Source organism: Dendrobates tinctorius, unplaced genomic scaffold (genome assembly GCF_039654945.1).
Source record: "Dendrobates tinctorius isolate UK_male_01 unplaced genomic scaffold, ASM3965494v1 ptg000023l, whole genome shotgun sequence".
NCBI lineage: Eukaryota > Metazoa > Chordata > Amphibia > Anura > Dendrobatidae > Dendrobates > Dendrobates tinctorius.
Window position 1 is genome coordinate 12,335,356 of NW_027361691.1, and position 144,179 is coordinate 12,479,534.

Genomic DNA, 144,179 nt, shown 5'->3' on the forward strand with positions numbered 1-144,179 from the left:
TGCACAGGCGTACTGATCTGCCCTATTGAGGGCAAAGTACTGCAGTGTGCATGCGCTGGGCCTCTGACCTTTTCCGGCGCTTGCGCACTGCAGTACTTTGCTTCTGCACTCAACAGGGCAGATCAGTAAGCCTGCACAGGAGCGTGGCACGAAGCAAGCAGGATGACCTCATCGCATGAAGATGGGAGGCGCCGCACCTGCAGCACCCATCGGACCGGACAGCCCCCCCGGGTGAGTATAATAAAACTTGTTTTTCCTTCTCTTTCAGGTTGTACCAGGGGCTTATCTACAGCATTCTGTAATTATGTAGATAAACCCCGAAAGGCGGTGGATGCATCTTATAGCGGCAAAACGGGGGGATAGGTTCCCTTTAAATTTGTAGTTGGCATCTTGGGAGATACATTTGAAATAGAACCAGCACCACTCTCGCCTAATGGCCAAGTCTGGTATTACAACACACAACTGAAATAAATACTACATGAGCAGACACGGCGTACAGGAAAGAGGTAAATAATAGAATATAAAGAAGTCGCTGAGTAAATCCACATCTTTATTACGTTCTGTGCGGAACAGTACATGGAATAAGTTCTTAATAAAACGTCATTCCTACTCAAAACATACGATGGAGCAGCCAGGTCAATAATTTACAGCCAATCTATATATAAAAAAAAATACATTTTTTTTCCCCCCCCGAGTCACTGGTGACCCCACATCCAGTCCAAAAAGGCCAGTGAGATTCCTGCCCTTTATGATGTACAGTAAATCAAATGATTGTTAAATTGTCCTCAATTTTTCCAGTCGGCGGATGTAGCAGAGCAGAAAACGTCATGTAGGCTCCGGTTCAACACTAATTTATGTACAAAATTCAGCAAAACACGGTAAAATTGTGAAAAATAGTAACTCCCTTACACCTTTCTCTCCATAGCGAACTCTTAAGATTTAATTTCTACTTTATGGTTAAACTTTATTCTTTGAGGCTATTTTCTGTTTTTTTGAAGTCCCTTTTTCTTTCTTTTTTTTTGTCTTGTGGTATTCACTGAGTTTTTAGGCCAATTTTTTTTTAAAAATGTGGCTCATGAATTTTATGCAAAAGGCAAAAACTCTAGAGCAAAAAGCAGTCATACATTAAAAAAAAAAAAAACATTCCTGGAGGGGACTGCAGCACATTTTCAGGAAAATTTTACAGCTTTTTAAAAACTTACAATTAACAAATCAACTGAAAAACGTCAGAAAAATAAAAGGCAAACATAAAATAAGACTTAAAAAAAGGTGCAAATGAAACACATGACAAACACAAAAAGGCACAAAAGCAACAATCAGGCCTTAAAATCTGCAATGCTAACATCCAACTGTCCATTCAGTCATATTTTCCAGAAGATTAACAGAGATTTCAGAACCCTTTGGCTACTTTCAGACTTCAGGCTTTCGGTATCCGGCATGGTGCGGCGAAAAACCGGACTTCCGGATCCGGCGCCTGTTACGACCAGATCCGGCTTTTTCCCCGTGCTATTTCATTGCCGCCGCATTGCGCCGGATGGCAATGCGGCGCGTCCGGTTTTTGCCGGATCCGGTTAAAATAACCGGTCCGGCGTCTGGAAAAAACGTTGCATGCAACTTTTTTTTACAAACGCCGGACCGGTTTTCCGCACTGCGCATGCCCGGAAGACCTTCTCTGCCTGGAATATATCCGGCAGAAAGAAGGATCCGGTGCCTGCGTTTGCGGCCGGATGCGGTAGTCCGGTTTTTCGCCGCATCATGCCGTTACAAAAAGCCTGAAGTCTGAAAGTAGCCTTAGTTTAAGGGGAGAGTCAGACGGCAGTATAACTCGGACAAGGACCGCAACGCAGTGCTCGGACTGGCTGGTGGCTCTCCCGAACTGAGTGTGATAGCTGCACAGAAATACATACGGTCACACTCGGCTCAGAAGAGCTGCCGGCCAGTCCGAGCATTGCGTTGCGATCCCCATCTGAGGTATACGGCGGTCAGACTGCGCTCTTCAGAGAATGCAAAGACTTTAAAGGGTTGCACGAATCTTAAATAACTAGGAAATAATTACTGGTGTGTGTCTTATGTCCAGGATACTGTCCAATCCTGAGAATAGAGGGACTACCACCCCGGGTATAGCGCTACCACCTCCCATTCTGCACAGCGGTGCTCCTGGAAACTGCAGCATCGCTCTGTATACCGGAATAGGTCCCGGAAATACACACACTGCTTATCTTAGTGATCTCACCACTTTTATGCAGAGGAACATCCATCTTGTATGAGCCTACAATGACACGGCCGGTCATAAGGCTCGGAGGACTAGCATAGAAGGGCGAATAATGCCGGACAGGGCCAATAATCGATAACACAGGGATCACCCTCTGCTTTACTAGATCTCGCATATATAGTGAATACGGAGCCGGCTATTCCACAACCTCTAAACCGACAATCAGGCGATATACGGCACAATATAAAAAAAATATATACACAACAACATACAGTATTAAAGATGACCTGTCACTTGCCGTTAATATTTTTTTACCTGGTGTAAATGCCGCTGTTCTCCTGAATCCGGAGTTGTTTTTTCTTAGGTCCCTGCGCCTCTGCGTTCCTGAGATACGGCCCCTTTTGCTCCTGTATGTAAATCTAAGCTTGATAGCCAAGAGGGCGTGGTCCAAAGCTCTTCTCTAGGGGGATACTTTATAAAGGGGTCATATCTCAGGAATGGAGATGAGCAGGAACAAAACAAAAACATCACCGGGTTCAGAAGAACAGCGACTTTTACACCGGGTAAAAAACAGTAACATACGTATGGCAAGCGACAGTCCTTTAAAGGTAAAAAACACAACTTTCTACATGTTCAGGGTGGTTGAACAGAACTGAAAAACGTTAGGGAATCTGGGAATAATCCCCTCCAACCGTTCTAGAGTTTTTGTGGCACTTTTCCTGGACTGAAATGTACAATAAAGCGGCCGCAGATCTACTGGTGTTCTGTCATCACTCAGAAGATCTCAGCTGTAATGTCAACGTCCTGACAGTCATGGTTATTAGTGATGAGCGAGCGTGCTCAGATAAGGCGCTATCCGAGCGTGCTCAGGTGCTAATAGAGTATCTTCGGCGTGCTCGAAAACGGTTCCAGTCACCGCGGTTGCATGTCTCACGGCTGTTCGACAGCTGCAGAACATGCACGGATTATCTGTTTGGTAGGCAATCCTTGCATGTGTTGCGGCTGTCCATCAGCCGTGAGACATGCAGCCGCAGGGACTTGAACCTAGTTTTTGAGCATGCCCGCTTATCACCAACGGTTATGTAATGGATCAAAAAGGGGGAAGAGAAACAAACATGAACGTCCCCCCAACAGACGGCCTCACACCACAATGAGATTGATCAGTAAAAGCTGTGGGCACCGGAAATTCAGAGAGCGGTGATGGCACGCGTTAAGGGGACTCAACCTAAATCTTGGCTGAAAAGTGAAAGAGCAAGTTGGACTGGAGCAGAAGTTGCAAGATGGGAAGAGGCAATTATTAACTGGGATTTGGGCAAGTCATTAATAAAGATGGTGGCTCTCTAAAATGATCGAGGCAGGGCACTCACACGACTTGTACAGAAATCATTAGGAAATACAAAGACTGTCGTCATCTGTACCATCTGACGAGAACCCGAGTGCTCCGCAGCTGGCGAGTACGGCCCGGCGTGTAATAAACACTCGAATCCATGATTTCCTTCCTGTATCTCTTAGTTCTTATCTTCATAGATGGACATTGCCGGATAGAGCTTGTAAACACAAGCAATTTACTGCTTATTAAAATTTGCAGCCGTTCTTGAGATCTTAGCATTTGTTTACAGCTCATTGTCTAGGAGACCGACCACCGCTGACTGGCTTGTGATCACTGTGCTGAAGCTGGCCGTGATTAGGAGGTAACTGCTTGCTCCAGTGATCCTGGCTAGCTTCAGAACAGGTGTTCACAAGCTCAAATATAAAAAAAAAACGAGTTTGTAAGCACTGTGCACAGCGAGCTGTAAACAAAAGTGTTAATATCTCATGAACGGCTGAAAATTTTAAGTAGCAGTGAATTGCAAACTTGCTTATTTTTCCAAGCTCTATCCAACAATACTCATCAACCACCTCGTCACCATGTGGGGAAATGGTTTGGACACTTCCGTTAGAGTAAACCTTATGTAATGGATGAAGAACATTCCCGATTGCCATGAAACCACTTAAAAAAATCGGATATGGAATTTTCAAAATATCCAATAAAAAAACCCAAAGAATTAAACTAAGATGGGTCGCATGGGCTCCTGGAAAGCTCTGGAATATTGTGCGCCCTTGCTGGTGGGGGGGTTTCAGTATTGGACAAAGTCTCTAAATTAACCGGCAAAGTTTCCAGAGCAACGAAAACTTTTGACATCTTTAATTCCATAAATTGGCGTAAATACATAAGTGATCCGCTCTTTGGAAAGCGGCAGAAGTGGCATCGTCAACGGAAATTGATTAAAGGGGGTGTCCAGATATTGTGTGGGGTCTTGCAGCTCAAACAAATGAATAGTGTGGCTGCAGTACCTGACACAACCCACAGACAAGAGTGGCGCTGTTTCAAGGACCAATTTTCAGTCCTTCAGTCTCATTTACTAATAGTTCGTGTAACTTCTGCAAAGGTAAAAAAAAAGAGGAGCATTGGACAGTGGCGACCTATCAAATTGGGAATCTGATGGGACGTGTCGGTATTTTTGGTCACATAGGATGGAAGGCTTTCATGCTGGACTGAACCAGCTGATATAAATGGGCTATGTGGAAGGTGTCTTTACTTTGGGAACCGATCCCTTGGCATGACTGATACTACAGGGGAGGGCCACCCATCCTGTCGGGGTCACTCCTGGGCCTCCGTGCTGTTCTGCTGTGGAGGCGCGGGCTTCGGTGGTAGATCTAGCCTGGCCCACGTCATCGGCTCGGCCTTTCTCATGAACACCTCAACTTTGGTTGCCGTTAGGTTCACGTAACTTTTTTGCACATCGATAACCTGGAAGTAAAAGTAACAGACTCATCAGAGACAGGAGGCACATGAGAAACTGTATTTATAAATCGGGGCAAGAATTAATCTTTGTGTCCCACTGGAAACAGAGCAGTGGGGGGAGGCTCCTGCTGCAGGTAGTTGTCTTACAGCCACACACACAGAAAATATCTCGACAGGACCTGGGCCTGATTCATCCTCTGCTGTATTTTTTCCCCTCTTTAACCCCTTAATGACCAGAGGTATTTTTGTTTTGGCGGTTTCATTTTTTTGCTCCCCTTCTTCCCAGAGCCATAACTTATTTATTTTTTTGGTCAAAATGGCCATGTGGGGGCTTGTTTTTTGCGGGAGCAGTTGTACTTTTGAACTGCACCATTGATTTTAACATATCGTGTACTAGAAAACGGGAAAAAAAATCCAAATGATGCGGTGAATTTGCAAAAAAAAGCGCAATCCCAGTTGTTTTCTTTTACTATGTTCATTAAATGCTAAAACTGACCTGCCATTATGATTGTCCAGGTCATTACAAGTTCATCGACACCAAACATGACTAGGTTCTTTTTTTATTCAAGTGGTGACAAAAAAAAACAAATTCCAAAGTTTATATAGCGTCTCCATTTTTCATGATCTCGGGTTGGTGAGGGCTCATTTTCTTGCGCACAGAGATGATGTTTTCGTGATACCACTTTGGTGCACATATGATCTTCTGATTGCCAGTTATTGCATTTTATTGCAATGTTGCGACGACCAAAAATAACGTAATTCTGGCATTTTGACTTTCTTTGTTGTTACGCCTTTTAACAATTGGGTTGTTTTTTTTATACTGATAGATGATTTTAAATGGGGTAAAAGGGGTGGATGTAAAATTTTTAAAAACATTTTTTTATATTTTTAATTTTGGCATGCTTCAATAGCCTTCATGGGAGACTAGAAGCTGCCATATCCTGATCAGCTCTGCTACATAAAGGCGATGATCAGGTCGCCTGTATGTAGCAGAATTGCTCACTTGCTATGAGAGCCGACCACCGGGCGGCGCTCATAGTAATCTGACTGTGACAACCATAGAGGTCTGCTGGAGACCTCTGGTTGTCATGCCAAGCCATTGGTGACCCACAATCACGTAACGTGGTCACTGGTGGGCGTGATTTCAGTTAAATGCCGCTGTCAGAGAAAGACATGTCAGCTGTTCAAAACCAGTGCCAGAGCCCACATCAAAGGGAGGGATTCCAACATAGGCAAAGTATTATGCCCAATATCGGAAAGGGGTTAAGTCACTTTTTTGCGTTTTCATATTCGTTGATTTTTTTTTGTACCAAATTTTTCATTATGTTTCCAGTGGCTCATGAAATTGTGCACAGGAAAAAACAGGATTTTTAGTTGCTTACCGTAAAATCTCTTTCTCTGAGCCTTCATTGGGGGACACAGGAAACCATGCGGTGTATGCTGCTGCCACTAGGAGGCTCTCACTATGCAGAAAAAAAGTTAGCTCCTCCTCCGCAGTGTACACCCTACCGACAGGAAGTAGGATGTTCAGTTAGTGAGAAAGCAGTAGGAGAAGTAATCTGTAGACGAGATAAAAAGACAGAAACACAAATCCACACTGTAACAATATTATGCAGTAACCGAGCTATTCAACTTGGGAGGGTGCTGTGTCCCCCAATGAAGGCTCAGAGAAACAGATTTTACGGTAAGCAACTAAAAATCCTGTTTTCTCTATCGCTTCACTGGGGGACACAGGAAACCATGGGACGTCCCAAAGCAGTCACCAAGGAGAAGGAACAGCAAACAACTCCAATCAGGACGATGAAGTCACCCTCGTCACCTGCGAGGTCTTTTACCCGACCGGCACTTGCCGAAGCTAGGCATGGGCTCTGAAGAAAACCTCCTGGACCTGTGGAGGATATATCATTGCACTGCAGAGGTGCCAGACGAAGGCCCAAAGAGTACCGCCAGGAGGACACACACTGCCTGGGCAGAGTGCATCATACTCAAAAGAACGCAGTCCTTTCTGAGCCGGCAACCCTACTAATAACGACCAGATTCCGCAAGCAGACGCTGACCTAGAGGCGAGAGGACCTGTACACTTCAAGCCGGAGCTTTGTAAGTACCGTTGCGGTGGCAAGGTAGCCTGATGTGAGAGCGTCACGAAGTAAAAGTTTGAGGCGGACAAAAGAAAGGGAATTCAGAATGATGGAGAGTGGACCCTTGATCCATAGGAAGTGCATCACGGCTGCTACAGGCTCTGTGAGACCCCAAGGGTGGTTGAGAGTCTGAAAGGACAGGCTACCAACTGGAAGGAAAAGGAACCCATCCATTGCAAACGCAGATATCGCCAAAGTCCTGAAGAAATCAGGACCTGGATAAGAGCTTCATGGAACAAGGGAAAATCATGCGATTCACAGGAGGCAAATGTTGAACGAAGAAAATTTCTTCCTGAGAAAAACAAGTATGGACTCAAACCTAGATCCCCAAAGTCACGCTGAGGAAAAAAACGCTGAAGAATGAAGAGGCTTAGCCTGAAGGAGAGCGCTTGTCCTTCCGGTGACCTCATCAAAGAGCGGAAAGTTGGTGAGGGACTTCTTTAGGGACAATTTCGCTTGTGAAACCGAAAGCCAAATGGAACCTTAGATAGGAACGATAGGCGAAAATCCATGTCTCCATGCAAGAAAAATTTTTGGACAATGAGGACGGTCAAATCTTACAACTGGTGTCCAGAAAGAATGCTCTGATGAGCAAGCTAGGCCACGCGGCTATAGAATTTTGCCAACTACTGTGTGGATTTGCCGTTGGCATCCCTGAGGGATGCACTTCTGGGAGAGGAAGGACCATAGTGGTGGAAAACTTGGAACCTGAGGATTCGCAGCCGCAGAAGTAGTCCAATTTTGCGAAGCACTCGGGAGAAAAGAGATATACCGAGGCGCCCCCTTGTTTGGAAACGGCTGAAGTCCGTTCTGTGAGAAAATGACAGGACCTGAGAGCAGGCCACAGGGAACCTGCTAAAGAGTCGAACACTGGAAACTTACTGAATGGCACCTGGGAATAACCTGGATCTCATCGTCGCGATGTAGGCTCAGGATGGCTATGAAGAGACAACAGATTGCTCGACTAGGCAGGTAGAACGAAGGCTACTGGATTACTTTGAGATCAAAGGGAAGATAAACCCATCATTCAGGGATGAGGGTGGATATGGAAAAAATAGTCCAGCCGGACTTAGAAAAGAGATTAGTCGAGCAAGGAAAGTCCATGCAAAACATGGACTATGTCAACTGTAAGGAAAGTGGGCTCTAGGTAGATAAAATAGACCCCAGAGGACAACTAGGCTGACGAAAGGCAGGTCAATCCGTATAACGATGTAAACAACCAAATCCATCCTGGACCCTCTGGAACAGGGAGGGGATTGCGGTGAGTAGACACGCTTAGCTAAGTCTAAGACAACCCGCCCGAGGATAACAGGGAAAAGATACAATTCTAGCTGAAGGAAGAAACACGTTATCACCAGACTCATCCTTGGATCCCAGACTGGAGCAGCTTTCTACCCTGGTCGATGCTTGCGCAGAGTCAGATTCCACTCTTGTCTGAGGTGGGATACATTTTCCAGTCACGGTCAGAAGTTACCTGTCTGAGCTGCTGGAGGCTTTACCCGGCGTCTGTAAGAAAGAATAAGTAAGTTCCGACAGATAAGGAGCTTAGGCATTATGGTAGTTTATAGGCCCTTAGGACAGACTAGAACTTATAAACTACTATTGGCCAAACATTAAAGATAGAGGTAACACCGGCAGTAAAGATAGCCTGCGGACAGTACTGTAAACTGATCAGAAGGTGTGGCAAAAACTCCTGTGGGGCAACTCGCACATAGGGTCCAGAGCATACCGCAGTAAACCGCGACCATCCGTACCTGACACGAGAGTGTCTGACCCACCTGAGGGTGGAGAATCAAGTTATGTTGCTACCGAGATCCGCTCTGTGGTACAGAGATCCGCTCCGTTTGGACATGGTAGTGCTTACGTTTAACTATTAACAAACCACAGATGTTATTAACAATGAAATATGCATCTGAAAGGTGTGTTTGACTCACCTGGACGCGGCCTGTAACTGCAGCAGCAGTCCGTCAGGAGCAATAAATGCCGGCACCTCACCACGAGTGGTGATTAGACGGGTGCTTAGGAAAAAGCTGCAAAAGACCCAGATGAACACGAAAGAGGACGCTCCTGACTCACCTGAAATGGGACAGTAGAACCGGACCGGTGTAGTAGATGGACCTCGGGTAAGTTTGTGTCACCAGAAAGACTGCATGTATTGACTAAACATGTCGGGTAGAGGCCTATCCAAGTGCTCGATAAGACATATAATACTGCTGCAATAGAGCGCGAGGAACCTGAAGGCGAGAGCGTCTAACTCACCTGAATACGGTACAGAACACCAGTACCACTTGAAGCAGTCAACCCCAGACACGTTTCCACAGTAATACGGCCGTTTGAAATACTGTACCTGGAAGGTGGTGCTTCTGAAGCCTGTATAGCAGATATAGCACAGCTGCCATCGGCTCTAGGTATCCTGTGAACAAATCAGCGTGGAGAGAACCCGGAGAAGGGAATAGGAGACAGCCATTTCTGTGTTGCAGTGTAGTCTAGGTCTGGATACCTGATGACATTAGGTAGAATAGCGGCTTCGGTGTGGCGGTCAAGGACTGGGTACCTGACGGTATTAGGCAGAATAACGGCTTCTGTGTAGCGGTCTAGGTCTGGATACCTGAAGGCATTAGGCAGAATAACGGCTTCTGTGTTGCGGTCTAGGTCTGAATACCTGACGGCATTAGGCAGAATAACGGCTTCTGTGTTGCGGTCTAGGTCTGAATACCTGACGGCATTAGGCAGAATAACAGCTTCTGTGTTGCGGTCTAGGTCTGAATACCTGACGGCATTAGGCAGAATAACGGCTTCTGTGTTGCGGTCTAGGTCTGAATACCTGACGGCATTAGGCAGAATAACGGCTTCTGTGTAGCGGTCTAGGCCTGGATACCTGACGGCATTAGGCAGAATAACGGCTTCTGTGTTGCGGTCTAGGTCTGAATACCTGACGGCATTAGGCAGAATAACGGGTTCTGTGTTGCGGTCTAGGTCTGAATACCTGACGGCATTAGGCAGAAGAACAGCTTCTGTGTTGCGGTCTAGGCCTGGATACCTGATGACATTAGGCAGAATAACGGCTTCTGTGTTGTGGTCTAGGTCTGAATACCTGACGGCAGTAGGCAGAATAACGGCTTCTGTGTAGCGGTCTAGGTCTGAATACCTGACGGCAGTAGGCAGAATAACGGCTTCTGTGTAGCGGTCTAGGTCTGAATACCTGATGGCAGTAGGCAGAATATCGGCTTCTGTGTAGCGGTCTAGGTCTGAATACCTGACGGCAGTAGGCAGAATAACGGCTTCTGTGTAGCGGTCTAGGTCTGAATACCTGACGGCATTAGGCAGAATAACGGCTTCTGTGTTGCGGTCTAGGTCTGAATACCTGACGGCATTAGGCAGAATAACGGCTTCTGTGTTGCGGTCTAGGTCTGAATACCTGACGGCATTAGGCAGAATAACAGCTTCTGTGTTGCGGTCTAGGCCTGGATACCTGATGACATTAGGCAGAATAACGGCTTCTGTGTTGTGGTCTAGGTCTGAATACCTGACGGCAGTAGGCAGAATAACGGCTTCTGTGTAGCGGTCTAGGTCTGAATACCTGACGGCAGTAGGCAGAATAACGGCTTCTGTGTAGCGGTCTAGGTCTGAATACCTGACGGCATTAGGCAGAATAACGGCTTCTGTGTTGCGGTCTAGGACTGAATACCTGACGGCATTAGGCAGAATAACGGCTTCTATGTTGCGGTCTAGGTCTGGATACCTGACGGCATTAGGTAGAATAACGGCTTCACGTGTAGTAAGCCGTACTACGAAGACTGTAGTAGATTCTGACCAGTCAATTCTTCTGACGGTAGAACATTAGGTCTGGGATCAGAAAGAGACTAACTGCACTCTCTGTTGTGTGCTACGGTTCCAACCTCTGGACCAGCGAGTTGTGGTCAGCTTCTTTATCCACTGAACCACAGTAGACAATTGCCAGTTAGCACGAACGTCTATCCAGCTGGAAGTCCGGCCCAAACACTGCAGACGTGAAGAGATAGAAGCCGCACATTATTCTGCTTAGAGCAGTATGAAGCGTCCGGAGGGGGCTGCAGAAAAAAGGAAGGGCGAGTGCCTGTGAGCAGTAGACATGGGAGCAGATGCTATGCCAGGGCTCCAGCACCTTTATGTGTGAAGCAATGGTTGAGTGTTGCTCTGCTGAAATCAAGGCACATATCTGCAATGGCTAAAAACACAACAACCGTGTGACAAAATCAGATCTCCAATGAAAAAAACGTGCAAGTGAAACCCCCTACCAGGCCAACGCCATGCGACAAATACAGAAGACAGCAGCGTGGTTCTCCAAGCCTCTGTGTGCTATGCCAGACATACTGATGCACTAGAGACTGTGCGGCAGAAGATAACAATTACACCAGGAAAATACATGATTCTAGAGTACTATTACGTCAGTGACTGTACAGTTCTAGAGTACAATTACTTCAGAGACTGTACGGCTCCAGAAAACCATTACGTTAGTGACTGTACGACTATAGCGCATTTCACATGAGACGCAATAGCCAAGATGGATCCTCTGCTCCATCACTGGACCTGCGGAAAGTGTGGCGGATGGCGGCGAAGGATATTTTCCCTGCGCCGCAAGGGAGGCCGGACGGAGGGCGGAGCTTGCGCTGGGTGCAGGGAGCGGCTGAGGGAAGACGGGCGGGAAAAAAGCCCACCCGAAACAAGAGAGGACGGGGGCAGGGCTACCGAGGACTAGGCCGCAATTGAAGCCGGGGCCTAGATTAGACCCAAGAGACCGCCGACGAAGGGGGGGCGGCGAGGAGGCCCGAAAAATTCTGGAGTTATCACCTGGATCCTACCAGAAAGGTAGTTGGGTGCGGGGGGAAGCGGTGCGGCGGGAGACCCGCGCTGAGGAGAGCAGGCTGCTGCCCACCTTCGCCTATTCTGCTGAATAGGGTACCAGCTGGGGGAAGCCTGAACCACACAACACTCGGCGAGCGGTGGTGAGGGCTTTGCCGACCTCTGCAGGGAATGAGCTCCCCACATGTGCGGCAGGAGAGCGGCCAGGGAGAGGGGAGGACTCGGCCCGATATAAGCCGGGCCTAGACAACTGGAACCTAGGGGATTTCCTCTTCTTTACCTATCTTCTTATGCGGTGTTTACCTCTTCTCCCTGTGGTGTCAGACGTCCGGAAACATGTTGCAGGACATCACATCTCATCCAACTAACAGGCTCTGGTGGGCGAGTAGTTGGGAGACAAAGGGCCAGGACCAGGTCTGGATCACCTAAGCACGCTTCTGTGCTAGGGATTTGGGTCCTGCCGGCTAGACGTATGAGGATACGGGGTGGCAGTACATGCCGTACTCATAGTCTCTTTGTGGGAGTACAGTTGTGACCTTTCACACTGTATCCCTCCTGGTACCGGAAAAGGAACGACGCACATTGAGGTAGATAAGGGTCTAATGAAAGACCCGTGTCCACCGCCTACTGACACTAAGCTAAACTTAACATCCTACTTCCGACATCCTGTCGGTAGGGTGTACACTGCGGAGGAGGAGCTAACTTTTTTTCTGCATAGTGTCAGCCTCCTAGTGGCAGCATCATACACCCCATGGTTTCCTGTGTCCCCCAATGAAGCGATAGAGAAATGCTCTTTATTTTTATCTTTAACCCTTCTTACACCCGGTCAGAGCAAAAAGTTGCATATTCTTCTAAAATGTCTGAAAATTTTCACAAAAGGTTTCAGGCCAACAAACAAAACAAAAAATCACTTTGGGGTAAATACTGGAGCACATTGGTGAGAAAAACAAAAAATTGCGACTTTATAAAAAGTCTCAGTTGATGAATTGGCCACAAACATCTGGAAAGCAAAAAACACAATAGACACTGGTGAACATTAAATATAGACCGAAAAAAAAACTCACAACAGGTGAACATATAAAAAAAGAAAAAAGAACCTTTAATGAAAATGGAAAATAAAAGAGTATGAAACAAATGAAAAACAGGTTAAAAACACCAAAACTAGTAAAAAAAAAAAAAAAAAAGCATGAATGCTATAATGACCTCTACTGCCGACAGGGCAGAGGGGGGAGGCTCCTGCTGCAGACGGTTGTCTTATAGCCTCACAAATGACAGTGAGGAGTTGCAGGACACAGAGAGATCTTTACATATTACTTTGTTGTATATAAGATCAAAGAAGATAAAAGAAAAATGTGGGGACTAACATATAAAAAAAACAAAAAAAAAGGGTGGCAGGATTTTCAATTTTTTTAATATTTAGTTTATCTTCCATGTTTAGTGTCCTCTTTTGTGCCCATCATACATGTACTGGGTGCTGCCAGGTGAGACATTAAGCACACGCAGCAGTTTTTTATGCATCATAGTGTTGCCGCAATTTCATACACGTTTCTCACCTCTCCCAATGTAAAATGATGCAAAGATGCTGAAGAAAAAAAAAAAATAAGCAGTGCATGTCCTTTTTGAGATCTCACTCACGTTGCCGGTACTGTAACATGCTACGCTTCTGCCACAGGATAAAAAAAAAAATCCATGTGTAAACATACCCTTAGGGCCCACACAGATTGCCAGCTTTATCTGTATCAGTGTGTAGTGGGTAAGCTGACAATCACCGGGAAGGGGAGGTCATCAGGACATTGATTAGTTCTTCTAGTTCGGACAGGATGTTCTCTGCTTTTAAAGGAGTATTCCGGCACTGTTCCCACATCACAGGTGAGCGGTGCCGATATGACCCCATACACGATCAGTCCTGTCCTCTCACAGACACCTACAATGGGGGGTATCTGACACCATAATGAATGATACGGCCCTGTCGTACTCACCCCCCACAACTGCAGGTTCTGCTGAAACTCCTTCTCGCCATCGAAGATGATCTGGATATTAATCTACAGAGAAAAATGTGACAAGCTCAATGACAGATGAGGGGCACAGGTTGCTCACTAGGTGCTCCTTGTCATGTATTAACCCCGAATTCGCCTTTTTCTGTTGGTAATGAGCCTAATACAGAAATCCACTGCTGCCCTTAAGGAGCCGTTATACTGACTCAGGACAGCTCAGCTCTACCACCCATATTAGATTTAAAAGGGGATTGGCGGCACCCCTAACCTCTGCATCGAGAGGTGAATAATGTCCCACTGGACACCTGACTGCGGTTTCAGCCCTGTGTGAATGGATCGGTGGTCGATCGTGCCCACTGTCGCTCCATTTATGCTTATGGGAGTGCCAAGACCACCTGTTAACTGCGCTCCACTATCTCAGGTGGTCTTATCATGAGTGAATGAAGCAGCAGTGAGCATGATCAACCTCCGCTCCATTCAGGCACGTCTCTTCAGGGTCTCAGGAACGTTGTGGATCTCAGTGGTCACATCCCAGCGATGGGGAAAGGATGAAGAGTATGGGGCATTCAAGTGACTCCCCTTATAATACTCTTGGAAAAGAAGCCTTTTTTTTTTATTCTTCCTTACCAACAGGCAATGTTCTTTTTCTACTTCTGGTTAATAGCATTGTAGGAGGGCTTGTATGGTTCATTCAATTTTTTATTTTTTTTTATTTTCAATTTTTGGATTAAATTAAATTCTGCCTTTTCATTTTTGTTTTCCTGTTTCGGAGTTTACTGTATGGGATACATATATTTTGTATAATTTTACTAGCATGGACAAATACATACAAGATACCAAATTGTTTTTTTTTTTGTTTGTTTTTTTTTTAAGATTTTCCCCATTTATGTTTTGGGAAAAAATGAGAAGCGACTTCCTTTTTATTTTTTTTACATATTTACATATTTTAAAGAGGGGACTTTAAAGGGTTTGTCCGCGCCTTTCACATAATCTCAGTACATATCTGGGCTGCAGAATTATGACAATAACAGGATTTTTGGGTTGCTTACCGTAAAATCTGTTTCTCGGAGCCTTCATTGGGGGACACAGAGACCTTGGGTGTATGCTGCTGCCACTAGGAGGCTGACACTATGCACAAAAAAAGATAGCTCCTCCTCCGCAGTGTACACCCCACCGACCGGCAGAGAATTCCTCAGTTAGTGAGAAAGCAGTAGGAGAAGTAACAGAATAGGTTGACAACATAAACAACTCAACTGTAACCATTCAACCAAAGTAAGAACAGGAGCTGTAAAACATGGGAGGGTGCTGTGTCCCCCAATGAAGGCTCCGAGAAACAGATTTTACGGTAAGCAACCCAAAAATCCTGTTTTCTCGTTCGCCTTATTGGGGGACACAGAGACCTTGGGACGTCCCAAAGCAGTCCCTGGGGTGGGAAACAAACTTCCATCAGGCCAGCGGACTCACCACCGCGGCCTGCAGAATCCGTCTACCTAGGCTGGCGTCCGCCGAAGCGTAGGTGTGGACTCTGTAGAATTTCACAAACGTATGAACCGATGACCATGTTGCAGCTTTGCAAAGCTGCAGTGCGGAAGCTCTGTGGCGCACCGCCCAGGAGGCACCCACTGCTCGAGTAGAGTGGGCCCTGATACCCGGAGGGGCTCCGTGACGCTTAACACGGTAGGCTTTCAGGATAGCCGATCTGATCCAGCGAGCAATGGTGGCTTTGACGCCGGGTGACCTTTCCGCGCTCCATCAGGGATAATGAAAAGAGACTCTGTCTTTCGCAAGGAAGTCGTCCTAGACAGATAGACTCTTACCGCCCTAACCAGGTCCAGCTTGTTCAAGGACCGCTCTCGGGGATGAGTTGGATTCGGACAAAAGGACGGGAGCACGATATCCTCGTTGAGGTGAAACGAGGACACCACCTTCGGAAGGAACGAGGGCGGAGGCCGCAGAACTACCTTATCCTGGTGGAGAACCAGAAAGGGAGAGCGGCACGAAAGAGCTGCCAATTCCGACACGCGCCGGACGGAGGTGATGGCCACCAGAAAGGCTACCTTCCAAGAAAGGAGAGAAAGGGAAATATCCCTGAGGGGTTCAAAGGGCGGACCTTGCAGAACCTCAAGAACCAGATTAAGATCCCATGGATCCACGGGCGCCCGGTACGGCGGGACCGTGTGAGCCACGCCCTGAAGAAAGGTCTTAACCTGAGGACGGGAAGCCAACGTTTTCTGAAACAGAATGGACAGCGCCGAAACTTGACCCTTCAGGGAACTGAGGGCAAGCCCCGCATCCAATCCTGCCTGAAGAAACGCTAGGACTGAAGGGAGCGAAAAGGACATGGGCGCGATGTCATTGGTCTCACACCAAGTGAAATAGGCCTTCCAAGTACGGTAGTAAATCTTGGAAGATGATGGCTTTCTGGCTCGGATCATGGTCTGAATTACGTGGTCGGAAAATCCTGCTCGTTTCAGAACCTCGGTCTCAACAGCCACGCCGTTAAATTGAGCGGCCGAGAATTGGGGTGGCAAATCGGACCCTGAGACAGCAGATCTGTTCTGTCTGGAAGCTTCCAGGGGGCGTCCGCGAGAAGGTTGACAATGTCCGCGAACCAAGACCTTCTGGGCCAATTCGGGGCGATGAGAATGACCGGAAGTCCTTCTGCCTTGATCTTCAACAGCTTGGGAAGAAGAGGCAGAGGAGGGAACAGGTAGGGAAGTTCGAACTGGGACCAAGGAACGGCCAGGGCGTCGGCGCCCACTGCCAGAGGGTCCCGAGACCTGGACACGAATTGTGGGACTTTCCTGTTGAGGCGAGACGCCATGAGGTCTACATCCGGGGTTCCCCACCGAAGGCAGAGCAGATGAAACACTTCCGGATGTAGGGACCATTCTCCCGCCGCGAGACCCTCGCGGCTGAGAAAATCGGCGGCCCAGTTGTCTACGCCGGGAATGTGAACCGCGGAAATTGTCGGGAAGGAAATCTCCGCCCAACGAAGAATCTTGGACACCTCCGCCAGGGCTGAAACACTCCGTGTTCCCCCTTGGCGGTTGACATATGCCACCGCTGTGGCGTTGTCTGTCTGAATCCGTACCGGCAGTCCCTTGAGGAGCCTTTCCCAGTGGACCAGAGCAAGATGGATCGCTCGAATCTCCAGAACGTTGATCGGTAGCGCTGATTCCCGATCCGACCATCGACCCTGAACAGTGTGGTTGCGGAACACAGCACCCCAACCGAGGAGACTGGCATCTGTGGTTACTATCTGCCAGTGAATGGGAAGGAAGGATCGACCCGATAGAATGAGAGGTGACGACAACCACCAGTTGAGAGACCGCTTGATCCGGTAAGAAAGATGGACAGGGCGATCCAGGGACCTAGGCGACCTGTTCCATTTCGACAGAATGGCCTGCTGGAGAGGCCTGGCGTGAAATTGGGCAAAGGGAACTGCCTCTATCGCCGCGACCATCTTTCCCAGGACCCTCATGGCTGTACGGAGGGATGGGAATCGCGAGGTCTGCAGCGATCGTACTTCCTGCTGCAGAGAGAGAATCTTTTCTTGTGGGAGAAAGACCCTTGACCGACGAGTGTCGAACAGAAGACCTACAAAGACCAGGCGTTGGGTAGGAATCAGACAGGACTTTTTCCTGTTGACGATCCACCCGAAATTGGAAAGAGTGTCCAGGACGATTGACAAACTTTGGTGAGCCTGTTGGAATGAGGGAGCCTTGATCAGAATATCGTCTAGGTACGGGAAAAGAACGAGGCCTCTGACTCTCAACAAAGCCATCAACGCAGCCATGATCTTCGTGAAGACTCTGGGAGCGGTGGCAAGACCGAAGGGCAGTGCGACAAACTGGTAGTGGTGCTGTCGAATCACAAAGCGCAGGAACTTCTGATGTCCGGAGAAAATTGGAACATGTAAATAGGCATCTTGGATGTCTATTGAGCACATGAATTCCTGCTCCTCCATGGAGGCGATGACCGAGCGAAGCGACTCCATGCGGAAGTGGCGAAGGCGGACCCTCTTGTTGAGCAGCTTGAGATCCAAGATGGGTCGAACTGCGCCGTCTTTTTTCGGCACTACAAACAGGTTCGAGTAGAACCCCGTGAAGCGCTCCGATTCGGGAACGGGCACAATCACCCCGGAACTGAGGAGAGCGGCGATAGCTGTAGAGAACCCCGGGATCAAGGCTGGATCCTTTGGAGGCCGGGATTCGAAGAAACGATCCCGTGGGAGAGAGACGAACTCTATCTTGTATCCTGAGGATACGACCTCCCTGACCCAGGCGTCCTCCACGGTGGCCAGCCAAACGTCCCTGAAGGAAAGAAGTCGACCTCCCAATTGGAAAGGCCCTTCGCGTGCCCGATGATAGTCATGCTGAAGTAGACCGTCCAGATCTAGATCTGGACGGTCTGCCCTGGGAGGAGTGGGGTCGCCAGGAAGGAGTGGGTCTGAAGGAAACTTTCCTTCTCTCCTGGCGAGCCTGCGGTCTCTGTTGGCTGGAGGAGTTGTCCGCCGTATTGAAACGGCGGAAAGTCCGAAAGGGTCGAAACTGACGCCTTAGTGGGGGTCTGCGAGGCTTGGACTGAGGGAGGAGTGAACTCGTGCCTCCGGTGGCGTCCTTAATAATCTGGTCCAATTGGGACCCAAAGAGGCGCACCCCCTGAAAAGGCAGGTTAGTGAGGGACTTTTTAGAAGACAAGTCCGCTTGCCATGCCTTTAGCCAAAGTGTACGTCGAATTGCAATAACGTTGCTTGACGCCTGAACTGCACAGGATGCAGCATCCAAGGAAGCGGAGAGAAGATAGTCCCCAGCATGGGAGATCTGATTGGCGAGATTGGCCAAATGCTCCGGTTGCGCCTTATCTAAGATGCCCTGCCGAAGGTCGTCTGCCCACGTGGCTATGGTCTTTGCTGTCCAGGATGAAGCAAAGATTGGACACACCGCCGCTGAAGCCGCTTCAAAGGCAGACTTCGCCAGGGATTCTATAATCCTGTCATTAGAATCCTTTAGGGACGCCACGCCTGAAAGCGGGAGAACCGTGTTATTGGATAGCCTGGACACGGGCGGATCGACCGAGGGAGAGGCCGACCAGTTGTCCGTGAGCTCCTTAGCAAATGGGTAGAGTATGCCGAGACGTTTTCCTCTTTGAAAGCGTCTGGTCGGATCCTCTCTTTCCTTGGTAAAAATTTTCCCAAACTGGGAATGGAAAGGAAAAACCCTGGAGGGAGTTTCTGCCCGTCTGAACGAAACCTCCTGATCTGAGGATTTCGCAGGGGAGTCAGCAATATCGAAGGTATGATGGATCGCAGCAATGAGGTCCTGCACTGTGACCTTCATGCTTGCATCCTGGTCTGAATCCAGCTCTAAAATCCCCTCAGATGACCTGTCCGAAAGCGCTTCCCCTGACTCGGGAGAGGAGGCCCGAGAGGGAGACTGGTGAGAAGGGCTATGCGGTGAGATGGGACTAGGAGAGGATTCCGGCTGGGAATCTTGCCTGGGTCTTTTGCGACTACCGCTGGCTGATTCAGATGGAACAATTTGGGACCTGCTTGGCCCTGCTGAAGAGTCCAGGGGCAACTTATCAAGAACGGCCACCAGGGACTGAGACACCCTGGTGAGGTCTGCCACTGATTGAGATAGCGAGGAGGCCCAGCCAGGCATGGGGGGGCTCACTCTCACCTGGGGCCGCAGATGGCTCCTGGACGGCGTCAGGCTGAATTGGATTGCTACAATCCAGGCAGAGGGGAGTGGACTGGCCTGAGGGAAGTTTGCGATTGCACGAAGAACATGCAAAGTACTTGACTAAAGTGCAGGGGAGGGCGGTAGAGCGGGTACGATCAGACTTAGACATAGTGAAAAGCTGAGGTAATGCCGGAAGGTTGGGGGACAGAGGGCGGAGAAGGGTCAGTCTGCAGTGCAGAGCTACTCACGGTCCGGTGTCCCCAGAAGCGATGCTCTGCGACCTGTCAGTGGATGCAGGTCAGAGCGAAATCCGGCCGACAGACCTCCTGAAAAAACCAGCTGGAAAAGATGCTGTCCAGTGAGGAGCTGGTGCCCGGCTAACAGGCTGGGAAAATGGCGCCGTCCTGAGAAAAAGCGCGCCTTAGGAGAGGAGGGAGGGCGGGTCAAAATTCACCGCCCTCTAGCCAATAGCAGGCTGGGCAGGTGAAGGACAGGCGGTGGGAGGGCCTGGGAAGAGCGGGAGAGAAGCCCGCTTAGAAGAAAGGGGCGGGGGGCGTGGCCGCGACACAGCGGTAGGCCCGAACTGAAGCCGGGGCCTAAATTAGTTGCGGCGGCCGCCTGTCAGCAGGGGGTCGGCGCGGAGGTCCGAAAAAGTGGGACGCCGCAGTCGTAAGTCGCTCCCAATGGGAACTGTCTGAAGAAGTCTTGCGTCTCATCCAACCGACAGGCTCTGGTAGGCGAGTGGGAGGGAGACTGGCGACAAGGACCCCTGGAGTCGCTGGCACGTCTTGGTGTCGGCGTCCGTCTGGCTGGTCCTGCCGCGGAGAACTGCAAGGATACGGGGTGGCAGTACACGCCGTACTTGCAGACTCCATGTGGGAGTACAGATGTGACTTTTCACTCTGTATCCCTCCGTAGAACCTGAAAAGGAACAACGCACGACGAGGTAGATATGGGTCTAATAAAAGACCCGTGTCCACCTCCTACTGACACTAAGCTAAACTGAGGAATTCTCTGCCGATCGGTGGGGTGTACACTGCGGAGGAGGAGCTATCTTTTTTTGTGCATAGTGTCAGCCTCCTAGTGGCAGCAGCATACACCCAAGGTCTCTGTGTCCCCCAATAAGGCGAACGAGAAAAGCCGGATTACTTACCGGTAATGCTCTTTTAATGAGTCCACGACAGCACCCACTGGAGGTATCGGATCCACCCATTTGGAACAGGAAACCCTACAGGAAAGATAAAAGGGGCGGTCCGCCTTTCCTCCTCAGTTTTCGTTTCAGAGTACCAGAAGGACCGCCAAGGATTAGGCAATGTTCTCTTATTTTAACATCTTTCTTATCCATTATTTGGTTAATATACTTTAACTATTGATATCCTTAGGGGGGGAAGTGAACGGGTGCTGTCGTGGACTCATTAAAAGAGCATTACCGGTAAGTAATCCGGCTTTTTACTCTTCGCCACGACAGCACCCACTGGAGAGATTCCAGAGACCATCACCTGGGTGGGACCACCGTGCCAAGGATAGTCCTGCCAAAGCTTAAGTCAGAGGTTGATGAAATATCAAGTCTGTAGTGGTTATAGAAGGTAGAAGGGGATGACCAAACTGCCGCCTTACATATAGTTTCAATCGGAACATCTCCCTTTTCCGCCCAAGAGGTTGCCATTGCCCTGGTGGAATGCGCCCTGATGTTCCCTGGAGGATCTTCGTTTTTTGCGGAGTAGGCTAAACGAATGGCCTCTCTGATCCACCGGGAAATGGTGCTCTTCGTGACTCCATACCCCTTCTTACAGCCCTGAAATGAAACAAATAGGGCCCTACTCTGCCTCCAACTGTTGGACCTCTCAATACATTTTAGGACAGTTCTTTTGACGTCCAGAGTATGGAACTTCTGCTCTTCCGGAGTAGAGGGATTTTTATAGAAGGTTGGGAGGAGTATCTCCTGAGATCTATGGTATTTTGTTGCCACTTTTGGCAGGTAGGCAGGGTCTGGTTTTAATACCAATCTGTCTTGGTATTCTTGGAAAAAAGGTGGATCTATTGACAAGGCCTGGATATCACCCACTCTTCTAGCTGAGGTCAGTGATACTAAGAGGGCCATTTTAAGTGCTAAGTATTTGAAGGGTATTGTGTCAATCGGCTCAAAGGGGTCTACCGTTAGGGCGTCTAAGACCAGATTTAGATCCCATGTAGGGACGGAGGGTATGTGGATTGGAGCTATTCGTTCACATGCTGTAATGAAACGAGTTATCCACTTGTTGCCTGCTATATTATGGCCATATAGTGCTCCTAATGCCGATATTTGTACTCTCAGTGTATTTACTGCTAAGCCTAAGTCTTTCCCCTTCTGCAGAAATTCCAAGATTGGGATTATCGGAACTTCTGCTGTATGAGGTACTGTATGGAATTGAAGAAATTTTTTCCATATTCTAGTGTAAATTTGGGTTGTGGACTGTTTTCTACTTTGTAGTAGTGTAGTAATTAAGGACTCCGAGAATCCTCTTGTCCTCAATAACTGCCTCTCAAATTCCACGCCGTCAAGTGCAAGCTGAGCACTTGAGGGTGGAAAAAGGGGCCTTGGGAGAGTAGATTGGCAGTCGGAAGGATCCAAGGATCTGTTATTGACATAATCTGCAGCCACGAAAACCACGGTCTTTTTGGCCAGAACGGTGCTATTAAGATTATTCTTGCTTTGTCGTCTCTGATCTTCCGAATTACTTGAGGTAGGAGGATCAATGGAGGGAACGCATACGCCAGGTTGAAATTCCATGGAGCTAGAAAGGCGTCCAGTATGTCTGGGTGATCTGACGGAGATAGGGAGGCAAATGTTTTTATCTGCCTGTTCTCCTTTGTGGCGAAAAGGTCCACCTCGGGTTGTCCCCATGAGGCTACTATGTCCCTGAAGACCTTCCGATTGAGGCACCACTCTCCTTGTCGTAGAGTGTGTCGGCTTAGGAAGTCTGCCTTTTGATTGCTCTCGCCTCTGATATGAAGGGCCGAGAGGGACAAAAAATAGTTTTCTGCTAAGTTTAAAATTCTTGCCGCTGAAGACATCAGAGTCTCTGATCGAGTTCCTCCTTGTCTGTTTATATATGCCACTGTGGTGGTGTTGTCCGACAGGATCCTTACATGCTTCTGTTGGAGCTGCGGAAGGAAGTTGTATAGAGCATAGAACACTGCAGTCAGTTCTTTTAAATTAGATGAGTAATCGCATTCCTCTTTACTCCACCTTCCCTGATGAAACCCATTCTCCATGTGGGCTCCCCAGCCCTGGGGACTGGCATCGGTGGTTACGATACAGGATGGAACTATAACCCATGGAACTCCTGAACATAAATGGTTATCGTCTAACCACCACTCTAGGGAAGTCAAGACTTCTTGTGACAGGGTTATTTTGCTCTGCAAATGACCACTATGTCGCTTATCCTCTTGGAGGATCTGGTGTTGTAGCGTACGGACATGGTACTGGGCCCACCGGACTGCCGGGGTGCAAGAATTTAGTGATCCTAATAATGACATTGCTTCTCTCAAGGATACACGTGGTTTATCTATAGCTGCTTGTATTTTTTGTTTTGTGAGGGTGATTTTTACCTGAGGTAGTAGACATCTCTGGGTCAAGGAATCTAGTTGAAATCCTAGAAATGTCTGGAGAGATTGCGGATCGAGTCTGGACTTTTGGATATTGATGATCCAGCCAAGGCTCTGAAAAGAGGAGATTGCGTCAGTTACGCGTTCAGTACATTGTTTGACTGAATTCCCAATTATTAGGAAGTCGTCTAGATATGGCACAATTAGTGTGTCTTTTTGGCGAAGGTAGGCCATCACTTCTGCCATCACCTTGGTAAATATTCTTGGTGCCGTGGAAAGCCCGAAGGGCATTGCCGCGTATTGGAAATGACGAATCCTTCCCTCGACTTCCACTGCGACTCTTAGGTATTTCTGGAATCTGTTGTGTATAGGGAGATGATAATAAGCATCTTTTAAATCAATCCCTGCCATTACGCAATTTGGGAAAAGAAGCTTTATAGTGGATCTAATTGATTCCATTTTGAAATTATAATTTTTTATAAATGAATTTAGCTTCTTTAAATTAATAATGGTTCTAAACGTACCGTCTGGTTTAGGCACCAAAAACAGGGGAGAGTAAAAGCCTCTACCCTGTTGTTCCTCAGGGACGTCAACTAAAGCTTTTTTAGCTAGTAGGACTCGAATCTCGTCTTCGAGAGCCTTTTGCTGAAGTGAGGAATTAAGGCGAGTTATAACAAAGAACTCATAGGGGATCCGAAGGAATTCAATCTTTATTCCTTCCTTGATTATGTTCAAAATCCATGGGTTTAACGTAATTTGTTCCCACTTGGTAAAAAAAAAATTTAATCTACCCCCAATTGGTGGGTCTAAACTCTTAATTTTTATCTCTCCTATATGTTGGCCCTCTGAAGATGGTACCCTTCTGCTTTTCGTCTTTCGTGGCCCATCTGTTCGTTCTGTCCGATTGCCTTCTTCTCCCGAATGGCCGTCTTTTAAAGGTTTTCCTATAAAACGGAATGGGAGAATCACTGAAGGCCTTTTTCCTTTCTTTTGCCTTGGCGAGAATTTCGTCTAAGGCTTTTCCAAAGAGGAACTCACCCTCGCATGGGGTTGCACTAATTTTGGATTTTGATTGTGCATCCCCTTTCCAGCTCTTTATCCACAGCGCGCGTCTGGCGTTATTCACCAGGGCTGCCGACCTCGCTGCCAGTCTTAGGGTGTCCGCTGAAGCGTCTGCCATAAAGGCAGCTGCACCTCTTATCAACGGGATGGCTGCACGCAGTTTCTCCCTTGACACTCTTTGCTCAATCTGCTGGTCTAATTGATCTAGCCATACCAGCATTGATCTAGCAGTACATGTGCTGGCTATTGCGGGTTTGAATACCCCGGTGGTGGATTCCCAGGACCTTTTGAGCGAAGATTCAGCCTTTCGGTCTAATGGGTCTGCTAACAATCCTGCGTCCTCGACCGGGATCGAGGTCTGTTTGGAAGTGGAGGATATGACGGCATCCACCTTTGGTACTTTAGTCCATTTTAATAGATCTTCATCAGTGAACGGGTATTTCCGTTTTGAAGCTGATGGGAGAAAACCCCTCTGGTCGTGTTTCTCCCACTCTCTTTTGATGAGGTCCTTAATTGCCGGTATCACCGGAAATGATCTCCTCTTTTTCTCTGCCAATCCCGCAAACATAATGTCCTGCGCGGTTTGGGCTCCCCTTTCTTCTTCACATCCCATAGTATTTCTAACCGCTTTTACAAGGTTATCTACGCTGTCCAGTGGAAAACATGCGCGTCCTTCCATCTTCGAGGATGACGATGAGGACGTGGATGCGGAGCCTGAGTTTAACTCCTGTTCTTCCTCTGACTCTGAACTAACAATGACCTGTTTCTTATGACTGGACTCTGCGGGAGTGCTGGCGCGGTTGATGGCTTGTATTTCCTCCCTAATTATGGCTCGGATATCTTTGGAAGATATCGTCGACCCCTGCCTGGTCTCTTTCATGCATTGTTTGCAGAGTTTTTTGGGGTAGGAGTCAGGGAGAGGATCTGAACATAATGCGCATTCTTTATGTTTAGTTTTTTCTTTTTTCTTTGACTGAAGCGAGAGGTCAAAGGTAAAGAGAGAGGGGGGGGAGGGAGGAGGTTAGCTTAATAGGTAGAGTATATACTTTGCACACTCACCCAGTGAAGCTTAATACCGGGTCAGATGGCTGAGACGGTCTGGATCGGGTTTCTGCTGCCTCGCTCCTGCGGGCAGTCTCTGTCCTGGCGCTGCGGTCCCTGGTGGAGTTGCCCCCAGCTGAATCCCCTGCTGGGGTTTGCGACTCTGCGGGGGACGACATGGTTCCAACGATGCAGCGCTGTTTTATCTTTCTTCTTGTCGTGCCCCCGGAAGTTGCCCTGTCACAGGGCGCATGCGCAGCGCCATCGCCATCCTACCCCGGAAGTTCAACCATTACTTCCGGGGTATAGGAGCGTCGGGTGCCGGCCGGCTTCCGCGCCACCGCTACTCACACGCGCGGCTCGCGCGCTCATGGCCTCACCTCCACGCTATATCCCCACCGTTTGGGGGGGGGGGGGGATCCCCCGGATGCCGGACCGGCCCGGCCCGCTCCCTGGTAAGACCGGGCGGCCCTCCCCGGACCCGGTCATTACCACTATGCCACCAGACGAGGGGGGAGCCGTCAAACGGAATCTCCCCCGACGCTGCTTCCGGACCGCAGCCCCTGCCGTTCCCGAGGAGACCGCACAGGCGGATGCATGGCCCGGGTAAGATCCTGCAGGATCCTGCTCCATTTGGAACAGGAAACCAAAACTGAGGAGGAAAGGCGGACCGCCCCTTTTATCTTTCCTGTAGGGTTTCCTGTTCCAAATGGGCGGATCCGATACCTCCAGTGGGTGCTGTCGTGGCGAAGAGTAAAAAGTAATTTACTTTCTGTCACTAGTTTGCACGGTTTTCTAGATATTCTGAACAGAACGTCCAAGGCAGGGTGTGTTATGGCATTGAAATGAGAACTAGTCGTAACCTCCTACTCTACTCCAAACATGCCCTCTATAGCAACAACCCCACCCTCCATAGCTACAGGCCCTCGCCGTCCACATGAAGCAGCCCTCATCACACAGTAACGAATTCTTCCCCTCCAGCAGCCTCAGTGCAGAGAGAGGCTGCTCCTCCCCCAGACACACACTGAACAGTGATCTATGGAAAGTGAAACCAAACCACTGAGGAGGGAAAATCGTCCTGTATTCTGGGCCACTCCATGATTACAATACATGACTCATTATGAGTAATTCCTTCCCTCACTGTCCCAGGCTGCTGGCAGCAGTGAGAACAGACTGTGTGATGGCCAGTGATGGGGGTCTGCAGCTTCTAATCTGCACAGGGGATGGCAGTCACTGATGTATTCTGTTCTGTGACAAAGCCTCTGCTGTGTGAATGAGACAGTTCTGTGTCACTGATATCTTCACACAGCAGCAGATTTGGTGCAGTGTATGTGTGAGCACTGTGTCTCTAATGACACAAATACTGATGAGAGCAGCCTGTCCCAGAATACAGGACTATTCATGTGGTCGGGAAGGGCCTGTAGCTATGGAGGGTGGGGTTGTTGCTATAGAGGGCATGTTTGGAGTAGAGTAGGAGGTTACGACTAGTTCTCATTTCAATGCCATAACACACCCCGCCTTGGACGTTCTGTTCAGAATATCTAGAAAACCGTGCAAACTAGTGACAGAAAGTAAAATTACTTATTGTCATAATTCTGCAGCCCAGATATGCACTGAGATTATGTGAAAAGCCCGGACAACCCCTTTAATGATCTTCCCAAAACTTTAGTACAACTACGGGTCTGCCATGAAGCCCTGCTGCATGAGGGGACCATGGGTCCATACTTACCACCGTGCTATTGGCCTCTACGTAGCTCAGGTCTGGAAGTGAGTTCTTCGCATAGATGGAGATGGTGACTCCGCTGCCGGTCTGGTGCCAGTCATGTCTGCAGGGAACCACCTTCTTACCCTGCAATACACAATCACAAAGATCAGACAATCTGCTTTATGAAAGATCAAAGACAAAACAGTTTTTCTATACACGCTCCTCAACATTGGAAACACTACGGAAAAGTGGATGAAGACGTGAAAGTGATCTGCCGATGATGAAGAAATGGTTGACAGCAGCCAATCCTGTAAATGCAGAGGATGGAAAAAAATGGTTGACAGCAGCCAAGCCATGTTAGTGCTGGGACCTCTGCCTGCAGCTCATATTTTAGATTGAATAAATTTATGTTTTGAAAAATGTGTTACAATATTTTTTATCAATATCCTATCTATCACTCCTGTGATTTCCATAATTCCATCACTTTTCCTTGGGGTTACCATTTCAATGTCGAGGAGAGTAATTTAACACTTACATCATCTTTCTTCATCCATAAATGTGTTCCCTTAAAACATCCTTCCTGGGACAAAAATGTATTGAAGTCGGAGGTTTTCCTCTTACAGCAGCTCCAAAATTTCATCCTTAATAAAATGTAAAAAAAAAAAGTTAAAATGGGTAAAGAAATCTGGACGGAGCACATGGACACCTATAATCCAAACTCGAGGGAACTTGTCATCCGATCCTCGCTGCCTGAACGATGTGTGGCATGAATCGGTCTAACTGCTTTATTGGAGCCGGGTATATGAAGTGCTGGGATATATTCGAGAGAACAAACTAAGCAAGGCCGGCGAAGGACAATGCTCGTCAACCCAAAGTATCGTCTCCTCGACTCACATCCCTAGACTGACCGGTCTCGCCCTGTTGTTGTGTATAAGGAGAATGGGAGAAGCTGCTGGTTCATTCCAGATGCACAGTCCCAGTCTGTCACGTCGCCATCAGACTCGGGGCCTGCTGTTCCGCCATCAGCCACGAGGAGGCGACGGACGGTCACGCTGCCCGTGGGCTCGGGGGCTGCGGTCCGGGCCTCGACCACCGGGAGGCGCCGGACTGACACATGGCCGTCGAGCTCAGGGCCTGCTGTTCCCGCCTCGGCCATTGGGAGGCGCCGTGGTTCGCGCCCGAGGGATGGCAGCAACAGTGAAAGGGTTCCTGCGCAGGCGTCTAGTGGACGCAGACTCCGCTGTCTGTCATGAAGGGGTTTGTGCATCATCACCGGGTCTGGTCCTGGGGGCGGTTCTGATGACATCAGCAGTCCAGGAGCCTGTGAAGGATGACCTGATCCCTCAAATACTTTGGGACTGGTCTTGCAAGCCGCCGGATATATTCTTGGTTCCCCTACGTGTTACTTTGTGATTGCTTATCGTTAACTCTGACCCCAGCCTGAATTTCTGACTACTCTATTGCCTGCCGTTTTTGTACCTTGCATTTCTCCCGATTACTGACACTGACCTTGGCCTGGATTCCTGACCCCCTCTACTGCCTGACGATTTTGTACCTCCGCTACTCTCCCGTTTTGTGACCTCTGCCTGGACTCTCGACTCTGCCTCTGCCTGCCGTTTCTGTACCTCCACTGCTCGCCTGGTTTCCAACTTTATTTTTGGCTCCCTCACTGCTTTTCTATTGCGACCGTTCTGCTCTGGCACTCTGCTCCTGTTCAGACAGCGCTTCCTGGGCTCTGCAGTAAATCCAGATCCCTGTATAGGGGTAAAGGGTGTCGGTGCTACTCGGGGCGCTGTCTTTCTGCAGCCCAGACTTGCAGACGGACGTAACATTATATCCGGCCCAAAAAATAAAACTGTCTCTTGTGTGTATATATATATATATATATATATATATATATATACACACACACTCACTGGCCACTTTATTAGGTACACCTGTCCAACTGTGTGTTAAGACTTAATTTCTAATCAGCCAATCACATGGCGGCAACTCAGTGCATTTAGGCATGTAGACATGGTCAAGACAATCTCCTGCAGTTCAAACCGAGCATCAGTATGGGGAAGAAAGGTGATTTGAGTGCCTTTGAACGTGGCATGATTGTTGGTGCCAGAAGGGCTGGTCTGAGTATTTCAGAAACTGCTGATCTACTGGGATTTTCACGCACAACCATCTCTAGGGTTTACAGAGAATGGTCCGAAAAAGAAAAAAAAATCCATTGAGCGGCAGTTCTGTGGCCGGAAATGCCTTGTTGATGCCAGAGGTCAGAGGAGAATGGGCATACTGGTTCGAGCTGATAGAAAGGCAACAGTGACTCAAATTGCCACCCGTTACAACCAAGGTAGGCAGAAGAGCATCTCTGAACGCACAGTGCGTCGAACTTTGAGGCAGATGGGCTACAGCAGCAGAAGACCACACTGGGTACCACTCCTCTCAGCTAAGAACAGGAAACTGAGGCTACAATTTGCACAAGCTCATCGAAATTGGACAGTAGAAGATTGGAAAAACGTTGCCTGGTCTGATGAGTCTCGATTTCTGCTGCGACATTCGGATGGTAGGGTCAGAATTTGGCGTAAACAACATGAAAGCATGGATCCATCCAGCCTTGTATCAACGGTTCAGGCTGGTGGTGGTGGTGTCATGGTGTGGGGAATTTTTTCTTGGCACTCTTTGGGCCCCTTGGTACCAATTGAGCATCGTTGCAACGCCACAGCCTACCTGAGTATTGTTGCTGACCATGTCCATCCCTTTATGACCACAATGTACCCAACATCTGATGGCTACTTTCAGCAGGATAATGCGCCATGTCATAAAGCTCGAATCATCTCAGATTGGTTTCTTGAACATGACAATGAGTTCACTGTACTCAAATGGCCTCCTCAGTCACCAGATCTCAATCCAATAGAGCATCTTTGGGATGTGGTGGAACGGGAGATTCGCATCAGGGATGTGCAGCCGACAAATCTGCGCCAACTGTGTGATGCCATCATGTCAATATGGTCCAAAATCTCTGAGGAATGCTTCCAGCACCTTGTTGAATCTATGCCACGAAGAATTGAGGCAGTTCTGAAGGCAAAAGGGGGTCCAACCCGTTACTAGCATGGTGTACCTAATAAAGTGGCCAGTGAGTGTATCTCTCTCTCATATATATATATCACACATATATAGACAGTTTCTCTGAATTTTTTTTTCTTTCCTCTCTTGCCTGAGCTGATTGTTGGCCTAAAACACCTGTTACTAAGCCCCAGTATACAGCCTGGAGGATCAGTCTCGCCTTCCCGCTTGAGCATGCTGCAGTTAGGAGACTCCAGGGACAAAGCTGAACGTCAGAGATCCGTACCCCGGGAACATCAGCCTCTGAGCAGCCCTGGCTATGGTTGCGCAGAGGCTCAGGTACTGCCCGCAGATGCGGCCAAAGTTTTACTACCTATTTCTTTGTATTTTGGTCAGGATTCTCTGTGTTTAAAAGCCTATGTCGATAGCGGGTCTGAAGGGAATTTTATGGACTCTTTTGCTGCTAAAAAACTTGGTGTCCCACTACTGAAACTTAACATTCCAATTAAAAACCACGGCTATTAACGGCACGTCCATTATTCAGGAGGGGGTTAAATTTGTTACTGCTAAGATAACTATGTCAGTAGGAGCACTACATACTGAGCTTATTTCCTTTTATGTGTTGGACAATCTATCTTCTGCAGTCATTTTGGGGATGCCGTGGCTACGTCAACACAACCCTGTCATTGACTGGCACCTGGGTGATGTGGTGTGCTGGAGTTCGCAATGCCAGGATAATTGCATGTCTGTAGCAGTAAATCAAACCAAGCTAAAAAAACACCCCTTCATACCGTTTGCTCTCAGGGATTATGGAGATGTCTTTTCCGTTATAGAATCTGAGAAACTACCACCCCACAGAGAGTATGATTGTCCTATAGACCTAATTCCAGATGCCCGTCCTCCAAAAGGGAGAATATTTAATCTCTCTGGTCCAGAGCGTCAGGCCATGAATGAGTACATAGCAGATAGCTTAACCCCTTCACCCCCAAGGGTGGTTTGCACGTTCATGACCGGGCCAATTTTTACAATTCTGACCACTGTACCTTTATGAGGTCATAACTCTGGAACGCTTCCATGGATCCCGGTGATTCTGACATTGTTTTCTCGTGACATATTGTACTTCATGTTAGTGGTAAAATTTCATTCAAATAACTTGCGTTTATTTGTGAGAAAAACGGAAATTTGGCGAAAATTTTGAAAATTTCGCAATTTTCCAACTTTGAATTTTTATGCCCTTAAATCACAGAGATACGGCACACAAAAAACTTGATAACTAACATTTCCCACATGTTTACTTTACATCAGCACAATTTTGGAACCAAAATTTTTTTTTGTTAGGAAGTTATAAGGGTTAAAAGTTGACCAGCGATTTCTCATTTTTACAACACCATTTTATTTTTAGGACCACATCACATTTGAGGTCACTTTGAGGGGTCTATATGATAGAAAATACCCAAAAGTGACACCATTCTAAAAACTGCACCCCTTAAGGTGCTCAAAACCACACTCAAGAAGTTTATTAACCCTTTAGGTGCGTCACAGGAATTTTTTTGAATATTTAAAAAAAATGAACGTAACTTTTTTTTCATAAAAAAAATACTTCAGGTTCAATTTTTTTTATTTTACCAAAGGTAACAGGAGAAATTGGACTGCAAAAGTTATTGCGCAATTTGTCCTGAGTACGCTGATACCTGAGATGTGGGGGGGAACGACTGTTTCGGCGCATGGCAGAGCTCAGAATGGAAGGAGCGCCGTTTGACTTTTTCAATGCAAAATTGGCTGGAATTCAGATTGGACGCCATGTCACGTTTGGAGAGTCCCTGATGTACCTAATCAGTGGAAACCCCCTACAAGTGACCCCATTTTGGAAACTAGACCCCCCAAGGAACTTATCTAGATATGTGGTGAGAACTTTGAACCCACAAGGGCTTTACAGAAGTTTATAACGTACAGCGGTACAATTAAAAAAATCATATTTTTTCCACAAAAATGATCTTTTCACCCCAATTTTTATTTTCCCAAGGGTAACAGGACCCTAAAAGTTATTGTGCAATTTGTCCTGAGTACGCTGATACCCCACATGTGGGGGTAAACCACTATTTGGGCGCATAGCAGAGCTCGGAAGGGAAGCAGTGCCATTTGACGTTTTTTGGCTGGAATTGAGATCGGACACCATGTCGCGATTAGAAAACCCCTGATGTACCTAAACAGTGGAAACACAAATGACACCATTTTGGAAACTAGACCCCGTAAGGAACTTATCTAGATGTGTGGTGAGCACTTTGAACCCCCCAGTGCTTCACAGAAGTTTATAACGCCCGGGCGTGAAAATAAAAAATTCATATTTTTTCCACAAACATGATCTTTTAGTCACCATTTTTTTATTTTCCCAAGGGTACCAGGAGAAATTGGACCCCAAAAGTTATTGTCCAATTTGTCCTGAGTATGCTGATACCCCATATGTGGGAGAAAACTACTGTATGGGCACACGTCGGGGCTCGGAAGGGAAGTAGTGACGTTTTGGAATGCAGACTTTGATGGAATGGTCTGCGGGTGTCATGTTGCCTTTGGAGAGCCCCTAATGTACCTAAACAGTGGAAACCCCCCACAAATGACACCATTTTGAATACTAGACCCCCTAAGGAACTTATCTAGATTTGTGGTGAGCACTTTGAACCCCCAAGGGCTTCACAGAAGTTTATAATGCCCGGGCATGAAAATAAAAAAATCGTATTTTTTCCACAAACATGGTCAATTAGTCCCCAATTTTTTCATTTTCCCAAGGGTAACAGGAGAAATTGGACCCCAAAAGTTGTTATCCAATTTGTCCTGAGTACGCTGACACCCCATATGTGGGAGAAAACTACTGTATGGACACACATCGGGGCTCGGAAGGGAAGCAGTGACGTTTTGGAATGCAGACTTTGATGGAATGGTCTGCGGGTGTCATGTGCGTTTGGAGAGCCCCTGATGTACCTAAACCATTGAAACTCCCCACAAGTGACCCCATTTTGGACACTAGACCCCCCCATGGAACTTATCTAGATGTGTGGTGAGCACTTTGAACCCCCAAGTGCTTCACAGAAGTTTATAACACTCGGACGTGAAAATAAAAAAATCATTTTTTTCCACAAAAATGATATTTTTGCCCCCAATTTTTTATTTTCCTAAGGGTAACAGGAGAAATTGGACCCCAAAAATTGTTTTGCAATTTGTCCTGAGTAGGCTGATACCCTACATGTGGGGGTTTGAGCGCATGGCAGAGCTTGGAATGGAAGGAGCACCATTTGACTTTTTCAACTCAGAATTGGCTGGAATTCAGATCAGATGTCATGTTGCATTTGGAGTGCCCCTGATGTGCCCAAACAGTGGAAACCCCCAATTCTAACTCCAACCCGAACCCCAACACACCCCTAACCCTAATCTCAGCCCTAACCCTAATGGAAAAATGGAAATAAATACATTTTTTTTATTTTATTATTTTTCCCTAAGTAAGGGGGTGTTAATGGGGGGTTTGATTTACTATTTATGGTGGTTTTTTTGTTTGGCAGCTGTCGCACGCTAAAAGACGCTTTTTATTGTAAAAATAGTTTTTGCATCACCACATATTGAGAGCTATAATTTTTCCGTATTTTGACACACCGAGTCATGTGAGGTCTTATTTTTTGCGGGACGAGTTGACGTTTTCATTGGCACCATTTTCGGGCACGTGACATTTCTTGATCGCTTTTTATTCCGATTTTTGTGACGCAGAATGAACAAAAAACAGCGTTTCATGAATTTCTTTTGGGGGGGGGTGCGTTTACACCGTTCCGCGTGCGGTAAAATTGATAAAGCGGTTTTATTCTTCGGGTCAGTACGGTTACAGCGATACCTCATTTAGGTCGTTTTTTTATGTTTTGTCGGTTTTATGCAATGAAAACTATTTTATATAAAAAATAATTATTTTTGCATCGCTTTATTCTGCGAGCTATAACTTTTTTATTTTTTCGCTGATGATGCTGTATGGCGGCTAGTTTTTTGCGGGACAAGATGACGTTTTCAGCGGTACCATGGATATTTATATGCGTCTTTTTGATCGCGCGTTATTACACTTTTTGTTTGGCAGTATGATAATAAATCATTTTTTGCTTCTTTATTTTTATTTTTTAAGGGGTTCGCTAAAGGGGTTAATAATGGGACAGTTTTATAGGGCGGGTCGTTACGGACACGGCGATACCTAATATGTGTACTTTTATTGTTTTGTTTTTTTTTTATTTCCAAAAAATGGATTTATTGGGGGAATATTTTTTTTTTTTTTTCTAATTTATTTGGCGATTTTTTTTTAATTATTTTAACACTTTTATTTTTTTTTTAACTTTATTAAATAGTCCCAGGTGAGACATCACTGTCCTGTGACAGAGCGCTGATCTGTCACATCACAGATCACTGTGACAGATCAGCGATCTGTCACAGGCAGTGCAGAAGGCTTCCTCATGCCTGCGCTTTGCAGGCACTGAGGAAGCCAGCTTCCTGCAGGCCCCCCGAAGGCCCCCCGTCGCCATCTTTGATTCGGGGGCCTGCAGGAAAGGAGCCCCCCGCAGCAGCGCTGCACACTGCGCTGCCGTGGGGGGCTCAGGGAAGCACGGAGGGAGCCCCCTCCCTGCCGATGCTTCCCTTTAACCCCCGGTACACCGCGATCATGTTTGATCGCAGTGTGCAAGGGGTTAACGTGTCGGGGGCGGTCCGTGACCGCCCCTGACACATTGTGCTGGGTGTCAGCTGTGATAATCAGCTGACACCCGGCCACGATCAGCGGCGCTCACCACGTGGGCGCCGCTGATCGCTGAGACGTACTATCCCGTCCATGGGCATAGGGGCCCGGGTCCCATGGACGGGATAGTACGTCGGATGGCAGGAAGGGGTTAAAAAAGGGGTTCATTAGACCATCTATTTCACCAGTTGGAGCTGGGTTCTTCTATGTAGAGAAGATGGTGGTCTCAGACCCTGCATTGACTACCGAGAATTAAACGCAATCACTATAAAGAACCAGTACCCGCTTCCACTCATCCCTGAGCTTTTAAATCAGCTAATGGGAGCCCGTTGGTTTACTAAACTTGACCTCCGGGGGGCATACAATCTAATCCGCATAAGAGACGGAGATGAGTGGAAGACAGCGTTTAATACACCTCTTGGTCACTTTGAGTACCTGGTAATGCCGTTCGGACTCAGTAATGCTCCTGCAGTGTTTCAGCACTTTGTTAACGATATTTTCAGGGACATCTGTGGTGTGTATGTCGTTGTGTACTTGGATGACATTTTAATTTACTCTACTGACCCTGTGACACATGCTCAACACGTTCGTTCGGTACTGCAGAGACTGCGAGAGAACTCCTTGTTTGCTAAATTGGAGAAATGTGTCTTTTTTGCTGAGGAGGTACAATTTTTGGGGTACATAGTCTCAGGCAGAGGGTTCCGCATGGATCCTGCCAAGATCCAACCTATTAAGGCTTGGGTGCAACCCAAATCGCTGAAAGCACTGCAGCTATTTTTGGGATTTGCCAATTACTACCGTAAGTTTATCAGGGGTTTCTCAGAGATCGCCAAGCCACTCACGGATCTAACCAGGAAAGGGGCGGACGTGGCCAATTGGAATCCTGAGGCAATTCAAGCATTTTCTACGTTAAAGGAGTGCTTTGTGGCCAACCCAGTTTTAGTACAACCTGACTTAGACCGCCCATTTATTGTGGAGGTGGATGCCTCCGAAGTCGGAGTGGGAGCAGTGCTATCGCAAGGCACTGCAGCCCTCACTCAGCTGCGCCCACGTGCTTTTTTTTCCCCGAAAGTTCTCTGCCACAGAGAAGAACTATGATATTGGTAATTGGGAATTACTAGCAATAAAATGGGCCTTCGAGGAATGGCGTCACTTTCTCGAAGGCGCCAAACACAAGGTCACCGTCATTACTGACCACATAATCCTGACCTACCTGGAGTCAGCTAAAAGACCGAATTCCAGGCAGGCCAGGTGGGCCTTGTTCTTTTCAAGGTTTGATTTTTTAATCACCTTTCGCCCTGGTACGAAAAATGTGAGGGCCGATGCCCTCTCTCGCAGCTTTTGCCCCACACAAACCGAAGACTGTGAACCCGTTCCGATATTAGCCAATGGGATCGTCGTGTCGGCAGTTTCCTTAGACCTTCTGGAGGAGATCCATAGGTCTCCAGAACAAGCTCCGGACACTACACACCCCCAAAAATTGTTCGTTCCAAATACCTTTCGCCTTCAAGTTCTTAAGGAGTCACATGACTCTGTTCTGGCAGGCCATCCTGGGCTCAATAATACCACCAGGTTGGTAACTAGGAACTTTTGGTGGCCGACGGTGGTCAAGGAATGTAAGAACTATGTTTCAGCATGTGAAGTCTGTGCCCGCGCCAAATCCCCCCATAATCGCCCTGCTGGCTGGCTTCAGTCCTTGCCCACCCGAGAGTCCATGGACCCACATCTCCATGGACTTCATTACAGACCTGCCGCCCTCAGATGGGAAAACATGTATCTGGGTGGTGGTAGACAGGTTCAGCAAACAGTGCCATTTTATTCCCGTCTGGGTTACCTAACTCCGAAACCTTGAGCAAATTGTTCCTTGTGTACATTATACGTCTTCATGGTGTTCCGTCAAATATTGTGTCTGACAGAGGTACCCAGTTCGTCTCGAAATTCTGGAGGGCGTTCTGTAAACGCATCGGTGTTGAGTTATCCTTCTCCTCGGCCTACCACCCCGAAACCAATGTGCAAACCGAACATACTAATCAAGCTCTGGAGCAATACCTCCGTTGTTACGTGTCAGGACACCAGTCCGATTGGGTGGAACATCTGCCTTTGGCTGAGTTTGCCTTAAATAATCGCTACCAGGACTCCATTATAACTACCCCTTTTTTTTGTAACCTTGGATTGCATCCGCGCTTTGGGTCATTCTCGGCTAGGATGTCGGAGCTCCCTGGGGTGGAGAAAAACATACATCACTTGAAAACAATATGGTCTGAAGTAAATGCGAATTTGAAAGGGGCTCAGGTTAGACAGGCTTCAACTGCAAACAAACGACGATCCAAGGGGCCACACTTGGGGGTTGGGGACAAGGTTTGGCTTTCTACTAAAAACATCAAACTTAAAGTACCATCTGCCAAACTGGGTCCCAGATTTATCGGCCCATACGAAATTATAGAAGTGGTTAACCCGGTAGCCTTCCGTTTGAAACTTCCGCAGTCATTTAAATTACCCATCGTGTTCCACAAATCCCTTCTCAAACTGTATCGCTCACCAGTTCACCCTTTCCAGTCCACTCCTCCTCCTGTTTCGGTCGGGGGTACCTTGGAGCATGAAGTCCAGGGTATCCTTGACTCCCGCCTTGTGAGGGGCTCAGTACAGTATCTGGTACACTGGAGGGGCTATGGCCCGGAGGAGAGATCCTGGGTTCCTGCGAGGAACGTCCATGCCAAGGCATTAATTAGGAAATTTCATCTCCTTCATCCTGATAAACCGGGTTTTGAGGGTCCGGAGGCCCCTCTTGGAGAAGGGGGTACTGTCACGTCGCCATCAGACTCGGGGCCTGCTGTTCCGCCCTCAGCCACGAGGTGACGGACGGTCACGCTGCCCGTGGGCTCGGGGGCTGCGGTCCGGGCCTCGACCACCAGGAGGCGCCGGACTGACACATCGCCGTCGAGCTCAGGGCCTGCTGTTCCCGCCCCGGCCATTTGGAGGCGCCGTGGTTCGCGCCCGAGGGATGGCAGCAACAGTGAAAGGGTTCCTGCGCAGGCGTCTAGTGGACGCAGACTCCGCTCCGCTGTCATGAAGGGGTTTGTGCATCATCATCAGGTCTGGTCCTGGGGGCGGTTCTGATGACATCAGCAGTCCGGGAGCCTGTGAGGGATGACCTGATCCCTCAAATACTTTGGGACTGGTCTTGCAAGCCGCCGGATATATTCTTGGTTCCTCTACGTGTTACTTTGTGATTGCTTATCGTTAACTCTGACCCCAGCCTGAATTTCTGACTACTCTATTGCCTGCCGTTTTTGTACCTTGCATTTCTCCCGATTACTGACGCTGACCTTGGCCTGGATTCCTGACCCCCCTCTACTGCCTGACGATTTTGTACCTCCGCTACTCTCCCGGTTTGTGACCTCTGCCTGGACTCTCGACTCTGCGTCTGCCTGCCGTTTCTGTACCTCCACTGCTCGCCTGGTTTCCGACTCCATTTTTGGCTCCCTCAATGCTTTTCTATTGCGACCGTTCTGCTCTGCCACTCTGCTCCTGTTCAGACAGCGCTTCCTGGGCTCTGCAGTAAATCCAGATCCCTGTATAGGGGGCGCTGTCTTTCTGCAGCCCAGACTTGCAGACGGACCCAACACAGTCTGGATGGTTAGAAATTAGATGACAGGTTCCTTTTAAAAAAAAAAAAAAAGTTCTAACAACTTATCATAACATATTTATATCCATATCCCATGCTGGAATATATAGAATTAATAGCGATAAGCCCCCAGCACTCCTGGTGAAGGACCTGCTACGCCTGCAAATGGCCCCTCAAGTTGTCAGGCTATTGTGTGTGCCCCAGGATAATTCGGATGCGCCAGCAGCTCACTGTAACAGGTTGTGATCAGACAGCCGTCAGGTGCGGTTTGCGCTGCCCTACTGCGGGGGCATGCGCATTGATGTGCTTTGATCTGCCCACAGTAGGGCAGAGCAAAGTGCCCCTGCGCGGGCGTGGGATTTTACCCGGCTACGTGGATGACGCAGGACACGTCATCCACATCAATCACAGCCGGCGGACGGCTTTCACTGGCAGACAGAAGGCACAGACGCCGCGAGGAGGACGCTCATTGGACCGGACCAGCCTCATTTAAATAAAGCACTGGACCGAATCCAATGGTATTTTTGAGACAGAAGGCAGCGTAATCATCTGTGAAATGCATAACAGCAGAAAAACTGGGGACAGGCTCCCTGTAATTGTAAAGTGCTGCGGAATATGATGGTGCTATATAAAGAAAAATGATTATTATAACCTTTTTGAGAGATGCGGTTTTTTGTTTTCCTCCTCGCCTTCCAAGAGTCACAACTTTTTCTTAAATTTTTCTGCTACAATTAAGGTTTGTTGTTTCATGCAGGACACGTAGTGCGCACCAAATGACCGAAGAGCAAAATAAATAGCAAGTGGGGTGGAATATATTATTGCTTTTCTTTTATCCATCCCCCCCTCACCCCCAATCGTGTTCACTTCGGTGTAAAAATGACCCGGTAACGGTTGTATTGTGATAAATCAAAATTTATAGGTTTTTTTCTGTAGTAGTAGAACAAACAACAACAACAACAACAAAAAAGTTAAAAATTAGCAGAAATCCAGCACATGAAGAAAGACATACTGGAAGACTATTTCCAGCTTCAGCCCATTTTGCGTTCTGATGAAGTCTTACTGTCCTACATACCCTTCATGGAAGATCGGCACCCCAGTGTGGTACTGACAAACCTCTTCATTACTCTGCGCTCCTGCAAATGTCTGTAGAGAAAGACAGAAACACATGAAGCGCCTGCCAGAATCGGGCGACCGGCAGGAGTCCGTACAGTCGGGTGAAATGATCTTTTCGTTTGCACATAATAAATATGCATATATGTATATTTTCGGCAGCACCTCGTCCCGTGTAAACAGTATGTGCTGCCGAGAACAATGGCAGCCGATGTGCACCAAACTATTATCCTGCGCATCAGAGAAGCAAACCAGGTTATTAAATGACCCCCTGCCAATTGACTAACAGTGTGGGAGGGGAAAAAAAGCATTGGTCTAAGGACAAATGGAAACCAGCAGGATCCCATATAAATCAATGTGATCCTTCTGCTTATTTTAGCGTTGGTGGCCATTTCTACAAGTGGGATGCCCCTCACTGACGTCGTACTTTGTGAATATACGCTACATTCCCACACGGACACTGCTGGCCAGGTGATCGGGGAACGTCCGCTCTTACCTTTGTGCAGCCGCCGTTTTTACAGGAGGTCCCGATTTTGATTTCTCCTGTGTCCTCATCTACACAACAAAAGAAAAAATAAAGTGTCAAAGTTATATCTAAAAAGGGAGAACAAAGGAGAAAAAAAAAGGACCGTAAAGAAGAAGGAACAATGTCCCAGTCATCAAGGAAAAGGGACACTTTGGGGTAATGGTCATAATTAGTGACACAGACTAACAAGAGTCATGTGACTTGTCAGGGGTGATCACTCTTCACAAGGAGAGTCCGAGACGCTCAATTTTTATTATTTCTGTTATTATTACCTAACCCCTTCACACCTGGGGAGATTTTTCCTCTCCCCTTCTGAGAGCTGCAACTTTTTTTTTTTTTTTTCTCTCTCTCTCTATATTTATTTATTTTTTTTCCCCATCCACATAGCGGATTGTGGACTTGGTTTTTTGTGGGACGGGTTGTAACTTTTCAACGGCGCCATTTATTTTTTACCATGCAGCGTACTGGAAAACAGGAAGAAAAGAAAACCCAAAATGCGGTGAAATTGCAAGAAAAGTGCAATTCCACAACTGTTTTTTTTTTTTTACCACATTCACTATATGGTAAAACTGACCTGCCATTTTTATTCTCCCGGTCAGTACAAGTGCGCACAGAGCGTTTCATTTTTTACTTGGATGGTGGGAAAGAAAAAAAAAAAAGTTTTTGCTTTTGTCTACTTTTTCCAAGACCTGTAGCGTTTACATTTTTTACTTTTTTTAACCACTTAGTGACCGAGCCCGTTTTCACCTTCTTGACCAGGCCAAATGTTACAATACTGACCACTGTCACTTTATGAGGTTATAGTCCTGGAACGCTTCAACGGATCCCAGTGTGTTGTGAGTTCATTCTCCCCTTCACCTTTGATGTCTGATGAACTCCCTCTGCTGGTGAAGAGAGGTAGTGAAATTGATTGGGATGGGAAGAACCTGTCATCTGAACAGGCGGAGTGTGATTGGACATCTGGAATTTCTGAGTAGATATAAGGCAGCCGACGCCCTGCAGGGCTGCTGGTGATCCTTTCTGCTCTGAGCTCTTGCATCCAGCTTGGTTCCTGTCTACTAAAAGCTAAGTTTTTGCCCTGCTGTTGTTCCATGAGATTTTGTCTGGTTTCCTTAGTGTTTGTATTCAGCCAGTCCTGGTTGGGACTGGCTGAATTCCATTTTTGTCTCTGATCAGTTGATCTCTTTGCTCTGTTTTCAGAATATACCTGAGTGCTGATATAGTGATTTTGAAGTCTAGCGACTACAGGGCCCTTTTCCCTATCAGACGGTTGGGACATTTTTGGTAAGGTTTTTTGCGGATTGCAGCCAGCATCTTTTCTGTCCTGTCCTATCTAGTTCATTAAGGCCTTGTATTGACTATCGTTCCCTTGACAAAATTACTGTTAAATATCAGTATCCATTACCCCTGATTTCTGATCTATTCTCCAGAGTTAAAGGTGCTTGCTGGTTTACCAAGCTTGACCTCAGGGGGGCGTATAATCTTATTCGCATTAAGCAGGGGGATGAATGGAAGACGGCGTTTAATACTCCGGAGGGACATTTTGAGTACCTGGTGATGCCTTTTGGGCTCACTAATGCCCCTTCTGTCTTCCAGTGCTTCATGAATGATATTTTCCGAGACTTTGTGGATAAATTTTAGATCATCTATCTGGATGATATTTTGATCTTTTCCAAGGATTGGGATTCTCATGTGGAACATGTTCGGACTGTGTTCCGGATTTTGAGGGAGAATTCCCTGTATGTCAAGGGATCGAAATGCCTTTTTGGGGGAAAAGAGGATTTCATTTTTGGGATTTATTTTGTCTCCGTCAACTATTGAAATGGACCCGGCCAAGGTACAGGCCATTTTTTTTTGGGTTCAGCACACTTCTTTGAAGGCCCTACAGAAGTTTTTGGGTTTTGCTAATTTTTATCATAAATTTATAGCTAATTTTTCTGGTATTGCCAAACCATTGACTGATTTGACTAAGAAGGGTGCTGATGTGCTGAATTGGTCTCCGGAGGCTGTTTCTTCTTTTCAGGAGCTGAAGCGAAGGTTCACTTCTGCTCCGGTTTTGCGGCAACCTGATGTCTCACTCCCGTTTCAGGTAGAGGTGGACGCCTCTGAGATTGGTGCAGGAGCTGTTTTGTCCCAAAAAGATCCTGTAACATCTAAAATGAATCCCTGTGCTTTCTTTTCCCGAAAGTTCTCCCCATCCGAACATAACTATGATGTGGGGAATCGGGAACTGTTAGCCATGAAATGGGCATTTGAGGAGTGGAGACATTGGTTGGAGGGAGCTAAACATCAAGTCGTGGTCCTTACTGACCGCAAGAATTTGATTTACCTGGAGTCGGCCAAACGCTTGAATCCTAGACAGGCTAGGTGGGCCTTGTTTTTCACACGTTTTGATTCTGTGGTCTCTTTTCTTCTGGGCACTAAGAATGTCAAGGCAGACGCCCTATCTAGGAGTTTCTTTGCTGATTCTCCTATTGTGACCAAGCCTGCTACCATCTTAGGTGAGGGGGTAGTTCTTTCTGCCATCTCGCCCGATTTGAGACGTGTTCTGGAAGAGTTTCAGGAGGACAAACCTGAGCGTTGTCCCATTGGAAAATTGTATGTTCTGACCAGTGGAGGAAGAGAGCGATGTCTGAGGTTCATTGCTCCGCATTGGCTGGTCATCCAGGTATTTTTGGTACTAGAGATTTGGTGAGTCGGTCTTTTTGGTGGCCCACCTTGTCTCGTGATGTCAGGAATTTTGTGCAGTCCTGTGGGACTTGCTCCCGGTCTAAACCTTGTTCTCGCTCTAGTGGTTTGCCGGTGGCCCAGGAGGCCATGGACCCATATTTCAATGGATTTTATCTCTGATATGCCTGTCTCTCAGAGAATGACTTATTTGGGTGATTTGTGATAGATTCTCTAAGATGGTCCATCTTGTACCACTCCCTAAGTTGCCATCTTCCTCAGAGTTGGTGCCCTTGTTTTTGCAACAGGTGGTTCGCTTGCACGGGATTCCTGAGAACATTGTATCGGACAGAGGAGTTCAGTTTGTTTCTAGATTTTGGAGGCCTTTCTGTTCCAAGCTGGGAATTCAGTTGTCCTTCTCCTCTGCGTTTCACCCTCAGACCAATGGGCAGACTTTGGAGTCGTATTTGAGATGTTTTGTTTCTGCTGATCAGGATGATTGGGTTTCATTTTTGCCCTTGGCCAAATTTGCTTTAAATAATAGAGCTAGTTCTGCCACTTTGAGGTCACCTTTTTTTTGTAACTTTGGGTTTCATCCTCGATTCTCTTCAGGGCAGGTGGAGTCTTCTGCCTGCCCAGGTGTTGACACTGTGGTGGAGAGAATGCACCAGATTTGGGACCAAGTGGTGGATAAGTTGTCTCTCTCCCAGGAAAAGGCCCAGCGGTTTTCCAACCGGCATAGGACCATTGGTCCCCGGTTTAAGGTGGGTGATATGGTTTGGTTTTCATCAAAGAATATCTCTATGAAGGTGGCTTCTCCAAAGTTTAAACCTAGATTTATTGGACCTTACAAGATTTTGGAGATTCTTAATCCGGTCTCTTTTCGATTGGCTCTTCCTGTTACATTCAAGATCCATAACGTGTTTCATAAGTCTCTGTTAAAGAGGTTTGTTGAGCCAGTAGTTCCTGTGGTGGCACCTCCTGACCCTGTATTGGTTGAAGGTAATGTGGAATATGAGGTTGAGAAGATACTGGATTCTCGTCTGGCTAGACGGAGACTCCAGTATTTGGTTAAATGGAAGGGTTATGGCCAGGAGGCTAATTCTTAGGTCCCTGCATCAGATATTCATGCCGAAAGATTGGTTCGTGCTTTTCATCGGGCTCACCCTGATCGCCCTGGTGGCGTGGATGAGGGTTCAGTGACCCCTCCTCAAGGGGGAGGTACTCTGAGCTCTTGCATCCAGCTTGGTTCCTGTCTACTAAAAGCTAAGTTTTTGCCCTGCTGTTGTTCCATGAGATTTTGTCTGGTTTGCTTAGTGTTTGTGTTCAGCCAGTCCTGGTTGGGACTGGCTGAATTCCATTTTTGTCTCTGATCAGTTGATCTCTTTGCTCTGTTTTCAGAATATACCTGAGTGCTGATATAGTGATTTTGAAGTCTAGCGACTTCAGGGCCTTTTTCCCTATCAGACGATTAGGACATTTTTGGTAGGGTTTTTTGCGGATTGCAGCCAGCATCTTTTCTGTCCTGTCCTATCTAGTTAGTTGGGCCCCATCGCTTGCTCAGCCTGTCTTTCCATCTGTTTTTCACCGACAATACATGTTGGGGGCTGTCTATTGCTTTGGGGTCTGCTCTGGGGCAGTTTAGATTTCCCCTTTCCTTCTTTAGGCTTATGTAGTTCTCCGGCTGTGACGAGGGGTCTAGGGCACCGTAGGAACCCCCCACGGCTACGGTTAGTTGTGGTGTATAGGATCAGGGGTCTGCAATCCGATAGCTACCAACCTCTCCGGTTTTCTGGACTTAGCTTGTATTTTTGTTTTCTCCTCCTCCGGTGACTCATTCATAACACTGGTGATTCCGAGAATGTTTTTTTTGTGATATATTGAACTTCATGTGATGGTCCTAAAAAAATTTTGCTATAACTTGCGTTTGTGATAAAAAAAGGAAATATTGTAAAATATGGCAAAAAATGTAGAAAATTTTCACAATTTTCAAACTTTTCATTTTTACGCCCTTAAATCACAGAGATGCGTCACACAGTTCATAAATAACATTTCCCACACGACTACTTTACATCGGCACAATTTTTAAAACATAATTTATTTTTTTTTGTTAGGACGTTATAAGGGTTAAAAGTTGACCGGCGACTTCTCATTTTACAAACAAAATTTACACCATTCTAAAACCTGCACCCCTCAAGGTGCTCAAAAGCACATTTGGGAAGTGTATTAACCCCTCTAGTGCTTCATAGGAACTGAAGCAATGTGTGGTGGGGGGGGAATGAACATTTAATTCTTTTCACAAGTTTTTTTTTTTTTTACTTTAGACCCAAACTTTTTTATTTTCACAAGGGTAACGAGATAAAATGGATCACAAAAAATTCTTGTGCAATTTCTCCTGAATACGCCAATACCCAGTATGTGGGGGAAATCTACCGTTTGGGCGCATGGCAGGGCTCGGAAGGGAAGGAGCGCCGTTTGACTTTCTGGATTAAAAATTTGCTGTAATCATTAGTGGACGCCATGTTGCGCTTGGAGAGCCCCTGATGTGCCTAAATAGTGGAAACCCCCCACAAGTGACCCCAGTATGGAAACTAGACCCCTCAAGGATTTTATCCAGGGGTATAGTGAGCATTTTGAACCCACAGGTACCAAACGGAATTTGATAACATTAGGTCATATTGAATAGGTCGTCATTAGTGTTGAGCGCAAACGCTCGCTACTTCAGTTTGCATTGGGTGCTCGAATATGAAAGATGTGGGCTCAGCGCCGAAGCCCGAATCAAAGGCAGGGACGCAGCCAATGTGCCCACCTCAGTACATTTACATCATCGGTCGTAAAGGGGTTAAACTTATGTAATTGAAGCTAAGAAGTTTTTGCCATCGGGTTTCATTAAAAAATTTTCACCGTTTTTCCTTCTGTAGCTTTCCGTTTAGCGCTGTCTATTGCTGGCTGCAGAATGAGTTCACCGAAAATCTGTCAGTGAGCTCCCTATGTCAGTCTTTTGGGAGAGTTTGCAATGATCTCTCGGCTAATTTATGACCACATCAAAGTTTCACCCCATCACTGGAAAAGCAAAACTTGCAAAAGCCAAAAAGGAGCAACATTTTTAAACGAAAGCACAAAGTGTAGATCGCTTTGAAAAGTCATAAGTAGAGTTGAGCGATACCGTCCGATACTTCAAAGTATCGGATCGGAATGGATCGGCCGATCTTAAAAAAAAAGTATCGGTATCGCCGATTCCGATACCGGAAGTCCCATTCAAGTCTATGGGACTTCCGGTATCGGAATAAGAAAAACCCTGTTTTTGCCTTGTACAGCCTCTCTGGGGTCTGTACGGGCCTTTCGGGGGGCTGTGCCGGCCTGCCAGGGGGTCTGTGCAGGCTCCGGTGGTCTGTGCCGGCCTGCTGGGGGGCTGTGCCGGCCTGCCGGTGGTCTGTGCAGGCTCCGGGGGGCTGTGCCGGCCTGCCGGGGGGCTGTGCCGGCCTGCCGGGGGGCTGTGCAGGCTCCGGGGGGCTGTGCCGGCCTGCCGGTGGTCTGTGCAGGCTCCGGGGGGCTGTGCCGGCCTGCCGGTGGTCTGTGCAGGCTCCGGGGGTCTGTGCAGGCATCGTCCGATGGGACTACAAGTCCCATCGGGCGATGCCTGCTACCATGACAGTGATTGACACATTAGCCAATGATGGGACAGTAGTAGTCCCATCATCCGGCTAATGTGTTAAATGTAAAAAAAAAAAAAAATTACATGCTACATACATACAACATGCATACTACATGTAACATACATACTACATGCAACATGCATACTACATACATGCTACATTCATACTACATACTACATACATGCTACATTCATACTACATATATACTACATGCAACATACATACCACATATATACTACATGCAACATACATACCACATATATACTACATGCATGCAACATGCATACTACATATATACTACATGCTACATACATACTACATATATACTACATGCATGCTACATACATACTACATATATACTACATGCATGCTACATACATACTACATGCTACATACATACTACATGCTACATACATACCACATATATACTACATGCATGCTACATGCTACATACATACCACATACATACTACATGCATGCTACATGCTACATACATAACACATATATACTACATAAGGCTGGTTTCACATTTGCGTTTTTTTTTCGCGGTAATTTAGCGCTAAATAGCGCATGCGTTTTTTTTTCCTATACTTTGCATGGGATGCACTTATGTGCGCATACACATGCGTTTGTACGCGTTTTACCGAGCATGCGTTTTTTTGCGGTATGCGCTCGAGCGCACAAAATGCAACTTGTTGCATTTTTTGTGCGTCCGATTTGCCTCAAAAAAACGCATGCGCGCGCAATGCGTTTTTTTACAGCAAGACACCCATTATAAGTCTATGGTGAGCATATGTGCGCATTGGCATGCTTATGTATGCGTTTTTTTGCACATGCGTTTTTTTTTTTACCATTAGTTTAGACAATGGAATTTAGGGGTTTGGGTAAAGTTAGGGTTAGTTAAGGGGGTTTAGGGTTAGGGTCAGGGTTAGGGTCAGGGTTAAGTATGGTTTGGTTAAGGGTTAGGGTCAGGGTTAGGGTTAAGTATGGTTTGGTTAAGGGTTAGGGTCAGGATCAGGGTTAAGTATGGTTTGGTTAAGGGTTAGGGTCAGGGTTAGGGTTAAGTATGGTTTGGTTAAGGGTTAGGGTCAGGGTTAGGGTTAAGTATGGTTTGGTTAAGGGTTAGGGTCAGGGTTAGGGTCAGGGTTAAGGTTAAGTATGGTTTGGTTAAGGGTTAGGGTCAGGGTTAGGGTTAAGTATGGTTTGGTTAAGGGTTAGGGTCAGGGTTAGGGTTAAGTATGGTTTGGTTAAGGGTCAGGGTTAGGGTTAAATATGGTTTGGTTAAGGGTTAGGGTCAGGGTTAGGGTTAAGGTTAGTTAGGGTTTGGGTTAGGGTTAAGTATGGTTTGGTTAAGGGTTAGGGTTAAGTATGGTTTGGTTAAGGGTTAGGGTTAGTAAAGTCATGGTTTGGGTTAGTGTGAGGGGCCACCTAATGTTGGAAAAAAACGCAAACGCGGTAAAAACGCACTAAAACGCATATAAACGCATAAAAACGCTGCGTTTTTTTCATGCATGCTCATAAAAATGCTTGAAAAGAACGCAGCAGTTGTATGCTTTTGTATGCGTTTTTCAATGCGTTTTTTTGCGGGAAAAACGCGCTGCAAAAAAAAGCAAGTGTGAAACAGGCTTTACACATATATACTACATGCATGCTACATACATACTACATGCTACATACATACCACATACATACCACATACATACTACATATATACTACATGCATGCTACATACATACATGCTACATACATACCACATACAGTGGGGCAAAAAAGTATTTAGTCAGTCAGCAATAGTGCAAGTTCCACCACTTAAAAAGATGAGAGGCGTCTGTAATTTACATCATAGGTAGACCTCAACTATGGGAGACAAACTGAGAAAAAAAAATCCAGAAAATCACATTGTCTGTTTTTTTTTCATTTTATTTGCATATTATGGTGGAAAATAAGTATTTGGTCAGAAACAAGCAATCAAGATTTCTGGCTCTCACAGACCTGTAACTTCTTCTTTAAGAGTCTCCTCTTCCTCCACTCATTACCTGTAGTAATGGCACCTGTTTAAACTTGTTATCAGTATAAAAAGACACCTGTGCACACCCTCAAACAGTCTGACTCCAAACTCCACTATGGTGAAGACCAAAGAGCTGTCAAAGGACACCAGAAACAAAATTGTAGCCCTGCACCAGGCTGGGAAGACTGAATCTGCAATAGCCAACCAGCTTGGAGTGAAGAAATCAACTGTGGGAGCAATAATTAGAAAATGGAAGACATACAAGACCACTGATAATCTCCCTCGATCTGGTGCTCCACGCAAAATCCCACCCCATGGGGTCAGAATGATCACAAGAACGGTGAGCAAAAATCCCAGAACCACGCGGGGGGACCTAGTGAATGAACTGCAGAGAGCTGGGACCAATGTAACAAGGCCTACCATAAGTAACACACTACGCCACCATGGACTCAGATCCTGCAGTGCCAGACGTGTCCCACTGCTTAAGCCTGTACATGTCCGGGCCCGTCTGAAGTTTGCTAGAGAGCATTTGGATGATCCAGGGGAGTTTTGGGAGAATGTCCTATGGTCTGATGAAACCAAACTGGAACTGTTTGGTAGAAACACAACTTGTCGTGTTTGGAGGAAAAAGAATACTGAGTTGCATCCATCAAACACCATACCTACTGTAAAGCATGGTGGTGGAAACATCATGCTTTGGGGCTGTTTCTCTGCAAAGGGGCCAGGACGACTGATCCGGGTACATGAAAGAATGAATGGGGCCATGTATCGTGAGATTTTGAGTGCAAACCTCCTTCCATCAGCAAGGGCATTGAATATGAAACGTGGCTGGGTCTTTCAACATGACAATGATCCAAAGCACACCGCCAGGGCAACGAAGGAGTGGCTTCGTAAGAAGCATTTCAAGGTCCTGGAGTGGCCTAGCCAGTCTCCAGATCTCAACCCTATAGAAAACCTTTGGAGGGAGTTGAAAGTCCGTGTTGCCAAGCGAAAAGCCAAAAACATCACTGCTCTAGAGGAGATCTGCATGGAGGAATGGGCCAACATACCAACAACAGTGTGTGAAAATCTTGTGAAGACTTACAGAAAACGTTTGACCTCTGTCATTGCCAACAAAGGATATATCACAAAGTATTGAGATGAAATTTTGTTTCTGACCAAATACTTATTTTCCACCATAATATGCAAATAAAATGAAAAAAAAACAGACAATGTGATTTTCTGGATTTTTCTTTCTCAGTTTGTCTCCCATAGTTGAGGTCTACCTATGATGTAAATTAGATGCCTCTCATCTTTTTAAGTGGTGGAACTTGCACTATTGCTGACTGACTAAATACTTTTTTGCCCCACTGTACATACCACATACATACTACATACATACTACATGCATGCTACATACATACTACATGCTACATACATACTACATATATACTACATGCATGCTACATACATACTACATGCTACATACATACCACATATATACTACATACATACTACATACATGCTACATACAATACATTCATACAATACATACATAGACATACAGTACATATAACATAGAGTAACATACTTACCAATACTTGTCACATTGTTCCCCGAAGCCATTGTCTTTTACGGAATAAATATTAACATAACAAACCACAAAAATACTCACCCACGATCCGAAGCAGTCCACGAGTGTGTCCCACGACGATCTTGGGTAGAGAACTGCAGCATCAGCTGTTGCTGCCGTTCTCTACGGGCTGCAGGAATCCAATGACGGAAGGTAGGTATCCTTCCGCACTGTATTCCTCCGCCACTTAAAAAAAAAAAAGTCCCTAGTCTCACTTTATGCCATTGCAATGTCAGGCGCATGTCAGGTGTTAGATACCCGCAATTCAGTCAATGGTGTGCGTATCTCTCATGAACCATGAGTATCTGGTTCCAATAGGCCCCCTCATCAAGATGGGTGAGAACATAGCCGCTCCTGAATCCGGGGGGCGCGCGCTAGGTCCTGTTTCAAGAAATCCACATGTACGTGAGCCGCAATGATCAGACTCGGACCCTCCTGTATTGAAGCGCCTAATGAGTGTGTGTAAAAGTCATAGCGAACCGGGGATAGTGGATCCTGTGTTATCCGACCTCTGATGATAACGAGCCTGCTGAAAACTCTTCCTGAAAGAATGAGAAGCGTGCATTTTAATAAACCTCTGTGTCATTGACTTCTTATCTGGCCCAAACTCCACAGAACAGAAATGACTAGCCTTCCGGGAAAATGTCCAGAATCACTGTGCTTTATGTTCAATGTTGACCCTCTTTAGGAAATGGAAGCAGAGGAAGGGGTTAACGCTATCTGAAACGAGGAGTCACCTCTGAGTTAATGAGAGGAGTGGGTGTCGTGCAGGGATGTCAGCGGCTCCCGCTATGGTCGCTCCAGCTCACATCAACGCTCGGAAAGAATTTCGTTTTCCGTGTCTCTTCTCAGATCCTGCAGCTTTTTAGAGATGAGTCGTCATCAAGGACAGTGTCCAGGCATCGGCGCCTTACAGAGGATCACAGGGCGTGTCCATATGGGGCCGGAGGTTCGATTCTGCGGGTGATGAGGGTCCCTTAGGCTCTATTCACAAGTGTTTGCTCTTCCTATATATACAAAGCGAGGAAGACGACTAGAACTCTAGCGCCACCTATTAAAAGTAGCGATCCTAAAAGTCCATATCGACTTCTTTAACGAGCCTTGTCACATGACTTAGGATAAAAACAAACCAGAATTTAAATTTGCAGACAATGTGTTTCGGGGTTATTCCCCTCCTCAGTGCAAAGCATGAGATCTGATTTGACTGTACGAGAGGCCTCTGACTGAGTTCTTGGGGGTAAGTAACATTTCTCTTTGTGCCTTAGACACCCCCCCAGTCCAGAGCCTCTCATCTAACCAAATCAGATCTGACACTTTGCACTGATAAGGAGCAACACCCAGAAACACCGTCTGCAAATTGAGATTAAGGTTCAGCTTTTATCCTAAGTCAAGTGACCAGGCTCGTTAAAGGATTGATATTGACTTTTAGGATCGCTGCTTCCCATAAGTGCCGCTAGAGTTTTAATCTTCTTCCTCTCTCAAGAGACAATTTACATATGTAATTTCCCAGAGGAGCATGCGTGGCCTATAAGTCTCCTCACTCTGACATGCCAGGCTAGGCATTCTCCAGAAAGAGAAACGTTACCCCCTTACATCCATCTTCCCGTTGGGAAATACACCGAAAACCTCCGGCAGAAACCTGTCACACAGGCTCTGTCTAGTTCCAGAACGGCGCCCGGTCCCATTTGGCATACGCTGGGTTATTGGTTCAGATCGGTATCTGCTATCTCTGTGCAATGAGCTTTGCCAACGCTGATCATAAAGAGCAAATAATGCAACAAAAGGGCAGTACTGGGGTCCAGAAGAGACCATCACAGCGGGGCACCCACGGCACGACCAATGGTGCCACAACTTTCACCAAGGATTTTCTGCAATTAGCTTGTTACATGCAGATTATGCTGTGGAATTCATTCTATACAATGTAAGTAAAAGAAGTCACCCAGCTTTCCCAAGCTGCAGAATGCCAAATCTGCCTAGTTTTACAAAGTTAAATCCCCCCCTATAGATTTTACCGAGGAAGATTTGTCCAAGTCATGGGGTAAAAAAAGAAAAAACACCACAGAAGGGACTGTTCACACTGCGCTTTTTAGAAGCATTTCTCCTGCATACAATACACTTTTTTATGCAATAAATTTACCTAAATAAATTTCCGGCCTCGCTCCTATTTCCAGCCCATCACGTGGGGAAAACAAACCTGACCTTTATGTTCCTGTAGCATTGAATTAGCTAGATATTTATAAAAATAATTCTTCAACTAAATGAAATATATATATATATATATATATATATATATATATATATATATATATAAAAACGTAATCCAATGTAAGGTCAAAATCTTCTCTTGCCTTTTACTATGATTTTTTTTTTTCCCCGATCATATGAGCTCAACAGATCGGGCTTTCAAAAGACCCGGATAGCGCACACACCGAAGCTGCACTTAAATGGCATCAGCAGCGACCAGAGCTGGCTCCAATCACTGCTGTTTAAGGATAAGTTCACACTTGCACGCTGGGGCTCTGCGGGCGGCTGCGTACCTCCTCCTTGAAGCTCCGCCCACTTCCGCACGCGTCCTGTGTACCTATCTTTAACATTGGGTACGCAGGACATGCGGATGCGTCGTTTTGTTGCATTCCCGTCATGCAGAAGAAGGCGGACCTAGATGGAAGAACTGCGGGAGTGGGCGGAGCTTCCGGGGTGGAAGTGAGCAGCCAGAGGTCAAAACCATGGATACCTAAGCTATTGCAATGTCCTATACATGGGGTAAGTGACAGTTTATCAGAAGTACTATACTTACATTTTTAATTGGAATTATTTTTACTACTACATACTGGGATGGGATCTCGGAGGTGTGAAAACCCCCTTAAATTTCTCCATTCTCTGTGTCCTCGTACATTGGACAACACTTGGATGACATCCAAGTGCAGTCCAATGTTTCACACGCACCCAGAGACATGTATGGGTGCGTGTAAGCCGGATGCAGTCGTAGCATGTGGTGATGATTTCCTCATGCCAAACTCTGGAGATCTGCACTGCCCCATAGTATAACACTGGTCCGAGCGCTACCTGACAAACCATCCGTGCCATACAGCCAGTGGAATTAATATTAGAATATATATTTTACCTTTACATATAAAGAATTTGAAAAAAAATTTATAAAAGTAAATATTTGGCTGTTTCTTAAAAAAAAAAAAAAAATTCTGATCAAAACATAATTGAACACCACAATTGCTGTTTTTCAGACGCCACCTATCAAAGAATAAAAAATAAAATAATACAATCAAAAGCAATTGAAAAGGACCAAAAATGGTACAAAAAAATAAATAAATAGCAGAATTCCGTTTTTTGGGGATTTTATCCCCCATTCTCCAGCGCATTGGCTGAGAACAGAAATCTCCGGCCAGGTTCCTTTAATTGTGAGAGTTACCTGCTGCCGTCTGGTCAACTTGTGTAGAAAGTTTCAACTTATCCAGCGCTTGCTTCAAAGACGCCGATATCTTCAGCTGTAACCGGGTCAAGGGCTCGTCCGCACTAAAAAAAGGAAGGAGAAGGGGTTGTGCGGGTTTAATTCTTAAGGAATGGTATTATTGCCATATAGTTCAATAACAGCCAAGTCTGACTGTTGAGGGGGCCGCCGAGGGTCCCTTACCGTGTCTGCACTGCATTCTCCCGTGCACCCGGACTGACGCCCCGGTACCTTACGCAGAACCACTGAGGGGTTCAGACAGTTAGAAGGTTACCACTAGGACCCGACGCCCATCCCCCACACTCACCTGGGTCGCTTTATACATTCTACAGGCTTTGGTGCTTGGATGATGTGTTCGTTGAACTTCGGCTTTACTTCGGCCAACTCCTTCTTTTCCGACGTCTTCACCTCGGGCTTCACCGGTTCTGGGGGCTTCTCGTTGCTGTGTAAACCCTTTGTGCAGCCCTGCAACAAGAGGAAAGAACAGAACGACAGTGAATGCGATTTTACAGCGATTCTACACACGGGAGTCCAAGAGTGATTCCCATGCACCACTGGTGGGTCCAAAGATCCGAATAAAGGTTACGTTTTGTCCCCATTTTCTCGGGAGCCTCGGAATCTTGGATTTTCTACAGCAATCCTATACACGATACTTTAGCTGAATGAGATGGGTGAAAGGTGTGCCCCTTTATCCGGGGAGGGGGGGGGGTGGGTGCAGCTCTAGGAGAACCTATGGGGATCCGAGTTTAGGTCTATTAGATCAAGAGATGAAGACACGTACCGCAATACTGAGGAAATCAGAAAAGTCTGTCGTCCGCCTCTTACAGCACGACCAGCCCTGCACACAAAAAAGGAGACAAGTTACGGCACTATAATGTAGCAGGAGCAGAGACGCAACCTAAGCATCGCTCCTACCTTCAGAGCGTCGTGAAAGACTGGGACCCCCGGATGGTAGGTGCACGAACCTGCAAGACGAGAACAAACCCCACGTCTCCATTGTTATATAGATGCAAACAAGCATGACTGTATTCAAGGTGAGGATAGGGAGAACAGGACAGATAATCCCTGGGGATCCCGTAAAAAAGGGGCTCTGCATGTGGAGCACACACCACAGATTTATGTAGTCTGTGGGTCTACTGGAGAAAGGAGAGCGTAAAGGCCCCTTTACATTTAGCGATGCACCAGCGATCCCGACAACGATACGACCCGGTCAGGATCGCTGGTGCATCGCTCAATGGTCGCTAGTGAGCTGCCACACAGGCAGATCTCACAGCGATGCAGCAGCGATACAGCGGACGATACTTACCTTTCAGACGCTGCGATCCTGACGTCCTCCCGTCCGCGTCCACGCGTCGCTCGTCGGCGCCAGCAGGAAGCGCCCGACGAGAAATGGAGCTGCGCGATCAGCGACAGACAGTGGGGGAGCCGGTCGGAGGTAAGTATCACACATAGCGATATCGCTGCTGTGTCACCAAATCGGTGATGCTTTAGCGATATTGCCATGTGTAAAACCCCCTTAACGCTCGGCTACACGCCACAGTCTCATGGACAATGAGTGAGGTGGAGGTGTGCAGGCTCAAATGTCACTGCATTCAGGTGGGCTCTGCAAAGCCCTATTCTCAGGATCGGTTGTGGGACCCTCAAAAACTAAGAAAATGCAGAGATAACCTTGGCACAAACTTATTAATAAGCTCTGGGGGTCCGATCACTGGAACCTCAATCAATCCTCAGAGAGAAGGGGCTGCAATACTTGCACCCTGTTCACAGTCTCTTCCTCTGTCCTTATCCTTCCCTAGTTTTGCATTTTGCTCACGTCCTTATCACTACTGGTAAGGCGAGGCGGTGCCTGCAGCACTTTCAGGTAGCACAGCTCGTCCAGGATGGCTCATCCATATGTGCCACCACAAGGTGGTTTCCCAACACAGTCTCGAGAGCAAAGAGCAGATACCAAGACGCAGTCAGTGCACAAGGATAGCCGGAGCCAGCAGCCAAGATGCGAGAGTTTTTCCTCACGGTGCTAGCGGAGATCTCACCGAGGGCACGGCAGTTCAGCCTGGCTGGGAACGGAGTCTCAGTGACCGGACGTAACCTCAGTGACGTCACCACCAGTCACTGAGGCTGCGCTCCCAGCAGTTCAGTCACTAGTGGTTCTCAGCCTGGGTGGTCGCATCTTAGCACCGTCCAGGTTGAAAACTGTTTATCATCCAGACATGGATTACGGCGTGGGCCAGAACGATGGACAGGTATGGTATATTGTTGTTGTTTTTGGTTCATTACAGGAGATCAAGGGCTTCAGTGGAATTAGGCGATGCAGTAACTATGGTTTAATTGAGATTATTATCTGTGTCATTCCTTCAATTAAAGGACTTTATTCTGGCTGTGTCTTTATTTACCATACAACTAAAGGATTAGTAAAGGATAGGTGTCTCATAGATGCTTCTCCATTACTAAGCCGTGGGCTTGATGTCACCGGACATTTCAAAGGTGACATCAATCCCACAAATATGAGCCCCACTTGCCACTACTACAGGGCAAGTGGGAAGAGCTGGGCAAAGCTCCAGAATTGGCACATTTAATAGATGTGCCTTTTCTGGGCAGCTGCAGGGGCAATACCCATGGTCACTTACCAGCCTGAGAACACCAGCCCCTAGCACTGAGCTTTAGCAAGGCTGGTTGTCAAACATGAGTGGGACACCATGCTTTTTATTTTTTTAATTATTTAAATTTCAAAAATCTGCATGAAGTCCCCTCTATTCTTGATAACTAGCTTTATTGAAGCTGACAGCTGAGGGTTGCAGCCCCCAGCTCTGAGTTTTGCCTGGCTGGTTAGAAAAAATACAGGGTAACCCACAGTATTTTTTTTTTTTTATTATTTATTAACAATGCAGGAGTGATGAAAACTCCCATCTGCGGCTCCTGCTCTCATTTATTAGCGGCAGGTAAACTTATTTCCATCAGCTGATTATACCTCCAATCACAGCTGAGTGCTCACGCTGTCTTCTGACCAGCGGGGATGATTTCACTGCCGATCAGAAGCGGTGTATGCCGCGCTGTCATGTGCATGGCAAACATCCGGTGTTCGGGAAGCCGAACCCGAACAGTATCACGGATTTCCTTGTGAAGTCTGTGTTCGGTGTCTGTGCCCGAACAGTAGGTGTACGGTACGGATGCCGAACTTTACTGTTTGGGTTCGCCCATCTCTAATAGCGAACATTAGAGAAGACAGAGAAAGGATTCAGAAGGATCTAGATAAGCTGGAATGATGGGCACCGACTAATACAAAAGTGTTTAACCAGGAGAAATGCAAGATTCTACATCTGGGCAAGAAAAACAAAAATGTTATCTACAGTATGGGAGGAATAGAACTAAGCAACAGCACGTGTGAAAAAGACTTGTGTATACTAATAGCTCACAAACTGCACGAGTCAACAGTGTGATGCAGCAGCAAAAAAGGCAAATGCAATTCTAGGATGTATTAACAGAAGCATACAGTCTAGATCACGTGAAGTCATTATTTCCCTCTACTCCTCTTTGGTCAGACCTCATCTGGAATATTGTGTCCAGTTTTGGGCGCCACATTTTAAAAAAGACATCAACAAACTGGAGCAAGTTCAGAAAAGAGCGACCAGAATGGTGACCGGTCTGCAAACCCTGTCTTATGAGGAAAGGTTGCAGGATTTGGGAATGTTTAGTTTGCAAAAGAGAAGACTGAGAGGAGACTTAATAGCTGTCTACAAATATCTAAAGGGCTGTCACATTGTAGAAGGATCAACTTTATTCTCATTTGCACAAGGAAAGACTAGAAGCAATGGGATGAAACTGAATGGGAGGAGGCACAGATTAGATATTAGAAAAAACTTTTTGACAGTTAGAGTGATCAATGAGTGGAACAGGCTGCCACGAGAAGTGGTGAGTTCTCCTTCAATAGAAGTCTTCAAACAGAGACTGGACAGACATCTGACTGGGATGATTTAGCGAATCCTGCTTTGAGCAGGGGGTTGGACCAGATGGCCCAGGAGGTCCCTTCCAACTCTACGATTCTACTCTACATTGAGCCCTGTGGTCACAGCGCTGCAGCCAATCACTGCGCCCAGTGCAACGTATATGAGATGTGGTCTGGCGTTAGGGTGGGATCGGTCCTCTGGAGCATGGGGGGCTTCTATGTGAATGGAGTACAATCATTCCGATCACTGTGTACGGCACTAACACCATGTACTGGGCTCTGATCTTCGCCTTCTCTCTGCACATGCCGCCATCCCATCAGGGGACACGGGACCCCCATTCTGGACATTGGTCGGACCCCCAGGGTCAGGCATTTACTTTTTATCCCATGGACAGGTGAGTATGGAACACCCCTTTAAGGCTGGGTCTCCATGGCAACTGTAGTCACGCTACAATGACGTCACGGGTCCAGGTTATCACCCATTTCTAGTTACCCCCCTCTCCAGTTCTGCCCCCCTCTATATAACCCCGGCTGAAGCGCTCACCGTCCGTGTTGGTGTCGGCGTCGTAGCGCTGTCCGCAGCCCCGGTTGTAGCACAGTACGGACATGACGAGGAGCGGGAGTTACCGGCGCTCACAGCACAGCACGCTCCCGCTTCCGGAAACCGCCGGCAACACTCGGGAACTTTCGCGAACATTCCGCGCATGCGCTGCGCTCGCAAAAAAAAAAAACGCTTCGGAGCCACTGCGCATACTCAGATCACAGCCGCAGCCGAGAGTTAATTGCGCATGCGCCGGGTTTCTCTCTACCTGTGCAGGTCACAGATGGAAAAGAGCTGCGAGGAAATCCGGGAGACCTGCACCTACTGAGGGGGCGGAATGAGTTTTTTTTCATTCTAGATACAAGTGCAGTCACTTTACACTGAGTTTTGGTTAACTGATTCTTGCCCAGAGCACCACCCCATTCATTCTTTACCGCTGCGGGCAATTTCCCCATCCAAAAAAAAAAAAGTTAAAAATGTAAAAAAAAGCTAAATATAGTTAGCGTAAAAACACAAATTCCCGGCGGCTATGGTAGCACGTTGGCACTCCGCGATTGTGTGAGCTATCGCTTAGTAACTGTTGCCTTTTAGGCAACTAAATGGTTAAAAAGCAGCAGTCGGTTCTGGTAGAGGCAGCTGTATAACACAGCCGTCACCAGCGGTGCCAGGAGGGATCCTTTGACGAAGATCCAAGGGGTTAAAAAAACAGTCCAGCAATTTTTTTTTTAAATCAAATATCCCCTGATGTATTGTCCGTCACACTCTGCCTTCCCTACAGCTCAGCCTCGTCTTCCTTCTCTTTAGCCTCCATCTTGTTTCCCTGATGTCCTCACTACATTTTATTCCTCCATCAGTCCCACTAGGACAGTCTGTACCATCTCTGCTTGCTGCGCTGTGGGGGGAGGACACGGCGATTATTGTCCCTTCCAAATTATGGACTGTCGTCTCCCTTCGTTATAACTGTGTGCCAGGAGCTGTCTAGTCATCATCAGTATCTGTGATAGGAGTTTTTGTTTCCACGGTTATCCTGGACTATATATATTTTTTTTTCGTATGATCCTAAACACTAGCTACTTGCCTGCTGTGCCCGGCGTCGTCTCCTGACACAGAGTGGTCACAGATGGCACTTGCCAGTGATTCAGCAACTTCCAGTGACGTCACATCAACAGAGCATCGACTTCTCTTCCGCTCTGCACGGTTCATGGGGCGTCACTGCTGCCGTCATGCTCATGGCTGGCTCTGCCCAACCGCAGGAAGCCGATGGTCAATCAGCATGATTGAACAGTCCAGAAGAAGAAAACTTCTCTAATTCCCAGGGAGTCACTCTCTGTGATCGCATGGCTCAATTTAAGAGAAGTATGTCATGAATTTTCAGATAGAAAGTAATTAATAAATAAGCTAAGGCCATTTTTCCTCGTAGAGTAATACTGTATTTTTTTAAAAAAATGTATTAGAAAGATGCGGCACTCACCAAGTCAAAAAAGTGTTCATGAGTCCTTTACTCCACACCACGCGACGTGGACAACAAATCTGCCGTGCACGTTATGGAGGCATGCGGGGAGAGACAGAGTGGACTACATGCGAAACGGCCGTAGTCCATTCTGCAGAAGTATACCTCATTTGATTATTTTGTAACCAGCCCTGCCGCATGTAAAGTTTGTGTTGACGCTGGGTGATGTCTGTAAAGTAGCAGTCCGATGATTTTTTTTTCTTTCCCTTAATTCATCCTTTCACTAATTTATCCATCTACAGGTGCATCTCATAAAATTAGAATATCATCAAAAAGTGAATTTATTTCACTTCTTCAATACAAAAAGTGAATCTCCTCTATTCTATAGAGTCATTACACACAGAGCGATCTATTTCACGTGTTTATTTCTGTTAATGTTGATGATTATGGCTTACAGCCAATGAAAACCCAAAAGTCATTATCTCAGTAAATTAGAATACTTTATAACATCAGCTTTAAAAATGATTTTAAAATCTGAAATGTTGTCCTACTGAAATGTGTGTTCGGTAAATGCACTCAATACTTGGTCGGGGCTCCTTTGGCATCAATTACTGCATCAATGCGGCGTGGCATGGAGGCGATCAGCCTGTGGCACTGCTGAGGGGTTATGGAAGCCCAGGTTGCTTTGATAGCAGTCTTCAGCTCGTCTGCATTGTTGGGTCTGGTGTCTCATCTTCCTCTTGACAATACTCCATAGATTCTCTATGGGGTTAAGGTCAGGCGAGTTTGCTGCCAATCGAGCACAGTGATACTGCTGTGTGTACACCAGGTATTGGTACTTTTGGCAGTGTGGACAGGGGCCAAGTCCTGCTGGAGAATGACATTTCCATCTCCAAAAAGCTTGTCGGAAGATGGAAGCATGAAGAGCTCTAATATTTCCTGGTAGACGGCTGCGCTGACTTTGGTCCTGATAAAACACAGTGGACCTACACCAGCAGATGACATGGCTCCCCAAACCATCACTGATTGTGGAAACTACACACTAGACCTCCAGCAGCTTGGATTGTGGCCTCTCCACTCTTCCTCCAGACTCTGGGACCTTGATTTCCAAATAAAATGCAACATTTACTTCCATCTGAAAACAACATCTTGGACCACTGACAACAGTCCTGTTCTTTTTCTCCTTGGCCCAGCTTAGACGCTTCTGGCGTTGTCTATTGGTCATGAGTGGCTGACACAAGGAATGTGACACTTGTAGCCCATGTCCTGGATACGTCTGTGTGTGGTGGCTCTTGAAGCAATGACTCCAGCAGCAGTCCACTCCTTGTGAATCTCCCCCAAATGTTTGAATAGCCTTTTCTTAACCCCTTAAGCCCCAAGGGTGGTTTGCACGTTCATGACCGGGCCACTTTTTACAATTCTGACCACTGTCCCTTTATGAGGTTATAACTCTTGAACGCTTCCATGGATCCCAGTGATTCTGACATTGTTTTCTCGTGACATATTGTACTTCATGTTAGTGGTAAAAGTTAATTCATATAACTTGCGTTTATTTGTGAAAAAAAAGGAAATTTGGTGAAAATTTTGAAAATTTCACAATTTTCCAAATTTGAATTTTTATGCCCTTAAATCACAGAGATACGGCACACAAAAAACTTAATAAATAACATTTCCCACATGTTTACTTTACATCAGCACAATTTTGGAACCAAATTTTTTTTTTGTTAGGAAGTTACAAGGGTTAAAAATTGACCAGCGATTTCTCATTTTTGCAACACCATTTTATTTTTACGGACCACATCACATTTGAAGCCACTTTGAGGGGTCTATATGATAGAAAATACCCAATAGTGACACCATTCTAAAAACTGCACCCCTTAAGGTGCTCAAAACCACATTCAAGAAGTTTATTAACCCTTTAGGTGCGTCACAGGAATTTTTTGAATATTTAAAAAAAAATGAATATCTAACTTTTTTTCACAAAAAAAATACTTCAGGTTCAATTTTTTTTATTTTACCAAGGGTATCAGGAGAAATTGGACTGCAAAAGTTATTGTGAAATTTGTCCTGAGTACGCTGATACCTGATATGTGGGGGGGGGACCACTGTTTCGGCGCATGGCAGACCTCAAAAGGGAAGGAGCGCCGTTTGACTTTTTCAATGCAAAATAGGCTGGAATTCAGATCGGATGCCATGTCGCGTTTGGAGAGCCCCTGATGTACCTAAACAGTGGAAACCCCCCACAAGTGACCCCATTTTGGAAACTAGACCCCCCAAGGAACTTATCTAGATATGTGGTGAGAACTTTGAACCCACAAGGGCTTCACAGAAGTTTATAACGTACAGCGGTACAATTAAAAAATCATATTTTTTCCACAAAAATGATCTTTTCACCCCCAATTTTTATTTTTCCAAGGGTAACAGGACCTTAAAAGTTATTGTGCAATTTGTCCTGAGTACGCTGATTCCCCATATGTGGGTGTAAATTACTATTTGGGTGCATGGCAGAGCTCGGAAGGGAAGCAGCGCCATTTGACGGTTTTGGCTGGAATTGAGATCGGACACCATGTCGCGACTGGAAAACCCCTGATGTACCAAAACAGTGGAAACCCCCCACAAATGACACCATTTTGGAAACTAGACCCCCTAAGGAACTTATCTAGATATGTGGTGAGAACTTTGATCCCTCAGGGGCTTCACAGAAGTTTATAACATACAGCCGTACAATTAAAAAATCATATTTCTTCCACAAAAATGATCTTTTCACCCTCAATTCTTATTTTTCCAAGGGTAACAGGACCCTAAAAGATATTGTGCAATTTGTCCTGAGTGCGCTGATACCCCACATGTGGGGGTAAACCACTATTTGGGCGCATGGCAGAGCTCGGAAGGGAAGCAGCGCCATTTGACATTTTTGGCTGGAATTGAGATCAGACACCATCTCGCGTTTGGAAAGCCCCTGATGTACCAAAACAGTGTAAACCCCCCACAAATGACACCATTTTGGAAACTAGACCCCCCCAAGGAACTTTTCTAGATGTGTGGTGAGCACTTTGAACCCCCAAGTGCTTCACAGAAGTTTATAACGCCCGGGCGTGAAAATAAAAAAAATCGTATTTTTTCCAAAAACATGATCTTTTAGTCACCAATTTTTTTTATTTTCCCAAGGGTACAAGGAGAAATTGGACCCCAAAAGTTGTTTTGCAATTTGTCCTGAGTAGGCTGATACCCCATATGTGGGGGTAAAACACTGTTTGGGCGCATGGCAGAGCTTGGAAGGGAAGGAGCACCATTTGACTTTTTCAACACAGAATTGGCTGGAATTGAGATCAGACGCCATGTTGCATTTGGAGAGCCCCTGATGTGCCCAAACAGTGGAAACCCCCAATTCTAACTCCAACCCTAACCTCAACACACCCCTAACCCTAATCTCAGCCCTAGCCCTAACCCTAGCCCTAACCCTAACCCTAGCCCTAACACTAGCACTAATCCTAATGGAAAAATGGAAATAAATACTTTTTTTATTTTATTATTTTTCCCTAACTAAGGGGGTGATAACGGGGGGTTTGATTTACTATTTATGGCGGTTTTTATATTTGGCAGCTGTCGCACGCTAAAAGACGCTTTTTATTATAAAAATAGTTTTTGCATCACCACATATTGAGAGCTATAATTTTTCTGTATTTTGACCCACTGAGTCATGTGAGGTCTTATTCTTTGCGGGACGAGTTGACGTTTTTATTGGTACCATTTTCGGGCACATGACATTTTTTGATCACTTTTTATTCCGATTTTTGGGATGCAGAATGAACTAAAACCAGCGTTTCATGAATTTCTTTTAGGGGGGTGCGTTTACACCGTTCCACGTGTGATAAAATTGATAAAGCGGTTTTATGCAATGAAAACTATTTTATATAAAAAATAATTATTTTGCATCGCTTTATTCTGCGAGCTATAACTTTTTTAATTTTTTGAGGATGACGCTGTATAGTGGCTCGTTTTTTGCGGGACAAGATGACGTTTTCAGCGGTACTATGGATGTTTATATGCGTCTTTTTGATCGCGCGTTATTGCACTTTTTGTTCGGTGGTATGATAATAAATCATTATTTTTTGATTCGTTTTTTATTTTTATTTTTTAAGGGGTTCGTTAAAGGGGTTAACTAAGGGACAGTTTTATAGGGCGGGTCGTTATGGACGCGGCGATACCAAATATGTGTACTTTTATTGTTTTTTTTTATTTTCAAAAATAGTATTTATTGGGGAATATTTTTTTTTTTTTACTAATTTATTTAGCGATTTTTTTTTAAATTATTTTTACACTTTTTTTTTTACTTTATTACATTGTCCCAGGTGGGACATCACTGTCCTGTGACAGATCGATCTGTCACAGGCAGTTCTGCAGACTTCCTCATGCCTGCGCTTTGCAGGCAGTGAGGAAGTCAGCTCACTACAGGTCCCCGAAGGTCCCCGTCGCGATCTTGGATCCGGGGGCCTGTAGAGAAAGAGCCCCCCGCAGCAGCGATGCACATTGCGCTGCCGTGGGGGGCTCAGGGAAGCACGGAGGGAGCCCCCTCCCTGCCGATGCTTCCCTTTAACCCTCGGTACACCGCGATCGTGTTTGATCGCGGTGTACAAGGGGTTAACGTGTCGGGGGCGGTCCGTGACCGCCCCTGACACATTGTGCTGGGTGTCAGCTGTGATAATCAGCTGACACCCGGCCGCGATCAGCGGCGCTCACCACGTGGGCGCCGCTAATCGCTATGACGTACTATCCCGTCCCTGGGAATTAAGTCCCAGGGCACATGGACGGGATAGTACGTCTGCTGGCAGAAAGGGGTTAACAATTCTTTCAAGGCTGCGGTTATCCCGGTTGCTTGTGCACCTCTTTCTACTCAACTTTCCATTAATATGCTTGGAGACAGCACTCTGTGAATAGCCGGCTTCTTTAGCAATGACCTTTTGTGGCTTCCCCTCCTTGTGGAGTGTGTCAGTGACTGCCTTCTGGACATCTGTCAGGTCAGCAGTCTTCCCCATGATTGTGGAGCTACTCAAACAGACTAAGGGACCTTTTGTCTTTACAGGTGTATTTTTTAATTATTCTAATTTACTGAGATAATGACTTTTGGGTTTTCATTGGCTGTAAGCCATAATCATCAACATTAACAGAAATAGATCACTCTGTGTGTAATGACTCTATAGAATATAGGAGATTCACTTTTTGCATTGAAGAACTGAAATAAATTAACTTTTTGATGATATTCTAATTTTGTGAGAAGCACCTGTATATGGATAGACTAATGAAAGGATGATTTAAGGGAAAGAAAAAAAAATCATCGGACTGCTACTTTACAGATGTCACTCAGCGTCAACGCAAACTTTACATGCGGCAGGGCTGGTTACAAAATAATAAGATGAGATATACTTTTGTTCAGCCTTCCCCCTCCAGCTCTGGACTTTCATGATGGTGTCATGTTCTTAAGACACCTGGCCTTCACCTGTGATTGGCGTGTGTGCTCTCTCTCCTTCACTCGCCACATCCAATCACTCGCTCATGTCATCTACACCTCAGGAACATCCCTAGAGTTCTACCTTTTTTTACCTTTGACTCTGCAAAAACTCTTACTATTGCTCTTCTTCATTCTCGTCTGGACTATTGCAACTCTCTACTAATTGGTCTCGCTCTTACTAAACTCTCGCCTCCTCCACCCTGCACCAGTCATTGCACTGGTTACCAATCCGCTACACAGTTCAATATAAACTTATCACTCTCACCCTCAAAGCTGTCAGAGACACCGCACTGAACTTGCTCACTGAGCCAGTGCGCGTGTCCTGAGTAAAGCGAACAGTGCTCAAAGCTACCTGTGGAGCAGGCAGCAACCAAATAGATGTGTACTTCAGAGCCACAGGACCTGAAGCACGTGACTGCTAGAGGCGTGGCCTAAACTCCACAGAGCTAGGAGCTGCAAGACAATTCCTAGCAGAGTAACTGTGAGACAAAGTTACCAAGGGGCATAGACAGGGAGAATAGTCAGGACGTAGCCAATGAGTCACACACAGAGATAGCTGCAAGGTACCAGAGGGGCGAGCAGAGAGTAGTCAGGTCACAGGCAATGAGTCATACACAGATAGTTGCAAGGTACAAGAGGGGCGAGCAGAGAGTAGTCAGGTCACAGGCAATGAGTCATACACAGATAATAACGCAGTACAAAATCAACAGGCAAACTCACAACGGGAAACAGAGCCGGGTCAGAACCATATAAACAAGCTATAGCAACAAACAGGCACACGGGGGTCAGCACACTAGGCCAAAGGCAAAAGTATAACTGGCAGGGATTCAAGCTACCCAGGGGTTTATGAAGCTCTCCCAGAACCAGAAAGAGGCCACAATCATTAACCCCAAGTGTGCCGGTCAAAACCTGCACAGAGCTCCAGACATTAACCCCCGGTGTGCAGCTCAAAAACCTGCACTGGGATCATGACAGTACCCCCCTCTCAACGGGGGGCCTCTGGACCCCCAGGCTTCCCCGGGTACTTGGCATGGAATGCCTGAACCAGGCGATCTGCATGTACCGAGCGAGCAGGGACCCATGAGCGCTCTTCTGGTCCATATCCCTTCCAGTGGACCAGGTACTGCAAAGAGCGGAGCACCCGCCGAGAGTCCACAATATGTCCGACCTCATACTCCACTGGATCAAAACTTCTTTAACATTTTTGGACCCCGGTCGAAAAGTAATTGAGAACTGAAATCGTGAAAAAAAAAGTGACCAACGGGCCTGTCTAGGAGTAAGCCTCTTAGCAGATTCAAGGTATGCCAAATTTTTGTGATCCGTGACAACCGTGATAGGGTGAGCCGCCCCTTCCAAAAAGTGCCTCCATTCCTCAAACGCCAGCTTGACCGCAAGAAGTTCTCTATTGCCTACATCATAGTTTTTCTCAGCTGAAGAGAACTTCTTGGAGAAGAAGGCACAGGGTTTGAGATTGGTAAGGGTGGCCGGACCCTGGGACAGCACAGCCCCCAACCCCACTTCAGAAGCATCCACCTCCACAATGAATGGTTTGGACGGGTCAGGTTGCACCAACACCGGGGCAGACATAAAACATTTCTTAATCGCTGAGAAGGATTCCTTAGCAAGTACAGACCAATTTTTTACATCAGCTCCCTTCTGGGTAAGATCCGTGAGTGGTTTAACCACTTGTGAGAAACCTTTAATGAATCTCCGGTAATAGTTCGCAAATCCTAAGAAGCGCTGGAGCCCCTAGAGATCTCGAGGCTGAACCCAGTCAGCGATCGCCAGCACCTTCTTAGGATCCATAGGAAACCCCTCACAGGACACAATCAACCCCAAAAAAGACAGCTCATGTACAAAAAAATGAACATTTTTCCAATTTGGCGAACAATTGGTTCTCCCTGAGTCTCTGGAGAACTGTCTTTAGATGTTGCAAGTGAGATTGACTGTCCGGGGAATACACCAAAATATCATCCAAATAAATAATAACAAAACGGCCTATCGGATCAGAAAAAAAAACAACATTGATGAAATTTTGGAAGATAGCGGGTGCATTAGTTAACCCAAATGGCATTACCAGGTTCTCAAAGAGTCCTTCTGATGTGAGGAATGCCGTTTTCCACTCGTCCCCTTCCCGAACCCTTATCAGATTGTAGGCCCCCCGCAGATCTAACTTGGAGAACCATTGGGCCCCAGCTAACTGGTTGCATAAGTCTGGGATGAGGGGAAGCGGGTAAGAGTTCCTAACCGTTATCTTGTTCAGTTCCCGAAAGTCGAGGCACGGCCGCAAACCACCATCTTTTTTCTTCACAAAGAAGAACCCTGCTGCCACAGGTGACACAGAAGGCCTGATATGCCCTTTGCAGAGACTCTCAGCTATGTACTCCTTCATGGCTTGGCGCTCAGGCCCAGACAAATTGAACAATCGAGCCTTAGGTTACTTGGCTCCGGGTACTAAATCAATGGCACAATCATAGGGTCTATGTGGTGGCAGCGCCTCAGCCTCACTTTCGGAAAAAACGTCTTCGAAATCTTTCAGGTACTCCGGAATACCTTCCAGATCGACAGACGATACAGACACGGATTTAACAGCGTTAACAAGATGTCCCCGGTTACCACATTTATTATTGCATCCCCATTGAGTGATTTCCCCTGTAACCCAATCAATGGTAGGATTATGGCGTTGAAGCCAAGGCTGTTGTGAGTTCATTTTCCCCTTCATTATTGAGGCCCGAGGAACTCCCTCTACTGGTAAAGAAAGGTAGTGAGCCTGATTGTCAAACACCTGAGGCTGATGATTGTGACTGGCTGAGTGGAGTTACGGACTGGATATAATGCTGCCGATGCCCTTCTGCCCTGCGGGTGATTTCTCTGTGGGATCCTTGGAGACCAGTCTGAATTCCTGCTCCTCCAAAGCTAAGTTTGCTGCTCGGCCTTTTGCTTTTGTGCTTTGACTTTGTTTTTGCTTTGTTTTTCTGGATTTCTGCCATTCCCTGCTGGGGTGTGCTGAATTCATTTAGCTCTGTCTTCTGAAAATACCTGAGTGCTGATTCAGTTGTTGAAGCCTAGCTGCTTCAGGGCCATTTTCATATCAGCTGGTTGGCTTATGTCTTTGATAGGGTTTTGGCAGATTGCAGACAGCAGCCTTCCTGTCCTTTCCTATCTAGGTAGTTTTGGGGCCCCGTCTTTGCTCAGTCTATCTTTCTGTCTGTGTTAGTATTTTCATCTTGCTTCACCGTCATTATATGTGGGGGGCTGCCTATTGCTTTGGGGTCTGCTCTGGGGCAGTTTAGATTTCCCCTTGCTTTCTTTAGGCCTATGTATTTCTCCGGCTGTGATCGAGGGGTCTAGGGCATCGTAGGAACCCCCCACGGCTACTGCTAGTTGTGTTGATAGGTTCAGGGGTCTGCAATCTGATAGTTGCCAACTTCTCTGGTTTTCTGGACTTAGCTTGTATTTCTGCCTTTGCCTCCTACGGTGACTCATTCATAACAGAATCACCCGCCATACCGCAGATTCTAGGGTACTCAATAGCAGGAAAGAATTGTGTAAAAAAAAAAAAAGAAAAAAAAGTGTGTATATTTTTTCCTCTATATCTCTGAGGCCGTAGGGGGAATTTTTTTTTTTCTCTCAGTGGAGATAAAGCAATTGTCTGATCGTGTGGAGCAGCTCGCTGCGGAAGTGCGAGGAATTTCCGCCTACCTTGCTCATTCACATGCTGCTGAACCAAAGATTCCTACACCTGATGTATTTTTTGGGGATCGGTCTAAATTTTTGAATTTCAAAAATAATTGTAAATTATTTTTTGCCTTGAAGCCTAACTCGTCAGGGAGCTCCGCGCAGCAGGTTAAAATTGTCATCTCTTTGCTGCGTGGCGATCCCCAGGATTGGGCGTTTTCTTTGAAACCAGATGATCCTATTCTGACTAATGTGAACGCATTCTTTCAAGCTTTGGGGTTGTTGTATGACGAACCTAATGCCATTGATCAGGCTGAAAAGACCCTGCTGGCATTGAGCCAGGGTCGTGATTCTGCAGAATTGTACTGTCAAAAATTCCGAAAGTGGGCAGTACTTACTACCTGGAATGATAATGCCTTGGCTGCTCTCTTTCGGAAGGGGTTGTCAGAAGCCGTAAAAGATACTATGGTGGGATTTCCTGTTCCCTCTGGTCTTGACGATTCTATGTCATTAGCCATTCAGGTTGATCGGCGTTTGCGCGAACGCAAAGCTGCACGAGAGGTGTTGCCACCTGTTGAACAAATGTCTGAACCTATGCAATGTGATAGAGTTTTTTCCAGAGAGCAGCGTCAGGAGTTCAGAAGGCGTAATAAGTTGTGTTTTTTCTGTGGAGATGCCTCGCATATTATTTCTGTCTGTCCCAAACGAGAGAAACGCTTTGCACACACGTTTTCTGTTGGGGGTGTTCAACCTAAGTTTCTTCTGGCTATTACTCTGATCTGCTCCCTGTCCACATTTTCCGCCAAGGTGTTTGTGGATTCGGGAGCAGCCCTAAACCTAATGGACTTGGATTTTGCTAAACGTTGTGGATTTCCGATGACACCTCTGCAGACGCCTATCCCTTTGAGGGGAATTGATGCTACTCCTTTGGCTAAAAATAAACCCCAGTTTTGGACCCAGGTGGTAATGCGGGTCGCCCCAGACCATCAAGAAAATTGCAGATTTCTGGTGTTGCATAATCTGCATGATACTATTGTTCTGGGGTTTCCCTGGTTACAGATTCATAATCCAGTTTTGGATTGGAAATCTGTGTCTGTGGTGAGTCGGGGTTGTCGGTGTGCCTTTAGTGAGGCTCCGGTGTTTTCCACCTCTCCTCAGTCGCATGATGTTCCTGATTATTTGGCGGACTTTTATGATGTATTTAGTGAGAATGAGTCTGCGTCTCTGCCTCCTCATAGGAGTTATGACTGTGCAATTGAACTGAGCCCGAGGTGTAAATTTCCCAAGGGTCGGCTCTTCAATTTATCTGTACCCGAGCACGAGGCTATGCGATCCTATATTAAGGAGGCGTTGGAGAAGGGTCATATTAGACCATCCTCGTCACCCTTGGGTGCCGGTTTTTTTTTGTAGCCAAAAAGGATGGATCATTAAGACCTTGTATTGATTATTGTGCCCTCAACAAAATTACTGTTAAATATCAGTATCCGTTACCCCTGATTTCTGATCTATTCTCCAGAGTTAAAGGTGCTTGCTGGTTTACCAAGCTTGACCTCAGGGGGGCGTATAATTTTATTCGCATTAAGCATGGGGATGAATGGAAGACGGCGTTTAATACTCCGGAGGGACATTTTGAGTACCTGGTGATGCCTTTTGGGCTCACTAATGCCCCTTCTGTCTTCCAGTGCTTCATGAACGATATTTTCCGAGATTTTGTCGATAAATTTTTGATTATCTATCTGGATGATATTTTGATCTTCTCCACGGATTGGGATTCTCATGTGGAACATATTCGGACTGTGTTCCGGATCTTGAGGGAGAATTACCTGTATGTCAAGGGATCTAAATGCCTTTTTGGAGTACAGAGGATTTCTTTTTTGGGATTTATTTTGTCCCCGTCAACTATTGAAATGGACCCGGCCAAGGTACAGGCCATTTACGATTGGGTTCAGCCCACTTCTTTGAAGGCCCACCAGAAGTTTTTGGGTTTTGCTAATTTTTATCGGAAATTTATAGCAAAATTTTCTAGTATTGCCAAGCCATTGACTGATTTGACTAAAAAGGGTGCTGATGTGTTGAATTGGTCTCCGGAGGCTGTTTCTTCCTTTCAGGAGTTGAAGCGAAGATTCACCTCCGCCCCAGTTTTGCGGCAACCTGATGTCTCACTTCCATTCCAGGTAGAGGTGGATGCTTCTGAGATTGGTGCAGGAGCTGTTTTGTCCCAAAAGGATCCTGTAACATCTAAAATGAATCCCTGTGCTTTCTTTTCCCGAAAGTTCTCTCCATCTGAACGTAACTATGATGTGGGGAATAGGGAACTGTTGGCCATGAAATGGGCATTTGAGGAGTGGAGACATTGGTTGGAGGGAGCTAAGCATCAAGTCGTGGTCCTCACTGACCACAAGAATTTGATTTACCTAGAGTCGGCTAAGCGCTTGAACCCTAGACAGGCTAGGTGGGCCTTGTTTTTTACACGTTTTGATTTTGTGGTTTCTTTTCTTCCTGGAACAAAGAATGTCAAGGCAGACGCCCTCTCTAGTAGCTTCCTTGCTGATTCTCCTGTGGTGACCAAGCCTGCTACCATCTTAGGCGAAGGGGTAGTTCTTTCTGCCATCTCGCCCGATTTGAGACGTGCTCTGGAAGAGTTCCAGGAGGACAAACCTGAGCGTTGTCCCAGTGGAAAGTTGTATGTTCCTGACCAGTGGAAGAAGAGAGTGATGTCTGAAGTTCATTGCTCTGCTCTGGCTGGTCATCCAGGTATTTTTGGTACTAGAGATCTGGTGAGTTGGTTTTTTTGGTGGCCCTCCTTGTCTCGTGATGTCAGGAATTTTGTGCAGACCTGTGGGACGTGCTTCCGGTCTAAATCGTGTTCTCGCTCTAGTGGGTTGTTGATGCCTTTGCCTGTCCCCAAGAGGCCATGGACCCATATTTCAATGGATTTCATCTCTGATATGCCTGTCTCTCAGAGGATGACTGTTATTTGGGTGATTTGTGATAGGTTCTCTAAGATGGTTCATCTTGTACCACTCCCTAAGTTGCCGTCTTCCTCTGAGTTGGTGCCCCTGTTTTTACAACAGGTGGTTCGTTTGCACGGGATTCCTGAGAACATTGTATCTGACAGAGGAGTGCAGTTTGTGTCTAGATTTTGGAGAACTTTCTGTTCCAGGCTGGGAATTCAGTTGTCCTTCTCCTCTGCTTTTCACCCTCAGACCAATGGGCAGACAGAGAGAACAAACCAGACCTTGGAGTCATATTTGAGATGTTTTATTTCTGCTGATCAGGATGATTGGGTTTCATTTTTGCCCTTGGCCGAATTTGCTTTGAATAATAGAGCTAGTTCTGCCACTTTGATGTCACCTTTTTTTTGTAACTTTGGGTTTCATCCTCGATTTTCTTCAGGGCAGGTGGAGCCCTCTGCCTGCCCAGGTGTTGACAGTGTGGTGGAGAGAATGCACCAGATCTGGGACCAAGTGGTGGATAAGTTATCTCTCTCCCAGGAGAAGGCCCAGCGGTTTTCCAACCGACATAGGACCATTGGTCCCCAGTTTAAGGTTGGTGATATGGTGTGGTTATCATCAAAGAATATTGCTATGAAGGTGGCTTCTCCTAAGTTTAAGCCTAGATTTATTGGACCTTACAAGATTGTGGAGATTATTAACCCGGTCTCTTTTCGTTTGGCTCTTCCTGTCACATTTAAAATCCATAATGTGTTCCATAAATCTTTGTTGAAGAGGTTTGTTGAACCTGTTGTTCCGGGGGTGGCACCTCCAGACCCTGTATTGGTTGAAGGTAACATGGAGTATGAGGTAGAGAAAGTACTGGATTCCCATCTGGCTAGACGGAGACTCCAGTATTTGGTTAAGTGGAAGGGTTATGGTCAGGAGGATAATTCCTGGGTCTCCGCCTCTGATATTCATGCCAAACGATTGGTGCGTGCCTTTCATCGGGCTCACCCTGTTCGCCCTGGTGGCATAGTTGAGGGTTCGGTGACCCCTCCTCAAGGGGAGGTACTGTTGTGAGTTCATTTTCCCCTTCATTACTGAGGCCCAAGGAACTCCCTCTACTGGTAAAGAAAGGTAGTGAGCCTGATTGTCAAACACCTGAGGCTGATGATTGTGACTGGCTGAGTGGAGTTACGGACTGGATATAATGCTGCCGACGCCCTTCTGCCCTGCGGGTGATTTCTCTGTGGGATCCTTGGAGACCAGTCTGAATTCCTCCTCCTCCAAAGCTAAGTTTGCTGCTTGGCCTTTTGCTTTTGTGCTTTGACTTTGTTTTTGCTCTGTTTTTCTGAATTTCTGCCATTCTCTGCTGGGGTGTGCTGAATTCATTTAGCTCTGTCTTCTGAAAATACCTGAGTGCTGATTCAGTTGTTGAAGCCTAGCTGCTTCAGGGCCTTTTTCATATCAGCTGGTTGGCTTATGTTTTTGATAGGGTTTTGGCAGATTGCAGACAGCAGCCTTCCTGTCCTTTCCTATCTAGGTAGTTTTGGGGCCCCGTCTTTGCTCAGTCTATCTTTCTGTCTGTGTTAGCATTTTCATCTTGCTTCACCGTCATTATATGTGGGGGGCTGCCTATTGCTTTGGGGTCTGCTCTGGGGCAGTCTAGATTTCCCCTTTCTTTCTTTAGGCCTATGTATTTCTCCGGCTGTGATCGAGGGGTCTAGGGCATCGTAGGAACCCCCCACGGCTACTGCTAGTTGTGTTGATAGGTTCAGGGGTCTGCAATCTGATAGTTGCCAACTTCTCTGGTTTTCTGGACTTAGCTTGTATTTCTGCTTTTGCCTCCTACGGTGACTCATTCATAACGCAAGGCATCCCCAGTACCAGTCCTGCAGGCAAGTTATCTAGCACCAGACAACTTAGTTTCTCCACATGAGTGGAACCCACTTTTAGAGAGAAAAGTTCAGACCTGCAACAGATACCATCTTGGGTAAGAGGAGATGAGTCAATTGCCACAAGTTTAACAGGATCATGAAGTCTGACTGTCCCTATCTTATTAAGAGTCAGAACCTTGGTATCAATCAGGTTCACAGCCGAACCGCAGTCAATAAAAGCAGTAGTCTGAACAGGACCATAACCAAGTTCCAGTTCCACCTGCAGCACCATTTTTGCACATGAGGAAAATTGTACCTGAAGGTCTGGGTAGCCTCCTCGATTACTACCCAGACCTAGTCGTTTCCCACCATCTTGGAGGATGACGGACAGGAGGGGCAGTCCTTCTTCCAATGTCCAGATTTCCCACAATAGAAGCACAACTGCTTTTCCCGGCGGCGTCTTCTTTCCTTTCCCTCACAGGTGACAGCGTTCACCTCCATAGCCATAGGAAGAGTCTGGGTCTCATCTCCACTGAAGAATAAGGGCGATTCCCGTTGCATAATGCCTCTAGCCCGCAGCCTGCGATCCATGCGAACCGCTTGGACCATGGCATTCTCCAGGGAGTCAGGCGGAGGATGGAGTGCCAAAGCATCCTTCAGACGTTCACACAGGCCTCTGTGGAACAGCCCCCGAAGGGCGGCATCACTCCAGGAAATCTCCGCCGCCCAACGTCTGAATTCAGTACAGAACCATTCGGCCGAGTGCTCCCCTGACAGACACTCATTACTTTGTCCTCAGCCAACCGCACTCTATCAGGCTCATCATAAATAAGCCCTAAGGCTTCAAAAAATGCATCCACAGACATTCTCTCAGGGGCAGAAGAGGAAAGCGAGAATGCCCAGGCTTGTGGGGACCCCCTAAGCAGGGACATCACCACCCCCACCCTCTGTTTCTCATCCCCAGAGGAGTGGGGTCTCAAAGAAAAAAAAAGCTTACAGCCCTCCTTAAATGCCCTGAACTCATCCTTGTTACCAGAAAATATATCTGGCAATTTAACCGGGGATTCAGGTGGGACTAAAATGACATCTCTATTCCCCACCTGCTGGAAGCCTGCGGAAAGTACCCCCTGAACTGAGTCCTCAACCCGCCGTTGGGACTGGGCAAGAGCTTGGTGTTCCAAACTAAGCTTCTGCAGTGACTGAGTCAAGCTTTTCACCTGCTCAGATAAAGCACACATTGGGTCCATGCTGCAGAAGTGAGGAGAAAAAAAAAAAATGGTAGGCCAGTTATAATGTCAGAGACACCGCACTGAACTTGCTCACTGAGCCAGTGCGCGTGCCCTGAGTAAAGCGAAAGCGTGCTCAGAGATACCTGTGGAGCGAGCAGCAACCGAATAGATGCGTACTTCAGAGCTGCAGGGCCTGAAGCACGTGACTGCTAGAGGCGTGGCCTAAACTACAGAGAGCTAGGAGCTGCAAGACAATTCCTAGCAGAGTAACTGCGAGACAAAGTTACCAAGGGGCATAGACAGGGAGAATAGTCAGGACGTAGCCAATGAGTCACACACAGAGATTGCTGCAAGGTACCAGAGGGGCGAGCAGAGAGTAGTCAGGTCACAGGCAATGAGTCATACACAGATAGCTGCAAGGTACAAGAGGGGCGAGCAGAGAGTAGTCAGGTCACAGGCAATGAGTCATACACAGATAATAACGCAGTACAAAAACAACAGGCAAACTCACAACGGGAAACAGAGCCGTGTCAGAACCATATAAACAAGCTATAGCAACAAACAGGCACACGGGGGTCAGCACACTAGGCCAAAGGCAAAAGTGTAACTGGCAGGGATTGAAGCTACCCAGGGGTTTATGAAGCTCTCCCAGAACCAGAAAGAGGCCACAATCATTAACCCCAAGTGTGCAGGTCAAAACCTGCACAGAGCTCCAGACATTAACCCCCCGGTGTGCAGCTCAAAAACCTGCACTGGGATCATGACAAAAGCGCTGCACGCTTTAGCACCACCCTTCATCTTCTCCATGATCTTTGCATACCACCCTATCAGTGACCTCCGTTTTGCCAATGACCTAAGACTAAAATATTCAGTAATCCAAACCTTCCACTCCCTTAAGACATCTCTTGTGCTGCACCAATTCTCCGGAACTCCCAATATGCAGTTTAAGGCATGACCTAAAAATACATTTCTTTAGACTGGCCTATCACCTCACCAATCTAACACTGCAAAACATGTTGGCGCTATGGAAATAAAAATTATCAGAATTCTACACATATAATCTGCCCTATTAGTATTTGTACCTGTATGTGGTATTATTCGGTCACTATGTGGTGGTAATATATGGTCTGGTCATGGTGTGGCGGTATTTGTCCCTTGTATGTGGTATTGATCATTTTAAAAATGTATGTGATACATTCACTTAAATAAATAAAAATGTATCTAAAAAGATTACAGGATATTTTAGGAAATGTTTAATAGGTTAGAGTAGAGTAGGGCCCTCTGCCCAAAGAGTCTACCTTGTCATGGTGGCAGAAAATCTTTCGGCCAAAACAAAAGCTGATGGCTATGTATGTGATCTGGTGTTAGATGGGAAGTGTTAATGTGTGATTGGTGAGGAGGAGGTGGTGCTGAAGTGGAGTTTTTCAAAGAGTGGGCGGTGGGACTGTGGATGTTTTGAGGGGTGGAGGCGGAGCTTGGGTAAAGCCTGGGCGAAGTCTCATGGCAGCCCAAAAATGTTGACAGTATGGGGCCATGAAATCTCTGCTGGCAGCTCTGAACACATCTATAAATAAATATGAATGCTAGACCAGACGTCAAAATATCACATAAGTAATAGGTTTTGGGAAATTGTCTGCAGCCTCCCTCTGGAGTGAAGAGGACTACAGAAACCCAGAAGGGTGTTTACTCATGGTTTAGTGACAAGGAAATTTTGCTGGTTGCAGGGAAGTCTCCCTACACATGGAAAGGGCCGCCATCAGGGTGGGGGTCTGCATGTTGGGGCAAGGCTTCGCTATCATGTAGGTCTATCTTACGGTAGGTGTGTTGTGGCCTGTTGCCCCAGAGGTAAAGACCTAAGCAGGTAAATATTACAATGTGCTGGAGTGATATTTCTGATGTGATCAGCAATGCTGTGTGTGTTCAGTGCCAAAGACGAGTCCATTGCTGACTGATGCAGTAAGGACAGGGGACCCACTGATTACTATGAGGTTTGTCTGGACTCTGATATGTTCATGTGTTTTAGAATGGAATAAAAAGGTGGGCATTCTGTATGTTTTTCTTTTTTCATTCTAAAAACTGACACGTAGCATAACCCAGACGGACCCCAATCAGTACTGTTCACAATTGGTAAAAAATGCATGAATTTTGTCCACAAATGCCATTTTGTCTGTTCCTGAAACGGAACTTCCATACGAACATGTGAGGAAAGTATAAGTGGTGTGCGCTGTATGTGTCTGATATGTGAGCGGTGTGTGCTGTATGTGTGATATGTGAGTGGTGTGTGCGCTGTATGTATCTTATATGTGAGCGGTGTGTGTGCTGCATGTGTGATATGTGAGCAGTGTGTGTCTGATATGTGAGCGGTGTGTGCTGTATGTGTGATATGTGAGTGGTGTGTGCGCTGTATGTATCTTATATGTGAGCGGTGTGTGTGCTGCATGTGTGATATGTGAGCGGTGTGTGTCTGATATGTGAGCGGTGTGTGCTGTATGTGTGATATGTGAGTGGTGTGTGCGCTGTATGTATCTTATATGTGAGCGGTGTGTGTGCTGCATGTGTGATATGTGAGCGGTGTGTGTCTGATATGTGAGCGGTGTGTGCGCTGTATGTGTCTGATATGTGAGCGGTCTATGTGTCTGATATGTGAGCGCTGTATGTGTCTTATATGTGAGCGGTGTGTGTGCTGTATGTGTCTTATATGTGAGCGGTGTGTGTGCTGTATGTTTGGTATGTGAGCGGTGTGTGTGCTGTATGTTTGGTATGTGAGCGGTGTGTGTGCTGTATGTTTGGTATGTGAGCGGTGTGTGTGCTGTATGTTTGGTACGTGAGCGGTGTGTGCGCTGTATGTGTGATATGTGAGCGGTGTGTGCTGTATATGTCTGATATGTGAGTTGTGTGTGCTCTGTATGTATCTTATATGTGAGCGGTGTGTGTGCTGCATGTGTCTGATATGTGAGCGGTGTCTGTGCTGTATATGTCTGATATGTGAGTGGTGTGTGCGCTGTATGTTTGGTATGTGAGCGGTGTGTGTGCTGTATGTTTGGTATGTGAGCGGTGTGTGTGCTGTATGTTTGGTACGTGAGCGGTGTGTGCGCTGTATGTGTGATATGTGAGCGGTGTGTGCTGTATATGTCTGATATGTGAGTTGTGTGTGCTCTGTATGTATCTTATATGTGAGCGGTGTGTGTGCTGCATGTGTCTGATATGTGAGCGGTGTCTGTGCTGTATATGTCTGATATGTGAGTGGTGTGTGCGCTGTATGCTTGGTATGTGAGCGGTGTGTGCGCTGTATGTGTGATATGTGAGCGGTGTGTGCTGTATATGCCTGATATGTGAGTTGTGTGTGCTCTGTATGTATCTTATATGTGAGCGGTGTGTGTGCTGCATGTGTCTGATATGTGAGCGGTGTGTGCTCTGTATGTATCTTATATGTGAGCGGTGTGTGTGCTGCATGTGTCTGATATGTGAGCGGTGTGTGTGCTGCATGTGTCTGATATGTGAGCGGTGTGCGTGCTGTATGTGTCTGATATGTGAGCGGTGTGTGCTGTGTGTGTCTGATATGTGAGCGGTGTGTGTGCTGTATGTGTCTGATATGTGAGCGGTGTGTGTGTTGCATGTGTCTGATATGTGAGCGGTGTGTGTCTGATATGTGAGTGGTGTGTGTGCTGTAAGTGTCTGATATGTGAGCGGTGTGTGTGCTGTATGTTTGGTATGTGAGCGGTGTGTGCGCTGTATGTGTGATATGTGAGCGGTGTGTGCTGTATATGTCTGATATGTGAGTGGTGTGTGCTCTGTATGTATCTTATATGTGAGCGGTGTGTGTGCTGTATATGTCTGATATGTGAGTGGTGTGTGCGCTGTATGTTTGGTATGTGAGCGGTGTGTGTGCTGTATATGTCTGATATGTGAGTGGTGTGTGCGCTGTATGTGTCTGATATGTGAGCGGTGTGTGTCTGATATGTGAGCGGTGTGTGCGCTGTATGTGTCTGATATGTGAGCCGTCTATGTGTCTGATATGTGAGCGCTGTATGTGTCTTATATTTGAGTGGTGTGTGTGCTGTATGTTTGTTATGTGAGCGGTGTGTGCGCTGTATGTGTGATATGTGAGCGGTGTGTGCTGTCTGTGTCTGATATGTGAGTGGTGTGTGCGCTGTATGTGTCTGATATGTGAGCGGTGTGTGTCTGATATGTGAGCAGTGTGCGCTGTATGTGTCTGATATGTGAGCGGTGTATGTGCTGTATGTGTCTGATATGTGAGCGGTGTGCGTGCTGTATGTGTCTGATATGTGAGCGGTGTGTGCTGTATGTGTCTGATATGTGAGCGGTGTGTGCGCTGTGTGTGTCTGATATGTGAGCGGTGTGTGTGCTGTGTGTGTCTGATATGTGAGCGGTGTATGTGTCTGATATGTGAGCGTTGTGTGTGCTGTAAGTGTCTGATATGTGAGTGGTGTATGTGTCTGATATGTGAGCGGTGTATGTGTCTGATATGTGAGCGGTGTGTGTGCTGTATGTGTCTGATATTTGAGCGTTGTGTGTGCTGTATATGTCTGATATGTGAGCGGTGTGTGTGTTGTATGTGTCTGATATGTGAGCGGTGTGTGTGCTGTATGTGTCTGATATGTGAGCGGTGTGCGTGCTGTATGTGTCTGATATGTGAGCGGTGTGTGCTGTATGTGTCTGATATGTGAGCGGTGTGTGTGTCTGATATGTGACCGGTGTGTGTGCTGTATGTGTTTGATATGTGAGCGTTGTGTGTCTGATATATGAGCGGTGTGTGTGATTCCGATATATGGGTGGTTTGTGTGTCTGATATGTGAGCGGTGTGTGGGCTGCATGTGTCTGATATGTGAGCGGTGTGTGTCTGATATGTGAGTGGTGTGTGCTGCATGTGTCTGATATGTGAGCGACCGCTGACACGAGTATGTCAGCGGATGGAGGGATGCGACGCACTGCCGGCACACGGCTATCACAGGCACAGTGGGTGCTTATCTTAGTTAACCCACCACTGGCACCATGTGACAAAAATACAGCAAGCTAGTCTTGCCCTAACAATTTATCGCAGGGGGGTTATTTTGGATGCCCCATCGCTAACAACCTTCCAAGAACTGGGGGGATTTATGTATATCCCACTTTCTCAGTTCCACTTTGGAACTCGCAGCTCTCCGGCGTCCCCCCTTTACCCTCAGGTCAGTCAGGGAACTACACCTGGGATAATTGATCACTGGCTGGCTGCTTTAATGAGGTCTGGCCACCCGGCACGCTGCAGTGAAGGAATTTTAACGCTCTGGCCTCAGCCACCCAATTAGCTTATTAAATGCCTTTCCATCACAGCCAGCAGTACCGGGGCCCAAATCACATTTCGCCATCACCAGCTATGATTTACTTAATTAATGACTTAATTAAGCGGGTCCGTAGCAAACCCCCAAATTAGTGGCAATTAGAGTTGAGCGACTTTTGGTTTTTTAGGGTCGCGTTTCGTTTCGTGAAACCCGACTTTTCCAAAAGTCGGGTCGAGCAAGATCGTCCGATTATAGGGAAAAGTCGGGGTCGTCCCGAAACACGAAACCCAATGTAAGTCAATGGGGAATAAAAGTCGGCAGTGAGAGGAGGACAGGAAACACACCTACAGTGCCCATTTGAATGCCAAAAGCATCAATTCTTCTTACTTAAGCTTGTCAACCTTAATTAACTTCATAATACAAGTTACGCACTGAAAAATGGGGGTTATTTGGCTAAAGTTGTGGGGGGGGAGGGCTGGCTGCAGGTTTTCATGTGCCCTGGGCGAAAGAGCGCCCCTTTAACACATACCACAACTCATCATGCTCCGATACGGCAGAGAAATAGCGGTATAGTACAATGAAAAATACCTCACTTTTTACATCTCATGACGAGGCCCATCTATTTCTCCATACAGAATCATTGGTCCCATATAATGTTTGAAACAGTATATGATGAGCTCCACATAATGCTACAGTATATGTTGGTCCCCATGGATGAAGCTCCACTGTCTTATGGGCCCAAATAATGCTCCAAACATAATGGGCCCCATTTCTAATGCTCTAGTGTATAATGGACCCTGTAAATGCTGCTCCAGTGTCTGATGTCCACCTTTGGAATGTTCCAGTGTATGGTGGGCCCCATCTATCATTCTCAGACGGTGTTAGGCCCAGTATGGATTGCACGTGATTGCACAAAGGTGAGAAAGGGTACCGTATCCCCAGATAACATGTATGGATAGTGTACACATTCAAAATATATGTCTCAGGAGGCAGGCTCAGACGGTGTCAGGCCCAGTATGGATTGCACGTGATTGCACAAAGGTTAGAAAGGGTACCGTATCCCCGGATAACATGTATGGATAGCGTACACATTCAAAATATATGTCTCAGGAGGCAGGCTCAGACGGTGTCAGGCCCAGTATGGATTGCACGTGATTGCACAAAGGTTAGAAAGGGTACCGTATCCCCGGATAACATGTATGGATAGCGTACACATTCAAAATATATGTCTCAGGAGGCAGGCTCAGATGGTGTTAGGCCCAGTATGGATTGCACGTGATTGCACAAAGGTTAGAAAGGGTACCGTATCCCCAGATAACATGTATGGATAGCGTACACATTCAAAATATATGTCTCAGGAGGCAGGCTCAGACGGTGTTAGGCCCAGTATGGATTGCACGTGATTGCACAAAGGTTAGAAAGGGTACCGTATCCCCGGATAACATGTATGGATAGCGTACACATTCAAAATATATGTCTCAGGAGGCAGGCTCAGACGGTGTCAGGCCCAGTATGGATTGCATGTGATTGCACAAAGGTTAGAAAGGGTACCGTATCCCCGGATAACATGTATGGATAGCGTACACATTCAAAATATATGTCTCAGGAGGCAGGCTCAGATGGTGTCAGGCCCAGTATGGATTGCACGTGATTGCACAAAGGTTAGAAAGGGTACCGTATCCCCGGATAACATGTATGGATAGCGTACACATTCAAAATATATGTCTCAGGAGGCAGGCTCAGATGGTGTTAGGCCCAGTATGGATTGCACGTGATTGCACAAAGGTTAGAAAGGGTACCGTATCCCCGGATAACATGTATGGATAGCGTACACATTCAAAATATATGTCTCAGGAGGCAGGCTCAGACGGTGTCAGGCCCAGTATGGATTGCACGTGATTGCACAAAGGTTAGAAAGGGTACCGTATCCCCGGATAACATGTATGGATAGCGTACACATTCAAAATATATGTCTCAGGAGGCAGGCTCAGATGGTGTTAGGCCCAGTATGGATTGCACGTGATTGCACAAAGGTTAGAAAGGGTACCGTATCCCCAGATAACATGTATGGATAGCGTACACATTCAAAATATATGTCTCAGGAGGCAGGCTCAGACGGTGTTAGGCCCAGTATGGATTGCACGTGATTGCACAAAGGTTAGAAAGGGTACCGTATCCCCGGATAACATGTATGGATAGCGTACACATTCAAAATATATGTCTCAGGAGGCAGGCTCAGACGGTGTCAGGCCCAGTATGGATTGCACGTGATTGCACAAAGGTTAGAAAGGGTACCGTATCCCCGGATAACATGTATGGATAGCGTACACATTCAAAATATATGTCTCAGGAGGCAGGCTCAGACGGTGTTAGGCCCAGTATGGATTGCACGTGATTGCACAAAGGTTAGAAAGGGTACCGTATCCCCGGATAACATGTATGGATAGCGTACACATTCAAAATATATGTCTCAGGAGGCAGGCTCAGACGGTGTCAGGCCCAGTATGGATTGCACGTGATTGCACAAAGGTTAGAAAGGGTACCGTATCCCCGGATAACATGTATGGATAGCGTACACATTCAAAATATATGTCTCAGGAGGCAGGCTCAGACGGTGTCAGGCACAGTACACAGTATGGATTGCACGTGATTGCACAAAGGTTAGAAAGGGTACCGTATCCCCGGATAACATGTATGGATAGCGTACACATTCAAAATATATGTCTCAGGAGGCAGGCTCAGACGGTGTCAGGCACAGTATGGATTTGACGGCCCAGATTACACAGCGGAGGAGCAGGGAGAAGTAAAGATTGCAAATGCTGGGGCCCTGCCCAAGCAAGGGGGGCCCACTCGTGGGCGTCGGTACTGGCACTGGGCCCCTCATAGTACAGCGGTGTGTCTGACGGCGGGTGTGCACCACCACCGTCAGAGACACTTGATTGCACTATGAGGGACCCTGTGCCAGTGCCCGCGCCCAAGAGTCGGCCTACCCACCTGTCCAGGGCAACGGCACTCGCACGGTGTCGTACGCTAGGTGGTGACCCCGGCCATGGGGGGGGAGGCAGAACAGTTAGGGAGTTTTAGAAAGTGGCATATGTTGATGTTGGACATTCAGCTGATGCAAAAGGCGAAATAGGTCAAGTCCCAGGAAGAGGTGGACCAAAGCAAGCCATTTTTCTGTCACCCTATGTGTCATCAGGGGAAGGTGGGACAAAATCCTTGGAAACCCATGCGTGGTTCATTTTAATGAAGGTTAGATCATCCACATTTTGGGTTGACAGACGGGTCCTTTTTTCTGTCAGGATTGATCCAGCTGCACTGAAGACTCTTTCCGATAGCACACTTGCAGCTGGGCAAGCGAGCTCCTGTAAGGCATATTGTGCCAATTCAGGCCAGGTGTCCAGTTTAGCGGCCCAATAGTCAAAGGGGAATGACCTGTGTGGGAGAACATCGATATGGGAGGAAAAGTAGTTTGTAACCATGGTTGACAACTGCTGTCTCCTGTCACTTTCCATCGATGCAGTATTACCAGTTGTGTGAGCGGTATTTGAAAAATCAGTCCACAACATTGTCATGAAACCCCTGTCTCCAACGCCACTTCTGCTGTGTGCACCACGAACACCTCTGCCAAGCTGCCCCCAGCCCAGGATGCTGGCCAACCAGTAGTCGTCATCGTTCATCATTTTGTCAATGCGGGGGTCCCTTTTTAGGATCCGCAAGGCATAATCTGACATGTGGGCCAATGTTCCCGGTGTCAATGATGCACTGCGAGTGCTGGTTGGAGGAGCACTTTCTGGCAAATCCACATCCCCCAAGGCACGCACAAACCCTGTACCAGACCTTGCCACGCCAACATTTTTACTTGCCCCACGAGATGCATACTCCTCCCCTAAGTAATCATCCCCATCATCATCCTCCTCCTCCTCTTCTTCCTCCACCTCGTCCAGGAGAGGTCCCTGAGCAGACAATGGCTGAATGTCATCAAGGATTCCCTCCTCCTCTTCCTCCTCATCAACATTGGCTGCAGACGCCTGCTCCTTAAGGTGCGTCAAAGTTTGCATGAGCAGACGCATAAGTGGGATGCTCATGCTTAGGATGGCGTCGTCTGCGCTTACCAGCCGTGTGCATTCCTCAAAACACTGAAGGACTTTACAGAGATCTTTCAGCTTCGACCACTGGACACCTGTCAACTCCATGTCTGCTCTCAAAGTGCCTGGCCGTGTATCCTCCCACAAATGCATTATGGCCTGCCTCTGCTCGCACAGCCGCTCCACCATGTGCAGGGTGGAGTTCCACTTTGTTGCAATGTCATTAATGAGGCGGTGGTTGGGAAGGTGGAGCAATCGCTGCAGCTTCTGCATACGAACGGAGTGTACAGGCGACCGGCGGATGTGCGCGCACAGTCTTCGCACCTTCTGGAGCAGGGCTGTTAACTCCGGATAATTTTTGAGGAAGCACTGCACCACCAGGTTCAAGGTGTGAGCCAAGCAAGGTATGTGGCTGAGTTTTGAAAGGGCTATGGCTGCCACAAAATTACGGCCGTTATCACTAACTACCTTGCCTGCCTCAAGATGTACACTGCCCAGCCATGACTCAGTTTGTCGCTTCAAGTACTCGGCCAGCACCTCGGCGGTATGTCTGTCGCCCAAACACATCATCTGCAACACAGCCTGCTGACGCTTTCCACTAGCTGCTCGATAGGGGGACTCATCGTGTGCAACAGTGGCAGCTGCAGATGGAGTGCTCGTACGACTGCGCTCTGTGGACGAGCTTTCGCTTCTGGAGGAGGAGGAGGAGGAGGAGGGTGGAACGCCTACAGCCAACTGTTTCCTATACCGTGGGCTAGGCAGCACTGTCCCACCACCGCTGTCCCCTGTGGACCCTGCATCCACCACATTAACCCAGTGCGCAGTGATGGACACGTAACGGCCCTGGCCATGCCGACTGGACCATGCATCAGTTGTGAGGTGCACCTTTCCGCTCACTGACTGCTTGAGTGCATGGACAATGCGGTCTTTCACATGATGGTGGAGGGCTGGGATGGCTTTGCGAGAGAAGAAGTGGCGACTGGGTAGGTCATAGCGTGGTACTGCATAGGCCATGAGTTCGCGGAAAGCTGTGCTTTCCACCAACCGAAAGGGCATCATCTCAAACGAGATTAGTTTGGCAATGTGGGCGTTCAAACCCAGTGTACGCGGATGAGAGACTGAGTACTTTCTTGACCTACTCATAGTGTCTGGGAGGGTGAGCTGGACTTGAGAGCTGCATATGGTGGAAGTAGCGGTGGACAGGGCGGACTGAGAGAGGGTTGATGATGGTGATGGAGTTGGTGTTCTTTCTGATGGCCTAGAATCAGTCTTTCGTTGATATAACAGTGGGATTCCCTGACTGCTGTGGCCTTGCAATGACACCTCAACATTTGCTGCTGTGCTAACCGGTGGGCTTACAGTGGGGGAAACAATGTAGCGTTGATGACTACCTTCGTTGTTATCAGTTGCACATGTGGCACTTGAGGTTTGGTGTTGTGTCCACGCTTGCAAGTGCATGCTGGTTAAATGTCTAAGCATGCAACTGGTATTCAAATTTTTCAGATTTTTCCCTCGGCTAAAGGTCTTTGCGCACTTCTTACAGATAACCTTGGCCTGATCATGAGGATTTTGTTCAAAAAAGTGCCACACTGCACTCTTCCTACTTTGGCAGACATTTTGCGGCCTAGCACGCTATGATCTTTTGACCCTCTGGACAAGCTGTCCAGCAACTCTTTTGATGTTTGGAACCTGTCTTTGGAGTGCTCCAGGCCTGCCAGATAACAGCTGTTGCGATGTCGATGTCTGCTGTGGATGCTCCTCATCTGAGCTATTGGAAGCAGCACCCTCTTCCCCCAATGGATGCCAATCTGGGTCAACAACTGGGTCATCCATCACCTCCTCTTCTATGTCATGTGCACCTTCCTCTGTGTCACCGTGTATGGTGGTATAGTGTGCGGGAAGGGGCACCTGAGTCTCATCAGGGTCAGAATCTGGCTCTGTACACTGCGAGGACAATGTAGTGCTCTGAGTGAATGTACCAGCAGAATCATCCATCAGCGGCTGTGCATCAGTGCACTCCATGTCAGATTCATCTTGGCCTGGGTAATTCACCATTTCACTTGATAATCCAGGCATGGTATGTGAAAACAGCTCCATGGAGTAATCAGTAGTATGGCCTGCGTCATCCTTCAATCTTGGTTGGGGTGAAGGACACAAGGAAAGGTGTGGTTCATGAACATGAGCCTCCAATGACGACTCAGTGCTTTTACTTTTTACAACTGAAGAAGAGGAGGCGATAGAGCTGGAGGCTGAGTCAGCAATGTAAGACAAAACTTTTTCCTGATGCTCTGCCTTTAAAAGCAGTTTGCCAACTCCTAGAAAACTTAGCGTTCGAGGCCTTATGTAGCCAGACGATGACGCAGGCTCAACACCTCCTGCATTCGGTCCTATTTTGCTCTTGCCACTACCATCAGATCCACCACCAACACCATCATTACCAGCTGCCAACCCCCGCCCAATTCCACGGCCTCTTCCACCAGCCTTCCTCATTTTTGGTAGAAATGTAGACAAAATCCAACAAACTATATAGTATGTAAAACAAGGTGTCTATAGGACAGGGGAGATTTTGAATTTCTGCACACACTTTTGGACACTGGACACTTTTGGATTGTGTGAGGCCCACTGATATCTGAGCTCTATGTGACAGGCTCGATGGCACAGCTGTGACCTAAGTGACTAGAGAATAAGTGAGATTTTGAATCTCTGCACACACTTTTGGACACTGGACACTTTTGGATTGTGTGAGGCCCAATGAATATCTGAGCGCTATGTGACAGGCTCGATGGCACAGCTGTGACCTAAGTGACTAGAGGATAAGTGAGAGTTTGAATCTCTGCACACACTTTTGGACACTGGACACTTTTGGATTGTGTGAGACCCAATGAATATCTGAGCGCTATGTGACAGGCTCGATGGCACAGCTGTGACCTAAGTGACTAGAGGATAAGTGAGAGTTTGAATCTCTGCACACACTTTTGGACACTGGACACTTTTGGATTGTGTGAGGCCCAATGAATATCTGAGCGCTAAGTGACAGGCTCGATGGCACAGCTGTGACCTAAGTGACTAGAGGATAAGTGAGAGTTTGAATCTCTGCACACACTTTTGGACACTGGACACTTTTGGATTGTGTGAGGCCCAATGAATATCTGAGCGCTATGTGACAGGCTCGATGGCACTGCTGTGACCTAAGTGACTAGAGGATAAGTGAGAGTTTGAATCTCTGCACACACTTTTGGACACTGGACACTTTTGGATTGTGTGAGGCCCAATGAATATCTGAGCGCTATGTGACAGGCTCGATGGCACAGCTGTGACCTAAGTGACTAGAGGATAAGTGAGAGTTTGAATCTCTGCACACACTTTTGGACACTGGACACTTTTGGATTGTGTGAGGCCCAATGAATATCTGAGCGCTATGTGACAGGCTCGATGGCACAGCTGTGACCTAAGTGACTAGAGGATAAGTGAGAGTTTGAATCTCTGCACACACTTTTGGACACTGGACACTTTTGGATTGTGTGAGGCCCAATGAATATCTGAGCGCTATGTGACAAGCTCGATGGCACAGCTGTGACCAAAGTGACTAGAGGAAAAGGGAGATTGGATTGCTTTTAAAAAAGCAGTTTGCGGAGCAGTGGGTAAACAGCAATGCCAGCCTGTCAGGAAGCCTTAGAAGGCAGCCCAACAACCAACACCACTGATACACCACTATATAGCCTCCCCTTGCACTGCACACACAGTGACTGGTGTGTTGTGCAGGCCAAATCGCTAGCAGCAGAAGCAGTTTTTTGGTCTTCTTCCCTGCCTAACGCTCTCCCTACAGAATCAGCAGCAACCTCTCCCTATGCTAAGATCGGCAGAAGTAAGATGGCGGTCGGCGTGCACGCCCTTTTATACCCCCTGTGACGCCCACCAAAGCAAGCCAATCACTTGCATGCCCTTCTGAAAGATGGTGGTGACCCGTGCCTATGTCATCACGTTGCCCACAGTGTCCGTGGATCCTGATTGGCTGAAAAAGAGCGCAAAACAAACTTTTGAAACGCGACTTTGGCGCGTAAGTCGCCGACCTCGTGGCCGACCTCATCCTAGGGTCGGGTTTCGTTTCATGAAACCCGACTTTGCCAAAAGTCGGCGACTTTTGAATTTTTTCAACCCGTTTCGCTCAACTCTAGTGGCAATTATCTTGAATGCACGTGTTCGTTTCTTACAGCATGGAGACAGAGCTAATAAGTTTAAGATTTATTCCTCAAAGTCAGGCAGTGATTACATAGATAAAAAATTGTTACAAACTTGAGACATTAGATATGTACATCGCAAATATAAAATAACAAGGATTAAAAAACAGAGATTAACACTTACATGTGCTTAGTTGATATTAGGCAAACCATGTGGCCGGGGGAGGGGCAGCAGCCACATGTCCCCTGCATCTGATGGGTTCTTGTCAGCACGGACTCTGCAGCTTGACTGGGCTGTTTGTCCACTAGCATCCCTTATGGCCTCTGCTGTGTGACATCACAAAAGGGACTGGCTGGAGAGGGTCTGCCCCCCTACTCTCTAAGTTGCAATTTAGCTAAAAACTTATACTAACTATATCTCGACGAGGAAAACTCATATGGACACGCAGTGGTATCATTTTTCCCAGTTTATCGAGTACAATAAAACAAGATCAAACGTACAGTAGTTATGACACACCGTTTGGGAGTAATCCATATTTCAGTTTCAGGAGGTGTTAGAACTTTGCAAGAGCTATGGTAGCGAAGCTGGGTCGGCGCAGGTCACAGAAATGTCCGTTTCATTTTTCTGTTGTGACCGGAGCCCGTGCTAGGCGTATTTTAATATCTCTCATTCATATGCTTGCCCCGCATGGTTCAAACAAAGCCATTCTTTCACTTAGCTAATCAACATTCCTTAGCTACTCAGGAAATGGACGGTGTCCTATTACCAGCATGCAGAGGACACATACGCACAGCTGCTAGGGAGGGGGGAGAGGAAGATCACATTTGCAGCTGTGACAAGCTGATTTTTTCATCAGTCGTGTAGCAATGGGAGATTCTAGAATGTTCTGCCAAATCATACCTTACTTGAACATTACAGGTGTCTGTGTTGCATGTGTCTGATATGTGAGTGGTGTGTGTGCTGCATGTGTCTGTTATGTGAGCGGTGTGTGCGCTGCATGTGTCTGATATGTGAGCGGTGTGTGTGCTGCATGTGTCTGTTATGTGAGCGGTGTGTGCTGCATGTGTCTGATATGTGAGCGGTGTGTGTGTCTGATATGTGAGCGATGTGTGGGCTGCATGTGTCTGATATGTGAGTGGTGTGTGCACTGCATGTGTCTGATATGTGAGCGGTGTGTGTGCTGTATGTGTCTGATATGTGAGCAGTGTGTGCTGTATGTATCTGATATGTGAGCGGTGTCTGTGCTGTATGTGTCTGATATGTGAGCAGTGCATGCTGTATGTGTCTGATATGTGAGCGGTGTCTGTTGTGAGTTCATTTTCCCCTTCACTACTGAGGCCCGAGGAACTCCCTCTTCTGGTGAAGAAAGGTAGTGAGCCTGATTGTCAAACACCTGGGGCTGATGATGATGACTGGCTGAGTAGAGTTAATGACTGGATATAAGGCTGCCGACGCCCTTCTGGCCTGCGGGTGATTTCTCTGTGGACTTCTAGGAAACCAGTCTGATTCCTGCTCATCTAAAGCTAAGATTTCTGCTTTGCCTTTTTGCATTAGTGTTTTGTTTTCCTTGCTTTTCTGGATTCTGCCATTCCCTGCTGGGGTGAGCTGAATCTCCTTTTGCCTGTTGCTCTGTCTTCAGAATATTCCTGAGTACTGACATAGCCTTTTTTGAAGCCTAGCGTCTTCAGGGCCTTTTTTACTGTCAGTTTTTTGGCTCTTATTTTCATAGGGTTTTTCACGGATTGCAGACAGCAGCCTTCCTGTCCTTTCCTATCTAAGCTAGCTTGGGCCCCATCTTTGCTCAGTCTATCTTTCTGTCTGTGTTTTGTTATTTCTTCTTGCTTCACCGTCATTATATGTGGGGGGCTGCCTTTTGCTTTGGGGTCTGCTCTGGGGCAGTTTAGATTGCCCTTTCTGTCTTTAGGCTATGTAGTCCTCCGGCTGTGATCGAGGGGCCTAGGGCATCGTAGGAGCCCCCCACGGCTATTGCTAGTTGTGTTGATAGGTTCAGGGGTCTGCAATCTGATAGCTGCCAACTTCTCTGGTTTTCTGGACATAGCTAGCATTTCTATTTTTGCCTCCTACGGTGACTCAATCATAACAGGTGTCTGTGCTGTATGTATATGATATGTGAGTGGTGTGTGCTGTATATATCTGATATGTGAGCGGTGTCTGTGCTGTATGTGTCTGATATGTGAGCGGTGTGTGTGCTGTATGTGTCTGATATGTGAGCAGTGTGTGCTGTATGTGTCTGATATGTGAGCGGTGTATGTGTCTGATATGTATCTGATATGTGAGTGGTGTGTGCTTTATGTATCTGATATGTGAGCGGTGTCTGTGCTGTATGTGTCTGATATGTGAGAGGTGTATGTGTCTGATATGTATCTGATATGTGAGTGGTGTGTGCTTTATGTATCTGATATGTGAGCGGTGTCTGTGCTGTATGTATCTGATATGTGAGCGGTGTCTGTGCTGTATGTGTCTGATATGTGAGCGGTGTGTGTGCTGTATGTGTCTGATATGTGAGCAGTGTGTGCTGTATGTGTCTGATATGTGAGCGGTGTATGTGTCTGATATGTATCTGATATGTGAGTGGTGTGTGCTTTATGTATCTGATATGTGAGCGGTGTCTGTGCTGTATGTGTCTGATATGTGAGAGGTGTATGTGTCTGATATGTATCTGATATGTGAGTGGTGTGTGCTTTATGTATCTGATATGTGAGCGGTGTCTGTGCTGTATGTATCTGATATGTGAGCGGTGTGTGTGCTGTATGTGTCTGGTATGTGAGCGGTGTCTGTGCTGTTTGTGTCTGATATGTGAGCGGTGTCTGTGCTGTATGTGTCTGATATGTGAGCAGTGTGCGCTGTATGTGTCTGATATGTGAGCAGTGTGTGTGATATGTGAGCGGTGTATGTGTCTGATATGTGAGCGGTGTGTGTGCTGTATGTGTCTGATATGTGAGCGGTGTGTGCTGTATGTGTCTGATATGTGAGCGGTGTCTGTGCTGTAAAAGTCTGATATGTGAGCGGTGTCTGTGCTGTATGTGTCTGATATGTGACCAGTGTGCGCTGTATGTGTCTGATATGTGAGCAGTGTGTGTCTGATATGTGAGCGGTGTGCGTGCTGTATGTGTCTGATATGTGAGCGGTGTGTGATGCATGTATCTGATATGTGAGCGGTGTGTGCTGCATATATCTGATATGTGAGCGGTGTGTGTGTCTGATATGTGAGCGGTGTGTGATGCATATATCTGATATGTGAGCAGTGTGTGTCTGATATGTGACAGTGTGTGCTGTCTGTGTCTGATATGTGAGCAGTGTGTGCTGTCTGTGTCTGATATGTGAGCGGTGTGTGCGATGTATGTGTCTGATATGTGAGTGGTGTGTGTGCTGTATGTGTCTGATATGTGAGCGGTGTGTGTGTCTGATATGTGAGCAGTGTGTGATGCATGTATCTGATATGTGAGCGGTGTGTGTGTCTGATATGTGAGCGGTGTGTGCTGCATGTATCTGATATGTGAGCAGTGTGTGTGTCTGATATGTGAGCGGTGTGTGATGCATGTATCTGATATGTGAGCGGTGTGTGTGTCTGATATGTGAGCGGTGTGTGCTGCATTTATCTGATATGTGAGCAGTGTCTGTGTCTGATATGTGAGCGGTGTGTGCTGTCTGTGTCTGATATGTGAGCGTTGTGTGCTGTCTGTGTCTGATATGTGAGCGGTGTGTGTCTGATATGTGAGCGGTGAGTGCTGTCTGTGTCTGATATGTGAGCGGTGTGTGTCTGATATGTGAGCGGTGTGTGCTGTCTGTGTCTGATATGTGAGCGGTGTGTGTCTGATGTGAGCGGTGTGTGCTGTCTGTGTCTGATATGTGAGCGTTGTGTGTCTGATATGTGAGCGTTGTGTGCTGTATGTGTCTGATATGTGAGTGGTGTGTGCTGTATGTATCTGATATGTGAGCGGTGTCTGTGCTGTATGTGTCTGATATGTGAGCGGTGTCTGTGCTGTATGTGTCTGATATGTGAGCAGTGTCTGTGCTGTATGTGTCTGATATGTGAGCAGTGTGTGTGATATGTGAGCGGTGTATGTGTCTGATATGTGAGCTGTGTGTGTGCTGTATGTGTCTGATATGTGAGCGGTGTCTGTGCTGTATAAGTCTGATATGTGAGCGGTGTCTGTGCTGTATGTGTCTGATATGTGAGCAGTGTGCGCTGTATGTGTCTGATATGTGAGCAGTGTGTGTGTCTGATATGTGAGTGGTGTGTGTGCTGTATGTGTCTGATATGTGAGCAGTGTGTGTCTGATATGTGAGCGGTGTGCGTGCTGTATGTGTCTGATATGTGAGCGGTGTGTGATGCATGTATCTGATATGTGAGCGGTGTGTGATGCATGTATCTGATATGTGAGCGGTGTGTGTCTGATATGTGAGCGGTGTGTGCGATGTATGTGTCTGATATGTGAGTGGTGTGTGTGCTGTATGTGTCTGATATGTGAGCGGTGTGTGTGTCTGATATGTGAGCGGTGTGTGATGCATGTATCTGATATGTGAGTGGTGTGTGTGTCTGATATGTGAGCGGTGTGTGATGCATGTATCTGATATGTGAGCGGTGTGTGTCTGATATGTGAGCGGTGTGTATGTCTGATATGTCAGCGGTGTGTGCTGTCTGTGTCTGATATAGAATCATTGAATCGTAGAGTTGGAAGGGACCTCCTGGGCCATCTGGTCCAACCCCCTGCTCAAAGCAGGATTCGCTAAATCATCCCAGTCAGATGTCTGTCCATCCTCTGTTTGAAGACTTCCATTGATGGAGAACTCACCACTTCTCGTGGCAGCTTGTTCCACTCATTGATCACTCTAACTGTCAAAAAGTTTTTTCTAATATCTAATCTGTCTCTCCTCCCATTCAGTTTCATCCCATTGCTTCTAGTCTTTCCTTGTGCAAATGAGAATAAAGTTGATCCTTCTACAATGTGACAGCCCTTTAGATATTTGTAGACAGCTATTAAGTCTCCTCTCAGTCTTCTCTTTTGCAAACTAGACATTCCCAAATCCTGCAACCTTTCCTCATAAGACAGGGTTTGCAGACCGGTCACCATTCTGGTCGCTCTTTTCTGAACTTGCTCCAGTTTGTTGATGTCTTTTTTAAAATGTGGTGCCCAAAACTGGACACAATATTAGAGATGAGGTTTGACCAAAGAGGAGTAGAGGGAAATAATGACTTCACGTGATCTAGACTGTATGCTTCTGTTAATACATCCTAGAATTGCATTTGCCTTTTTTGCTGCTGCATCACACTGTTGACTCATATTCAGTCTGTGATCTATTAGTATGCCCAAGTCTTTTTCACATGTGCTGTTGCTGAGCGGTGTGAGCGGTGTGAGCGGTGTGTGCTGTTTGTGTCTGATATGTGAGCGTTGTGTGTCTGATATGTGAGCGGTGTGCGTGCTGTATGTGTCTGATATGTGAGTGGTGTGTGTGCTGTCTGTGTCTGATATGTGAGCAGTGTCTGTGTCTGATATGTGAGCGGTGTGCGTACTGTATGTGTCTGATATGTGAGCGGTGTGTGTGCTGCATGTATCTGATATGTGAGCGGTGTGTGTGTCTGATATGTGAGCGGTGTGTGATGCATGTATCTGATATGTGAGCGGTTTGTCTGATATGTGAGCGGTGTGTGCTGTCGGTGTCTGATATGTGAGCGGTGTGTGTGCTGTATGTGTCTGATATGTGAGCGGTGTGTCTGCTGTATGTGTCTGATATGTGAGCGGTGTGGGTGTCTGATATGTGAGCGGTGTGTGATGCATGTATCTGATATGTGAGCGGTGTGTGTGTCTGATATGTGAGCGGTGTGCTGCATGTATCTGATATGTGAGCAGTGTGTGTGTCTGATATGTGAGCGGTGTGTGTGTCTGATATGTGAGTGGTGTGTGCTGTCTGTGTCTGATATGTGAGCGGTGTGTGCAGTATGTGTCTGATATGTGAGCGGTGTGTGTGCTGAATGTGTCTGATATGTGAGCAGTGTGTGCTGTGTGTATCTGATATGTGAGCGGTGTCTGTGCTGTATGTGTCTGATATGTGAGCGGTGTGTGTGCTGTATGTGTCTGATATGTGAGCAGTGCATGCTGTATGTGTCTGATATGTGAGCGGTGTCTGTGCTGTATGTATCTGATATGTGAGCGGAGTCTGTGCTGTATGTGTCTGATATGTGAGACTGACTGTGTCTGATATGTGAGCGGTGTGTGTGCTGTATGTGTCTGATATGTGAGCTGTGTGTGCTGTATGTATCTGATATGTGAGCGGTGTCTGTGCTGTATGTATCTGATATGTGAGTGGTGTGTGTGCTGCATGTGTCTGTTATGTGAGCGGTGTGTGCTGCATGTGTCTGATATGTGAGCGGTGTGTGTGTCTGATATGTGAGCGATGTGTGGGCTGCATGTGTCTGATATGTGAGTGGTGTGTGCACTGCATGTGTCTGATATGTGAGCGGTGTGTGTGCTGTATGTGTCTGATATGTGAGCAGTGTGTGCTGTATGTATCTGATATGTGAGCGGTGTCTGTGCTGTATGTGTCTGATATGTGAGCAGTGCATGCTGTATGTGTCTGATATGTGAGCGGTGTCTGTTGTGAGTTCATTTTCCCCTTCACTACTGAGGCCCGAGGAACTCCCTCTTCTGGTGAAGAAAGGTAGTGAGCCTGATTGTCAAACACCTGGGGCTGATGATGATGACTGGCTGAGTAGAGTTAATGACTGGATATAAGGCTGCCGACGCCCTTCTGGCCTGCGGGTGATTTCTCTGTGGACTTCTAGGAAACCAGTCTGATTCCTGCTCATCTAAAGCTAAGATTTCTGCTTTGCCTTTTTGCATTAGTGTTTTGTTTTCCTTGCTTTTCTGGATTCTGCCATTCCCTGCTGGGGTGAGCTGAATCTCCTTTTGCCTGTTGCTCTGTCTTCAGAATATTCCTGAGTACTGACATAGCCTTTTTTGAAGCCTAGCGTCTTCAGGGCCTTTTTTACTGTCAGTTTTTTGGCTCTTATTTTCATAGGGTTTTTCACGGATTGCAGACAGCAGCCTTCCTGTCCTTTCCTATCTAAGCTAGCTTGGGCCCCATCTTTGCTCAGTCTATCTTTCTGTCTGTGTTTTGTTATTTCTTCTTGCTTCACCGTCATTATATGTGGGGGGCTGCCTTTTGCTTTGGGGTCTGCTCTGGGGCAGTTTAGATTGCCCTTTCTGTCTTTAGGCTATGTAGTCCTCCGGCTGTGATCGAGGGGCCTAGGGCATCGTAGGAGCCCCCCACGGCTATTGCTAGTTGTGTTGATAGGTTCAGGGGTCTGCAATCCGATAGCTGCCAACTTCTCTGGTTTTCTGGACATAGCTAGCATTTCTATTTTTGCCTCCTACGGTGACTCAATCATAACAGGTGTCTGTGCTGTATGTATATGATATGTGAGTGGTGTGTGCTGTATATATCTGATATGTGAGCGGTGTCTGTGCTGTATGTGTCTGATATGTGAGCGGTGTGTGTGCTGTATGTGTCTGATATGTGAGCAGTGTGTGCTGTATGTGTCTGATATGTGAGCGGTGTATGTGTCTGATATGTATCTGATATGTGAGTGGTGTGTGCTTTATGTATCTGATATGTGAGCGGTGTCTGTGCTGTATGTGTCTGATATGTGAGAGGTGTATGTGTCTGATATGTATCTGATATGTGAGTGGTGTGTGCTTTATGTATCTGATATGTGAGCGGTGTCTGTGCTGTATGTATCTGATATGTGAGCGGTGTCTGTGCTGTATGTGTCTGATATGTGAGCGGTGTGTGTGCTGTATGTGTCTGATATGTGAGCAGTGTGTGCTGTATGTGTCTGATATGTGAGCGGTGTATGTGTCTGATATGTATCTGATATGTGAGTGGTGTGTGCTTTATGTATCTGATATGTGAGCGGTGTCTGTGCTGTATGTGTCTGATATGTGAGAGGTGTATGTGTCTGATATGTATCTGATATGTGAGTGGTGTGTGCTTTATGTATCTGATATGTGAGCGGTGTCTGTGCTGTATGTATCTGATATGTGAGCGGTGTGTGTGCTGTATGTGTCTGGTATGTGAGCGGTGTCTGTGCTGTTTGTGTCTGATATGTGAGCGGTGTCTGTGCTGTATGTGTCTGATATGTGAGCAGTGTGCGCTGTATGTGTCTGATATGTGAGCAGTGTGTGTGATATGTGAGCGGTGTATGTGTCTGATATGTGAGCGGTGTGTGTGCTGTATGTGTCTGATATGTGAGCGGTGTGTGCTGTATGTGTCTGATATGTGAGCGGTGTCTGTGCTGTAAAAGTCTGATATGTGAGCGGTGTCTGTGCTGTATGTGTCTGATATGTGACCAGTGTGCGCTGTATGTGTCTGATATGTGAGCAGTGTGTGTCTGATATGTGAGCGGTGTGCGTGCTGTATGTGTCTGATATGTGAGCGGTGTGTGATGCATGTATCTGATATGTGAGCGGTGTGTGCTGCATATATCTGATATGTGAGCGGTGTGTGTGTCTGATATGTGAGCGGTGTGTGATGCATATATCTGATATGTGAGCAGTGTGTGTCTGATATGTGACAGTGTGTGCTGTCTGTGTCTGATATGTGAGCAGTGTGTGCTGTCTGTGTCTGATATGTGAGCGGTGTGTGCGATGTATGTGTCTGATATGTGAGTGGTGTGTGTGCTGTATGTGTCTGATATGTGAGCGGTGTGTGTGTCTGATATGTGAGCAGTGTGTGATGCATGTATCTGATATGTGAGCGGTGTGTGTGTCTGATATGTGAGCGGTGTGTGCTGCATGTATCTGATATGTGAGCAGTGTGTGTGTCTGATATGTGAGCGGTGTGTGATGCATGTATCTGATATGTGAGCGGTGTGTGTGTCTGATATGTGAGCGGTGTGTGCTGCATTTATCTGATATGTGAGCAGTGTCTGTGTCTGATATGTGAGCGGTGTGTGCTGTCTGTGTCTGATATGTGAGCGTTGTGTGCTGTCTGTGTCTGATATGTGAGCGGTGTGTGTCTGATATGTGAGCGGTGAGTGCTGTCTGTGTCTGATATGTGAGCGGTGTGTGTCTGATATGTGAGCGGTGTGTGCTGTCTGTGTCTGATATGTGAGCGGTGTGTGTCTGATGTGAGCGGTGTGTGCTGTCTGTGTCTGATATGTGAGCGTTGTGTGTCTGATATGTGAGCGTTGTGTGCTGTATGTGTCTGATATGTGAGTGGTGTGTGCTGTATGTATCTGATATGTGAGCGGTGTCTGTGCTGTATGTGTCTGATATGTGAGCGGTGTCTGTGCTGTATGTGTCTGATATGTGAGCAGTGTCTGTGCTGTATGTGTCTGATATGTGAGCAGTGTGTGTGATATGTGAGCGGTGTATGTGTCTGATATGTGAGCTGTGTGTGTGCTGTATGTGTCTGATATGTGAGCGGTGTCTGTGCTGTATAAGTCTGATATGTGAGCGGTGTCTGTGCTGTATGTGTCTGATATGTGAGCAGTGTGCGCTGTATGTGTCTGATATGTGAGCAGTGTGTGTGTCTGATATGTGAGTGGTGTGTGTGCTGTATGTGTCTGATATGTGAGCAGTGTGTGTCTGATATGTGAGCGGTGTGCGTGCTGTATGTGTCTGATATGTGAGCGGTGTGTGATGCATGTATCTGATATGTGAGCGGTGTGTGATGCATGTATCTGATATGTGAGCGGTGTGTGTCTGATATGTGAGCGGTGTGTGCGATGTATGTGTCTGATATGTGAGTGGTGTGTGTGCTGTATGTGTCTGATATGTGAGCGGTGTGTGTGTCTGATATGTGAGCGGTGTGTGATGCATGTATCTGATATGTGAGTGGTGTGTGTGTCTGATATGTGAGCGGTGTGTGATGCATGTATCTGATATGTGAGCGGTGTGTGTCTGATATGTGAGCGGTGTGTATGTCTGATATGTCAGCGGTGTGTGCTGTCTGTGTCTGATATAGAATCATTGAATCGTAGAGTTGGAAGGGACCTCCTGGGCCATCTGGTCCAACCCCCTGCTCAAAGCAGGATTCGCTAAATCATCCCAGTCAGATGTCTGTCCATCCTCTGTTTGAAGACTTCCATTGATGGAGAACTCACCACTTCTCGTGGCAGCTTGTTCCACTCATTGATCACTCTAACTGTCAAAAAGTTTTTTCTAATATCTAATCTGTCTCTCCTCCCATTCAGTTTCATCCCATTGCTTCTAGTCTTTCCTTGTGCAAATGAGAATAAAGTTGATCCTTCTACAATGTGACAGCCCTTTAGATATTTGTAGACAGCTATTAAGTCTCCTCTCAGTCTTCTCTTTTGCAAACTAGACATTCCCAAATCCTGCAACCTTTCCTCATAAGACAGGGTTTGCAGACCGGTCACCATTCTGGTCGCTCTTTTCTGAACTTGCTCCAGTTTGTTGATGTCTTTTTTAAAATGTGGTGCCCAAAACTGGACACAATATTAGAGATGAGGTTTGACCAAAGAGGAGTAGAGGGAAATAATGACTTCACGTGATCTAGACTGTATGCTTCTGTTAATACATCCTAGAATTGCATTTGCCTTTTTTGCTGCTGCATCACACTGTTGACTCATATTCAGTCTGTGATCTATTAGTATGCCCAAGTCTTTTTCACATGTGCTGTTGCTGAGCGGTGTGAGCGGTGTGAGCGGTGTGTGCTGTTTGTGTCTGATATGTGAGCGTTGTGTGTCTGATATGTGAGCGGTGTGCGTGCTGTATGTGTCTGATATGTGAGTGGTGTGTGTGCTGTCTGTGTCTGATATGTGAGCAGTGTCTGTGTCTGATATGTGAGCGGTGTGCGTACTGTATGTGTCTGATATGTGAGCGGTGTGTGTGCTGCATGTATCTGATATGTGAGCGGTGTGTGTGTCTGATATGTGAGCGGTGTGTGATGCATGTATCTGATATGTGAGCGGTTTGTCTGATATGTGAGCGGTGTGTGCTGTCGGTGTCTGATATGTGAGCGGTGTGTGTGCTGTATGTGTCTGATATGTGAGCGGTGTGTCTGCTGTATGTGTCTGATATGTGAGCGGTGTGGGTGTCTGATATGTGAGCGGTGTGTGATGCATGTATCTGATATGTGAGCGGTGTGTGTGTCTGATATGTGAGCGGTGTGCTGCATGTATCTGATATGTGAGCAGTGTGTGTGTCTGATATGTGAGCGGTGTGTGTGTCTGATATGTGAGTGGTGTGTGCTGTCTGTGTCTGATATGTGAGCGGTGTGTGCAGTATGTGTCTGATATGTGAGCGGTGTGTGTGCTGAATGTGTCTGATATGTGAGCAGTGTGTGCTGTGTGTATCTGATATGTGAGCGGTGTCTGTGCTGTATGTGTCTGATATGTGAGCGGTGTGTGTGCTGTATGTGTCTGATATGTGAGCAGTGCATGCTGTATGTGTCTGATATGTGAGCGGTGTCTGTGCTGTATGTATCTGATATGTGAGCGGAGTCTGTGCTGTATGTGTCTGATATGTGAGACTGACTGTGTCTGATATGTGAGCGGTGTGTGTGCTGTATGTGTCTGATATGTGAGCTGTGTGTGCTGTATGTATCTGATATGTGAGCGGTGTCTGTGCTGTATGTATCTGATATGTGAGTGGTGTGTGTGCTGTATGTATCTGATATGTGAGCGGTGTCTGTGCTGTATGTGTCTGATATGTGAGCGGTGTCTGTGCTGTATGTGTCTGATATGTGAGCAGTGTGTGTGATATGTGAGCGGTGTATGTGTCTTATATGTGAGCGGTCTGTGTGCTGTATGTGTCTGATATGTGACCGGTGTGTGCTGTATTTGTCTGATATGTGAGCGGTGTCTGTGATGTATAAGTCTGATATGTGAGCGGTGTCTGTGCTGTATGTGTCTGATATGTGAGTGGTGTGTGTGCTGTATGTGTCTGATATGTGAGCAGTGTGTGTGTCTGATATGTGAGTGGTGTGTGTGCTGTATGTGTCTGATATGTGAGCAGTGTGTGCTGTATGTGTCTGATATGTGAGCAGTGTGTGTGTCTGATATGTGAGTGGTGTGCGTGCTGTATGTGTCTGATATGTGAGCGGTGTGTGATGCATGTATCTGATATGTGAGCGGTGTGTGCTGCATGTATCTGATATGTGAGCGGTGTGTGTCTGATATGTGAGTGGTGTGTGATGCATGTATCTGATATGTGAGCGGTGTGTGCCTGATATGTGAGCAGTGTGTGTGTCTGATATGTGAGCGGTGTGTGTGCTGTATGTGTCTGATATGTGAGCGGTGTGTGCGATGTATGTGTCTGATATGTGAATGGTGTGTGCGCTGTATGTGTCTGATATGTGAGCGGTGTGTGTGTTTGATATGTGAGCGGTGTGTGTGTTTGATATGTGAGCGGTGTGTGCAGTATGTGTCTGATATGTGAGCGGTGTGTGTGCTGAATGTGTCTGATATGTGAGCAGTGTGTGCTGTGTGTATCTGATATGTGAGCGGTGTCTGTGCTGTATGTGTCTGATATGTGAGCGGTGTGTGTGCTGTATGTGTCTGATATGTGAGCAGTGCATGCTGTATGTGTCTGATATGTGAGCGGTGTCTGTGCTGTATGTAAATGATGTGAGTGGTGTGTGTGCTGTATGTGTCTGATATGTGAGCAGTGTGTGCTGTATGTATCTGATATGTGAGCGGAGTCTGTGCTGTATGTGTCTGATATGTGAGCGGTGTATGTGCTGTATGTGTCTGATATGTGAGCTGGGTGTGCTGTATGTATCTGATATGTGAGCGGTGTCTGTGCTGTATGTATCTGATATGTGAGTGGTGTGTGTGCTGTATGTGTCTGATATGTGAGTGGTGTGTGCTGCATGTATCTGATATGTGAGCGATGTCTGTGCTGTATGTGTCTGATATGTGAGCGGTGTCTGTGCTGTATGTGTCTGATATGTGAGCAGTGTGTGTGATATGTGAGCGGTGTATGTGTCTTATATGTGAGCGGTGTGTGTGCTGTATGTGTCTGATATGTGAGCGGTGTGTGCTGTATGTGTCTGATATGTGAGCGGTGTGTGTCTGATATGTGAGTGGTGTGTGATGCATGTATCTGATATGTGAGCGGTGTGTGTCTGATATGTGAGTGGTGTGTGATGCATGTATCTGATATGTGAGCGGTGTGTGTCTGATATGTGAGCAGTGTGTGTGTCTGATATGTGAGCGGTGTGTGTGCTGTATGTGTCTGATATGTGAGCGGTGTGTGCGATGTATGTGTCTGATATGTGAATGGTGTGTGCGCTGTATGTGTCTGATATGTGAGCGGTGTGTGTGTTTGATATGTGAGCGGTGTGTGCAGTATGTGTCTGATATGTGAGCGGTGTGTGTGCTGAATGTGTCTGATATGTGAGCAGTGCATGCTGTATGTGTCTGATATGTGAGCGGTGTCTGTGCTGTATGTAAATGATGTGAGTGGTGTGTGCTGTATGTATCTGATATGTGAGAGGAGTCTGTGCTGTATGTGTCTGATATGTGAGCGGTGTGTGTGCTGTATGTATCTGATATGTGAGCGGTGTCTGTGCTGTATGTATCTGATATGTGAGTGGTGTGTGTGCTGTATGTGTCTGATATGTGAGCAGTGTCTGTGCTGTATGTGTCTGATATGTGAGCGGTGTGTGTGCTGTATGTGTCTGATATGTGAGCAGTGCATGCTGTATGTGTCTGATATGTGAGCGGTGTCTGTGCTGTATGTAAATGATGTGAGTGGTGTGTGCTGTATGTATCTGATATGTGAGAGGAGTCTGTGCTGTATGTGTCTGATATGTGAGCGGTGTGTGTGCTGTATGTATCTGATATGTGAGCGGTGTCTGTGCTGTATGTATCTGATATGTGAGTGGTGTGTGTGCTGTGTGTATCTGATATGTGAGCAGTGTCTGTGCTGTATGTGTCTGATATGTGAGCGGTGTGTGTGCTGTATGTGTCTGATATGTGAGCAGTGCATGCTGTATGTGTCTGATATGTGAGCGGTGTCTGTGCTGTATGTAAATGATGTGAGTGGTGTGTGCTGTATGTATCTGATATGTGAGAGGAGTCTGTGCTGTATGTGTCTGATATGTGAGCGGTGTGTGTGCTGTATGTATCTGATATGTGAGCGGTGTCTGTGCTGTATGTATCTGATATGTGAGTGGTGTGTGTGCTGTATGTGTCTGATATGTGAGCGGTGTCTGTGCTGTATGTGTCTGATATGTGAGCAGTGTGTGTGATATGTGAGCGGTGTATGTGTCTTATATGTGAGCGGTGTGTGTGCTGTATGTGTCTGATATGTGAGCGGTGTGTGCTGTATGTGTCTGATATGTGAGCGGTGTCTGTGATGTATAAGTTTGATATGTGAGCGGTGTCTGTGCTGTATGTGTCTGATATGTGAGTGGTGTGTGTGCTGTATGTGTCTGATATGTGAGTGGTGTGTGTGCTGTATGTGTCTGATATGTGAGCAGTGTGTGCTGTATGTGTCTGATATGTGAGCGGTGTGTGCTGCATGTATCTGATATGTGAGCGGTGTGTGCTGCATGTATCTGATATGTGAGCGGTGTGTGTCTGATATGTGAGTGGTGTGTGATGCATGTATCTGATATGTGAGCGGTGTGTGTCTGATATGTGAGTGGTGTGCGTGCTGTATGTGTCTGATATGTGAGCGGTGTGTGATGCATGTATCTGATATGTGAGCGGTGTGTGCTGCATGTATCTGATATGTGAGCGGTGTGTGTCTGATATGTGAGTGGTGTGTGATGCATGTATCTGATATGTGAGCGGTGTGTGTCTGATATGTGAGCAGTGTGTGTGTCTGATATGTGAGCGGTGTATGTGCTGTATGTGTCTGATATGTGAGCGGTGTGTGCGATGTATGTGTCTGATATGTGAATGGTGTGTGCGCTGTATGTGTCTGATATGTGAGCGGTGTGTGTGTCTGATATGAGAGCGGTGTGTGATGCATGTATCTGATATGTGAGCGGTGTGTGTGTCTGATATGTGAGCGGTGTGTGCTGCATGTATCTGATATGTGAGCAGTGTGTTTGTCTGATATGTGAGTGGTGTGTGCTGCATGTATCTGATATGTGAGCAGTGTGTGTGTCTGATATGTGAGCGGTGTGTGTCTGATATGTGAGCGGTGTGTGCTGTCTGTGTCTGATATGTGAGCGATGTGTGTGCTGTATGTGTCTGATATGTGAGCGGTGTGTGTGCTGTATGTGTCGGATATGTGAGCGGTGTGTGTGCTGTATGTGTCTGATATGTGAGCGGTGTTTGCTGTCTGTGTCTGATATGTGAGCGGTGTGTGTGTCTGATATGAGAGCAGTGTCTGTGTCTGATATGTGAGCGGTGTGCGTGCTGTATGTGTCGGATATGTGAGCGGTGTGTGTGCTGCATGTATCTGATATGTGAGCGGTGTGTGTGTTTGATATGTGAGCGGTGTGTGCTGCATGTATCTGATATGTGAGCAGTGTGTTTGTTTCTGATATGTGAGTGGTGTGTGCTGCATGTATCTGATATGTGAGCAGTGTGTGTGTCTGATATGTGAGCGTTGTGTGTCTGATATGTGAGCGGTGTGTGCTGTCTGTGTCTGATATGTGAGCGGTGTGTGCTGTCTGTGTCTGATATGTGAGCGATGTGCGTGCTGTCTGTGTCTGATATGTGAGCGATGTGCGTGCTGTATGTGTCTGATATGAGAGCAGTGTCTGTGTCTGATATGTGAGTGGTGTGTGTGCTGTATGTATCTGATATGTGAGCGGTGTGTGTGTTTTATATGTGAGCGGTGTGTGATGCATGTATCTGATATGTGAGCGGTGTGTGTCTGATATGTGAGCGGTGTGTGCTGTCTGTGTCTGATATGTGAGCGATGTGTGTGCTGTATGTGTCTGATATGTGAGCGGTGTGTCTGCTGCACGTGTCTGATATGTGAGCGGTGTGTGATGCATGTATCTGATATGTGAGCGGTGTGTGTGTCTGATATGTGAGCGGTGTGTGCTGCATGTATCTGATATGTGAGCGGTGTGTGTCTGATATGTGTGCAGTGTGTGTGTCTGATATGTGAGCGGTGTGTGTGCTGTATGTGTCTGATATGTGAGCGGTGTGTGCGATGTATGTGTCTGATATGTGAGCGGTGTGTGCTGCATGTACCTGATATGTGAGCAGTGTGTGTGTCTGATATGTGAGCTGTGTGTGCTGCATGTATCTGATATGTGAGCAGTGTGTGTGTCTGATATGTGAGCGGTGTGTGTCTGATATGTGAGCGGTGTGTGCTGTCTGTGTCTGATATGTGAGCGGTGTGTGCTGTCTGTGTCTGATATGTGAGCGTTGTGTGCTGTCTGTGTCTGATATGTGAGCGGTGTGTGTCTGATATGTGAGCGGTGAGTGCTGTCTGTGTCTGATATGTGAGCGGTGTGTGTGTTTGATATGTGAGCGGTGTGTGATGCATTTATCTGATATGTGAGCGGTGTGTGTCTGATATGTGAGCGGTGTGTGCTGTCTGTGTCTGATATGTGAGCGGTGTGTGTGTTTGATATGTGAGCGGTGTGTGATGCATTTATCTGATATGTGAGCGGTGTGTGTCTGATATGTGAGCGGTGTGTGCTGTCTGTGTCTGATATGTGAGCGATGTGTGTGCTGTATGTGTCTGATATGTGAACGGTGTGTCTGCTGCACGTGTCTGATATGTGAGCGGTGTGTGATGCATGTATCTGATATGTGAGCGGTGTGTGTCTGATATGTGATCGTTGTGTTCTGCATGTATCTGATATGTGAGCGGTGTGTGTCTGATATGTGTGCAGTGTGTGTGTCTGATATGTGAGCGCTGTGTGCTGTATGTGTCTGATATGTGAGCGGTGTGTGCGATGTATGTGTCTGATATGTGAGCGGTGTGTGCTGCATGTACCTGATATGTGAGCAGTGTGTGTGTCTGATATGTGAGCGGTGTGTGCTGCATGTATCTGATATGTGAGCAGTGTGTGTGTCTGATATGTGAGCGGTGTGTGTCTGATATGTGAGCAGTGTGTGCTGTCTGTGTCTGATATGTGAACGGTGTGTGCTGTCTGTGTCTGATATGTGAGCGGTGTCTGTGCTGTATGTAAATGATATGTGAGTGGTGTGCTGTATGTGTCTGATATGTGAGCGGTGTGTGTGCTGTATGTGTCTGATATGTGAGCAGTGTGTGCTGTATGTATCTGATATGTGAGCGGTGTCTGTGCTGTATGTGTCTGATATGTGAGCGGTGTGTGTGCTGTATGTGTCTGATATGTGAGCGGTGTATGTGTCAGATATGTATCTGATATGTGAGTGGTGTGTGCTGTATGTATCTGATATGTGAGCGGTGTCTGTGCTGTATGTATCTGATATGTGAGTGGTGTGTGTGCTGTATGTGTCTGATATGTGAGTGGTTTGTGCTGCATGTATCTGATATGTGAGCGGTGTCTGTGCTGTATGTGTCAGATATGTGAGCGGTGTCTGTGCTGTATGTGTCTGATATGTGAGCGGTGTCTGTGCTGTATGTGTCTGATATGTGAGCAGTGTGTGTGATATGTTAGCGGTGTATGTGTCTTATATGTGAGCGGTGTGTGTGATGTATGTGTCTGATATGTGAGCGGTGTGTGCTGTATGTGTCTGATATGTGAGCGGTGCTTGTGCTGTATGTGTCTGATATGTGAGTGGTGTGTGTGCTGTATGTGTCTGATATGTGAGCTTTGTGTGTGTCTGAAATGTGAGTGGTGTGTGTGCTGTATGTGTCTGATATGTGAGCAGTGTGTGTGTCTGATATGTGAGTGGTGTGCGTGCTGTATGTGTCTGATATGTGAGCGGTGTGTGATGCATGTATCTGATATGTGAGCGTTGTGTGCTGCATGTATCTGATATGTGAGCGGTGTGTGTCTGATATGTGAGCGGTCTGTGATGCATGTATCTGATATCTGATATGTGAGCGGTGTGTGTCTGATATGTGAGCAGTGTGTGTGTTTGATATGTGAGCGGTGTGTGTGCTGTATGTGTCTGATATGTGAGCGGTGTGTGTGTCTGATATGTGAGCGGTGTGTGATGCATGTATCTGATATGTGAGCGGTGTGTGTCTGATATGTGAGCAGTGTGTGTGTTTGATATGTGAATGGTGTGTGCGCTGTATGTGTCTGATATGTGAGCGGTGTGTGTGTCTGATATGAGAGCGGTGTGTGATGCATGTATCTGATATGTGAGCGGTGTGTGTGTCTGATATGTGAGCGGTGTGTGCTGCATGTATCTGATATGTGAGAAGTGTGTGTGTCTGATATGTGAGTGGTGTGTGCTGCATGTATCTGATATGTGAGCAGTGTGTGTGTCTGATATGTGAGCGGTGTGTGTCTGATATGTGAGCGGTGTGTGCTGTCTGTGTCTGATATGTGAGCGATGTGCGTGCTGTATGTGTCTGATATGTGAGCGGTGTGTGTGCTGTCTGTGTCTGATATGAGAGCAGTGTCTGTGTCTGATATGTGAGCGGTGTGCGTGCTGTATGTGTCTGATATGTGAGCGGTGTGTGTGTTTGATATGTGAGCGGTGTGTGATGCATGTATCTGATATGTGAGCGGTGTGTGTCTGATATGTGAGCGGTGTGTGCTGTCTGTGTCTGATATGTGAGCGATGTGTGTGCTGAATGTGTCTGATATGTGAGCGGTGTGTCTGCTGCACGTGTCTGATATGTGAGCGGTGCGTGTGCTGCATGTGTCTGATATGTGAGCGGTGTGTGTGTCTGATATGTGAGCGGTGTGTGCTGGATGTATCTGATATGTGAGCAGTGTGTGTGTCTGATATATGAGCGGTGTGTGCTGGATGTATCTGATATGTGAGCAGTGTGTGTGTCTGATATATGAGCGGTGTGTGCTGGATGTATCTGATATGTGAGCAGTGTGTGTGTCTGATATGTGAGCGGTGTGTGTGTCTGATATGTGAGCGGTGTGTGCTGTCTGTGTCTGATATGTGAGCGGTGTGTGCTGTCTGTGTCTGATATGTGAGCGGTGTGTGCTGTCTGTGTCAGATAGGTGAGCGGTGTGTGTGCTGTATGTGTCTGATATGTGAGCAGTGTGTGTGCTGTATGTATCTGATATGTGAGCGGTGTCTGTGCTGTATGTGTCTGATATGTGAGCGGTGTGTGTGCTGTCTGTGTCTGATATGTTAGCAGTGTCTGTGTCTGATATGTGAGCGGTGTGCGTGCTGTATGTGTCTGATATGAAAGCGGTGTCTGTGATGTATAAGTCTGATATGTGAGCGGTGTCTATGCTGTATGTGTCTGATATGTGAGTGGTGTGTGTGCTGTATGTGTCTGATATGTGAGCAGTGTGTGTGTCTGATATGTGAGTGGTGTGTGTGCTGTATGTGTCTGATATGTGAGCAGTGTGTGCTGTATGTGTCTGATATGTGAGCAGTGTGTGTGTCTGATATGTGAGTGGTGTGCGTGCTGTATGTGTCTGATATGTGAGCGGTGTGTGCGATGTATGTGTCTGATATGTGAATGGTGTGTGCGCTGTATGTGTCTGATATGTGAGCGGTGTGTGTGTCTGATATGAGAGCGGTGTGTGATGCATGTATCTGATATGTGAGCGGTGTGTGTGTCTGATATGTGAGCGGTGTGTGCTGCATGTATCTGATATGTGAGAAGTGTGTGTGTCTGATATGTGAGCGGTGTGTGCTGCATATATCTGATATGTGAGCGTTGTGTGCTGCATGTATCTGATATGTGAGCGTTGTGTGTCTGATATGTGAGCGGTGTGTGATGCATGTATCTGATATGTGAGCGGTGTGTGTCTGATATGTGAGCAGTGTGTGTGTCTGATATGTGAGCGGTGTGTGTGCTGTATGTGTCTGATATGTGAGCGGTGTGTGCGATGTATGTGTCTGATATGTGAATGGTGTGTGCGCTGTATGTGTCTGATATGTGAGCGGTGTGTGTGTCTGATATGAGAGCGGTGTGTGATGCATGTATCTGATATGTGAGCGGTGTGTGTGTCTGATATGTGAGCGGTGTGTGCTGCATGTATCTGATATGTGAGCAGTGTGTGTGTCTGATATGTGAGCGGTGTGTGTCTGATATGTGAGCGGTGTGTGCTGTCTGTGTCTGATATGTGAGCGGTGTGCGTGCTGTATGTGTCTGATATGTGAGCGGTGTGTGTGCTGTCTGTGTCTGATATGAGAGCAGTGTCTGTGTCTGATATGTGAGCGGTGTGTGCTGTCTGTGTCTGATATGTGAGCGGTGTGCGTGCTGTATGTGTCTGATATGTGAGCGGTGTGTGTGCTGTCTGTGTCTGATATGAGAGCAGTGTCTGTGTCTGATATATGAGCGGTGTGTGTGCTGTCTGTGTCTGATATGTGAGCGGTGTGCGTGCTGTATGTGTCTGATTTGTGAGCGGTGTGTGCTGTCTGTGTCTGATATGTGAGTGATGCGTGTGCTGTATGTGTCTGATATGTGAGCGGTGTGTCTGCTGCACGTGTCTGATATGTGAGCGGTGTGTGTGTCTGATAAGTGAGCGGTGTGTGATGCATGTATCTGATATGTGAGCGGTGTGTGTGTCTGATATATGAGCGGTGTGTGCTGCATGTATCTGATATGTGAGCAGTGTGTGTGTCTGATATGTGAGCGGTGTGTGTGTCTGATATGTGAGCGGTGTGTGCTGTCTGTGTCTGATATGTGAGCGGTGTGTGCTGTCTGTGTCAGATATGTGAGCGGTGTGTGCTGTATGTGTCTGATATGTGAGCAGTGTGTGTGCTGTATGTATCTGATATGTGAGCGGTGTCTGTGCTGTATGTGTCTGATATGTGAGCAGTGTGTGTTTTGTATGTGTCTGATATGTGAGCAGTGTGTGTGTCTGATATGTGAGTGGTGTGTGTGCTGTATGTGTCTGATATGTGAGCAGTGTGTGCTGTATGTGTCTGATATTTGAGCAGTGTGTGTGTCTGATATGTCAGTGGTGTGTGTGCTGTGTGTGTCTGATATGTGAGCAGTGTGTGTGTCTGATATGTTAGCGGTGTGTATGCTGTATGTGTCTGATATGTGAGCGGTGTTTGATGCCTGTATCTGATATGTGAGCGGTGTGTGCTGCATGTATCTGATATGTGAGCGGTGTGTGTGTCTGATATGTGAGCGGTGTGTGATGCATGTATCTGATATGTGAGCAGTGTGTGCTGTCTGTGTCTGATATGTGAGCGGTGTGTGTGCTGTATGTCTCTGATATGTGAGCGGTGTGTGTGTCTGATATGTGAGTGGTGTGTGATGCATGTATCTGATATGTGGGCGGTGTGTGTGTCTGATATGTGAGCGGTGTGTGCTGCATGTATCTGATATGTGAGCAGTGTGTGTGTCTGATATGTGAGCGGTGTGTGCTCTCTGTGTCTGATATGTGAGCGGTGTGTGCTGTCTGTGTCTAATATGTGAGCGGTGTGCGTGCTGTATGTGTCTGATATGTGAGCAGTGTGTGCTGTATGTATCTGATATGTGAGCGGTGTCTGTGCTGTATGTATCTGATATGTGAGCGTTGTCTGTGCTGTATGTGTCTGATATGTGAGCGGTGTGTGTGCTGTATGTGTCTGATATGTGAGCAGTGCATGCTGTATGTGTCTGATATGTGAGCGGTGTCTGTGCTGTATGTATATGATATGTGAGTGGTGTGTGCTGTCTGTGTCTGATATGTGAGCGGTGTGTGTGCTGTATGTGTCTGATATGTGAGCGGTGTGTGTGCTGTATGTGTCTGATATGAAAGCGGTGTGTGCTGCATGTATCTGATATGTGAGCGGTGTGTGTGTCTGATATGTGAGCGGTGTTTGCTGTCTGTGTCTGATATGTGAGCGGTGTGTGTGTCTGATATGTGAGCAGAGTCTGTGTCTGATATGTGAGCGGTGTGCGTGCTGTATGTGTCTGATATGAAAGCGGTGTGTGCTGCATGTATCTGATATGTGAGCGGTGTGTGTGTCTGATATGTGAGCGGTGTTTGCTGTTTGTGTCTGATATGTGAGCGGTGTGTGTGTCTGATATGTGAGCGGTGTGTGTGTCTGATATGTGTCTGATATGTGAGCGGTGTGTGTGTCTGATATGTGTCTGATATGTGAGCGGTGTGTGTGTCTGATATGTGAGTGGTGTGTGCTGTATGTGTCTTATATGTGAGCGGTTTGTGCTGTCTGATATGTGTCTGATATGTGAGCGGTGTGTGTGTCTGATATGTGAGCGGTGTGTGCTGCATGTATCTGATATGTGAGCAGTGTGTGTGTATGATATGTGAGTGGTGTGTGATGCATGTATCTGATATGTGGGCGGTGTGTGTGTCTGATATGTGAGCGGTGTGTGCTGCATGTATCTGATATGTGAGCAGTGTGTGTGTCTGATATGTGAGTGGTGTGTGCTGTCTGTGTCTGATATGTGAGCGGTGTGTGCTGTCTGTGTCTAATATGTGAGCGGTGTGCGTGCTGTATGTGTCTGATATGTGAGCGGTGTGTGTGCTGTATGTGTCTGATATGTGAGCAGTGTGTGCTGTATGTGTCTGATATGTGAGCGGTGTCTGTGCTGTATGTATATGATATGTGAGTGGTGTGTGCTGTCTGTGTCTGATATGTGAGCGGTGTGTGTGCTGTATGTGTCTGATATGTGAGCGGTGTGTGTGCTGTATGTGTCTGATATGAAAGCGGTGTGTGCTGCATGTATCTGATATGTGAGCGGTGTGTGTGTCTGATATGTGAGCGGTGTTTGCTGTCTGTGTCTGATATGTGAGCGGTGTGTGTGTCTGATATGTGAACAGAGTCTGTGTCTGATATGTGAGCGGTGTGCGTGCTGTATGTGTCTGATATGAAAGCGGTGTGTGCTGCATGTATCTGATATGTGAGCGGTGTGTGTGTCTGATATGTGAGCGGTGTTTGCTGTCTGTGTCTGATATGTGAGCGGTGTGTGTGTATGATATGTGAGCGGTGTGTGTGTCTGATATGTGTCTGATATGTGAGCTGTGTGTGTGTCTGATATGTGTCTGATATGTGAGCGGTGTGTGCTGTATGTGTCTGATATGTGAGCGGTGTGTGCTGTCTGATATGTGTCTGATATGTGAGCGGTGTGTGTGCTGCATGTATCTGATATGTGAGCGGTGTGTGCTGTATGTGTCTGATATGTGAGCGGTGTGTGTGCTGTCTGTGTCTGATATGTGAGCGGTGTGTGTGTCTGATATGTGAGCGGTGTGTGTCTGATATGTGAGCGGTTTATGTGCTGTCTGTGTCTGATATGTGAGCAGTGTGTGCTGCATGTATCTGATATGTGAGCGGTGTGTGCTGTATGTGTCTGATATGTGAGCGGTGTGTGTGCTGTCTGTGTCTGATATGTGAGTGGTGTGTGTGCTGTATGTGTCTGATATGTGAGCTGTGTGTGTGTCTGATATGTGAGCGGTGTGTCATGCATGTATCTGATATGTGAGCGGTGTGTGTGTCTGATATGTGATCGGTGTGTGCTGCATGTATCTGATATGTGAGCAGTGTGTGTGTCTGATATGTGAGCGGTGTGTGCTGTCTGTGTCTGATATGTGAGCGGTGTGTGCTGTCTGTGTCTAATATGTGAGCGGTGTGCGTGCTGTATGTGTCTGATATGTGAGCGGTGTCTGTGCTGTATGTGTCTGATATGTGAGCAGTGCATGCTGTATGTGTCTGATATGTGAGCGGTGTCTGTGCTGTATGTATATCATATGTGAGTGGTGTGTGCTGTCTGTGTCTGATATGTGAGCGGTGTGTGTGCTGTATGTGTCTGATATGTGAGCGGTGTGTGTGCTGTATGTGTCTGATATGTGAGCGGTGTTTGCTGTCTGTGTCTGATATGTGAGCGGTGTGTGTGTCTGATATGTGAGCACAGTCTGTGTCTGATATGTGAGCGGTGTGCGTGCTGTATGTGTCTGATATGAAAGCGGTGTCTGCTGCATGTATCTGATATGTGAGCGGTGTGTGTGTCTGATATGTGAGTGGTGTTTGCTGTCTGTGTCTGATATGTGAGCGGTGTGTGTGTCTGATATGTGTCTGATATGTGAGCGGTGTGTGTGTCTGATATGTGTCTGATATGTGAGCGGTGTGTGTCTGATATGTGAGTGGTGTCTGCTGTATGTGTCTGATATGTGAGCGGTGTGTGTGCTGTATGTGTCTGATATGTGAGCGGTGTGTGCTGTATGTGTGTGATATGTGAGCGGTGTGTGTGTCTGATATGTGAGTGGTGTCTGCTGTATGTATCTGATATGTGAGCGGTGTGTGCTGTATGTGTCTGATATGTGAGCGGTGTGTGTGCTGTCTGTGTCTGATATGTGAGCGGTGTGTGTGTCTGATATGTGAGCGGCGTGTGTCTGATATGTGAGCGTTGTGTGTCTGATATGTGAGCGGTTTGTGTGCTGTCTGTGTCTGATATGTGAGCAGTGTGTGTGTCTGATATGTGAGCGGTGTGTGCTGCATGTATCTGATATGTGAGCGGTGTGTGCTGTATGTGTCTGATATGTGAGCGGTGTGTGCTGTCTGTGTCTGATATGTGAGTGGTGTGTGTGCTGTATGTGCCTGATATGTGAGCTGTGTGTGTGTCTGATATGTGAGCGGTGTGTGCTGCATGTATCTGATATGTGAGCGGTGTGTGCTGTAAGTGTCTGATATGTGAGCGGTGTGTGTTCTGTCTGTGTCTGATATGTGAGTGGTGTGTGTGCTGCATGTATCTGATATGTGAGAAGTGTGTGTGTCTGATATGTGAGTGGTGTGTGATGCATGTATCTGATATGTGGGCGGTGTGTGTGTCTGATATGTGAGCGGTGTGTGCTGCATGTATCTGATATGTGAGCAGTGTGTGTGTCTGATATGTGAGCGCTGTGTGCTGTCTGTGTCTGATATGTGAGCGGTGTGTGCTGTCTGTGTCTAATATGTGAGCGGTGAGCGTGCTGTATGTGTCTGATATGTGAGCGGTGTCTGTGCTGTATGTGTCTGATATGTGAGCGGTGTCTGTGCTGTATGTATATGATATGTGAGTGGTGTGTGCTGTCTGTGATATGTGAGCGGTGTGTGTGCTGTATGTGTCTGATATGTGAGCGGTGTGTGTGCTGTATGTGTCTGATATGTGAGCGGTGTGTGCTGCATGTATCTGATATGTGAGCGGTGTGTTTGTCTGATATGTGAGCGGTGTTTGCTGTCTGTGTCTGATATGTGAGCGGTGTGTGTGTCTGATATGTGAGCAGAGTCTGTGTCTGATATGTGAGCGGTGTGCGTGCTGTATGTGTCTGATATGAAAGCGGTGTGTGCTGCATGTATCTGATATGTGAGCGGTGTGTGTGTCTGATATGTGAGTGGTGTTTGCTGTCTGTGTCTGATATGTGAGCGGTGTGTGTGTCTGATATGTGTCTGATATGTGAGCGGTGTGTGTCTGATATGTGTCTGATATGTGAGCGGTGTGTGTGTCTGATATGTGAGTGGTGTCTGCTGTATGTGTCTGATATGTGAGCGGTGTGTGTGCTGTATGTGTCTGATATGTGAGCGGTGTGTGTGCTGTATGTGTCTGATATGTGAGCGGTGTGTGTGTCTGATATGTGAGTGGTGTCTGCTGTATGTATCTGATATGTGAGCGGTGTGTGCTGTCTGTGTCTGATATGTGAGCGGTGTGTGTGTCTGATATGTGAGCGTTGTGTGTCTGATATGTGAGCGGTTTGTGTGCTGTCTGTGTCTGATATGTGAGCAGTGTGTGTGTCTGATATGTGAGCCGTGTGTGCTGCATGTATCTGATATGTGAGCGGTATGTGCTGTATGTGTCTGATATGTGAGCGGTGTGTGCTGTCTGTGTCTGATATGTGAGTGGTGTGTGTTCTGTATGTGTCTGATATGTGAGCTGTGTGTGTGTCTGATATGTGAGCGGTGTGTCATGCATGTATCTGATATGTGAGCGGTGTGTGTGTCTGATATATGAGCGGTGTGTGCTGCATGTATCTGATATGTGAGCAGTGTGTGTGTCTGATATGTGAGCGGTGTGTGCTGTCTGTGTCTGATATGTGAGCGGTGCATGCTGTATGTGTCTGATATGTGAGCGGTGTCTGTGCTGTATGTATATGATATGTGAGTGGTGTGTGATGCATGTATCTGATATGTGGGCGGTGTGTGTGTCTGATATGTGAGCGGTGTGTGCTGCATGTATCTGATATGTGAGCAGTGTGTGTGTCTGATATGTGAGCGGTGTGTGCTGTCTGTGTCTGATATGTGAGCGGTGTGTGCTGTCTGTGTCTAATATGTGAGCGGTGTGTGCTGTCTGTGTCTAATATGTGAGCAGTGTGCGTGCTGTATGTGTCTGATATGTGAGCGGTGTCTGTGCTGTATGTGTCTGATATGTGAGCAGTGCATGCTGTATGTGTCTGATATGTGAGCGGTGTCTGTGCTGTATGTATATGATATGTGAGTGGTGTGTGCTGTCTGTGTCTGATATGTGAGCGGTGTGTGTGCTGTATGTGTCTGATATGTGAGCGGTGTGTGTGCTGTATGTGTCTGATATGTGAGCGGTGTGTGCTGCATGTATCTGATATGTGAGCGGTGTGTGTGTCTGATATGTGAGCGGTGTTTGCTGTCTGTGTCTGATATGTGAGCGGTGTGTGTGTCTGATATGTGAGCAGAGTCTGTGTCTGATATGTGAGCGGTGTGCGTGCTGTATGTGTCTGATATGAAAGCGGTGTGTGCTGCATGTATCTGATATGTGAGCGGTGTGTGTGTCTGATATGTGAGTGGTGTTTGCTGTCTGTGTCTGATATGTGAGCGGTGTGTGTGTCTGATATGTGTCTGATATGTGAGCGGTGTGTGTGTCTGATATGTGTCTGATATGTGAGCGGTGTGTGTGTCTGATATGTGAGCGGTTTGTGTGCTGTATGTGTCTGATATGTGAGCGGTGTGTGTGCTGTCTGTGTCTGATATGTGAGCGGTGTGTGTGTCTGATATGTGTCTGATATGTGAGCGGTGTGTGTGTCTGATATGTGTCTGATATGTGAGCGGTGTGTGTGTCTGATATGTGAGCGGTTTGTGTGCTGTATGTGTCTAATATGTGAGCAGTGTGCGTGCTGTATGTGTCTGATATGTGAGCGGTGTCTGTGCTGTATGTGTCTGATATGTGAGCAGTGCATGCTGTATGTGTCTGATATGTGAGCGGTGTCTGTGCTGTATGTATATGATATGTGAGTGGTGTGTGCTGTCTGTGTCTGATATGTGAGCGGTGTGTGTGCTGTATGTGTCTGATATGTGAGCGGTGTGTGTGCTGTATGTGTCTGATATGTGAGCGGTGTGTGCTGCATGTATCTGATATGTGAGCGGTGTGTGTGTCTGATATGTGAGCGGTGTTTGCTGTCTGTGTCTGATATGTGAGCGGTGTGTGTGTCTGATATGTGAGCAGAGTCTGTGTCTGATATGTGAGCGGTGTGCGTGCTGTATGTGTCTGATATGAAAGCAGTGTGTGCTGCATGTATCTGATATGTGAGCGGTGTGTGTGTCTGATATGTGAGTGGTGTTTGCTGTCTGTGTCTGATATGTGAGCGGTGTGTGTGTCTGATATGTGTCTGATATGTGAGCGGTGTGTGTGTCTGATATGTGTCTGATATGTGAGCGGTGTGTGTGTCTGATATGTGAGCGGTTTGTGTGCTGTATGTGTCTGATATGTGAGCGGTGTGTGTGCTGTCTGTGTCTGATATGTGAGCGGTGTGTGTGTCTGATATGTGAGCGTTGTGTGTCTGATATGTGAGCGGTTTGTGTGCTGTCTGTGTCTGATATGTGAGCAGTGTGTGTGTCTGATATGTCAGCCGTTTGTGCTGCATTTGTCTGATATGTGAGCGGTGTGTGCTGTATGTGTCTGATATGTGAGCGGTGTGTGTGCTGTCTGTGTCTGATATGTGAGTGGTGTGTGTGCTGTATGTGTCTGATATGTGAGCTGTGTGTGTGTCTGATATGTGAGCGGTGTGTCATGCATGTATCTGATATGTGAGCGGTGTGTGTGTCTGATATATGAGCGGTGTGTGCTGCATGTATCTGATATGTGAGCAGTGTGTGTGTCTGATATGTGAGCGGTGTGTGCTGTCTGTGTCTGATATGTGAGCGGTGTGTGCTGTCTGTGTCTAATATGTGAGCGGTGCATGCTGTATGTGTCTGATATGTGAGCGGTGTCTGTGCTGTATGTATATGATATGTGAGTGGTGTGTGATGCATGTATCTGATATGTGGGCGGTGTGTGTGTCTGATATGTGAGCGGTGTGTGCTGCATGTATCTGATATGTGAGCAGTATGTGTGTCTGATATGTGAGCGGTGTGTGCTGTCTGTGTCTGATATGTGAGCGGTGTGTGCTGTCTGTGTCTAATATGTGAGCGGTGTGCGTGCTGTATGTGTCTGATATGTGAGCGGTGTCTGTGCTGTATGTGTCTGATATGTGAGCAGTGCATTCTGTATGTGTCTGATATGTGAGCGGTGTCTGTGCTGTATGTATATGATATGTGAGTGGTGTGTGCTGTCTGTGTCTGATATGTGAGCGGTGTGTGTGCTGTATGTATATGATATGTGAGTGGTGTGTGCTGTATGTGTCTGATATGTGAGCGGTGTCTGTGCTGTATGTATATGATATGTGAGTGGTGTGTGCTGTCTGTGTCTGATATGTGAGCGGTGTGTGTGCTGTATGTGTCTGATATGTGAGCGGTGTGTGTGCTGTATGTGTCTGATATGTGAGCGGTGTGTGCTGCATGTATCTGATATGTGAGCGGTGTGTGTGTCTGATATGTGAGCGGTGTTTGCTGTCTGTGTCTGATATGTGAGCGGTGTGTGTGTCTGATATGTGTCTGATATGTGAGCGGTGTGTGTGTCTGATATGTGTCTGATATGTGTGCGGTTTGTGTGTCTGATATGTGAGTGGTGTCTGCTGTATGTGTCTGATATGTGAGCGGTGTGTGTGCTGTATGTGTCTGATATGTGAGCGGTGTGTGCTGTATATGTCTGATATGTGAGCGGTGTGTGTGTCTGATATGTGAGTGGTGTCTGCTGTATGTATCTGATATGTGAGCGTTGTGTGTGCTGTATGTGTCTGATATGTGAGCGGTGTGTGTGCTGTCTGTGTCTGATATGTGAGCGGTGTGTGTGTCTGATATGTGAGCGTTGTGTGTCTGATATGTGAGCGGTTTGTGTGCTGTCTGTGTCTGATATGTGAGCAGTGTGTGTGTCTGATATGTGAGCAGTGTGTGTGTCTTATATGTGAGCGGTGTGTGCTGTCTGTGTCTGATATGTGAGCGGTGTGTGCTGTCTGTGTCTAATATGTGAGCGGTGTGTGCTGTCTGTGTCTAATATGTGAGCAGTGTGCGTGCTGTATGTGTCTGATATGTGAGCGGTGTCTGTGCTGTATGTGTCTGATATGTGAGCAGTGCATGCTGTATGTGTCTGATATGTGAGCGGTGTCTGTGCTGTATGTATATGATATGTGAGTGGTGTGTGCTGTCTGTGTCTGATATGTGAGCGGTGTGTGTGCTGTATGTGTCTGATATGTGAGCGGTGTGTGTGCTGTATGTGTCTGATATGTGAGCGGTGTGTGCTGCATGTATCTGATATGTGAGCGGTGTGTGTGTCTGATATGTGAGCGGTGTTTGCTGTCTGTGTCTGATATGTGAGCGGTGTGTGTGTCTGATATGTGAGCAGAGTCTGTGTCTGATATGTGAGCGGTGTGCGTGCTGTATGTGTCTGATATGAAAGCGTTGTGTGCTGCATGTATCTGATATGTGAGCGGTGTGTGTGTCTGATATGTGAGTGGTGTTTGCTGTCTGTGTCTGATATGTGAGCGGTGTGTGTGTCTGATATGTGTCTGATATGTGAGCGGTGTGTGTGTCTGATATGTGTCTGATATGTGAGCGGTGTGTGTGTCTGATATGTGAGCGGTTTGTGTGCTGTATGTGTCTGATATGTGAGCGGTGTGTGTGCTGTCTGTGTCTGATATGTGAGCGGTGTGTGTGTCTGATATGTGTCTGATATGTGAGCGGTGTGTGTGTCTGATATGTGTCTGATATGTGAGCGGTGTGTGTGTCTGATATGTGAGCGGTTTGTGTGCTGTATGTGTCTAATATGTGAGCAGTGTGCGTGCTGTATGTGTCTGATATGTGAGCGGTGTCTGTGCTGTATGTGTCTGATATGTGAGCAGTGCATGCTGTATGTGTCTGATATGTGAGCGGTGTCTGTGCTGTATGTATATGATATGTGAGTGGTGTGTGCTGTCTGTGTCTGATATGTGAGCGGTGTGTGTGCTGTATGTGTCTGATATGTGAGCGGTGTGTGTGCTGTATGTGTCTGATATGTGAGCGGTGTGTGCTGCATGTATCTGATATGTGAGCGGTGTGTGTGTCTGATATGTGAGCGGTGTTTGCTGTCTGTGTCTGATATGTGAGCGGTGTGTGTGTCTGATATGTGAGCAGAGTCTGTGTCTGATATGTGAGCGGTGTGCGTGCTGTATGTGTCTGATATGAAAGCAGTGTGTGCTGCATGTATCTGATATGTGAGCGGTGTGTGTGTCTGATATGTGAGTGGTGTTTGCTGTCTGTGTCTGATATGTGAGCGGTGTGTGTGTCTGATATGTGTCTGATATGTGAGCGGTGTGTGTGTCTGATATGTGTCTGATATGTGAGCGGTGTGTGTGTCTGATATGTGAGCGGTTTGTGTGCTGTATGTGTCTGATATGTGAGCGGTGTGTGTGCTGTCTGTGTCTGATATGTGAGCGGTGTGTGTGTCTGATATGTGAGCGTTGTGTGTCTGATATGTGAGCGGTTTGTGTGCTGTCTGTGTCTGATATGTGAGCAGTGTGTGTGTCTGATATGTCAGCCGTTTGTGCTGCATTTGTCTGATATGTGAGCGGTGTGTGCTGTATGTGTCTGATATGTGAGCGGTGTGTGTGCTGTCTGTGTCTGATATGTGAGTGGTGTGTGTGCTGTATGTGTCTGATATGTGAGCTGTGTGTGTGTCTGATATGTGAGCGGTGTGTCATGCATGTATCTGATATGTGAGCGGTGTGTGTGTCTGATATATGAGCGGTGTGTGCTGCATGTATCTGATATGTGAGCAGTGTGTGTGTCTGATATGTGAGCGGTGTGTGCTGTCTGTGTCTGATATGTGAGCGGTGTGTGCTGTCTGTGTCTAATATGTGAGCGGTGCATGCTGTATGTGTCTGATATGTGAGCGGTGTCTGTGCTGTATGTATATGATATGTGAGTGGTGTGTGATGCATGTATCTGATATGTGGGCGGTGTGTGTGTCTGATATGTGAGCGGTGTGTGCTGCATGTATCTGATATGTGAGCAGTATGTGTGTCTGATATGTGAGCGGTGTGTGCTGTCTGTGTCTGATATGTGAGCGGTGTGTGCTGTCTGTGTCTAATATGTGAGCGGTGTGCGTGCTGTATGTGTCTGATATGTGAGCGGTGTCTGTGCTGTATGTGTCTGATATGTGAGCAGTGCATTCTGTATGTGTCTGATATGTGAGCGGTGTCTGTGCTGTATGTATATGATATGTGAGTGGTGTGTGCTGTCTGTGTCTGATATGTGAGCGGTGTGTGTGCTGTATGTATATGATATGTGAGTGGTGTGTGCTGTATGTGTCTGATATGTGAGCGGTGTCTGTGCTGTATGTATATGATATGTGAGTGGTGTGTGCTGTCTGTGTCTGATATGTGAGCGGTGTGTGTGCTGTATGTGTCTGATATGTGAGCGGTGTGTGTGCTGTATGTGTCTGATATGTGAGCGGTGTGTGCTGCATGTATCTGATATGTGAGCGGTGTGTGTGTCTGATATGTGAGCGGTGTTTGCTGTCTGTGTCTGATATGTGAGCGGTGTGTGTGTCTGATATGTGTCTGATATGTGAGCGGTGTGTGTGTCTGATATGTGTCTGATATGTGTGCGGTTTGTGTGTCTGATATGTGAGTGGTGTCTGCTGTATGTGTCTGATATGTGAGCGGTGTGTGTGCTGTATGTGTCTGATATGTGAGCGGTGTGTGCTGTATATGTCTGATATGTGAGCGGTGTGTGTGTCTGATATGTGAGTGGTGTCTGCTGTATGTATCTGATATGTGAGCGTTGTGTGTGCTGTATGTGTCTGATATGTGAGCGGTGTGTGTGCTGTCTGTGTCTGATATGTGAGCGGTGTGTGTGTCTGATATGTGAGCGTTGTGTGTCTGATATGTGAGCGGTTTGTGTGCTGTCTGTGTCTGATATGTGAGCAGTGTGTGTGTCTGATATGTGAGCAGTGTGTGTGTCTGATATGTGAGCGGTGTGTGCTGTTTGTGTCTGATATGTGAGCGGTGTGTGCTGTCTGTGTCTAATATGTGAGCGGTGTGTGCTGTCTGTGTCTAATATGTGAGCAGTGTGCGTGCTGTATGTGTCTGATATGTGAGCGGTGTCTGTGCTGTATGTGTCTGATATGTGAGCAGTGCATGCTGTATGTGTCTGATATGTGAGCGGTGTCTGTGCTGTATGTATATGATATGTGAGTGGTGTGTGCTGTCTGTGTCTGATATGTGAGCGGTGTGTGTGCTGTATGTGTCTGATATGTGAGCGGTGTGTGTGCTGTATGTGTCTGATATGTGAGCGGTGTGTGTGCTGTATGTGTCTGATATGTGAGCGGTGTGTGCTGCATGTATCTGATATGTGAGCGGTGTGTGTGTCTGATATGTGAGCGGTGTTTGCTGTCTGTGTCTGATATGTGAGCGGTGTGTGTGTCTGATATGTGAGCAGAGTCTGTGTCTGATATGTGAGCGGTGTGCGTGCTGTATGTGTCTGATATGAAAGCGGTGTGTGCTGCATGTATCTGATATGTGAGCGGTGTGTGTGTCTGATATGTGAGTGGTGTTTGCTGTCTGTGTCTGATATGTGAGCGGTGTGTGTGTCTGATATGTGTCTGATATGTGAGCGGTGTGTGTGTCTGATATGTGTCTGATATGTGAGCGGTGTGTGTGTCTGATATGTGAGCGGTTTGTGTGCTGTATGTGTCTGATATGTGAGCGGTGTGTGTGCTGTCTGTGTCTGATATGTGAGCGGTGTGTGTGTCTGATATGTGTCTGATATGTGAGCGGTGTGTGTGTCTGATATGTGTCTGATATGTGAGCGGTGTGTGTGTCTGATATGTGAGCGGTTTGTGTGCTGTATGTGTCTAATATGTGAGCAGTGTGCGTGCTGTATGTGTCTGATATGTGAGCGGTGTCTGTGCTGTATGTGTCTGATATGTGAGCAGTGCATGCTGTATGTGTCTGATATGTGAGCGGTGTCTGTGCTGTATGTATATGATATGTGAGTGGTGTGTGCTGTCTGTGTCTGATATGTGAGCGGTGTGTGTGCTGTATGTGTCTGATATGTGAGCGGTGTGTGTGCTGTATGTGTCTGATATGTGAGCGGTGTGTGCTGCATGTATCTGATATGTGAGCGGTGTGTGTGTCTGATATGTGAGCGGTGTTTGCTGTCTGTGTCTGATATGTGAGCGGTGTGTGTGTCTGATATGTGAGCAGAGTCTGTGTCTGATATGTGAGCGGTGTGCGTGCTGTATGTGTCTGATATGAAAGCAGTGTGTGCTGCATGTATCTGATATGTGAGCGGTGTGTGTGTCTGATATGTGAGTGGTGTTTGCTGTCTGTGTCTGATATGTGAGCGGTGTGTGTGTCTGATATGTGTCTGATATGTGAGCGGTGTGTGTGTCTGATATGTGTCTGATATGTGAGCGGTGTGTGTGTCTGATATGTGAGCGGTTTGTGTGCTGTATGTGTCTGATATGTGAGCGGTGTGTGTGCTGTCTGTGTCTGATATGTGAGCGGTGTGTGTGTCTGATATGTGAGCGTTGTGTGTCTGATATGTGAGCGGTTTGTGTGCTGTCTGTGTCTGATATGTGAGCAGTGTGTGTGTCTGATATGTCAGCCGTTTGTGCTGCATTTGTCTGATATGTGAGCGGTGTGTGCTGTATGTGTCTGATATGTGAGCGGTGTGTGTGCTGTCTGTGTCTGATATGTGAGTGGTGTGTGTGCTGTATGTGTCTGATATGTGAGCTGTGTGTGTGTCTGATATGTGAGCGGTGTGTCATGCATGTATCTGATATGTGAGCGGTGTGTGTGTCTGATATATGAGCGGTGTGTGCTGCATGTATCTGATATGTGAGCAGTGTGTGTGTCTGATATGTGAGCGGTGTGTGCTGTCTGTGTCTGATATGTGAGCGGTGTGTGCTGTCTGTGTCTAATATGTGAGCGGTGCATGCTGTATGTGTCTGATATGTGAGCGGTGTCTGTGCTGTATGTATATGATATGTGAGTGGTGTGTGATGCATGTATCTGATATGTGGGCGGTGTGTGTGTCTGATATGTGAGCGGTGTGTGCTGCATGTATCTGATATGTGAGCAGTATGTGTGTCTGATATGTGAGCGGTGTGTGCTGTCTGTGTCTGATATGTGAGCGGTGTGTGCTGTCTGTGTCTAATATGTGAGCGGTGTGCGTGCTGTATGTGTCTGATATGTGAGCGGTGTCTGTGCTGTATGTGTCTGATATGTGAGCAGTGCATTCTGTATGTGTCTGATATGTGAGCGGTGTCTGTGCTGTATGTATATGATATGTGAGTGGTGTGTGCTGTCTGTGTCTGATATGTGAGCGGTGTGTGTGCTGTATGTATATGATATGTGAGTGGTGTGTGCTGTATGTGTCTGATATGTGAGCGGTGTCTGTGCTGTATGTATATGATATGTGAGTGGTGTGTGCTGTCTGTGTCTGATATGTGAGCGGTGTGTGTGCTGTATGTGTCTGATATGTGAGCGGTGTGTGTGCTGTATGTGTCTGATATGTGAGCGGTGTGTGCTGCATGTATCTGATATGTGAGCGGTGTGTGTGTCTGATATGTGAGCGGTGTTTGCTGTCTGTGTCTGATATGTGAGCGGTGTGTGTGTCTGATATGTGTCTGATATGTGAGCGGTGTGTGTGTCTGATATGTGTCTGATATGTGTGCGGTTTGTGTGTCTGATATGTGAGTGGTGTCTGCTGTATGTGTCTGATATGTGAGCGGTGTGTGTGCTGTATGTGTCTGATATGTGAGCGGTGTGTGCTGTATATGTCTGATATGTGAGCGGTGTGTGTGTCTGATATGTGAGTGGTGTCTGCTGTATGTATCTGATATGTGAGCGTTGTGTGTGCTGTATGTGTCTGATATGTGAGCGGTGTGTGTGCTGTCTGTGTCTGATATGTGAGCGGTGTGTGTGTCTGATATGTGAGCGTTGTGTGTCTGATATGTGAGCGGTTTGTGTGCTGTCTGTGTCTGATATGTGAGCAGTGTGTGTGTGTCTGATATGTGAGCGTTGTGTGTCTGATATGTGAGCGGTTTGTGTGCTGTCTGTGTCTGATATGTGAGCAGTGTGTGTGTCTGATATGTGAGCCGTGTGTGCTGCATGTATCTGATATGTGAGCCGTGTGTGCTGCATGTATCTGATATGTGAGCGGTGTGTGCTGTATGTGTCTGATATGTGAGCGGTGTGTGTGCTGTCTGTGTCTGATATGTGAGTGGTGTGTGTGCTGTATGTGTCTGATATGTGAGCTGTGTGTGTGTCTGATATGTGAGCGGTGTGTCATGCATGTATCTGATATGTGAGCGGTGTGTGTGTCTGATATGAGCGGTGTGCTGCATGTATCTGATATGTGAGCAGTGTGTGTGTCTGATATGTGAGCGGTGTGTGCTGTCTGTGTCTGATATGTGAGCGGTGTGTGCTGTCTGTGTCTAATATGTGAGCGGTGTGCGTGCTGTATGTGTCTGATATGTGAGCAGTGCATGCTGTATGTGTCTGATATGTGAGCGGTGTCTGTGCAGTATGTGTCTGATATGTGAGCGGTGTGTGTGCTGTATGTGTCTGATATGAAAGCGGTGTGTGCTGCATGTATCTGATATGTGAGCGGTGTGTGTGTCTGATATGTGAGCAGAGTCTGTGTCTGATATGTGAGCGGTGTGTGTGCTGTATGTGTCTGATATGTGAGCGGTGTGCGTGCTGTATGTGTCTGATATGAAAGCGTTGTGTGCTGCATGTATCTGATATGTGAGCGGTGTGTGTGTCTGATATGTGAGCGGTGTTTGCTGTCTGTGTCTGATATGTGAGCTGTGTGTGTGTCTGATATGTATCTGATATGTGAGCGGTGTGTGTGTCTGATATGTGAGTGGTGTCTGCTGTATGTGTCTGATATGTGAGCGGTGTGTGTGTCTGATATGTGTCTGATATGTGAGCGTTGTGTGTGTCTGATATGTGAGCGGTTTGTGTGCTGTCTGTGTCTGATATGTGAGCAGTGTGTGTGTCTGATATGTGAGCGGTGTGTGCTGTCTGTGTCTGATATGTGAGCGGTGTGTGCTGTATGTGTCTGATATGTGAGCGGTGTGTGTGTCTGATATGTGAGCAGAGTCTGTGTCTGATATGTGAGCGGTGTGCGTGCTGTATGTGTCTGATATGAAAGCGGTGTGTGCTGCATGTATCTGATATGTGAGCGGTGTGTGTGTCTGATATGTGAGTGGTGTTTGCTGTCTGTGTCTGATATGTGAGCGGTGTGTGTGTCTGATATGTGTCTGATATGTGAGCGGTGTGTGTGTCTGATATGTGTCTGATATGTGAGCGGTGTGTGTGTCTGATATGTGAGTGGTGTCTGCTGTATGTGTCTGATATGTGAGCGGTGTGTGTGCTGTATGTGTCTGATATGTGAGCGGTGTGTGTGCTGTATATGTCTGATATGTGAGCGGTGTGTGTGTCTGATATGTGAGTGGTGTCTGCTGTATGTATCTGATATGTGAGCGGTGTGTGTGCTGTATGTGTCTGATATGTGAGCGGTGTGTGTGCTGTCTGTGTCTGATATGTGAGCGGTGTGTGTGTCTGATATGGGAGCGTTGTGTGTCTGATATGTGAGCGGTTTGTGTGCTGACTGTGTCTGATATGTGAGCAGTGTGTGTGTCTGATATGTGAGCCGTGTGTGCTGCATGTATCTGATATGTGAGCGGTGTGTGTGTCTGATATGTGAGCGTTGTGTGTCTGATATGTGAGCGGTTTGTGTGCTGTCTGTGTCTGATATGTGAGCAGTGTGTGTGTGTCTGATATGTGAGCCGTGTGTGCTGCATGTATCTGATATGTGAGCGGTGTGTGCTGTATGTGTCTGATATGTGAGCAGTGTGTGTGCTGTCTGTGTCTGATATGTGAGTGGTGTGTGTGCTGTATGTGTCTGATATGTGAGCTGTGTGTGTGTCTGATATGTGAGCGGTGTGTCATGCATGTATCTGATATGTGAGCGGTGTGTGTGTCTGATATGAGCGGTGTGTGCTGCATGTATCTGATATGTGAGCAGTGTGTGTGTCTGATATGTGAGCGGTGTGTGCTGTCTGTGTCTGATATGTGAGCGGTGTGTGCTGTCTGTGTCTAATATGTGAGCGGTGTGCGTGCTGTATGTGTCTGATATGTGAGCAGTGCATGCTGTATGTGTCTGATATGTGAGCGGTGTCTGTGCTGTATGTATATGATATGTGAGTGGTGTGTGCTGTCTGTGTCTGATATGTGAGCGGTGTGTGTGCTGTATGTGTCTGATATGAAAGCGTTGTGTGCTGCATGTATCTGATATGTGAGCGGTGTGTGTGTCTGATATGTGAGCAGAGTCTGTGTCTGATATGTGAGCGGTGTGTGTGCTGTATGTGTCTGATATGTGAGCGGTGTGCGTGCTGTATGTGTCTGATATGAAAGCGTTGTGTGCTGCATGTATCTGATATGTGAGCGGTGTGTGTGTCTGATATGTGAGCGGTGTTTGCTGTCTGTGTCTGATATGTGAGCTGTGTGTGTGTCTGATATGTATCTGATATGTGAGCGGTGTGTGTGTCTGATATGTGAGTGGTGTCTGCTGTATGTGTCTGATATGTGAGCGGTGTGTGTGTCTGATATGTGTCTGATATGTGAGCGTTGTGTGTGTCTGATATGTGAGCGGTTTGTGTGCTGTCTGTGTCTGATATGTGAGCAGTGTGTGTGTCTGATATATATCTGATATGTGAGCGGTGTGTGTGTCTGATATGTGAGTGGTGTCTGCTGTATGTGTCTGATATGTGAGCGGTGTGTGTGTCTGATATGTGTCTGATATGTGAGCGTTGTGTGTGTCTGATATGTGAGCGGTTTGTGTGCTGTCTGTGTCTGATATGTGAGCAGTGTGTGTGTCTGATATGTGAGCGGTGTGTGCTGTCTGTGTCTGATATGTGAGCGGTGTGTGCTGTATGTGTCTGATATGTGAGCGGTGTGTGTGTCTGATATGTGAGCAGAGTCTGTGTCTGATATGTGAGCGGTGTGCGTGCTGTATGTGTCTGATATGAAAGCGGTGTGTGCTGCATGTATCTGATATGTGAGCGGTGTGTGTGTCTGATATGCGAGTGGTGTTTGCTGTCTGTGTCTGATATGTGAGCGGTGTGTGTGTCTGATATGTGTCTGATATGTGAGCGGTGTGTGTGTCTGATATGTGTCTGATATGTGAGCGGTGTGTGTGTATGATATGTGAGTGGTGTCTGCTGTATGTGTCTGATATGTGAGCGGTGTGTGTGCTGTATGTGTCTGATATGTGAGCGGTGTGTGTGCTGTATGTCTGATATGTGAGCGGTGTGTGTGTCTGATATGTGAGTGGTGTCTGCTGTATGTATCTGATATGTGAGCGGTGTGTGTGCTGTATGTGTCTGATATGTGAGCGGTGTGTGTGCTGTCTGTGTCTGATATGTGAGCGGTGTGTGTGTCTGATATGTGAGCGTTGTGTGTCTGATATGTGAGCGGTTTGTGTGCTGACTGTGTCTGATATGTGAGCAGTGTGTGTGTCTGATATGTGAGCCGTGTGTGCTGCATGTATCTGATATGTGAGCGGTGTGTGTGCTGTCTGTGTCTGATATGTGAGTGGTGTGTGTGCTGTATGTGTCTGATATGTGAGCTGTGTGTCATGCATGTATCTGATATGTGAGCGGTGTGTGTGTCTGATATATGAGCGGTGTGTGCTGCATGTATCTGATATGTGAGCAGTGGATATGTGAGCGGTGTGTCATGCATGTATCTGATATGTGAGCGGTGTGTGTGTCTGATATATGAGCGGTGTGTGCTGCATGTATCTGATATGTGAGCAGTGTGTGTGTCTGATATGTGAGCGGTGTGTGCTGTCTGTGTCTGATATGTGAGCGGTGTGTGCTGTCTGTGTCTAATATGTGAGCGGTGTGCGTGCTGTATGTGTCTGATATGTGAGCGGTGTCTGTGCTGTATGTATATGATATGTGAGTGGTGTGTGCTGTCTGTGTCTGATATGTGAGCGGTGTGTGTGCTGTATGTGTCTGATGTGAGCGGTGTGTGTGCTGTATGTGTCTGATATGAAAGCGGTGTGTGCTGCATGTATCTGATATGTGAGCGGTGTGTGTGTCTGATATGTGAGCAGAGTCTGTGTCTGATATGTGAGCGGTGTGCGTGCTGTATGTGTCTGATATGTGAGCAGTGCATGCTGTATGTGTCTGATATGTGAGCGGTGTCTGTGCTGTATGTATATGATATGTGAGTGGTGTGTGCTGTCTGTGTCTGATATGTGAGCGGTGTGTGTGCTGTCTGTGTCTGATATGTGAGCGGTGTGTGTGCTGTATGTGTCTGATATGAAAGCGTTGTGTGCTGCATGTATCTGATATGTGAGCGGTGTGTGTATCTGATATGTGAGCAGAGTCTGTGTCTGATATGTGAGCGGTGTGCGTGCTGTATGTGTCTGATATGTGAGCGGTGTGCGTGCTGTATGTGTCTGATATGAAAGCGTTGTGTGCTGCATGTATCTGATATGTGAGCGGTGTGCGTGCTGTATGTGTCTGATATGTGAGCGGTGTGCGTGCTGTATGTGTCTGATATGTGAGCGGTGTGTGTGCTGTCTGTGTCTGATATGTGAGCGGTGTGTGTGTCTGATATGTGAGCGGCGTGTGTCTGATATGTGAGCGTTGTGTGTCTGATATGTGAGCGGTTTGTGTGCTGTCTGTGTCTGATATGTGAGCAGTGTGTGTGTCTGATATGTGAGCGGTGTGTGCTGCATGTATCTGATATGTGAGCGGTGTGTGCTGTATGTGTCTGATATGTGAGCGGTGTGTGCTGTCTGTGTCTGATATGTGAGCGGTGTGTGTGTCTGATATGTGAGCGTTGTGTGTCTGATATGTGAGCGGTTTGTGTGCTGTCTGTGTCTGATATGTGAGCAGTGTGTGTGTCTGATATGTCAGCCGTTTGTGCTGCATTTGTCTGATATGTGAGCGGTGTGTGCTGTATGTGTCTGATATGTGAGCGGTGTGTGTGCTGTCTGTGTCTGATATGTGAGTGGTGTGTGTGCTGTATGTGTCTGATATGTGAGCTGTGTGTGTGTCTGATATGTGAGCGGTGTGTCATGCATGTATCTGATATGTGAGCGGTGTGTGTGTCTGATATATGAGCGGTGTGTGCTGCATGTATCTGATATGTGAGCAGTGTGTGTGTCTGATATGTGAGCGGTGTGTGCTGTCTGTGTCTGATATGTGAGCGGTGTGTGCTGTCTGTGTCTAATATGTGAGCGGTGCATGCTGTATGTGTCTGATATGTGAGCGGTGTCTGTGCTGTATGTATATGATATGTGAGTGGTGTGTGATGCATGTATCTGATATGTGGGCGGTGTGTGTGTCTGATATGTGAGCGGTGTGTGCTGCATGTATCTGATATGTGAGCAGTATGTGTGTCTGATATGTGAGCGGTGTGTGCTGTCTGTGTCTGATATGTGAGCGGTGTGTGCTGTCTGTGTCTAATATGTGAGCGGTGTGCGTGCTGTATGTGTCTGATATGTGAGCGGTGTCTGTGCTGTATGTGTCTGATATGTGAGCAGTGCATTCTGTATGTGTCTGATATGTGAGCGGTGTCTGTGCTGTATGTATATGATATGTGAGTGGTGTGTGCTGTCTGTGTCTGATATGTGAGCGGTGTGTGTGCTGTATGTATATGATATGTGAGTGGTGTGTGCTGTATGTGTCTGATATGTGAGCGGTGTCTGTGCTGTATGTATATGATATGTGAGTGGTGTGTGCTGTCTGTGTCTGATATGTGAGCGGTGTGTGTGCTGTATGTGTCTGATATGTGAGCGGTGTGTGTGCTGTATGTGTCTGATATGTGAGCGGTGTGTGCTGCATGTATCTGATATGTGAGCGGTGTGTGTGTCTGATATGTGAGCGGTGTTTGCTGTCTGTGTCTGATATGTGAGCGGTGTGTGTGTCTGATATGTGTCTGATATGTGAGCGGTGTGTGTGTCTGATATGTGTCTGATATGTGTGCGGTTTGTGTGTCTGATATGTGAGTGGTGTCTGCTGTATGTGTCTGATATGTGAGCGGTGTGTGTGCTGTATGTGTCTGATATGTGAGCGGTGTGTGCTGTATATGTCTGATATGTGAGCGGTGTGTGTGTCTGATATGTGAGTGGTGTCTGCTGTATGTATCTGATATGTGAGCGTTGTGTGTGCTGTATGTGTCTGATATGTGAGCGGTGTGTGTGCTGTCTGTGTCTGATATGTGAGCGGTGTGTGTGTCTGATATGTGAGCGTTGTGTGTCTGATATGTGAGCGGTTTGTGTGCTGTCTGTGTCTGATATGTGAGCAGTGTGTGTGTCTGATATGTGAGCAGTGTGTGTGTCTGATATGTGAGCGGTGTGTGCTGTTTGTGTCTGATATGTGAGCGGTGTGTGCTGTCTGTGTCTAATATGTGAGCGGTGTGTGCTGTCTGTGTCTAATATGTGAGCAGTGTGCGTGCTGTATGTGTCTGATATGTGAGCGGTGTCTGTGCTGTATGTGTCTGATATGTGAGCAGTGCATGCTGTATGTGTCTGATATGTGAGCGGTGTCTGTGCTGTATGTATATGATATGTGAGTGGTGTGTGCTGTCTGTGTCTGATATGTGAGCGGTGTGTGTGCTGTATGTGTCTGATATGTGAGCGGTGTGTGTGCTGTATGTGTCTGATATGTGAGCGGTGTGTGTGCTGTATGTGTCTGATATGTGAGCGGTGTGTGCTGCATGTATCTGATATGTGAGCGGTGTGTGTGTCTGATATGTGAGCGGTGTTTGCTGTCTGTGTCTGATATGTGAGCGGTGTGTGTGTCTGATATGTGAGCAGAGTCTGTGTCTGATATGTGAGCGGTGTGCGTGCTGTATGTGTCTGATATGAAAGCGGTGTGTGCTGCATGTATCTGATATGTGAGCGGTGTGTGTGTCTGATATGTGAGTGGTGTTTGCTGTCTGTGTCTGATATGTGAGCGGTGTGTGTGTCTGATATGTGTCTGATATGTGAGCGGTGTGTGTGTCTGATATGTGTCTGATATGTGAGCGGTGTGTGTGTCTGATATGTGAGCGGTTTGTGTGCTGTATGTGTCTGATATGTGAGCGGTGTGTGTGCTGTCTGTGTCTGATATGTGAGCGGTGTGTGTGTCTGATATGTGTCTGATATGTGAGCGGTGTGTGTGTCTGATATGTGTCTGATATGTGAGCGGTGTGTGTGTCTGATATGTGAGCGGTTTGTGTGCTGTATGTGTCTAATATGTGAGCAGTGTGCGTGCTGTATGTGTCTGATATGTGAGCGGTGTCTGTGCTGTATGTGTCTGATATGTGAGCAGTGCATGCTGTATGTGTCTGATATGTGAGCGGTGTCTGTGCTGTATGTATATGATATGTGAGTGGTGTGTGCTGTCTGTGTCTGATATGTGAGCGGTGTGTGTGCTGTATGTGTCTGATATGTGAGCGGTGTGTGTGCTGTATGTGTCTGATATGTGAGCGGTGTGTGCTGCATGTATCTGATATGTGAGCGGTGTGTGTGTCTGATATGTGAGCGGTGTTTGCTGTCTGTGTCTGATATGTGAGCGGTGTGTGTGTCTGATATGTGAGCAGAGTCTGTGTCTGATATGTGAGCGGTGTGCGTGCTGTATGTGTCTGATATGAAAGCAGTGTGTGCTGCATGTATCTGATATGTGAGCGGTGTGTGTGTCTGATATGTGAGTGGTGTTTGCTGTCTGTGTCTGATATGTGAGCGGTGTGTGTGTCTGATATGTGTCTGATATGTGAGCGGTGTGTGTGTCTGATATGTGTCTGATATGTGAGCGGTGTGTGTGTCTGATATGTGAGCGGTTTGTGTGCTGTATGTGTCTGATATGTGAGCGGTGTGTGTGTCTGATATGTGAGCGTTGTGTGTCTGATATGTGAGCGGTTTGTGTGCTGTCTGTGTCTGATATGTGAGCAGTGTGTGTGTCTGATATGTCAGCCGTTTGTGCTGCATTTGTCTGATATGTGAGCGGTGTGTGCTGTATGTGTCTGATATGTGAGCGGTGTGTGTGCTGTCTGTGTCTGATATGTGAGTGGTGTGTGTGCTGTATGTGTCTGATATGTGAGCTGTGTGTGTGTCTGATATGTGAGCGGTGTGTCATGCATGTATCTGATATGTGAGCGGTGTGTGTGTCTGATATATGAGCGGTGTGTGCTGCATGTATCTGATATGTGAGCAGTGTGTGTGTCTGATATGTGAGCGGTGTGTGCTGTCTGTGTCTGATATGTGAGCGGTGTGTGCTGTCTGTGTCTAATATGTGAGCGGTGCATGCTGTATGTGTCTGATATGTGAGCGGTGTCTGTGCTGTATGTATATGATATGTGAGTGGTGTGTGATGCATGTATCTGATATGTGGGCGGTGTGTGTGTCTGATATGTGAGCGGTGTGTGCTGCATGTATCTGATATGTGAGCAGTATGTGTGTCTGATATGTGAGCGGTGTGTGCTGTCTGTGTCTGATATGTGAGCGGTGTGTGCTGTCTGTGTCTAATATGTGAGCGGTGTGCGTGCTGTATGTGTCTGATATGTGAGCGGTGTCTGTGCTGTATGTGTCTGATATGTGAGCAGTGCATTCTGTATGTGTCTGATATGTGAGCGGTGTCTGTGCTGTATGTATATGATATGTGAGTGGTGTGTGCTGTCTGTGTCTGATATGTGAGCGGTGTGTGTGCTGTATGTATATGATATGTGAGTGGTGTGTGCTGTATGTGTCTGATATGTGAGCGGTGTCTGTGCTGTATGTATATGATATGTGAGTGGTGTGTGCTGTCTGTGTCTGATATGTGAGCGGTGTGTGTGCTGTATGTGTCTGATATGTGAGCGGTGTGTGTGCTGTATGTGTCTGATATGTGAGCGGTGTGTGCTGCATGTATCTGATATGTGAGCGGTGTGTGTGTCTGATATGTGAGCGGTGTTTGCTGTCTGTGTCTGATATGTGAGCGGTGTGTGTGTCTGATATGTGTCTGATATGTGAGCGGTGTGTGTGTCTGATATGTGTCTGATATGTGTGCGGTTTGTGTGTCTGATATGTGAGTGGTGTCTGCTGTATGTGTCTGATATGTGAGCGGTGTGTGTGCTGTATGTGTCTGATATGTGAGCGGTGTGTGCTGTATATGTCTGATATGTGAGCGGTGTGTGTGTCTGATATGTGAGTGGTGTCTGCTGTATGTATCTGATATGTGAGCGTTGTGTGTGCTGTATGTGTCTGATATGTGAGCGGTGTGTGTGCTGTCTGTGTCTGATATGTGAGCGGTGTGTGTGTCTGATATGTGAGCGTTGTGTGTCTGATATGTGAGCGGTTTGTGTGCTGTCTGTGTCTGATATGTGAGCAGTGTGTGTGTGTCTGATATGTGAGCGTTGTGTGTCTGATATGTGAGCGGTTTGTGTGCTGTCTGTGTCTGATATGTGAGCAGTGTGTGTGTCTGATATGTGAGCCGTGTGTGCTGCATGTATCTGATATGTGAGCCGTGTGTGCTGCATGTATCTGATATGTGAGCGGTGTGTGCTGTATGTGTCTGATATGTGAGCGGTGTGTGTGCTGTCTGTGTCTGATATGTGAGTGGTGTGTGTGCTGTATGTGTCTGATATGTGAGCTGTGTGTGTGTCTGATATGTGAGCGGTGTGTCATGCATGTATCTGATATGTGAGCGGTGTGTGTGTCTGATATGAGCGGTGTGCTGCATGTATCTGATATGTGAGCAGTGTGTGTGTCTGATATGTGAGCGGTGTGTGCTGTCTGTGTCTGATATGTGAGCGGTGTGTGCTGTCTGTGTCTAATATGTGAGCGGTGTGCGTGCTGTATGTGTCTGATATGTGAGCAGTGCATGCTGTATGTGTCTGATATGTGAGCGGTGTCTGTGCAGTATGTGTCTGATATGTGAGCGGTGTGTGTGCTGTATGTGTCTGATATGAAAGCGGTGTGTGCTGCATGTATCTGATATGTGAGCGGTGTGTGTGTCTGATATGTGAGCAGAGTCTGTGTCTGATATGTGAGCGGTGTGTGTGCTGTATGTGTCTGATATGTGAGCGGTGTGCGTGCTGTATGTGTCTGATATGAAAGCGTTGTGTGCTGCATGTATCTGATATGTGAGCGGTGTGTGTGTCTGATATGTGAGCGGTGTTTGCTGTCTGTGTCTGATATGTGAGCTGTGTGTGTGTCTGATATGTATCTGATATGTGAGCGGTGTGTGTGTCTGATATGTGAGTGGTGTCTGCTGTATGTGTCTGATATGTGAGCGGTGTGTGTGTCTGATATGTGTCTGATATGTGAGCGTTGTGTGTGTCTGATATGTGAGCGGTTTGTGTGCTGTCTGTGTCTGATATGTGAGCAGTGTGTGTGTCTGATATGTGAGCGGTGTGTGCTGTCTGTGTCTGATATGTGAGCGGTGTGTGCTGTATGTGTCTGATATGTGAGCGGTGTGTGTGTCTGATATGTGAGCAGAGTCTGTGTCTGATATGTGAGCGGTGTGCGTGCTGTATGTGTCTGATATGAAAGCGGTGTGTGCTGCATGTATCTGATATGTGAGCGGTGTGTGTGTCTGATATGTGAGTGGTGTTTGCTGTCTGTGTCTGATATGTGAGCGGTGTGTGTGTCTGATATGTGTCTGATATGTGAGCGGTGTGTGTGTCTGATATGTGTCTGATATGTGAGCGGTGTGTGTGTCTGATATGTGAGTGGTGTCTGCTGTATGTGTCTGATATGTGAGCGGTGTGTGTGCTGTATGTGTCTGATATGTGAGCGGTGTGTGTGCTGTATATGTCTGATATGTGAGCGGTGTGTGTGTCTGATATGTGAGTGGTGTCTGCTGTATGTATCTGATATGTGAGCGGTGTGTGTGCTGTATGTGTCTGATATGTGAGCGGTGTGTGTGCTGTCTGTGTCTGATATGTGAGCGGTGTGTGTGTCTGATATGGGAGCGTTGTGTGTCTGATATGTGAGCGGTTTGTGTGCTGACTGTGTCTGATATGTGAGCAGTGTGTGTGTCTGATATGTGAGCCGTGTGTGCTGCATGTATCTGATATGTGAGCGGTGTGTGTGTCTGATATGTGAGCGTTGTGTGTCTGATATGTGAGCGGTTTGTGTGCTGTCTGTGTCTGATATGTGAGCAGTGTGTGTGTGTCTGATATGTGAGCCGTGTGTGCTGCATGTATCTGATATGTGAGCGGTGTGTGCTGTATGTGTCTGATATGTGAGCAGTGTGTGTGCTGTCTGTGTCTGATATGTGAGTGGTGTGTGTGCTGTATGTGTCTGATATGTGAGCTGTGTGTGTGTCTGATATGTGAGCGGTGTGTCATGCATGTATCTGATATGTGAGCGGTGTGTGTGTCTGATATGAGCGGTGTGTGCTGCATGTATCTGATATGTGAGCAGTGTGTGTGTCTGATATGTGAGCGGTGTGTGCTGTCTGTGTCTGATATGTGAGCGGTGTGTGCTGTCTGTGTCTAATATGTGAGCGGTGTGCGTGCTGTATGTGTCTGATATGTGAGCAGTGCATGCTGTATGTGTCTGATATGTGAGCGGTGTCTGTGCTGTATGTATATGATATGTGAGTGGTGTGTGCTGTCTGTGTCTGATATGTGAGCGGTGTGTGTGCTGTATGTGTCTGATATGAAAGCGTTGTGTGCTGCATGTATCTGATATGTGAGCGGTGTGTGTGTCTGATATGTGAGCAGAGTCTGTGTCTGATATGTGAGCGGTGTGTGTGCTGTATGTGTCTGATATGTGAGCGGTGTGCGTGCTGTATGTGTCTGATATGAAAGCGTTGTGTGCTGCATGTATCTGATATGTGAGCGGTGTGTGTGTCTGATATGTGAGCGGTGTTTGCTGTCTGTGTCTGATATGTGAGCTGTGTGTGTGTCTGATATGTATCTGATATGTGAGCGGTGTGTGTGTCTGATATGTGAGTGGTGTCTGCTGTATGTGTCTGATATGTGAGCGGTGTGTGTGTCTGATATGTGTCTGATATGTGAGCGTTGTGTGTGTCTGATATGTGAGCGGTTTGTGTGCTGTCTGTGTCTGATATGTGAGCAGTGTGTGTGTCTGATATATATCTGATATGTGAGCGGTGTGTGTGTCTGATATGTGAGTGGTGTCTGCTGTATGTGTCTGATATGTGAGCGGTGTGTGTGTCTGATATGTGTCTGATATGTGAGCGTTGTGTGTGTCTGATATGTGAGCGGTTTGTGTGCTGTCTGTGTCTGATATGTGAGCAGTGTGTGTGTCTGATATGTGAGCGGTGTGTGCTGTCTGTGTCTGATATGTGAGCGGTGTGTGCTGTATGTGTCTGATATGTGAGCGGTGTGTGTGTCTGATATGTGAGCAGAGTCTGTGTCTGATATGTGAGCGGTGTGCGTGCTGTATGTGTCTGATATGAAAGCGGTGTGTGCTGCATGTATCTGATATGTGAGCGGTGTGTGTGTCTGATATGCGAGTGGTGTTTGCTGTCTGTGTCTGATATGTGAGCGGTGTGTGTGTCTGATATGTGTCTGATATGTGAGCGGTGTGTGTGTCTGATATGTGTCTGATATGTGAGCGGTGTGTGTGTATGATATGTGAGTGGTGTCTGCTGTATGTGTCTGATATGTGAGCGGTGTGTGTGCTGTATGTGTCTGATATGTGAGCGGTGTGTGTGCTGTATGTCTGATATGTGAGCGGTGTGTGTGTCTGATATGTGAGTGGTGTCTGCTGTATGTATCTGATATGTGAGCGGTGTGTGTGCTGTATGTGTCTGATATGTGAGCGGTGTGTGTGCTGTCTGTGTCTGATATGTGAGCGGTGTGTGTGTCTGATATGTGAGCGTTGTGTGTCTGATATGTGAGCGGTTTGTGTGCTGACTGTGTCTGATATGTGAGCAGTGTGTGTGTCTGATATGTGAGCCGTGTGTGCTGCATGTATCTGATATGTGAGCGGTGTGTGTGCTGTCTGTGTCTGATATGTGAGTGGTGTGTGTGCTGTATGTGTCTGATATGTGAGCTGTGTGTCATGCATGTATCTGATATGTGAGCGGTGTGTGTGTCTGATATATGAGCGGTGTGTGCTGCATGTATCTGATATGTGAGCAGTGGATATGTGAGCGGTGTGTCATGCATGTATCTGATATGTGAGCGGTGTGTGTGTCTGATATATGAGCGGTGTGTGCTGCATGTATCTGATATGTGAGCAGTGTGTGTGTCTGATATGTGAGCGGTGTGTGCTGTCTGTGTCTGATATGTGAGCGGTGTGTGCTGTCTGTGTCTAATATGTGAGCGGTGTGCGTGCTGTATGTGTCTGATATGTGAGCGGTGTCTGTGCTGTATGTATATGATATGTGAGTGGTGTGTGCTGTCTGTGTCTGATATGTGAGCGGTGTGTGTGCTGTATGTGTCTGATGTGAGCGGTGTGTGTGCTGTATGTGTCTGATATGAAAGCGGTGTGTGCTGCATGTATCTGATATGTGAGCGGTGTGTGTGTCTGATATGTGAGCAGAGTCTGTGTCTGATATGTGAGCGGTGTGCGTGCTGTATGTGTCTGATATGTGAGCAGTGCATGCTGTATGTGTCTGATATGTGAGCGGTGTCTGTGCTGTATGTATATGATATGTGAGTGGTGTGTGCTGTCTGTGTCTGATATGTGAGCGGTGTGTGTGCTGTCTGTGTCTGATATGTGAGCGGTGTGTGTGCTGTATGTGTCTGATATGAAAGCGTTGTGTGCTGCATGTATCTGATATGTGAGCGGTGTGTGTATCTGATATGTGAGCAGAGTCTGTGTCTGATATGTGAGCGGTGTGCGTGCTGTATGTGTCTGATATGTGAGCGGTGTGCGTGCTGTATGTGTCTGATATGAAAGCGTTGTGTGCTGCATGTATCTGATATGTGAGCGGTGTGCGTGCTGTATGTGTCTGATATGTGAGCGGTGTGCGTGCTGTATGTGTCTGATATGTGAGCGGTGTGTGTGCTGTCTGTGTCTGATATGTGAGCGGTGTGTGTGTCTGATATGTGAGCGGCGTGTGTCTGATATGTGAGCGTTGTGTGTCTGATATGTGAGCGGTTTGTGTGCTGTCTGTGTCTGATATGTGAGCAGTGTGTGTGTCTGATATGTGAGCGGTGTGTGCTGCATGTATCTGATATGTGAGCGGTGTGTGCTGTATGTGTCTGATATGTGAGCGGTGTGTGCTGTCTGTGTCTGATATGTGAGTGGTGTGTGTGCTGTATGTGCCTGATATGTGAGCTGTGTGTGTGTCTGATATGTGAGCGGTGTGTGCTGCATGTATCAGATATGTGAGCGGTGTGTGCTGTAAGTGTCTGATATGTGAGCGGTGTGTGTTCTGTCTGTGTCTGATATGTGAGTGGTGTGTGTGCTGCATGTATCTGATATGTGAGAAGTGTGTGTGTCTGATATGTGAGTGGTGTGTGATGCATGTATCTGATATGTGGGCGGTGTGTGTGTCTGATATGTGAGCGGTGTGTGCTGCATGTATCTGATATGTGAGCAGTGTGTGTGTCTGATATGTGAGCGCTGTGTGCTGTCTGTGTCTGATATGTGAGTGGTGTGTGCTGTCTGTGTCTAATATGTGAGCGGTGAGCGTGCTGTATGTGTCTGATATGTGAGCGGTGTCTGTGCTGTATGTGTCTGATATGTGAGCGGTGTCTGTGCTGTATGTATATGATATGTGAGTGGTGTGTGCTGTCTGTGATATGTGAGCGGTGTGTGTGCTGTATGTGTCTGATATGTGAGCGGTGTGTGTGCTGTATGTGTCTGATATGTGAGCGGTGTGTGCTGCATGTATCTGATATGTGAGCGGTGTGTTTGTCTGATATGTGAGCGGTGTTTGCTGTCTGTGTCTGATATGTGAGCGGTGTGTGTGTCTGATATGTGAGCAGAGTCTGTGTCTGATATGTGAGCGGTGTGCGTGCTGTATGTGTCTGATATGAAAGCGGTGTGTGCTGCATGTATCTGATATGTGAGCGGTGTGTGTGTCTGATATGTGAGTGGTGTTTGCTGTCTGTGTCTGATATGTGAGCGGTGTGTGTGTCTGATATGTGTCTGATATGTGAGCGGTGTGTGTCTGATATGTGTCTGATATGTGAGCGGTGTGTGTGTCTGATATGTGAGTGGTGTCTGCTGTATGTGTCTGATATGTGAGCGGTGTGTGTGCTGTATGTGTCTGATATGTGAGCGGTGTGTGTGCTGTATGTGTCTGATATGTGAGCGGTGTGTGTGTCTGATATGTGAGTGGTGTCTGCTGTATGTATCTGATATGTGAGCGGTGTGTGCTGTATGTGTCTGATATGTGAGCGGTGTGTGTGCTGTCTGTGTCTGATATGTGAGCGGTGTGTGTGTCTGATATGTGAGCGTTGTGTGTCTGATATGTGAGCGGTTTGTGTGCTGTCTGTGTCTGATATGTGAGCAGTGTGTGTGTCTGATATGTGAGCCGTGTGTGCTGCATGTATCTGATATGTGAGCGGTATGTGCTTTATGTGTCTGATATGTGAGCGGTGTGTGCTGTCTGTGTCTGATATGTGAGTGGTGTGTGTTCTGTATGTGTCTGATATGTGAGCTGTGTGTGTGTCTGATATGTGAGCGGTGTGTCATGCATGTATCTGATATGTGAGCGGTGTGTGTGTCTGATATATGAGCGGTGTGTGCTGCATGTATCTGATATGTGAGCAGTGTGTGTGTCTGATATGTGAGCGGTGTGTGCTGTCTGTGTCTGATATGTGAGCGGTGTGTGCTGTCTGTGTCTAATATGTGAGCGGTGCATGCTGTATGTGTCTGATATGTGAGCGGTGTCTGTGCTGTATGTATATGATATGTGAGTGGTGTGTGATGCATGTATCTGATATGTGGGCGGTGTGTGTGTCTGATATGTGAGCGGTGTGTGCTGCATGTATCTGATATGTGAGCAGTGTGTGTGTCTGATATGTGAGCGGTGTGTGCTGTCTGTGTCTGATATGTGAGCGGTGTGTGCTGTCTGTGTCTAATATGTGAGCGGTGTGTGCTGTCTTTGTCTAATATGTGAGCAGTGTGCGTGCTGTATGTGTCTGATATGTGAGCGGTGTCTGTGCTGTATGTGTCTGATATGTGAGCAGTGCATGCTGTATGTGTCTGATATGTGAGCGGTGTCTGTGCTGTATGTATATGATATGTGAGTGGTGTGTGCTGTCTGTGTCTGATATGTGAGCGGTGTGTGTGCTGTATGTGTCTGATATGTGAGCGGTGTGTGTGCTGTATGTGTCTGATATGTGAGCGGTGTGTGCTGCATGTATCTGATATGTGAGCGGTGTGTGTGTCTGATATGTGAGCGGTGTTTGCTGTCTGTGTCTGATATGTGAGCGGTGTGTGTGTCTGATATGTGAGCAGAGTCTGTGTCTGATATGTGAGCGGTGTGCGTGCTGTATGTGTCTGATATGAAAGCGGTGTGTGCTGCATGTATCTGATATGTGAGCGGTGTGTGTGTCTGATATGTGAGTGGTGTTTGCTGTCTGTGTCTGATATGTGAGCGGTGTGTGTGTCTGATATGTGTCTGATATGTGAGCGGTGTGTGTGTCTGATATGTGTCTGATATGTGAGCGGTGTGTGTCTGATATGTGAGCGGTTTGTGTGCTGTATGTGTCTGATATGTGAGCGGTGTGTGTGCTGTCTGTGTCTGATATGTGAGCGGTGTGTGTGTCTGATATGTGAGCGTTGTGTGTCTGATATGTGAGCGGTTTGTGTGCTGTCTGTGTCTGATATGTGAGCAGTGTGTGTGTCTGATATGTCAGCCGTTTGTGCTGCATTTGTCTGATATGTGAGCGGTGTGTGCTGTATGTGTCTGATATGTGAGCGGTGTGTGTGCTGTCTGTGTCTGATATGTGAGTGGTGTGTGTGCTGTATGTGTCTGATATGTGAGCTGTGTGTGTGTCTGATATGTGAGCGGTGTGTCATGCATGTATCTGATATGTGAGCGGTGTGTGTGTCTGATATATGAGCGGTGTGTGCTGCATGTATCTGATATGTGAGCAGTGTGTGTCTGATATGTGAGCGGTGTGTGCTGTCTGTGTCTGATATGTGAGCGGTGTGTGCTGTCTGTGTCTAATATGTGAGCGGTGCATGCTGTATGTGTCTGATATGTGAGCGGTGTCTGTGCTGTATGTATATGATATGTGAGTGGTGTGTGATGTATGTATCTGATATGTGGGCGGTGTGTGTGTCTGATATGTGAGCGGTGTGTGCTGCATGTATGTGAGCAGTATGTGTGTCTGATATGTGAGCGGTGTGTGCTGTCTGTGTCTGATATGTGAGCGGTGTGTGCTGTCTGTGTCTAATATGTGAGCGGTGTGCGTGCTGTATGTGTCTGATATGTGAGCGGTGTCTGTGCTGTATGTGTCTGATATGTGAGCAGTGCATTCTGTATGTGTCTGATATGTGAGCGGTGTCTGTGCTGTATGTATATGATATGTGAGTGGTGTGTGCTGTCTGTGTCTGATATGTGAGCGGTGTGTGTGCTGTATGTATATGATATGTGAGTGGTGTGTGCTGTATGTGTCTGATATGTGAGCGGTGTCTGTGCTGTATGTATATGATATGTGAGTGGTGTGTGCTGTCTGTGTCTGATATGTGAGCGGTGTGTGTGCTGTATGTGTCTGATATGTGAGCGGTGTGTGTGCTGTATGTGTCTGATATGTGAGCGGTGTGTGCTGCATGTATCTGATATGTGAGCGGTGTGTGTGTCTGATATGTGAGCGGTGTTTGCTGTCTGTGTCTGATATGTGAGCGGTGTGTGTGTCTGATATGTGTCTGATATGTGAGCGGTGTGTGTGTCTGATATGTGTCTGATATGTGAGCGGTTTGTGTGTCTGATATGTGAGTGGTGTCTGCTGTATGTGTCTGATATGTGAGCGGTGTGTGTGCTGTATGTGTCTGATATGTGAGCGGTGTGTGCTGTATATGTCTGATATGTGAGCGGTGTGTGTGTCTGATATGTGAGTGGTGTCTGCTGTATGTATCTGATATGTGAGCGTTGTGTGTGCTGTATGTGTCTGATATGTGAGCGGTGTGTGTGCTGTCTGTGTCTGATATGTGAGCGGTGTGTGTGTCTGATATGTGAGCGTTGTGTGTCTGATATGTGAGCGGTTTGTGTGCTGTCTGTGTCTGATATGTGAGCAGTGTGTGTGTGTCTGATATGTTAGCGTTGTGTGTCTGATATGTGAGCGGTTTGTGTGCTGTCTGTGTCTGATATGTGAGCAGTGTGTGTGTCTGATATGTGAGCCGTGTGTGCTGCATGTATCTGATATGTGAGCCGTGTGTGCTGCATGTATCTGATATGTGAGCGGTGTGTGCTGTATGTGTCTGATATGTGAGCGGTGTGTGTGCTGTCTGTGTCTGATATGTGAGTGGTGTGTGTGCTGTATGTGTCTGATATGTGAGTTGTGTGTGTGTCTGATATGTGAGCGGTGTGTCATGCATGTATCTGATATGTGAGCGGTGTGTGTGTCTGATATGAGCGGTGTGCTGCATGTATCTGATATGTGAGCAGTGTGTGTGTCTGATATGTGAGCGGTGTGTGCTGTCTGTGTCTGATATGTGAGCGGTGTGTGCTGTCTGTGTCTAATATGTGAGCGGTGTGCGTGCTGTATGTGTCTGATATGTGAGCAGTGCATGCTGTATGTGTCTGATATGTGAGCGGTGTCTGTGCTGTATGTATATGATATGTGAGTGGTGTGTGCTGTCTGTGTCTGATATGTGAGCGGTGTGTGTGCAGTATGTGTCTGATATGTGAGCGGTGTGTGTGCTGTATGTGTCTGATATGAAAGCGGTGTGTGCTGCATGTATCTGATATGTGAGCGGTGTGTGTGTCTGATATGTGAGCAGAGTCTGTGTCTGATATGTGAGCGGTGTGTGTGCTGTATGTGTCTGATATGTGAGCGGTGTGCGTGCTGTATGTGTCTGATATGAAAGCGTTGTGTGCTGCATGTATCTGATATGTGAGCGGTGTGTGTGTCTGATATGTGAGCGGTGTTTGCTGTCTGTGTCTGATATGTGAGCTGTGTGTGTGTCTGATATGTATCTGATATGTGAGCGGTGTGTGTGTCTGATATGTGAGTGGTGTCTGCTGTATGTGTCTGATATGTGAGTGGTGTGTGTGTCTGATATGTGTCTGATATGTGAGCGTTGTGTGTGTCTGATATGTGAGCGGTTTGTGTGCTGTCTGTGTCTGATATGTGAGCAGTGTGTGTGTCTGATATGTGAGCGGTGTGTGCTGTCTGTGTCTGATATGTGAGCGGTGTGTGCTGTATGTGTCTGATATGTGAGCGGTGTGTGTGTCTGATATGTGAGCAGAGTCTGTGTCTGATATGTGAGCGGTGTGCGTGCTGTATGTGTCTGATATGAAAGCGGTGTGTGCTGCATGTATCTGATATGTGAGCGGTGTGTGTGTCTGATATGTGAGTGGTGTTTGCTGTCTGTGTCTGATATGTGAGCGGTGTGTGTGTCTGATATGTGTCTGATATGTGAGCGGTGTGTGTGTCTGATATGTGTCTGATATGTGAGCGGTGTGTGTGTCTGATATGTGAGTGGTGTCTGCTGTATGTGTCTGATATGTGAGCGGTGTGTGTGCTGTATGTGTCTGATATGTGAGCGGTGTGTGTGCTGTATATGTCTGATATGTGAGCTGTGTGTGTGTCTGATATGTGAGTGGTGTCTGCTGTATGTATCTGATATGTGAGCGGTGTGTGTGCTGTATGTGTCTGATATGTGAGCGGTGTGTGTGCTGTCTGTGTCTGATATGTGAGCGGTGTGTGTGTCTGATATGGGAGCGTTGTGTGTCTGATATGTGAGCGGTTTGTGTGCTGACTGTGTCTGATATGTGAGCAGTGTGTGTGTCTGATATGTGAGCCGTGTGTGCTGCATGTATCTGATATGTGAGCGGTGTGTGTGTCTGATATGTGAGCGTTGTGTGTCTGATATGTGAGCGGTTTGTGTGCTGTCTGTGTCTGATATGTGAGCAGTGTGTGTGTGTCTGATATGTGAGCCGTGTGTGCTGCATGTATCTGATATGTGAGCGGTGTGTGCTGTATGTGTCTGATATGTGAGCGGTGTGTGTGCTGTCTGTGTCTGATATGTGAGTGGTGTGTGTGCTGTATGTGTCTGATATGTGAGCTGTGTGTGTGTCTGATATGTGAGCGGTGTGTCATGCATGTATCTGATATGTGAGCGGTGTGTGTGTCTGATATGAGCGGTGTGTGCTGCATGTATCTGATATGTGAGCAGTGTGTGTGTCTGATATGTGAGCGGTGTGTGCTGTCTGTGTCTGATATGTGAGCGGTGTGTGCTGTCTGTGTCTAATATGTGAGCGGTGTGCGTGCTGTATGTGTCTGATATGTGAGCAGTGCATGCTGTATGTGTCTGATATGTGAGCGGTGTCTGTGCTGTATGTATATGATATGTGAGTGGTGTGTGCTGTCTGTGTCTGATATGTGAGCGGTGTGTGTGCTGTATGTGTCTGATATGAAAGCGGTGTGTGCTGCATGTATCTGATATGTGAGCGGTGTGTGTGTCTGATATGTGAGCGGTGTTTGCTGTCTGTGTCTGATATGTGAGCTGTGTGTGTGTCTGATATGTGAGCGGTGTGTC

The 144,179-nt window shown here is 47.0% G+C and overlaps 1 protein-coding gene across 1 annotated transcript; it reads right to left on the minus strand.

The window, feature by feature from the left end:
- Positions 1-529: 529 nt before the first annotated feature.
- On the minus strand, positions 530-58,180 carry CHORDC1 (cysteine and histidine rich domain containing 1). The gene is made up of 11 exons (XM_073569274.1): positions 58,019-58,180; positions 54,447-54,496; positions 54,313-54,369; positions 53,839-53,996; positions 53,493-53,596; positions 40,093-40,151; positions 39,559-39,629; positions 27,590-27,695; positions 27,079-27,198; positions 13,957-14,019; positions 530-5,003 (listed from the first exon to the last, which is right to left on the minus strand). The coding sequence occupies exons 1-11, from the start codon at positions 58,080-58,082 to the stop codon at positions 4,854-4,856; spliced, it is 1,002 nt and encodes a 333-aa protein (XP_073425375.1). The 5' UTR covers positions 58,083-58,180; the 3' UTR covers positions 530-4,853.
- Positions 58,181-144,179: the final 85,999 nt, after the last annotated feature.

Bases quoted from the DNA above. Each gene is read 5' to 3' on its own strand.
- CHORDC1 (XM_073569274.1), bottom strand. From the start codon at position 58,082: ATGTCCGTACTGTGCTACAACCGGGGCTGCGGACAGCGCTACGACGCC. The intron at 54,370-54,446 runs GTAGGAGCGATG...TTTTGTGTGCAG, and splicing joins TCTTTCACGACGCTCTGAAG to GGCTGGTCGTGCTGTAAGAG. The intron at 27,696-39,558 runs GTATGTAGGACA...CATTTTATTAAG, and splicing joins GTGCCGATCTTCCATGAAGG to GATGAAATTTTGGAGCTGCT.